Genomic DNA, 144,179 nt, shown 5'->3' with positions numbered 1-144,179 from the left:
TTGTTTCCAAGGGAAAAAGGGAAAAGTACGAACAAAACCCAAGAATAAGAAGTTTTCAAATCAAAACTAATAAAATGCCAGAGATTACAGGTAAGGGGGTTGGTTAAACAGAGGGAAGGTGTTAGCACCCAAAGTGTCCTAGGTACTCCTAGGGAGCCCTTTCTTGTGTGCATATGTGTTTTTGTACAAATGATGTTTGCAATAAATAGAATGGAGAGATGAGAAAAGAATTCATTAATTATATTTTATGTTTGACAAGACCTTCGGACTTGTGCCTACGTACCAACATAAAAATGAGGGATCAAAACCTCGTAGTTCGTGGTAACAATTTCAAAGTGAGTGCATTGCTTTTAACAAAAGTTTAAGTTTAACAAAGGCACAAAAGACCTAAAAAGGTTTGAATGAGTGTTAGTTCTTTTTGCTTTTGAAATTTTAAGTCAAGTATAGTTAGGTTTATTTACAAGTTTGATTAAGAAAATAAGTTTAAAAATGCAATGGCATAAGGCAAAAGTTTCTAATTTGCAATATGGTCCAAGTTTAGAAATCACAAACAAAGAAGATTTTTAAAAGGAGGTAGGGATTTTTGAAATTAAATAAGTGGGGAAGAGATGAAGAGACTAATCCTAAGCAAAAATTTAAAAGTTAAGAGTTGAAAAGATCTGACCAATGGGTTGCAATCCAACAGACAAGAATGTCATATAGAAACCCAAATTTCCCTTGGACTTTAAAATCAAGCAATATCAATACACAAATAGAAAGACATCAAATAAAGATAGCCACATCCAAGCTTAACAACTCCATGATCTTCTTCCAAATTCCCATGTATCAGATGACTTCAAAGATGACATTAGACACAGGTTCAAAGTAACAACTTCAAGTATGATCATGTTGCAGATGAACTCAGATGGATCTCCCATATTGTATAAGATGAATGCTCACTTTACACGCAATTGGTTTCATGAAAGTTTGCATTGGCCATGTCCTTTGCATAGGTGTAGCGTTGCCTAAATTCTAAGTCCAATTGTCTCAGATCAAACCAACAGTCCACACAAGATAGTTTTTAAGGCCTTTGTTCTTATTATGTACATTAATGGTAAAAGACCGCATAAACAAACACAATATACACAAACAAAATATGGTCTAAGTGGACAAAGTGAAAATGACATTAACATAAACAATTTGAATGATATGAATAATGGCAAATGAATAAACCTCGAAAGTTAAATTGCATTAAAAATAAATGACTTGAAATTAAATGTTAGTTGTTAATGAGTTAGAAGTTAGTATTTCTTTTTCTTTGCTTTTATTTTAAGTCATTCTTTGGAGAACACTCAACCCACTTATGACAAGCATGGATCCTTGAACCAAGACATCTTCCAAAAGAAGGAAAAAAGGCCAAGTTTCCATACAATACCATGAAAGAGGGGAGACTTACAATCTCACTAACTAGAATGCTATGCCTTTTGTGTCAAAGTTTAGCGCTATGTTAAGCAATCGTAATTGGACTTATGTAGAAGTCACAACTATTTGAGGCCGGACAATAGAATTTTAGTGTTAATGCATGTTAGAGACATAGTATGATGAACTATGCTCATGAAACATACCACACACAAAAAGAACATGCAAAGTGGGGGGCCTAATCTTATCCATACTTATGTTGATTTTGTAATCAACTAGCCTTAGGATATTAAGATATCATAGGTCCATGACATGAATGCATAAAGAAGGGGAATGAGATGAAGAGGGAGAGGGAATGAATCAAACACAAATTGGACAAAGGAGGACTTTTACCAAGTTAAGATCATTCATTCATTTTGGGAGATGGAATGTACATTCCATCAATCCCCTAAATCCAATGATCTTAACCTAACAAAGTCAAATCAACCTTGACCAAGGCCCAACAACACAAGTCAAACTCAAAAAGTCAATTAAAATGACTCTACACAATTAATTTGGCATTTAATCAATTAAAAATAATAAAATAATGCATTAAATTAAATATGCTTGGTCAATTTCCTAAAACCTCATCAAAACACCAAAGAAATGGCCATGAGATTTATCATAGGTCAAACAACGTCAAAGGACCTTGGAGAAAATTTCTCAGAATTTTTGGAAACTTAAGAGTATTTTTAAACAATTAAAAATATTCACAAAATCAATTAAATCATGAAAAATATTAATAATGATCCAAAAAATAATTTTAATCCAGAAAATGAAAGAGGATTTTATTTAAATTTTTTTGGTGAAACTGTCATATTTTTTAATATTAAAATTAATATGAATTAATGAAAAACAAAGGAATAAAAATAAAAATCAGATAATCAAAAAAATATGGACCACTTGATCTCCCTAATTAATTGAGGTGTCATATCAAGTGGTGGAGAGCGCGCGTTCCATGGTGCGCGCTAGTCAACATTCCACACGTTTGGTAATCATAATGAGCACTTCAGATTAAAACGTTTTAAGTCAAATCAATGGCTCTGAACACTTCCACCTCATCGCCAGAGCCAAAGGCCGGTCATCTTCTCCGATGACCCTAGCCGGACTAGTTCATTCATCACCATATCATGAATGAAAAAATAGGACATGATCTTAAAGAAAAAATGGCGTAGATCACGAATATCACCTCAATTTAACCTAACTCCAAATATATAGAGAGATACGGGGAGTTGAATTTTGAGGTGTGTCAACTGAGTTGCTTCGATTTGACCTCAAAGCAACTCAATCTTCTTGTCTAAATTGGTAGGACTTCAGACAACCAAGGATCCAAGAGAATTGATGAGAATAGAGAGAGAATTGAAGAGAAGGAAAATCTAGAAAAATACCTTCAATGTTGTGCAGAAATGGATCTCTCTTGCTTCAATTCTTGCTTGATCTTACTTATGGAGGTTGTGGAAGTGGATTAAGAAGGATGCAAAGCTTTGCATGCTGGAGTTTTTGAATCTCCAAACAGTGAGATTCAAACTCAAATTTCAATTGAAATTTATCAGGTTTTCCTTTGAATGGTGAGGGTTTGGAGCTAGAGATTCAAAGCTGGCGTGCAAGCTCCTTCAAATTGAAGCATTGGACCTCTATTTATAGCAAAAGATGAGTGTTATTTGCACACTTGAAAATACTTCTAAAATTGGCAATGCAATGTACATGCTTGCATGGGCGTGTGCAGGCCCATGAAGCAACTCTACTAGGTCCACAATCAACTGAAATGAGGTCTGAATGAAGCTTGGATTGCAAGGAAAATAGATTTGAATGTTTGAAGCATGATTCTTGCCAACTGATACAACCCTGTTCAGACCATGCGCAGACCACTCAAACCTTGTCCAAAATGAATGAATTAGGACTCTTTGGAAAGCTTAGATCAAGAGGAACAACTCTTATGTTGAGCACTTTTCCATTTGGAACTTGTATCGTGGTGAATTTTGAGGTGGAAGTTTGGAAATTTCAACATGTCAAAATATTTCCTAAGTGTCAAGCCACATGTTCAATTATTCCACCTTGCCTAAATTTTTATGTGAGCTCCAAATGAGAAACGTGTCTTCATCAAAGTTGTAGATATTTAAAAAACCTTAAAAATGGTCACAAATTTGGCATCATTTGGATTTGGGATGAGTGAGTTATGCATTTTTAAAGTTGAGGAAAATCACTTGTTCAATGGTATTGGTCCAAAATGACCTACAATGTATCCTCATATCACATGCTCATAAAAGTTGAATTAGTTATTACTCCAAACCTAAATGTTGTAGTAGGCACCTTGAATTTGATTGTGCAACTTGGAAATATTTCATCTTATAAAAATTGAGCAAGTTAAGGCCTTGGGAAGTTGACTTTCAAATTAGGGTTTAGACAAAATGACCTATAATATTTTAACATAGAAAATGACTTTCCAAGAAACATTAGATTTAGACTTCAACATGAAAGTTGTTTGGAACGTCATTCAGAGTAACTTTGCTTTTGGAGTAATTTTCATATGATAAATATTGTAGGAGATAGGGTCTAGGGGGACCCAATTTTGATCAGATGAATTCATCTGGCCAACCACCATCAACCAACTTGCTAACTTGCAATTATCTTGACTTTTTAGGCTCATGGTAGATCATATATGCATAAGATGATGAAATTTGAAGTTCCCTTTTAGAAGTTTGATAAGTTGATGAAGAAGCTTGTTGAAGAAGTTACTCAAGATACTCAGATGAACTAGGGTTTCCTAGGTAAACCAACTCCTAACTCTTGAAGAAATCTTGATCAAAATAAAATGTAGAGATCATGGGGACTCATATATAATGCATAGAGCCATTGTGGATCATTCCTTGGTTGTGCTCTTAGCAATGAGGGTCTTAAACCCTAGATGTGAACTTGATAGATCAATAGTGATCATGCCCTACCTACAAAAGAGTTAGGCAAATACAAAGACATATTTTTGGTATTTTGGTTAGTGAAATGATAAAATATAAGTATGATACAATCTCATGGTGCTTGGTGATCTCCCCCAAAACAAACCCAATGAAAGAGGGGTAAGGAGGATGCCAAGGTATGATCCCGATGCTAATGCATATGATGAGGTTGCATGAGGGATCTTAGGGTCAAAATTGGGGTCTTACAGCTGCCCCTATTTAAGGACATTCTAACTGAGGAGATGAAGGTTAAAGTCTTCGTGTCGAATTAGTAGAATGGGCTTAAATAAAAACATATAGAAACAAATTTTGATCCCTAAGAGACCTCATGATGCATATATATAGATGTAAAAGCAAATCTTTATGGGGAAATATTTCCACAGAGGAGAAGAAGTCAGAGAGACCGAAGGTCCACAGGAGCATGATGCATCCCATAAGGAAAAACTAACTGGGGAGATAGAGACTCTGAGGGGATAAAAGAGGTTGTGCGTAGGCCAGGCTACGACTTTAAAAACTGCTGGGAGACTAGAGGGATTCCATGAAAATGGAAAGACTCAGCCGGAGAAACAAAAGACGTCTGCAGGGGAAACAGGTAGATCAGAATAAAACTAAAATACTCGAATCATGAAGGAAAAACGATCTCACCAAGGAAATACACACTCAATTCATCTGGGGAAGAAATAAACTTCGACACGAGAGGAGCAAAAATCTATTATCCACTACCTGTTACTGGGTAAGGAGATAATAAAATCTGATCAGAGAGGAAACCCGTTACCGGTTAGGGTAAACATATCAAGGATGACTCACTGAGCGCCGCCAGGAAGTGCATTCATTACCAGTTACTGGGTAAGAATAGACTTGCTGGGGGAAAAACTGCAGAAATAGGATTTACAACTACCGGTTACTGGGTAGAAGACCAAAGATGAGAATATCCATCACCGATTAAAGTGATCATATCAAGGATAGACTCAAAGGAAAGAGAATCCGTCATTGGTTAAGATGAACATATCAAAGATAATCTTTCTTGGGAATTATTAAGGAGGATAACCGTCATCGGTTAGGATGAACATATCAAGGAAAAACCACCTGAACAAAAAGTAGGAATTACATCTATCGAATGCTGGATAGAATACCACAGAGAGGATATCCGTCACCGGTTAGAGTGAACATATCAAGGATAAACTCTGCAAAGAAAGAAAAACAGGATTTACAACTACCGATTACTGGGCAGAAGACCGCAAAGAGAAGGAAACCCGTCATCGGTTAGGATGAACATATCAAGGATTAACTCTCTAGGGAACAAGTAGGGATTACAACTACCTTTTTACTGGGTAGAATACTAAAGATGAGAATATTCGTCATCAGTTAGGATGAACATATCAAGGATAGACTCAAAGCAAGGGAAGAAAATATCCGTCACCGGTTAGGATGAACATATCAAAGATATACTTCCTAGGGAAACATGAAAATGAATCCGCTGGGGAGAAAAAGGTTACTTTTGTCGGGTATTGGGCAAGAAGTAGCAAACTGAAACCTAAGAAGAACATTACTAGTTACTGGGTGATAAACTCTTAGGGGACCTAAAGCATCGATCTAGGTAAGATCTAGAAAGAAAACAGTCAGTCAAGACTCAACCCAATGAGGATATAACTCAAGGGGAGTAGTTCCATCCAGATAAACAACTGGGGAGGAAGTTGAAACAAATCATCATCCACGAGGAAATAACTCAGTGGGGAAAGGAGAAAGGTTAAAGTCTTTCTACTTAAGGGGCTGACACTCTACAATTGAAGGAGGACAGACACCAAACTTGTATGGGGATAAAGTACCACCATAAAAGAGGATTAAAATCACAAGAATGAATCAACAAGTGTGATGATGCAATAATGAAATTATATGAGTGTATATGTATATGTAGATGTATATATGATGATTATGCTGACAAAATAATCACAAAGGATACAAAATGTCGCAGATTTGAATCATCGATACAATTCTTGGCCAATCCACAAAAGAGGGAAACAACTGCTGAAGAAAAGTGAAATAAATATCCCGAAGGCTCAACCCTAGTTGGGGAAACAAAGGAGATCTGCTGAGGAAAACCAATATCAAGTCTGCAGGGAATTTTAGGTCAAAACCATATCAAATGGGAGACAACCATGTAGGGGATAAACACAAATAACTGCTCAGAAACTAGGAGGAAACTCTGGCTGGGAGCGAATCTGATGGAGACTGGTGGGGAAACCAAAGTCCTATCAGAACCATGCAAACTGCTGCAAAGAACCGTTCTTACTCTGCTGGAGACAAAATATAAACTCGGCTGGGGAATACATACTAAACTCCGCAGGGGATTAATCAACCAACTCAGCTGAGGCGACGGAGAAAAATAATCGTCTGGAGAAAATAACAAACACCGAGTGCCGAACAATGCTGTCGGGGATGAAAGAGAAATTGCGCCTACTGCTTGGGGAGAACTATTAATTCTCCACACTTAGGGCTTACTGCTTTCGAACCACTGTTGATATTCCGCTTAAATGAAATCAATTGCTTAAAATTCATGCTTTTATATGTTTAAGAAAAATGATTTTGATTTAAAAGTTTTAATTTCAAAAGTGATCATAATAAAATTTAAATATATTCGGCTGAATTAAACAAGAGTAGAAACAATTGGATAAAAGTTCAATTTTATTTAAGAGAATAGTAGTCTGTAAATGACAAGACTCCATAGATCTTTACAAAGTTGAAAATGGTAATTTACATGGAAAAGGGTTACATTGAATACAATGATCACTAATCCTTCTACCAACTCTTGATATCCACTATGCTCTTGGCTGCTACTGGGGATCAAAATCCAACCATTGTGCTCAAGAACGTCTTTAAAACTGAAGGTCATCAGGATGCAGTTACTTGCCAAAATCCATAATTTTTGTATAAATTTCCCTAAAGCGGGGTACTCAATTTATCGGAATAATTCTTTCTGTTTTATGTCTCTAATTTTTGCCTGGATCGCCCTTTCGGGTTTTCAATCCACCGAGACGCTCATTTTCGCCTAAGCCGCCCTTTCGAGTTTTTAACTTAGCGAGATGTTCTTTTCTTTTTAGGTGAAGTATTTCTTGACTGCATCTGCATTCACAGGACGAGTGAACTCTTCACCATCCATAGTTGTAAGAATCAAAGCGCCGCCTGAAAAGGCTCTCTTAATAACATATGGGCCTTCATAATTAGGAGTCCATTTTCCCCTAGAATCTGGTTTGAAAGATAAGATCTTCTTGAGCACAAGGTCACCTTCTCTGAACACACGAGGTCTAACCTTCTTGTCGAAAGCTTTCTTCATCCTCTGCTGATATAACTGACCATGACACATGGTAGTCAATCTCTTCTCTTCAATTAAATTCAGCTGGTCATATCTGGTCTGATACCACTCAGCTTCAGCTAACTTGGCTTCCATAAAGACACATAGTGATGGGATCTCAACCTCTACTGGGAGCACAACTTCCATACCATATACAAGAGAGAAAAGGGTTTCCCCTGTTGAAGTGCGGATGGATGTACGATACCCCTGCAAAGCAAATGGGAGCATCTCATAGCAATCCTTATACGTTACAACCATCTTCTGAATAATCTTCTTGATGTTCTTATTTGCAGCTTCAATAACCCCATTCATCTTGGGTCTGTAGGGAGAAGAATTATGATGTGCAATCTTAAAGTCTTTGCAAAGAGCTTCCACCATATTATTATTCAATTATGACCCATTATCAGTAATGATCTTACTTGGCACACCATAATGGCATATAATTTGATTCTTGATAAACCTTACAACAACTTGCTTGGTTACATTCGCATACGATGCCGCTTCAACCATTTTGTGAAGTAGTCAATAACCACAAAAATGAAACGATGTCCATTCAAAGCTTTGGGCTCAATCATGCCAATCATATCGATTCCCCACATGGAGAAGGGCCATGGGGAGGAAATGACGTTCAATAGTGTCAGAGGAACATGAATCTTATCTGCATAAATTTGACACTTGTAGCATTTCTTCACTAACTTGCAAAAGTCAGATTCCATTGTCAGCCAATAGTAACCTGTTCACAACATCTTTTTCGCCATTGCATGTCCATTGGAATGAGTACCAAAGGAACCTTCATGGACTTCAGTCATCAATAAGTCTGCTTCGTGTCTATCCACGCATCTGAGCAGAACCATATCGAAATTTCTCTTATATAACACATCATCATTCAGGTAGAAATTGCCGGCTAATCTTCTCAAAGTCTTCTTATCTTTCAACGATGCCCCAAAAGGGTAAATCTGACTTTGGAGGAAACACTTGATGTCATAATACCACGGCTTTTCGTCTTTGATCTCTTCAATAGTAAACACATGAACTGGCCTATCAAGATGCATCACAGTCAAATTGGGAACCTCATTCCAATATTTCACTACGATCATTGAAGCCAATGCCGCAAGGGAATCTTCCATCCGGTTTTCATCTCGAGGGATATGATGAAACTCAACCTTTGTAAAGAAAGTTGAAATCCTCCTCGCATAATATCTATATGGTATCAAACCGGGTTGATTCATCTCCCATTCACCTTTGATTTGATTTACAACCAAAGTTGAATCTCCATAGACATCCAAGTACTTGATTCTAAGATCAATGGCCTCTTCAAGCCTCATAATGCAAGCTTCATATTCTGCCATATTGTTTGTACGCTTGAAGGTCAATCTAGCTGTAAATAGAAAATGCGTGCCTTGAGGAGTAATAATCACCGCCCCAATGCCATTACTATATTGATTAATAGCTCCATCAAATACTATGCCCCATCGGGAACCAGGTTCTGGCCCTTCTTCAAGCAATGGTTCATCACAATCCTTCAATTTCAAGTACAAGATCTCTTCATCGGGAAAATCATACTGCACTGACTGGTAATCTTCAATAGGTTAGTGAGCCAAATAAGATCATTACTGATAATGGATCATACTGCACACATTTGGATGATGAATAATTTAGCGCCAACGTCAGTATAAAAGCTCTTAGGTTGAAAGTATTTTTGGGACATACCAAAATCTCTTAGCATGAAAATATTTTTGGGACATCTCATGTCCCACGGATGGGCAATTGGAGGATGTGCCCCAAATCTTCCACACTCAATTATTAGCTTTGGTTAAAGAGGTGGAGCTTGAAAGTACCATAGTAGTACCTCGTGTCGTCATTCCACTTCTTTTTCAATTTAAAATCCAATGTGCTTAAAAATTCAATGGTGATGTGCTCATAGGTTGGCGCTTTCCTTTGCATAAAATCAAGCAACCTTATAGAGTGGAACATTCTATCTACTTTGGCTTTAAGACCAAGGATAGTGAGAGTGCTTTCACATATGTACCTTGACAGAGTGATCTTCTACTTGATGAGAGTGGATTACCGCTTAAATTGATATTCTTCCTCAAATACAATGTTGTAAGGGTTGGAGGATCGAGTGTTTCCTCTCTTCCGAGGCCTTGATGATTCCGCTACTTGCTTGCCTTTATCACTCATCTTGGGTGCCATTAATGGTTGAAGTAAACAAATTCAAAGTGAGAGTTTTTGGATTTTCATACCCGAAAGTATGATTGGGGTGGTGAATGATGAAGTTTTTATGAAGATGGTTTAGGGATTCTGGTTTGTAAGTTGTTAAAGATGGAAGCTTTTTCTTTGAAAACAATGGAGGTTTTGGAGAAAATATGGAAGAAAATGAGATAATTAAAGGAGATGATCAGATTTTGGTGTTTTAAAGAAGAGTTATTGGTGATGATTGGATGAGAGGGAGATGGGTGGAACCACCGAAAATTTTAAAGTTTTAAAAAAAATTGATTCCTTGCCCGCTGGCCCTACTACGGCTTCCCGTAGCAGGGCGGTGGTTCCAATGTGGACAATGAAAAATTTAAGGTTTTATGGGTAAGGCTTTTTCGGCCCATAGCAAGCCCCGTGTTTTTGCATGCGAGATTTTGTTTCTTTGTGTTTTTGTGGGATCCTTATGGGCCTGGTTCCTTGAATGATTTTTCTCAAATTTTTCCAACATTCACACTTGTTTTGCTTCATCCTTGTGAACTTTTTATTAGTTGAAAAATAAATAAAGCAACAAGAAAATAAATTAGTGCGAAAAAGTGTGGGTTGCTTCCCACGTAGCGGTTTATTTAAGATCGTTTAGCTCGACCACCTACACCATCAACTCAAGAGGGTGCTTCCTTCAAGCTAGAATCCCTAGTATCTCCCCTTGCTATTATCGGGACCCAACTAACACTAGTGATCCATGCCATGCATCCCTATTCATTTTTCTTCCTCCGATGCAGAGGCTCATATTTTTTGTCCGGTTTTACACAGACTTTCTCTTTCACTCCTTTCTTCTCCTTAGACTTACTCTTTTACAATCCTAGGCAGGGTCTATGGTGATTGGCTTTATCACCTTTCATAACAGGAACTTCAAAGCCTTGGTTAGTGGAGATTTGACTCTCGTCCAAAATTTCTCCATAAGACTTAGCCTTGATATCATCTTTGTCAACTTTAGCACCATCAAATAAGCACTCTTCCAACTTATTGGTCGGAGGAGGCTTCGATGCACGCTCTTGAACACAACCGATTATCAAATCCACCAAACAATAAGAATCCATTAAAGAAAGGTTCTTCAAAGGTTTTTGTATAATAAAATCAATCTTCTTTCCTCCTACCTCAAAAGTCAACTTTCTTCTCTTGACATTGGCTCCTGCCGTAGCTAAGAAGGACCTTTCTAAGATTATTGGGATTTGTCAATCCTCATCGATGTCTATTGTGACAAATTCTATTAGAACACAATACTCTCCAAATCTTGAAAAGACATATTATTTGGTTTTATGTCACCCATATCTAACTTCTTACACAATGACAAAGGCATCAAGCCAACACTAGCTCCTAGGTCGCAAAATGGTCTATAAAGTCCATGGTTCATATATGACTAGGGATAGAAAATATCCCTGAATCTTTAAGCTTAGGGATCACCATAATTTGAATCACACACTACTGTCGCAACCTGAAAAAGGAGATGCGAAAAAAACAACCGGCGAGAAAGAAATGACAGAAGAGTCGCCACCGTGCGTTATTTATCCCAAAGGAGGGAAAGGAAACGCTCGAAGTAAACCTGGAAAAAAAGGAAAGGAAAAGACAAGGTCTCACAACCAAATCTTGGGTTCGGGAGTCGATTATGCGAAGGGAAGGTATTAGCACCCCTACGCATCCGTAGTACTCTACGGGATCCACTTTTGTTGTTCTTGTCTAAAGGGTGTGGGTTTATCTAATGTACTATTTGCTAAAAGAGGGGGTCAAAAGAAAATGACTCGCACGGATGTCGCATCCACTGCATACGTATCTCATCTGAATATGAGAATCAGAGTCTTCGTAGCTCGGCTACCTATGGGCTAAAGGGGAGTGTGCTCGCTAAGACATCGCGTCTTATGCCTGCGTATCTCATCTGGAATGAGAATCAGAGCAAACCGTAGTTCGGCTACCTACGGGTTTGTTTTGGATGAGCGACGTTACTATGCAATATGCCGGATACTCGACCTTTGGAGACTTACTCGCATGTAGTAGAAGGAGTTAACGTGTTCTTAGGAGAAGACAAATCAATGAGTTTGTTTGGGTTTTAGGAATGCTCATGTAAAAAATGAAGTCCTAGACAAAGGAACAGTGCTACCTTAATTGACATGCAAACGAGAGACTATACGAAGCCTAGCAATCCTATGGGGAGACGATCACACCATACCAAACAAACATGCATAAAGTAAAATGCCAACAAGGGGGTTCAAACATATATGGGTAGGGCTTTAGTCAAGAGGGGTCATATCAACCTCGACAAACAAGCCATGGAATAGGTAATCAAATGGGCTCTTAACCACTGACATTGAACGTCAGGGTGATCAGATCAAAAGGGTAATGAGGATAAGACCTCATAGCTCTTAACCCTGGACAGGGTGAGCTCATGACAAAAAGTGGGGATTCATAAAGGTGGAACCCTCTCCACTGGCTGACCAGATAAAAGATCTTGGGCTTTTGTTCTGAAGCATCGACACGTAGTGCGAGCATAAAGAACGACACACTGAATAACGGGGGATTGATTACTAATCCCTTTTATCCGTCAATTGCCTCTTCAGGGAGGTCTTTAGCACTGATGCCTCTTCTTGGAGGTCTTTGGGCACAAAAGTAAACAAACAAAAGAAAACATTGCCTCCTATTGAGGTCTTCCAACTAAGAAAGTGGTAAAATGCGGGAAAGATAAAGGGATCAAGAGGTCTACCACACAGATAAAGATCCGAAGTAATAACAGCTAAAGAAATAAGAAACCCAGAGATCTCTCGAGTTGGCACCATCAAAGAAAGCAATGTAAGAACAAAAATTGTTCTACAACAGATTCCTTGATTTTGATGATAACAAAGGATGAAACCAAAAATGGCACCCTAACGAAAAGTTTCTAAGTGTGCAGGGTTCTATAGAAAGAAGAAATAAATCTGATGATGTCATCAGATGCAAAACAAGATCAGATGCAAAATCTCAAGTTTCAGAAGCATCTAAAGAGGAATCTCATTCAAGAAGCTCTGACTCTGGACAAAACTACAAAGTATCAGAAGCATCTGAACATAAAGTAAAGTCTAGAAGCTCTGACTCTGAACTAATGCCCTCTGTAAACTCTGGAAGTTATCAGCGCCATCTGAACTTTCAAGAGATAACATCAGAAGCCAGATTCTCCAGATACACAAAGACTCTAATCAGAATTGTTAATCATGATGAAGTAACGTTTAAGCCAAGTTAAAGTTCTGCAAATGGATTTCCTCAATTAGAAAGAGACGTTAATCTCCACTTCCAAGAGAGTAGATACTAATTGTGGTAAGTAGTCACTTCTAAGAGAAAAAGTCTACTGCAGAAGCTATAAATGGAATGGCGTAACTACATCTCAATATCCAACAGATTCAACGCTACTTCAACTCTACTTCAACTCCTATAAATAGAGAAGAAATCAACATTCAAAAAAACAAGAAATCACTAGCCAAAACTATACTGAAATCATATCACGCTCAAGAAAAACATCTTTGTTCTTCAAAGATTTTCACTAAGCTTTTGCTTATCAAGTGAAAAATTTGTTCTTAAGTTTGTAATATTTGCTTTCTTAGAAGCACTCTAGATTACACATCTTGTATCTAATTTTTATTTGATTTCCTCAAGTGACTCTTTGTAGTCTGTAGACTTGAGAGGACTAAGAGATTTTCTTCTCTCTTAGGGGTTGTTTGTAATCTTTCAAGATTAGTGGATTAAGTCCTTGTTGAAGGCGAAATCACCTTGGCCGGGTGGACTGGAGTAGCTTTGTGTTATAAGCGAACCAGTATAAAATCATTGTGTGATTTCATTTTGCAAAAGCGCTTATTTTTCAAACAATTCAAACCCCCCCTTTCTTGTTTTTCTCACCTTCAATTGGTATCAGAGCTCCGGCTCTGTTATTGATTTTCAAATCAAACACTTAACCGTGTAGAGAGATCCAGTGCGAGAAAAACAAATGGCCCACTCAAATGAGAAAGATTCTTACAATGCCAAGCCTCCTGTTTTTGATGGAGAAAAGTTTGATTACTGGAAAGATAGAATCGAAAGTTTCTTTCTGGGTTATGATGCTGACCTCTGGGACATTGTCACAGATGGATACAAACCTCCAACCTTAAATGGAGCTGAAGTTCCCAGAAGCAAAATGTCAGAAGATCAGAAACGTGAGTTCAAAAATCATCACAAGGCCAGAACAATACTTCTAAATGCTATATCATACAACGAATACGAAAAGATCACCAACAGAGAGACGGCTAAAGATATACTTGACTCTCTGAAGATGACCCATGAAGGAAACTCTCAAGTCAAGGAGACGAAGGCTCTGGCGTTGATCCAGAAATATGAAGCCTTCAAGATGGAAGATGACGAAGCTATAGAAGCTATGTTTTCCAGATTTCAAACTCTTATTGCAGGTCTTAAAGTGCTAGACAAGGGATATACGACTGCAGATCATGTTAAGAAGATTGTCAGAAGTCTGCCAAAGAAATGGAGACCAATGGTTACTGCTCTGAAGTTATCAAAGGATCTGAACAATATCAGCCTTGAAGAACTTGTTAGTTCTCTCAGAAGCCATGAGATAGAACTGGAGGAGGATGAGCCTCAGAAAAGGAACAAGTCAGTGGCGCTGAAGTCCAGACCTGAAAGACGGAAGTCAGACAGAACCAAAGCTCTCCAGGCAGAAACTGCAGATACTGACGACTCTGAACCTGAAGATTCTGATGATGAAGAAGAACTGTCCTTACTAACCAGAAGAGTTAAGCAACTCTGGAAAAGAAGGAACAACAACAACTTCAGAAGATCAAGACCCAGAGGGGATAGATCAGAGTCAACTTCAAAAGGTAAACCTAATAAAGATATTACCTGTTTTGAATGTAAAGAAACAGGTCATTATAGAAATGAATGCCCCAAGCTGAAGAAAGATAACTCTAAGAAAGAAAGCTTCAAGAAAAATGCCTTCAGAACAAAGAAGGGATTAATGGCCACCTGGGACGATAGTGAATCCGAATCATCAGAATCTGACTCTGATGAACAGGCCAACATAGCTCTTATGGCTACCACATCCAGCAGCTCAGATGAAGAATCTGAAGAGGTATTTTCTGAACTTTCTAGATCTGACTTAGAATCATGTTTATCAGAAACTCTTACCTCTCTTCAGAAATTAAAACAAAAAGTTAAAAACATTAAAGGTCTTCTTAAAGCAAAATCTGAAGAGTGTAGTAAACTTGAGACAACAATTCTAACAAGAGATGATACAATCATATCTTTAACGTTAGAAAGAGATGAAGCTAAAACGAAAAACTTGGAATTAGAAGAAGTGTTGTCTCAAGCACCACAAACTTCAAATGAAATTATTTATAAATATGAAGAAGCCTTTCAACAATTTCTGAAGAATGGGATAAATAGGAGTATTATGGCATCCATGATTTATGGAGTAGGTCAGAATAATAAAAGGGGAATTGGGTATGATTCTGATTCTGATAAAACTTCTACCAGTAACCTAATTAAATCGCCTTTTTCATACCACTACACACACACACAAGAACACAAATTTAAAAATGCTAGAAGACCCAAAGTTGTAAGAAACTCTGGGAAAACTAATCTGAAAGGACCCAAGAGATTCTGGGTACCGAAAGATAAGATCATCTATGTTGCAGATATCCTATGCAGCAAAGTTCAGACACCAGTCATGGTACCTGGACTCTGGATGCTCGCGACATATGACGGGAAGAAAGTCTATGTTCCAAAGCCTGGAACTTAAAGACGCTGGATTTGTAGGCTTCGGAGGAGATCAGAAAGGAAGGATCAGAGGCTCCGGAACTATTGGTAACGGTACTCTTCCCTCTATATCTGATGTTCTCTATGTAGAAGGATTAATGCATAACTTGTTATCCATAAGTCAATTAAGTGATAACGGTTATGATGTAATCTTTAATCAAAAAACGTGTAAAGCAATTAGTCAGAACGATGGCTCTGTCCTTTTCACAGGCAAGAGGAAAAACAACATTTATAAAATAAATCTTTCTGATTTAAAAGATCAAAATGTTAAATGTTTAATGTCAGTTCACAAAGAGCAATGGGTATGGCATAGACGCTTAGGCCACATTAGCATGAGAAAACTTTCTCAGCTAACTAAACTTGAGTTAGTCAGAGGCTTACCTAAACTGAAGTTTTCTTCAGATGCTCTGTGTGAAGCTTGTCAGAAAGGAAAGTTTTCAAAAACATCTTTTAAAAAGAAAAATGTTGTTTCTACCTCCAAGCCTCTGGAGCTTCTTCACATTGACTTATTTGGTCCTGTGAAAACAGCATCAGTCAATGGAAAGAAGTATGGACTTGTAATCGTTGATGATTACAGCCGCTGGACATGGGTAAAATTCCTAAGGCACAAGAGTGAGTCTCACTCTGTATTCACCAGTTTCTGTTCTAAAGTGCAAAAAGAATTTGACTCTAAAATTGTTAGAGTCAGAAGTGATCATGGTGGAGAATTTGAAAATAAAGATTTTGAAGAATTATTTGATTCTAATGGAATATCCCATGATTTCTCCTGCCCTAGAACTCCACAACAAAATGGAGTTGTAGAGAGGAAGAATAGGACACTCCAAGAAATGGCCAGAACCATGATCAATGAAACAAATGTTGCAAAGCACTTTTGGGCAGAAGCTGTAAATACAGCGTGTTACATTCAGAATAGAATCTCTATTAGACCTATTCTGGATAAGACTCCCTATGAACTGTGTAAGGGAAGAAAACCCAACATTTCATATTTTCATCCTTTTGGATGCATTTGCTTTATATTAAATACTAAAGAACATCTGAACAAGTTTGATTCCAAAGCACAAAAAGGTATTATGTTAGGATACTCAGAACGCTCTAAAGGCTACAGAGTATACAACACAGAAACCAAAATTGTGGAGGAATCAATTCATGTTAGATTTGATGATAAGCTTGACCCTGAAAAGTCAAAGCTAGTTGAAAAGTTTGCAGATTTAGAGATCACTCTGGTAGAATCTGAGAAAACTCCAGAAGCAACTGTCACTCCAGACTCTGAAGAAATTAAATCTCCAGAAATTCCAAGGAAAGTCAAGAGTCGTAGCAACGTATCTGAAGATTTGATTTTGGGAAACAAAGATGAACCTGTTAGAACCAGATCTACCTTCAGAACTTCTGAAGATATTCCTCTGGGACTAGTGTCTCTGATTGAGCCTACGTCCTGTGATGAAGCTCTTCAAGATAATGATTGGGTGGCAGCTATGCAAGAAGAGTTAGATCAATTCTCCAAGAATGATGTCTGGGATCTCGTTCCTAAACCCAGAGGCACTCATGTCATTGGAACCAGATGGGTTTTCAGAAACAAACTGAACGAGAAAGGAGAAGTTGTCAGAAACAAAGCACGACTGGTAGCTCAAGGTTATAGTCAACAAGAAGGTATTGATTATAATGAAACTTTTGCTCCAGTCGCGAGGTTAGAATCTATTCGTCTTCTTGTATCTTTTGCTATTAATCATTCTATCAAATTATACCAAATGGATGTCAAGAGTGCATTTCTAAATGGTTATATTTCAGAAGAAGTGTATGTAAATCAACCTCCAGGTTTTGAAAATTCAAAATTTCCAGAACATGTTTTCAAACTTAAAAAATCTCTATATGGACTTAAACAAGCTCCCAGAGCTTGGTATGAACGTCTGAGCAATTTTCTTCTGGAACAAAATTTTATCAGAGGGAAAGTTGATTCTACACTCTTCTGTAAAAATCATAAAAATGATCTCATGATATGCCAAATTTATGTTGATGACATTATTTTTGGTTCTGCTAATATCTCTGTTTGCCAAGAATTTTCTAAGTTAATGCAGGCAGAATTTGAAATGAGTTTAATGCAAGAATTAAAGTTCTTTCTGGGAATTCAAATTAATCAAACTCCAGAAGTCACATACATTCATCAAAGCAAGTACATTAAAGACGTTCTGAAGAAGTTTGATATGTCTGAATGCAACTCTGCAAAAACTCCTATGCACCCAACTTGCATTCTGGAAAAGGAAGAGGTAAGCAACAAGGTTTGTCAGAAGCTCTATCGAGGTATGATAGGCTCTCTTCTCTATCTGACTGCTACTCGTCCTGATATTCTCTTTAGCGTCTGTCTTTGTGCCAGATTCCAATCAGATCCTAGAGAATCTCATTTAACAGCTGTTAAGAGAATTCTTAAGTATCTGAAAGGAACTCCTAACCTGGGCCTGATGTATGAGAAAACATCAGAGTATAGGCTTTCTGGTTATTGTGATGCAGATTATGCAGGAGATAGAATAGAACGAAAAAGCACATCTGGAAATTGCCAGCTTCTGGGAAACAATCTAATCTCCTGGGCTAGCAAAAGACAGTCAACTATCGCTCTATCAACTGCAGAAGCAGAATATATCTCAGCATCACTGTGCACAACTCAGATGCTCTGGATGAAACATCAGCTAGAAGATCTACAAATCTTTGAGAGTAACATTCCTATCTTTTGTGATAATACTGCTGCTATTTGTTTAAGTAAGAATCCCATTCTACATTCCAGAGCCAAACACATAGAAATTAAACATCATTTTATTAGAGACTATGTTCAGAAAGGAATAGTAACGCTGAAGTTCATTGATACAGACCATCAATGGGCAGATATCTTTACTAAGCCTCTGGCTGAAGATAGATTTCGTTTCGTCTTAGAAAATCTGAACATTAAAAATTGTCCTGAGTAAAATTTGGCTCTGAACATGTAAAATGAGACTCTGATAAAAACAAATACACTTCTGCCTCTGACTCTGATACTTCTACCAAGTTAAGAAGATATCTGAGTTAGAAATCTTCAGAAATCCTTTGGTATTCCTGAAGATCAGATACATCAACACGTGGGGAACATGCGTCTAACCCTAGAACTTCTAGACAGCTGTCAAAAGAAATCAAAGGTCAGAACGCTTGAAATCTCCTCGAGCAGTGTGCTTACTGTTGGGATTAGACATTCATTTATTAGCTATAATCATTTTTCCCCCCCTAGCGTGCAAATCTTGTGTTCTGTTCCAACGCAATTAAACGTGTCGTTTTGCATGTGTTTTTACCCTTAGGTATATAAACACTTTTCTCACATTTCACACACTTATCACTCTTCACTCACTCTTAAACCCTAAACCCTCTCTCGAAGTTTTCTCTGCAACCTTCTCAGTTCTTCATCTTCTTCATCAATTTTTCTTCATGAATCCTCAAGAGCAAGAAGTTTTTAACTTCTCCCAACAAATGGAAGCCGCTTCTAATCCCCAAACCTCAAACACTCAAACACCCATGGTTATAGACGTCACCACGACCCCAGTTTACAAAGAACCTCACATTTTGGAACGCGAACAACACATAAACCTTTCAACTCCCTTTGAAGGTTTAGATGTACTGTGTGAATCGCTGGTGGATTTTGAGAACTTAAGAAGAAACGGTGTTGATCTTACTGAAGATCTTCACAAGCAAGGTTGGGAAACCTACTTCAACAGATTGTATGGTCCAATCTATCCTCTTCTGGTGAAAGAGTTCTGGAGATGTGCAGATGCTGATGACCAGTTCATTGTCTCGTTTGTTCTGGGTGTGAAGATTGTCATCACTGAAGCATCAATTGCTTCCTTGCTAAACATGGAGAAAGCTGGAGGTAAGAGGATTTACAACATTCCTCCAAGGTCCAAGCGCATCACAGAAGTCATTAACCCTACAATCTTCAAAGCAAACGCTGAAGGAAACCCCTCTAAGAACAAGGAGCTTCATCAGAACCTCCGAGTTTGGCTGAAGATTATTCTGGGAACAATCCATCATCGTCCAGCCTCCAACTCTTCAGATTACATAAATGCTGACCAGAAATGCATCCTCTACTGTATTCAGAAGGGTATCCCGATCAACCTCCCTGTTCTCCTCTTCAGATATCTGAGGGATTCAGTCAGAGAAACCAGGAATAACATGAAGCCCAGATCCTACATTCCTCTGGGTAGATTGCTCTCTGACATCTTCATTGAGCATGGGCTGGTAGATGCTCTGGAGAAGACCAGATGTATGGATGATCTGGCAATTGATGTGGGAAAGCCTCTGAATGCCAAAAATCTGAGGAGTATGGGAATCATCAAAGACATCAGAGTCAAGCCCACTATGGATGTGACCTGGGAAGCTCTGAAGGATCAGAGGAAGATGCCTCATGGCCTTGAAAGGTTCTTCAAGAATGAACCCAGAGATGCCATTGCTATCTACCTTCAGGATCGTCTGGATGAAGGCATTGATATTTCTGATTTCCGCCTTGAAGACTGTCTGGACTCTGTAGAAGATCTGGTCAGATACAAAAGAGGTCTTTCTGAGAAGAAGATAGCTGAGGAAGCAAGGAAGGCAAAGAAAGCCAGACTTGGAGAAACCTCTGGCACCAAAGCTTCAGCACCTCTGAATGTCTCTTCTGGTAAGTCTATTCCTCCTGTCTCTTCTGAATCTATAATGGCTTCCTCTAACCCTCTCTCCTCTCAACCAATATATACCACCTCTGAAATACCACCCTCAATCACCAGAACCTCTCAACCTCCACCTGTTCTAAAAATTGCTCGTAATTTCACAACAACCTCTGACCCTAATCAACTATATCACCACAGCTCTTCCTCATCCTCTGAATATGAATCACCCCCTTACCTTTCCCCTTCTTCTGACCAAGAGTTCTCTGAACAAGAGTCCTCTGAACAAGAGTCCTCTGACCAAGAACACTCTGACCCAAACTCCCCAACAATAGCTGAAATTTATGCTAAAAATTTCGCTCCACAACCCTCAAGACAATCTGAAGTAACCTCTCCCCTCCAAACTTCACTTCCACCACAACAAACAACAACCTTACCCTCTGAAACTCAACCATCTGATCCCTTCACCTCTAATATCACTCCACCATTTATTCCCGCTGTACCTGAACCAGACTCTGACCCTTTAGACCTAAATCCACTATATGCTTCATCCCCCAGTCTTCAACCAGACGCAGATTCTGAACTTCAAGCAGAATCTGAACCTCAACAAACTGAACCTCAACCTCTAAATCTCAGCCCTCAAAACTCTCCACCTCATTCACCTGAACCTGAACCTGAACTTACCATACCTACCCTTGAGGAGGCCATTATACAGGTTGCAGAAGCTTCAGTCCAGAAGATCAAGTCTCTGGCTAAAAACTCTGAAGTTAGTGATGATCCTAAATCTGTTAGGACACACTGGAACAGAGTCATTAGTTGGATGACCTCTGAGTCTTATAGGCTGAAGAGTATCTCTGAACAAGTCAGAAATGGCTACATCAGAGACTCTGAGGAAAGACTCCAAGAGAGACTGGCTAGAGAAGCTGAGGCCAGAAGGTTAGAGGAAGAAAGATTGGCTAGGGAAGCTGAAGAAGAAGCAAAGAGGTTCGAAGAAGAACGCCTGGCAAAGGAAGCAGAACTTCTAAGGATTCAGGAAGCTGAAGCCAAGGCTCAGGCAGATGCAGAAGCCCAAGCTGAAGCTCAGCAGGCTCTGATTCAGGGGGAGTCTTCCTCTGCGATCCCTCTGATTCTTAACACTCTGAAAGAGATTAAGCAAGATCAGCAAGAGATCAAGAAAGATCAGAATGAGCTTCGTGCCAGGATGGACAAGCAAGATGCTTTGAATGAAAACATCCAGAACATGTTTGCCATGTTGCTTCAGAGACTTCCTCAACCTCCAAACCCTTAGGCACTTAGGATTTATTTTGTGTTTGCTTGCCTTGTGTTTTTGCTTCTGTCTTCTTGTTAGCTCTGATATTCTTCTTTGCTTCTGATGTTTTTGACTGTTGTTTGCCTTTGTGCTGTTTAATGAAATGTTTTTCTCGTTATTATTCTTTTTATTTTTTATGCCTTTTTGATTATGCCAAAAAGGGGGAGAAATTATTAAATAGCTCTGATGAAAATTATGTCTAAAACCTTAAGCACTCTGCAACAATTATAGAAATAGTTCTGATATAAATAGCTCTGATTAAATAATAGCTCTGATTAAATAACTCTAACATTAAAATTAAGAAATTGCAGAAAGTTTTCAGAAATCTCATTGCTTGGAAAGCTCTGGTAAGAACTTCTGAACTCCCTAGTACTAACTCAGGGGGAGCTTTTGTCTATCTGATCTAATATTTTTCATGTTTCATCTGATAATTTTATTTGTTTTGTCATCATCAAAAAGGGGGAGATTGTAAGAACAAAAATTGTTCTACAACAGATTCCTTGATTTTGATGATAACAAAGGATGAAACCAAAAATGGCACCCTAACGAAAAGTTTCTAAGTGTGCAGGGTTCTATAGAAAGAAGAAATAAATCTGATGATGTCATCAGATGCAAAACAAGATCAGATGCAAAATCTCAAGTTTCAGAAGCATCTAAAGAGGAATCTCATTCAAGAAGCTCTGACTCTGGACAAAACTACAAAGTATCAGAAGCATCTGAACATAAAGTAAAGTCTAGAAGCTCTGACTCTGAACTAATGCCCTCTGTAAACTCTGGAAGTTATCAGCGCCATCTGAACTTTCAAGAGATAACATCAGAAGCCAGATTCTCCAGATACACAAAGACTCTAATCAGAATTGTTAATCATGATGAAGTAACGTTTAAGCCAAGTTAAAGTTCTGCAAATGGATTTCCTCAATTAGAAAGAGACGTTAATCTCCACTTCCAAGAGAGTAGATACTAATTGTGGTAAGTAGTCACTTCTAAGAGAAAAAGTCTACTGCAGAAGCTATAAATGGAATGGCGTAACTACATCTCAATATCCAACAGATTCAACGCTACTTCAACTCTACTTCAACTCCTATAAATAGAGAAGAAATCAACATTCAAAAAAACAAGAAATCACTAGCCAAAACTATACTGAAATCATATCACGCTCAAGAAAAACATCTTTGTTCTTCAAAGATTTTCACTAAGCTTTTGCTTATCAAGTGAAAAATTTGTTCTTAAGTTTGTAATATTTGCTTTCTTAGAAGCACTCTAGATTACACATCTTGTATCTAATTTTTATTTGATTTCCTCAAGTGACTCTTTGTAGTCTGTAGACTTGAGAGGACTAAGAGATTTTCTTCTCTCTTAGGGGTTGTTTGTAATCTTTCAAGATTAGTGGATTAAGTCCTTGTTGAAGGCGAAATCACCTTGGCCGGGTGGACTGGAGTAGCTTTGTGTTATAAGCGAACCAGTATAAAATCATTGTGTGATTTCATTTTGCAAAAGCGCTTATTTTTCAAACAATTCAAACCCCCCCTTTCTTGTTTTTCTCACCTTCAAGCAAGTCAATACAGGTAATCAAAATAAATCTCTAAATGGTATCCCACAAATAAAGTGGAATGCCAAGCAAGCTATCCTTTCAGGAGTCATGTGAGCCCTCACAAAAAACTCAACAAACAGGTTAGAATAACAAGACGGGGTGTAATCAAGAGTTACACCAAACAAGAATCAAGATATAACCACATGAATCATGCCATTAGAATTCACAAAAGAGCTCACAAAAAGCAACCAAGGACAGGAGGCCTAAACCCCTTGTCAAACAAATGCATCAAAAGGGTATCAAAACTCAAAGTCAGGGGCAAGGATCCACACATCGAGACATGACATACCTACTGATTGGAGAGATCGATTGAAATTGAATTGCACCGTTGGCTTTGCAGAACAATCTTAGGGTTTATATGAGAGGGAATTGGTTCTTTGCAGATGAGTTCCCTTCATTCTCTGGAGGTTGCTCTGAATTAGTTAGAATCTCTCTAGGGTTTTTCCACTGAATTTTTTTCTAGAATTTATAACCTGATTTTCGTGGCTTTGTGGGCTCAAATGAGAGAGGTCCAAGTCCAAGATTTTTCTGTTATATTTTATTTATTTATTTATTTATTTTCGTTTTTCGTTTTTTTTTCATTTTTTTTTCAAAACGCGTGGGCTTCGCCTAGCGAGCATGACAGTTCAAGAAATTCCTCTGAGCGTAGGTGATTCTGGTGGCTTTTCTTGGGACTCGCTAGGCGACCCATTCTGCTCGCCTAGCGAGCATGACAGCTCATGAACAAACTTTTGCTCCTTCAAGATTAACGTTTTGACTGATGAATAGACCCCATTTGAACATGTTGGAAGTATCTCAAGCCATTCCCTTGTGTTGACTGATCACCCAGATAGAACCCACAAAGTGTCTTGGATGATATTCAAGCTTCTTGGATCTAATTCCGATTGACATGATGAAATGCAATATGAAATGTTAAATGACCTAAAAATGAATGCATGAATAAGGGGGGCAAATTTTGAGGTATTACAACTACTATCAAGTGTCATAGCCATAATTTCATGGTCCTCTAGCTTCCTTTTATTGGAAAGAATCTCTTTTAAGAACTTAGCATAAGAGGGCACTTGAGTTAGTATCCCAGCGAAAGACATATTGAGGTGGATCTTCTTGAGAAGTTCCACAAACATTTTGAATTGGGAATCTTCTTGAGAAGTTCTGCAAACATCTTGCTTACCACTATGAGTTGTCACAACATTCAAATGTCCTTTGGATTTTGCTCGGGTTGCCTCGGAAATGATCCGGGAGGGAGTGAGGAAGCAACTTGTTATTGAGCCACTTGGAAGATTTAAGTCTCCAACATTTTGGTATGGGTGCCAGCACTGTCAATCTTAGTTGTCAACTGCCTAAGTGCCTCATTGGTCAGAAGGTTTTGATTTCTTAGTTCATCACAAAGTTTTCCATCAAAAGTTCTAAGTTGGACTTCTTAGGCTCGGTTGGCATAGCTTTTTGGAAACCCGACGATCCCATAACATGCTGGGGGTTGTTGTTCCTATAAGATAAATTAGGATGATAACGCCACCCTGAGTTATAGGTGTTGGAGTATGGATTATTCCGCTGGTTGTTATTCATAAAATTGGCATCTCTTTAAGGTAACTTGCCGCACGCTTCCCAATGAGTGGTGGTTTTTGGCCATCTCTTTTATCACGTTATGGGCTACATCTTAAGGGCTATTCATTAGGGCTCCGCTAGAAGTCGCGTCTAAGGTCATCCTTGTAGAGTAAAGGAGATCGTTATAAAAGGTATGGAAAATTATCCACTTCTCAAGCCCATGAAAAGGGCACAGTCTTAACAAATCCTTATAACGCTCTCATGCGTCAAACAATGATTCCCCATCTTCTTGTCTAAATTTTTTAATCTCATTCCTAACTTGGGTCGTTTTGCTTGGCGGAAAGTAGCGTGCAATAAAGACCGATTTCAATTGGGTCCAATAAGTAATAGAATTAGCGGGAAAGGATTGGAATCAAGCCCGTACACGATCTCTCAAAGAGAAAGGGAATAAATGAAGGCAAATAGCATTTTGCTCAATGCCATTAGCCTTAATAGTACCACAGTTATCAACAAATATGGAAAGATGAAGGTTTGGTTTTCATATGGTAACCCGGAAAATTGATTTTTTTGCACCATACTAATCAATAAAAGTTTTAATACAAAGTTATTTGTCGCGATCGGCGGCTGCATAATACTACAATGTGGTTCCTCTTCGGTTGCAATTGCATAATCCTTAAGAGGCTTAGTGTTAACTACCAGTTCAACCATAGCTTGTTGTCTAAGATTTCAGCGTCTCTCATGCAAGAAACGGTCAATTTCGTTTATAGGTTCGACTAAATTCCCAAATGAACGAGTTCTTCATATACAAAAGTCACAAAAACTACAAAACAATAAACACAACAAAATAAACATAGCAAAATAAAAATAAAAATAAAGCTCTAATATATACGGTGATCAAACAATAATTCAATATTAAACGCAATTAGTCCCTAACATTTGCGCCAAAAACTCCACACGCCGTTAGTGCACGACTATGCAAACTAGTAAAAGTTATCGAACCACAGAGACCAATGGTTTAAGTTATCGAATTCCATCCTATCGATGTATATCTAGAGGAATCAATAATTTGAGGTTTGGTAAAAATGGTTTAAATAAAAAGCACTTAAGTGAAAATAATTTAAATGTAAAATCACTTAAATCATAATGGAGGCAAACAACAAATAGGGTTATCGTTCTCACTCTAACGCATTAATATAATCCAAGTTACTTCTGTTACGAGAGTTCCGACATAATTTATAGAAAATAGATAAGTATGGGTAACACATGCTTTTTCCAGCGCGTTTCCCTATCGATGATGAATAACTTGTCTACTTTCGCGCAATTGGATTATTCATCAGGGAATCATTACTTTTGCTCAGCAATAAAACTTTCTCAAATTTGTCCAAGAGCCTTCGCTGGATTGGACTTGTTTGTTTAAAAACTCGTGCTCTGGTACCGACACATATCCTTTCAGACTACGGTTAGTACCTGAGAACACTTTACTTTCGTCTAAGAGTTGGAATGCATGAACTCATGTAATAAATTAAATTTAGACAGAATAATCTTGTAATCTAAAAGTGGTAGGTCATACAAACGATTATAAGAAGATCCCCATAACCCTTAGTCCCTAATGGATACTCACTGATGAGGGAAAACACAACCAATTCAATGTTCACAGATGAATTCATAATAGAAAATTGAAATAAACAAACAATTGTAATGAAAACAAATAATAAAACCTAAATTAATAGATTTAATCTAAATTTCACCAGTGGCGACTTGAGTACAGAGACATGGAAAATACATAGAAACTTGCATAATGAGAATTGGGATCGCTAAACTCATAGCCAATTATGAGTTTTGTAGGAAAACCTAAACTTGGCTCAATATCTTTTTGTTCAATGGTCATTACATCCAAAAAAAATCAAATACAATCATGTCAAAGTTCCAAAAACATGAGAATCGATCTAAAAAAGGAATCATATAAAGTGGATTTTGCCCTCATAATATGGCCCGTAGCAGCTTCTACGAATGGTTGTACTAGACCTATAGTTCACGTACTAGAAAATCAAAATGGTGGACTCCTGGGTGCCTTACTGTTATAGCCAGTAGCAGCTGCTACGGATGGCCGTAGCATCCCTCTAGATTTTGTACGAGGAATTTTCGACTTTTGACGTTTTTCCATGTTTCGCTCGTTTTTTATCCTTTTTCATATCGAACACTCATTATGCCCTGAAAAATGGTAAAACCACACAACCAAAACGTAAAATACGATAATAAAAAATAAAGCGGACAAAAAGCGATAAAATTCTAAGTAAAAATGACTAGAAGTAACAATATGAAACCATTTATTAGATGCACACCTTCATTTCAAATCATACCACTTTCCAACATTTTATTATTTCTTTGGAATTTATCTCTCACTTATCCTTCTCTCTCTTCTCTCTCCCTCTCTCTCAATTCTCTCTCTCTCTCTCTCTCTCTCTCTCTCTCTCTCTCTCTCTCTCTCTCTCTCTCTCTCTCTCTCTTTCAAGAAAACATTCTTCTCACTTTATATTGCCTTAGTGCTAGAAAGTGAAGCTTTTCTTGTGAGGAAGGAATATTTTTTAAGTGGTCTTGTTGGTTATTTATATTATTAAGGGTGCAATAATCTTGAGGGATCGAGTTTGGTTATTGGGATAAACCTGTCATAAAATATATGTATTTGGTTTCTTAAACTTTGCCGGAAGAAGCTTATTTTTAATTACTGAGATAAGTCATAAATCTCTAAACAGTTCTTTATCTTAGCTCAGGGTAAAATCTTTCATTGGTTGGGGATAAGCCTGTAAAAATCATAAGATCAGATTGTAATAAGGTTCGTGGGTATATCCTTCAAAAGGTTAAAAATTTATATTCATAATTCTCAAGAAGACCTCTTGGGGACAGGAATAGGCCAACGTTTGGCCACAATTTTATAAATCTCGGGTGCAATATTTCTAATCATATCCTTTTATTTTTTTATAATTTACTTTCAGTACTTTATCTCCTATACAAATTAATCATTTAAATTTGCTAATACGATCTTAATCGATAAATTTAAAATTAATCACGAATTTTAAATATCACAATTCACCCATATCCCCTCTTGTGCTTGAAGTCACTTTCTCAACAATCACCATAAAATAAGAGATACAAATGTTTGAGAAAAGAAGGTATAATCTAAACTTCTAAGGATGTGAAAGTCAATGAGAAATGTTTTCCCTACAAAAAAATGTTTCCTCTCTCATGCAAATCTTTTCCAACTAGCAAGACTAAGTACTTAGTTAAACAAAATGAAATAGAGTTAATGAACTTTACCAATATCAGTGTCCAACAAACTCAAAACACTCATATGGGGAACCCATACATGTCAACTACTACTATGCCATCACCTTAAACACATGACCTCAACTCAAACACACTTTGTCTTCCTGTTTCCTTGTTAATACTTATTTAAACTAATCTCAGGACAACCAACTATTTTTCCCCCTATTCATGTTCCACTATCTAAGCTTGCCACTAAACAAAGTCAAAATAGTCATGTTAATACTGACTCAAACACTACTGGGTAGTCCATACCACCATACATACATAACTATATACAGTTAATACCCATAGTACAAAATAGTCATCCAATAAAAAGTAGAACTAAAATAGGAATACATAAACCTAATTTTTATATAGCATACAATAAGCCCAATATTGTTAAGCATGCCTTAACAGATCCACAATGGGTGGGTTCCATGAACAAATAGTACAAAACTATTATTAAAAATAACATATGGACCCTCTCTCTATTTCCTGCTCATAGCCAAACAGTAGGCTGCAAGTGGGATTTTTTTGGGTCAAAGATATTCCAAATGGAACAGTCAATAAATATAAAGTAAGGCTTATGGAAAAAGGATACCACCAACAACCAGTGTTTGATTTCAATGAAAACTTCTCCCTTATTGTAAAGCTCTCATCTAGTAGAGTCATCATGACTTTGACTTTAAAATTTAAATGGGAACTTTAGGAAATTGACATAAACAATTCCTTTCTTTAATGGATAATGGTAATCACTTAGATAAGTCTTCATCAGATTCGAGGAAAGAATGTTGTAGATATGAATCTTGGAGTATGTGTTTATGGATAACAAGATTATTTGATCAAGATTGTTAAGGATATTTAATGTAGCATTTGAGTATCTACGTCAATAGAAGGAATTATCATTTGATATGTGTGTAGGCTAATGTAATGTGTTTATTAGTGTTCATATTATTGATAGTTTCTTATATCAAAATACTTGTACATTAACTCTTTAAAATAGTTGCAGACATGATTATTTTCCCAATGGTTTTAAAACTTTGAAGACTGAAGTAGGTTCCTACAAGGATGATTTCACCAAACTAGTATATATATTTGTGTATTCTTATTCTCCCTTGTCTCTATTTAATTTTCTACATTTGTCATTTAAATGTTACATTCAAAACATTGTTTGTTTGTCATCTAGGTTGAATCATGCTTTTAACAGTTTTTGTGTAAGCATGTACATGTGTTGCATTAAACATATTTAATAGTCTTTAAGTCAATTATGATAAAAATCATGTCTATGTTGGAATATTAAATTGCTTGGATCAAGAATCTTGAATTATCCTATTTTGTTTATTTCCTTGTAAGGATTATGATTTTAGTGATAACATTGAAATATCTTGGTTAGAAATCATATTGATGAGCTTCTAAGCTTCCATCTTATTTTGTTTTCACTTCTACGCATACAAATCTGATTTTGTGTTAAAAAGTTTTGATTTTTATTTTAAAGGGGATTGTCATACCCCAAAATTTACCCTAGCCTATACGACTTTCATCTAATCCATGTCCCTACTACACAAGCATGCATTATTTGTTTCATCACCATAATTTCATTAAATATTCATAACCAAAGACATATTGCACTGACTCAAGGCATGATGTTCACACCTGAGAAAAACTGGGGTTTTTCCAGTCAAGGCTACAAAGAAAAATGTGTAACAAAGCTAGAAGTTCATTTTTTGGTCTGTGTAACTAGTTATCTAGTTGCTGGTAACCGGTTACACCCTCTTTCAAATAAGCATCCAGGTCAATTTTGGTTTGTGTAACCGGTTACCCAATTGCTGGTAACCGATTACACCCCTTGTAAATCAGTTTCCAGGCCATTTTTGGCATGTGTAATCGGTTACCCTAGGTGACCGGTTACACAGGCGTAACGAAGGTTCCCCAGGCCATTTTTTGGCCCATGTAACCGGTTATCTTGATCCTAGTGTCGCAACCTGAAAAAGGAGATGCGAAAAAACAATCGGCGAGAAAGAAATGACAGAAGAGTCACCACCGTGCGTTATTTATCCCAAAGGAGGGAAAGGAAATGCTCAAAGTAAACCTGGAAAAGGGAAAGGAAAAGACAAGGTCTCGCAACCAAATCTTGGGTTCGGGAGTCGATTATGCGAAGGGAAGGTATTAGCACCCCTACGCATCCGTAGTACTCTACGGGATCCACTCTTGTTGTTCTTGTCTAAAGGGCGTGGGTTTATCTAATGTACTATCAACTAAAAGAAGGGTCAAAAGAAAATGACTCACACGGATGTCGCATCCACTACATACGTATCTCATCTGAATATGAGAATCAGAGTCTTCGTAGCTCGGCTACCTATGGGTTAAATAGGAGTGTGCTCGCTAAGACATCGCGTCTTATGCCTACGTATCTCATCTGGAATGAGAATCAGAGCAAACCGTAGTTCGGCTAACTACGGGTTAAGGGTTGTGTTTTTTAGATGAACGACGTTACTGCGCAATCTACCGGATGCTCGACCTTTGGAGACTTACTCGCCTGTAGTAGAAGGAGTTAACGTGTTCTTAGGAGAAGAAAATTCAATGAGTTTGTTTGTGTTTTAGGAACGCTCATGCAAAAAAGGAAGTCCTAGACGAAGGAACAATGCTACCTTAATTGATATGCAAACGAGAGACTATACGAAGCCTAGCAATCCTATGGGGAGACGATCACACCATACAAAACAAACATGCATAAAGTAAAATGCCATCAAGGGGGCTCAAACCTACATGGGTAGGGCTTTAGTCAAGAGGGGTCATATCAACCTCGACAAACAAGCCATGGAATAGGTAATCAAATGGGCTCTTAACCACTGACATTGAACGTTAGGGTGAGCAGATCAAAAGGGTAATGAGGATAAGACCTCATAGCTCTTAACCCTGGACAGGGTGAGCTCATGACAAAAAGTGGGGATTCATAAAGGTGGAACCCTCTCCACTGACTGACCGGACAAAAGATCTTGGGCTTTTGTTCTGAAGCATCGACACGTAGTGCGAGCATAAAGAACGACACACTGAATAACGGGGGATTGATTACTAATCCCTTTTATCCGTCAATTGCCTCTTCATGGAGGTCTTTAGCACTGATGCCTCTTCTTGGAGGTCTTTGGGCACAAAAGTAAACAAACAAAAGAAAACATTGCCTCCTATTGAGGTCTTCAAGCTAAGAAAGCGGTAAAATGCGGGAAAGATAAAGGATCAAGAAATCTACCACACGGATAAAGATCCGAAGTAATAACAACTAAAGAAATAAGAAACCCAGAGATCTCTCGAGCTGGCACCGTCAAAGAAAGCAAGTCAATACAGGTAATCAGAATAAATCTCCAAATGGTATCCCACAAATAAAGTGGAATGCCAAGCAAGCTATCCTTTCAGGAGTCATGTGAGCCCTCACAAAAAACTCAACAAACAGGTTAGAGTGACAAGATGGGGTGCAATCAAGAGTTACACCAAACCAGAATCAAAATATCACCACATGAATCATGCCATTAAAATTCACAAAAAAAGCTCACAAAAAGCAACCAAGGACAGGAGGCCTAAACCCATTGTCAAACAAATGCATCAAAAGGGTATCAAAACTCAAAGTCAGGGGCAAGGATCCATACATCGAAACATGACATACCTACTGATTGGAGAGATCGATTGAAATTGAATTGCACCGTTGGCTTTGCAGAACAATCTTAGGGTTTATATGAGAGGGAATTGGTTCTTTACAGATGAGTTCCCTTCAGTCTCTGAAGGTTGCTCTGAATTAGTTAGAATCTCTCTAGGGTTTTTTCACTGAATTTTTTTTAGAATTTATAACCTGATTTTCGTGGCTTTGTGGGCTCAAATGAGAGAGGTCCAAGTCCAAGATTTTTCTGTTATATTTTATTTATTTATTTATTTATTTTCGTTTTTCGTTTTTTTTTCATTTTTTTTTCAAAACGCGTGGGCTTCGCCTAGCGAGCATGACAGTTCAAGAAATTCCTCTGAGCGTAGGTGATTCTGGTGGCTTTTCTTGGGACTCGCTAGGCGACCCATTCTGCTCGCCTAGCGAGCATGACAGCTCATGAACAAACTTTTGCTCCTTCAAGATTAACATTTTGACTGATGAATAGACCCCATTTGAACATGTCGGAAGTATCTCAAGCCATTCCCTTGTGTTGACTGATCACCCAGATAGAACCCACAAAGTGTCTTGGATGATATTCAAGCTTCTTGGATCTAATTCCGATTGACATGATGAAATGCAATATGAAATGTTAAATGACCTAAAGATGAATGCATGAATGAGGGGGGGCAAATTTTGAGGTATTATAGCTGCCCCTATTCAATCAACTGGAGACCCGAAAAGAAGATAGCAGCGGCTTTCGCACTTTCGAGGTATCAAGGGATTGAATACAATAAAAGCCTGAAAATTTGCACTGAAGTGAAGTGAAGTAACAATGCCTGTCAGAATCGGCAAAGAGGTGGTCTTGAAAGAAGAATCCGTCTGGTACGGTGAGAGTTAGTCTGAATACCGAAAAAGAATGTTAACCTGGATACCAAAATAAATGGTAACACGGAAATAACCATGGCCTGAATGCCGCTCATCAGTCTGAATACTGGAAATGACTTCGATCTGAACATCGGAAGATTTGAGATTATTAATATCGGTCTGAACACCGAGAGGCTGGCCTGAATGCCACAAGTTGCGTCGACCTGAATGTCGGAAACTTCTTCGATCTGAACATCGGAATACTGGCCTGAATGCCACTTCGATCTGAATATCGGAAACTGGCCTGAATGCCACTTCGGTCTGAATACCGAAAACTGGCCTGAATGCCACAAGTTGCATCGACCTGAACGTTGGAAACTTCTTCGACCTGAACATCGGAAAACTGGCCTGAACGCCACTTCAGTCTGAATACCGAAAACTGGCCTGAATGCCACTTCGGTCTGAATACCGGAAACTGGCCTGAATGCCACAAGTTGCATCGACCTGAATGTCGGAAACTTCTTCGATCTGAACATCAGAAAATTGGCCTGAATGCCACTTCGGTCTGAATACCGGAAAAACTTCATGTCTGTCAGCATCGGCAGAAATAGGGAAAGATAATAGAGGCGGTGCATGGGCCAATGACACTTGCTGGGGATAATAAAGGTAAGTCATGAACAATCTTCAGTCTGAGTACTGGAAACAACTTTTGGCTTATCACTTGGGATACCGAGAATGTTTTATGCTTACATGCGTATGTTTGAATTTTTCAATGGCGTAATGGTCCATGAAAATGGAAATGCTACGCGATTTGGGAGGATGCAATGCAATATGATTCTACATGCAGGGATGCGAAAGGCTAGGTAGAATGCCAAGCCGAGGCAAGGGAATCTGCTGGGGAAATGATCACCATCTTCTAGACCTTGGCAAGGCTGTTGGAGATACACAACGCAAAGAACTCTGTGGGGAAATGACCCGCCACACGGTGTTCTAGCAATGACGAAATACCGAGACTCTGACTGGGGAGAGAACGGCACTGAAAACCTGTTGTTGGGGAAAGCGATAGTGGTTCTGGCAACCATAATCTGCGAGAGAGATGACTTAGCAGGGGAAGCAAACACCGATAAGGTACCGAGATTCTGCTTCAAGGAAAAAGACCATGGATATGGCGTCGAGATCATCGATCTGGCATCGAACCCTAAGGAGCAGCCGCTTCTGCTGGGAAGATACAGTCTGGCACTGTCAACTCTACTGGAGAGTGTATATTCTGAAACAACCGCTTGGGGGAGGTACAACAGTGAGAGTCTGCTGGGGATCGAAGAATCCAATGCTCTGATCAGCTCTGCAGGGATAAGATACCAACTTCGACTATTGGGGGAAAACATTCGCGATCATCGGCTGGGAACCTTAAGGAAATGCCCCGAGGGTACCTGTTCTGAATAGACGATCTAAAGCACTTAACATTTACAACAATTTTAAATGTTTATTAAGCATTACCTGTAAAGATCTTATGTTTCATGATGCAATGTTTATCAAAAATTCGGACGTCATTTTTGCAAACAAAACAGTAAAATGAAAATGAAAACAGAGATGTGCTGAATAACACGATTTTATTGATTGAGTGGCCTCTGAATAGGCATTTACATCCGGAAGCGATCCCTGGAAAGAGGTAATCGCACAAAAGATAAAAACAGAAATTAATCTAATGGCAATGTGAAATGGATTTCTATTGGGTTCCAATTCTGCTATGACTTGCCCGTCTTCAAGATCCTCCAGATGATCAGCTTTCTGAAAAGAGTGATTGGACTGTTTCCTATCCTTCAAAAGTTTCCAGTCATTGACACGAGATGAGATTCAGAACGACTCAGAACGTAGTCATTCATTTAATCCCTAACTTTTGCCTGGATCGCCCCTTTTCGGGTTTTCAATCCACCGGGATACCCATTTTCGCCTAAGTTGCCTTTTCAGGTTTTCAACTTACCGGATGTACGATCTTTTCATTTTTAATCCCTAATTTTTTCCCGAACCTTTTCATTTTCTTGGTTCGTTAGGATGCCCATTTTTTCCTGGACTATTCTTTTTACTGTCCAGCGGGTCTATTTTATGCGATGTATTTTTTAACTGCGTCTGAGTTTACAGGGGAAATGAAGTTTTCACCATCCATAGTTGCAAGCATTAAGGCCCCACCATCAAAAACCTTGGTGACAATATACAGTCCATCATAGTTAGGAGTCCACTTGCCCCTGTGATCTGTCTGAGGAGGAAGGATCCTTTTCAACACCAAATCTCCGACCTGGAAGCATCGATGACGCACTTTCTGATCAAAGGCTCTCTTTATCCGACTTTGATACAACTGCCCATGACAAATGGCTGCCATTCGCTTCTCTTTGATAAGACTCAACTCATTGAACCTTGTCCGAATCCATTCAGCTTTGTCTAACTTGACATCCAACAGGACTCTTAGAGAAGGAATCTCCACTTCAACAGGTAGGACTGCTTCCATACCATACACAAGGGAGTAAGGGGTTGCCCCGGTCGATGTACGTACTGAAGTACGGTACCCATGCAAGGCGAAGGGTAGCATCTCATGCCAATCTCTGTACGTAATGACCATCTTCTGCACAATCTTCTTTATGTTCTTATTTGCCGTCTCAACAACACCGTTCATCTTAGGGCGGTAAGGGGAAGAATTATGATGCTGAATGTTGAAGTTCTGGCACAACTCCTTCATCATTTTGTTGTTGAGATTAGAACCATTATCAGTAATGATTCTTCGGGAATCCCATAGCGACAAATGATTTCTTTCTTGATGAAACGGGCAACCACATGTCTGGTGACATTCGCGAACGATGCTGCTTCGACCCACTTGGTGAAATAGTCGATGGCAACAAGGATGAAGCGATGCCCATTGGAGGCGGTCGGCTCAATCTTTCCAATCATATCGATGCCACACATAGCAAAAGGCCACGGAGAAGACATCACATTCAAAGGATTTGGCGGCACATGTACCTTATCAGCATAAATCTGGCATTTATGACACTTCCGAGCATATTTGAAACAATCAGATTCCATGGTCATCCAGTAATATCCCGCTCTCAACAATTTCTTAGCCATTGCATGTCCGCCGGCATGAGTACCGAAGGAGCCTTCATGAACTTCCTGCATTAACATGTCTGCTTCGTGTCTATCCACGCATCTGAGCAAAACCATGTCGAAGTTCCTCTTATACAGCACATCGTCTTTGTTCAAGAAGAAACTGCCTGCCAATCTTCTCAAAGTCTTTCTATCATTGTTGGATGCCCCTGCAGGGTACTCTTGACTCTTCAGAAAGCACTTGATGTCGTGATACCAGGGCTTGTCGTCAACTACCAGTTCAGCAGCAAACACATACGCGGCCCTGTTAAGGCACATCACATCGATCTTGGGAGCGTGGTTCCACCAAATCACGTTGATCATGGAGGATAGAGTGGCAAGAGCATCTTCCATCTGGTTCTCATCACGAGGTATGTGATACAGCTTTACTATTGTGAAGAAAGTCAATAGTCTTCTCGTGTAATCTCTGTAAGGGACCAGATTGGGCTGGAGGGTGTTCCAATCACCATTCACTTGATTGATTACTAGAGTTGAATCTCCGAAGATGTCCAGAGTCTTGATTCTCAAATCAATGGGTTGCTCAATACCCAAGATACAGGCTTCATACTCAGCTTCATTATTTGTGCACTCAAAAGTCAGACGAGCGGTGAAAGGCATGTGGGCACCTTTCGGAGTAGTAATGACATCGCCAATTCCACTTCCTTCGGTATTGACAACCCCATCAAACAACAAAGTCCACTTTTCGTCTGGATCAGGTCCCTCCTCAACAACTGGCTCTTCACAGTCTTTCATCTTGAGGAACATGATGTCTTCATCTGGAAAATCAAACTTCATCGACTCATAATCATCAATCGGCTACTGAGCAAGATAGTCTGACAGAATACTCCCCTTGATGGCTTTCTGGGATGTATACTGGATATCGTACTCTGTCAGTACCATTTGCCAACGAGCAACCCTTCCGGTGAGAGTTGGCTACTCGAATATGTACTTGACTGGATCCATCTTGGAGATCAATAAGGTTGTGTGAGTCAGCATGTATTGTCTCAATCGCTTAGCAGCCCATGCAAGTGCACAACATGTCTTTTCAAGCATTGAGTATCTCGACTCGCAGTCTGTGAATTTTTTACTCAGGTAGTAGATGGCATGCTCTTTCCTACCTGTCTCGTCGTGTTGACCGAGAACACAACCCATGGAATTGTCTAGTACTGTCAAATACATAATCAGCGGTCTCCCTGGGACTGGAGGCATAAGAATAGGAGGATTCTGCAAATACTCTTTTATCTTCTCGAAAGCCCTTTGGCTATCATCATTCCACCTGATAGCCTGATCTTTTCTCAGCAATTTGAATATTGGCTCACACGTGGCTGTTAGGTGAGAGATGAACCTTGCAATGTAGTTCAACTTCCCTAAGAAACCACGGACTTGTTTCTCTGTTCTTGGCTCAAGCATTTCCTGTATCGCTTTCACTTTGGCCGGATCCACCTCAATCCCTTTTTCACTAACAATAAAACCCATCAGTTTTCCAGATCTCACCCCAAAAGTACACTTGTTCGGATTAAGCCTCAGTTTGAATTTTCTCAAACGCTCAAACAATTTCTGCAAATTCACCAAATGTTCTTCTTCCGTCTGAGATTTGGCAATCATATCATCAACATAAACCTCGATTTCATGATGAATCGTATCATGGAAAAGAGTCACCATCGCTCGTTGATATGTTGCTCCGGCATTTTTCAGACCAAACGGCATCACCTTGTAGCAGAAGGTGCCCCATGGGGTTATGAATGTTGTCTTCTCCATGTCTTCTGGTGCCATCTTAATTTGATTATAGCCAGAAAAGCCATCCATGAAGGAGAATACCGAGAACTCAGTTGTGTTATCCACCAAAACGTCGATGTGAGGTAATGGGAAATCATCTTTAGGACTAGCTCTGTTCAGATCCCGGTAGTCAACACACATCCGTACCTTTCCATCCTTCTTAGGTACTGGAACGATATTTACAACCCATGGCGGATAATTTGTGACTGCTAGAAACCCTGCATCCAACTGTTTTTGCACTTCTTCCTTTATCTTGACAGCCATCTCTGGTCTTGTTCTTCTGAGCTTCTGCTTGACCGGAGGACAACCTTCTTTGAGAGGCAAACGGTGTACCACAATATTTGTGTCAAGCCCTGGCATGTCCTGATAAGACCAAGCGAAGATGTCAACATATTCTTGCAGCAATTCAATCAGCCCTTTCTTCACATTATCTTCCAAAGCAGCCCCTATCTTGATTTCTCTCTTGGCGTCCTCGGTGCCGAGATTAATCACTTCAACAGACTCTTGATGCGGTTGAATGACCCATTCCTCCTGTTTTAATAACCTGGCAAGTTCTTCAGGGAGTTCACAGTCTTCATCACCCTCTTCTTCAGCTTGAAAGATTGGATTTTCAAAGTCGAAGCGAGCCATAACAGAACTGTTATCAATAGGACCTGGTGATGTGCATCTGCATGAGTGATGGTATGTGCTTATGAGTGTGAACAAGGAATGAAAACTAAACAAAACATTGCCAAATATATTTTTTTGATTTTTGAAAACTGCAAAAATTGAAAGACAGTGAACAAAATATTTGAATGCAAAAAGACGTCCTTTATTTATGATAAAAAAATGCCGGTATTCGCATAGATGAGCCCTACAATGAGTCATTACGCCCTGGACGGAACGTAAGACTTGGATATGCATGAATAAACAAAGAAAAATTACTCCTCCAGAAAAGTGACTTGGACAATCTCCTCAGAAGACCAATTGTTGATGACTTCACCTGGGATCTTCGGACGCACCCAGTTATCGATGTCGCAATCGCTATCCCCATCTTCATCGTTGACCGCAGAGACCTGGCCATACTGAATGATACCAACACTGGAGAAAGTAATCGGCCCCTGACGAGTCTGAAGTGTTGAAGTTCTAGAAGTCAGAGCTGGCTGATACCCAATCCCGAACTTGTCTTCTTTCATTGGTAACATCAACAGATGTCCCCAACCGGGGGCAACGCCCGAATCTACCAAGGCTTGTGCCTGCTTGAAGGATGAGATAGAGGCACCCGCTTTAACTTCTTCCACTGGAGATGCATCCTTGATCTGAACTGCCTCAAAGGCCTGACATAGGGTCTCATGAAATTCACCTTCTACCTCTACATACTTGAATGTAGACAGGTTGCTGACCAAAATGTCCTCCTCACCACATACGGTGATAATTCGCCCGTTGACTGGGAATTTAACCTTCTGATGTAAAGTTGAAGAGACTGCCCCAGCGTTGTGGATCCAAGGACGACCCAGCAGGCAACTATATGAAGGACTGATATCCATCACATAGAAGACTGTGTTGAAGGTTTGTGATCCAATCTGAATTGGCAATTCTACCTCTCCAAACACCGACCTCTTAGAACCATCGAAGGCTCTCATAATGAGGTCTGAGGGCTTCAGGACCAAACCCTCTACTTCTAACCTTGACAGGGCTCTCTTGGGTAGCACATTGAGAGAGGAACCTGTGTCCACCAGAACATGAGATAACACGGTATCTTTGCATTCTATCGAGATGTGCAAAGCCTTGTTATGGTTGCGTCTAGCTGGTGTTAAGTCAGAATTAGTAAAACCTAGCCCGTTGCCTGCATGAACATTTGCAACGATTCCTTCCAGTTGGTTTACTGAAATCTCCTGAGGCACATATGCAGCATTAAGAACCTTCAGAAGTGCCTCCCCATGTGCCTCCGAACACAACAGGAGTGAGAGGATAGATATCTTAGACGGCGTCTAAATCAACTGATCGACTACCTTGTAGTCACTTCTCTTTATAATTCTCAAAAGATCGTCCATATCCTTCACAAAAGTGGGCTCAGAACCGGCCTGGGGTGCAGAGGCACCCTCACTCACGACTTGCTTGCCTTTGGCTTTCGCCGCAACATCAGCATTATCAGCTTGGGTAACGGGTGGTGAGAATAGTCTACCTCTCCTGGTGAATCGCCCGATTCCACCGACATTGTCCACTATAGGGCCTTCAACTTCAAGTTCAGTCTTCTGACCCTCTTCTACCTTTAGTGGCCGTTCTGCCCCATGATCGTGCGTGTACACACTCCCCCCATAATGCCAAGGAATGACCCTTTCGCTGGTGAAAGGTAAAGGACCAGGGGTCGTGATGGTCATAGTGGACGGTCGCGCTGGTGGCACCGGTTGCGCTTCTGGTACATTGATCTGATTAGTTGGGTAGAAAATGGTGAGAGTAGCAACATCATAGTCATACTCTGAAATCTCATTCATTAAAATGCAAGCATCCGAAACATCGGAATCAAGTTCAATTACATCAGAATCAACCACATTGGAAAAAGTAAATACACCATCATGGATTACAGAATCAGTAGGAACAACATCTGCGAATTCATCAGTAGCATCTTCAAACACTTTTTCCTCAACCCCTTCCGCAGACTCTTGGACAGACAAATCTTTAACCTGGAGGATACCTTTGTCGAGCAAGACCTGGATACCCTGTTGTAGCTTCAAACAACCTCCACTCTGAGTAGCACAATCCAAACAACCCTTCCCACAACCGGGGAAAGCATCGGCCTTCAACAAGTATCCCTTGATATCCGACAACGGAGTCTTCAGCTTCAACGTATCTTTGACGGATATGGCTTCCCCTTCCATCATATTAACATTGGCGCCACCATGTTGGGGCATGAGATTGTTGACGACATTCGGAGCCGGTGCAAGGTCGATGGCCTTTGAATCTATGAGGTCCTGAACTACGTGCTTAAAAGCTTTGCAGTTCTCAATATTGTGGCCAGGTGCCCCAGAGTGGAAGCTACACCTAGCGTTGGCATCATATCCCACTGGAAGCCTACCAACAGGAGGAGCCAGAGTGCGTAACTGCACAAGTTGTAGTTGTTGAAGACTAGAAAGAAACTGAGCGTACGACATTGGAAGAGTGTCGAAACGCCGGTCCATCGTCCTTGGCCTCTGTTGATAGGCGGGTATGTTACCCTGTTGTTGTTGCTGGTACTGAGTTTGCTGACGTTGTGGTTGTTGTTGTTATAGTGGTGATGCAGCTGGAATGGTCACAGCCGTAACATACAGTTGCTGATGATAGTTCTGAAAGTTATTCCTCCGGTTATCCCTGTTCTGATAAGAAGATATGGCATTTGCATCCCCCTCTCTCCTCTTCTGTCCCTGAATGAACAGCTTATTCACCCCTGATGAAGATCCACCTCCACTCTGGGTCTTGTATGTCTTCAGGTAATTCTCCACCCTCTCTCCGGGAGAGACTACATCAACAAAGTTGGAGGCATTGCAACCCACCAGGCGCTCCAAATAAGGTTCGGGCAGAGTGTTCATGAACATGTTAGCCATTTCCTTCTCCAACATAGGAGGTTGAACACGGGAAGCTGTCTCCCTCCAGCGTTGAGCGTATTCCCTGAAGCACTCATTGTCTTTAAGAGACAGATTCTGAAGTTAAGTTCTGTCCGGAGCCATGTTTGCATTATACTGATACTGCTTCACGAAAGCCTCAGCCAAATCCCTCCAGCAACGGATGTGGGCTCTGTCCAGCCTCATATACCATTCCAGGGATACCCCAGCTAGGCTATCCTGGAAAAAGTACATAAGCAACTTTTCATCGTTAGAGTATGCAACCATTTTACGGAAGTAGGCTTGCACATGGGTCTTCGGGCAAGAGTTGCCGATGTATTTGTCGAATATCGGGACCTTGAATTTCGGTGGCACCCTCACGCCTGGGACCAATCCCAAGTCAGCAACGTCTACTCCCAGAGGATTATGTCCTTCCACTGCCTTCAACCTCTCTTCCAGTCTCCGAAACATAGGGTCCATACCATGACTCATTCCAAAGTCTTCCTGAAGCAAGGGGAACTGATCCTCCTGGTAATCATGGACGGGTTGTTGACCGGAGGTGACATGTAGGATCAGGGTAGGCCCCGGTCCACTGGGTCCGTTAACCTCTCCAGCTGGAGGATCAGTCAACGTCTCTGGTTGAGTAGTGGCGGGATTCCTCTGCATCATCTGCCTGAGCTCTTGTTGTCCCTGAGCCACCCCTTGAACCACATCCATGAATTGGTTCATGCGGATCTTCATCTCGGCGAGCTCTGCTTATAGGCTTTCCATTGCTCTCTGGTGGTTTCTACGGGTACCGTACCGGTGAATGCCTGAGTCAGCTATCCTGCTAGTGGAACACCAAACAACTGAGAACACTGCGGCAGTACCTGTTACGCAAGACATGCTGATGGATATGCAAATGCAATGACTTGCTTATCAGTTCCAATGGGTATTCTAACCCCTTGATTCCAGTCTCAGATTTGATAAAATATCCCTTTTAAAAGTACCAGAAAACCCCGACTAGAATCAAGAAGAAGATATAAACCCCTGGGAATAGATAAACATGTGTTGAATGATATGAATGCAAAATGATGTGATGCAATGATGTGAATGCAAAACGATGTGATGCAATGCAGTGACATGGGAATCAGGATTGCTGGATCCGCTTGAATATTTGTTGGGTTGCACTGTCTGAAGAGAAACCCACTGAAGAATATAATACAAGATCAAAGCTCTGCTCCAGAAAATCGGGTTGGTTGGAGGTTAAGGTTTCCTGAATTTAGCCCGCCCCTCACTGGTAGGTTCTAAGAACAGAAGTTTGTCAACTTCGGCCCTTCGGTTGAGAATAATATGTTTACCACTGAAGGTTTGGCATTATTACGGGATAAAAGACCTCCACTGACTCCCCTCAACAGGACATCCTAATAGCAAGTTCCCAGTCTCGAGGTCCTCGGATTGATCAGCGAGAATGCGCCCACCAGAGCTAACATAATCACGTCTCGGAGGAGAGGCCTTGACTGAGTTCTCGGGAAATGGTCACCAGAGTCGACGATTTCTAGAGGAACATCTTCCATTATGGAACATCCATAGGACAGAATATATCCAAAAGAAACCTCGTCTGGATGTGGGTCTTCATGAACGACTTAACGTAGCAACACACCACGCAAGCCTCATGACTATCCACTCTAAAACCTGTGTGTACACTCAAGCCTAGGTAATGGGCTTATCTCTCATAGAACACCCCATCCCAACAAACAAACAAACCAACAGCAGAGCCAACAGATACAGCAATGATATGTACACAATGCAATGAAGCAGGTAAATGCTGAAAAATAAATAACTGTACAAAAGAATGAACACCCAATAAACAAACAACCTACAAAATCTAGGAGGGACTCGCTCAGGGAAACCAGGGTCCCCAGCAGAGTCTCCAGTTGTCGCAACCTGAAAAAGGAGATGCGAAAAAACAATCGGCGAGAAAGAAATGACAGAAGAGTCGCCACCGTGCGTTATTTATCCTAAAGGAGGGAAAGGAAATGCTCGAAGTAAACCTGGAAAAGGGAAAGGAAAAGACAAGGTCTCGCAACCAAATCTTGGGTTCGGGAGTCGATTATGCGAAGGGAAGGTATTAGCACCCCTACGCATCCGTAGTACTCTACGGGATCCACTCTTGTTGTTCTTGTCTAAAGGGCGTGGGTTTATCTAATGTACTATCTACTAAAAGAAGGGTAAAAAAAGAAATGACTCGCACGGATGTCGCATCCACTGCATACGTATCTCATCTGAATATGAGAATCAGAGTCTTCGTAGCTCGGCTACCTATGGGTTAAAGAGGAGTGTGCTCGCTAAGACATCGCGTCTTATGCCTACGTATCTCATCTGGAATGAGAATCAGAGCAAACCGTAGTTCGGCTAACTACGGGTTAAGGGTTGTGTTTTTTAGATGAACGACGTTACTACACAATCTACCGGATGCTCGACCTTTGGAGACTTACTCGCCTGTAGTAGAAGGAGTTAACGTGTTCTTAGGAGAAGAAAAATCAATGAGTTTGTTTGTGTTTTGGGAATGCTCATGCAAAAAAGGAAGTCCTAGACGAAGGAAAAGTGCTACCTTAATTGACATGCAAACGAGAGGCTATACGAAGCCTAGCAATCCTATGGGGAGACGATCACACCATACAAAACAAACATGCATAAAGTAAAATGCCACCAAGGGGGCTCAAACCTACATGGGTAGGGCTTTAGTCAAGAGGGGTCATATCAACCTCGACAAACAAGCCATGGAATAAGTAATCAAATGGGCTCTTAACCACAGACATTGAACGTCAGGGTGAGCAGATCAAAAGGGTAATGAGGATAAGACCTCATAGCTCTTAACCCTGGACAGGGTGAGCTCATGACAAAAAGTGGGGATTCAGAAAGGTGGAACCCTCTCCACTGACTGACCGGACAAAAGATCTTGGGCTTTTGTTCTGAAGCATCGACACGTAGTGCGAGCATAAAGAACGACACACTGAATAACGGGGGATTGATTACTAATCCCTTTTATCCGTTAATTGCCTCTTCAGGGAGGTCTTTAGCACTGATGCCTCTTCTTGGAGGTCTTTGGGCACAAAAGTAAACAAACAAAAGAAAACATTGCCTCCTATTGAGGTCTTCCAGCTAAGAAAGCGGTAAAATGCGGGAAAGATAAAGGATCAAGAAATCTACCACACGGATAAAGATCCGAAGTAATAACAGCTAAAGAAATAAGAAACCCAAAGATCTCTCGAGCTGGCACCATCAAAGAAAGCAAGTCAATACAGGTAATCGGAATAAATCTCCAAATGGTATCCCACAAATAAAGTGGAATGCCAAGCAAGCTATCCTTTCAGGAGTCATGTGAGCCCTCACAAAAAACTCAACAAACAGATTAGAGTGACAAGATGGGGTGCAATCAAGAGTTACACCAAACCAGAATCAAAATATAACCACATGAATCATGCCATTAGAATTCACAAAAAAAGCTCACAAAAAGCAACCAAGGACAGGAGGTCTAAACCCCTTGTCAAACAAATGCATCAAAAGGGTATCAAAACTCAAAGTCAGGGGCAAGGATCCACACATCGAAACATGACATACCTACTGATTGGAGAGATCGATTGAAATTGAATTGCACCGTTGACTTTGCAGAACAATCTTAGGGTTTATATGAGAGGGAATTGGTTCTTTACAGATGAGTTCCCTTCAGTCTCTGAAGGTTGCTCTGAATTAGTTAGAATCTCTCTAGGGGTTTTTCACTGAATTTTTTATAGAATTTATAACCTGATTTTCGTGGCTTTGTGGGCTCAAATGAGAGAGGTCCAAGTCCAAGATTTTTCTGTTATATTTTATTTATTTATTTATTTTTTTCGTTTTTTGTTTTTTTTTCGTTTTCGTTTTTCGTTTTTTTTTTTCGTTTTTTTTTGTTTTTTGTTTTTTAATTTTTTTTTTTTCAAAACGCGTGGGCTTCGCCTAGCGAGCATGACAGTTCAAGAAATTCCTCTGAGCGTAGGTGATTCTGGTGGCTTTTCTTAGGACTCGCTAGGCGACCCATTCTGCTCGCCTAGCGAGCATGACAGCTCATGAACAAACTTTTGCTCCTTCAAGATTAACATTTTGACTGATGAATAGACCCCATTTGAACATGTTGGAAGTATCTCAAGCCATTCCCTTGTGTTGACTGATCACCCAGATAGGACCCACAAAGTGTCTTGGATGATATTCAAGCTTCTTGGATCTAATTCCGATTGACATGATGAAATGCAATATGAAATGTTAAATGACCTAAAGATGAATGCATGAATGAGGGGGGGGGGGAATTTTGAGGTATTACACCTAGTAACCGATTATCCTGTGCAGAACAACATTAATAACTTTTTTTAACTCCAAATGACCATTTTTTTAACCCCACCTACCCACTGGGTTTTCCCTATAAATAGGAGACTATTTTCCCCTCTTTTGTACCATTCTTGCAGCCCCAAAAGTTTTGAAAAAAATCAATCAAAGCCTCTCCTTAAACCTAAGCCAAAATAAAAACTTTTTCCCTCTTAAAATCACACCCCACCAATTTTTTCCCCATTTCATTTTTTCCTCAAAATCTTTCATTCTCTAATATTCACAACTCAGCCCCTTCATTGAGTTTCAACCATAAACACCTCCATTTCAAACATCTTGCTTCATATTCAAGCTCAACACCACAACAACCTACTTTTTTTCACATTTTTGGGTAATGATTATAGCTCAAACTCTTTAGCATTTTTGGTTCTATTTTTGTGTTGAAAATGGTTGGGTGTTCTTGGGTTGTATTTTGAGAGAGTTTAGAGTTAAGTTTGTGACAAATGATTAACTTTGGTTTACACAATTTTTCTTGTTTTTGCTCTTACTACTTTTTATTCATCATTTTCAAACAAACTTTTTATTGTTATCATTTGCTATTTATTGTTGACTTATTGTTATATTTGGTTGGTTGATGAAATCTATTAGGTCATGACTATGTTTGTTTAGAGTTGATAAAACCTTTAATGTTTCAAACCTATTAATGAATGATCAATGAATCATTCATAAAACTTTGAGGCATTGATAACTTGCCTCTATTTCAATCATACTTGAGTCATTTGATGCATAGATGAAACTATGTTTGTGTATATTAACTTGCTAATCTATGGGCTTATTGTGATTTCACTAGCCACTAACTACTAACTTCTAAGATTTAAATTATTGCACTTTATTTCTTTGCTATTTATTTGCTCACAATTTATTTTATTGTTCATTTTATTCCAAGTACTTTATGTTTATGTCCATTCTTACCTATTCATATATCATTTACATTGTGCCAATTTATTTGTCTTTCTTACCACCATATATAATCAAAAGAAAAAGTAAAAAAAAAAACTTATAAACATTTAAGTGATATAATCTTCTATTTGTCAAAATACTGATAGATGGACTTGGGGTTGTATAACTTTCATTGTTACAAATCTATTATTAGATTATTATTAATCATCTTCAATACTTTACATCAATGATTAGTTATCCCTTGATTTGTCATATTTTGAGTTTTTTGACATATGGATAGATAATTCTCAAATGCTTATTTTGCACATATTAACTAACCATTAATTATACTTCACTAACTTTTTTTACCATTAACCTTTGTTATTGTTATTATCATTTTTATTACTATTAACTTGTGTTTTATTTTTATGTCATTCACACTCATTAACCATTGTTATTGTGATATTATTATTATTATCTTGTGATTTACTTTTAAGTCATTACCTTGTAATTTACGTTCAAGTACTCATCACCATCATCATCCACGTCATTGTATATACTCACCATGTATGTTTATTATTGTTATTTAATTTATTGTCACCATACATTAAAAAATAACAAAAACATGATAAAATGATAAGACCAAAAAAACTGCATTCCACTTGTAATCAACCATTGGACTTAGAGGATTTCACTTAAGACCTTTTCTTGGAGGCCTTTTCCCATTATATTTGTGATACTTGGTTCAACTTTGGGTTTCATCCGTACTTACATTCCGGTTGTAAGAATGGCATCATGGCACCACCTTAGGGGGAAATACTTGTAAGATCATTATCCTTTGTTTAGCTTAGGTCACTTTTCACACACACAAGGCTTTCTCTTGTGCTACCTTACAATGAGACCCTTTACTTTCTTGTTTGGTTATTTTTTATATCCATTACATTACCCAATTTTATAATCAAATAAACAAACCCATGATCTAACGTCAAACGATATTTTCATAATCAAATTGAAAATACAATAAAATTATAATTATTATTATGCGCCACGAGTCTTAAGTGGTGGAGAATGAGTAAGAGTGGAGCATTCCTACCCTTACTCTGATTATTTTGGATGCAATATGTTTGAATTATTTGTCTAGAATAATCACTTTTGTCCATAGACTTTAGTACAATTTAATCACAAACAAATCTTTTCATAAACCCTTATTCAAGGTAAAAATAATACAACTCATAAAACCTCATTTTTACGCCTTAGGGCACCATCCCTAAAACCCTTTTCTCAAAGGTAAAATCAACTAACACACAAATATTTTCTACTCCGAACTACGGAGCTCTGATTCTTCATCATCCAATGAATGATACGTAGGCACAAGGGCCATAAACCTTGGCGAGCACACTAATAAAAAACCAAAATCCAATTCTTTTACACTCTTTAGAAAATAACAATAAACGTGATAAATACCCGCATACATAAAAAAACTCAAATGGTTCCCATGGAGTACGATGGACGTGAGGGTGCTAATACCTTTCCCTTGCGTAACCGACTTCCGAGCCCAAATCTCGGTTGTGAGACTGATTCCCTGCCCCTTTTTTTGCACTTCCCGGGCACATCTCTTTTCGAGGGTTTTTATTGACTATTTCCCCTCGCCTACCTGATAGAGGCACATAAATAAAATTTGGTGGTGACTCTCCTATTTTCTCTTTAAACAAGACGGCAGTCCTAGCTTTGTTATCGTGAAATCCTGGTAGCGGTAGCTAGCGACTCTGTTGGGGAATTATCTTTTCCCTAAGAAAGTCTAGCCTAGTTTGGGTTGTTTTTCTTTTTGCGTATGTATTTCTTTTATTACTAACCTATGTATATTTTCTTTATTGATCTGAAACCCTAACTCTGTGACAAAAAAAGAAATTGGTTACAATGGTAACTGCATTTTAAACCTTGTGTGAAAGACTCTTCACCCGAGTTTGAGAGCTTGCTTAGGATAGGAAAGGTTGAGTAGTATTGGTCCTCGGGGTGCCTTTCCCGTGTAGGGTCGTACGAGAACCTCACTTAGTGGTATAATCTCTTAAGGGGATTGATGACCGTCGTGCTTTTGGCGTAAGCATACTTTCCTTTATTAGAGTCCATTACCCTAAGACCCCCTTTTAGAACATTTAACCTTGGCCGACCTAGATCGATGGTCACGTAGTATAGGTCCCCGGGGAGCTTTCCTCCCGAGGATCGATACGAAGATCTCACTCAGAGTAGATTTCCTTGACGGAGCAGTCTCCTGGAAAGTAAATTAACATAAGTGGGTGAAAGTCAAGGGAGTCTGTGACTCTAGGGGCAGTGTCTTACACCCAAGTTCTCGAAAGCCCTAGATCATACAAAGTGAGAACCCTGGTTTGAAAAGCAGTTATTATTAAACGTCACACTTCGTCATAATGGTCCCAGACTTTGAACTCGTGCCTAAAGTTTCATGGAAATTAATAAAAATCGTTCATTCATACATACATTTATTCATCATCAAATTAATAAGCAAAGCTCTTAAGGGTTTTATTTGTTTAAACAGAGAAATACAAGACTTTTTACCTATACAATCATGGATTCCTCATCAAGGAAAAGCACTTCCACTTTCAAATTCAAGAGTCCATACATCAACTCATTAAAGTTCCTTGGCTCAAGAGTATTAACCCTCAAGGACAACAAATTCAGAGCCAACTTTGCTAACATCGTAGATCTTCTGACCGAGAAAGTTGACTATGGTGCAATCACTACATTGGCTCAATATAGCGACGTCCCTTTGATATGCTTCACCTTCCCATATTTTCATATATCTCCAACCTTGGAAGACATTGAGAGACTTCTCAACCGACCAACGAAGGAATACAACCCTTTCCATAAGTTGGAAGAAGGATTTTGCTTGCCCAAACTCTCAACCGTCTTAGGTATCAACACCAACAAACTAGTGGCCAGTTGGGGATCCAAATGTACCGTCAAAGGTTTGACTCAGAGATTCCTCGAAGCCCACGCTTGGAAGATGATTAAAGAAGAATGACTAGAGTCCTGCAGCGCAACCTTATCACTTTTGATACATGGAATTGTTCTATTCTCTAATATAGACAAATTCGCGGATCATTTAGCGATGGGAGTATTCTTGACCAAGAACCCATTGCCATTTCTGCTCGCCGACTTCTATTATACCTTCCATACAAGACATGAGAAGAAAGGAGGGACCTTCCTCTATTGTGCTCCCCTACTGCACTTATGGTCGAGGGTCGTATGCCTCAACACGGACCCTTTGCTTATAGCAACCTGTCATGGCCCCAAAAGTTTGCATCTCTCTCTAGCAGTTCAATTCATTGGTATAAGAGAGAATGAGAAATGAAGGATGTCATTGTAAGACGCGGAGGATTCCCGAATGTCCCCTTAATAGGAATGCAAAGTTGTATCAACTACAACCCCACTTTACTCAAGAGGCAGTTGGGATACGCCATGTTGATTCCTCCTAAGGAATGAGACTTTATACCTTTCATCGTCAATATTGCGGATCCACTTACTCCAAACATGAAGAAAGTGCGAAGAGCTTGGATAAGCATAATCTGGATTTACCAAGAGTGGGGCAAGAAGAATATCCTAGCCAAGGAACCCTATGTTATATGGGTAAAAGAAAGGGCTAGGATTGTCAAGATGCCTTTCCACTTTGATCCTTCTTCATTTTCATTGATGCCCGAACCTGAGCCCATTTTGCAAGAAGACATGGACAAACTTACCAGCAAAATACAAGAGCTTGAGTTGGAAAACACTCAATTATGAGTCCAACTCAACCATTCCAAGGAACACAGCCACACCTTGGAAGATAAAGGTAAGCTAGTATGTGAGAAGTTTGCAACCAACAAAAAAATATTAAGGGAAATCAAAGGCTAGAGAGTCTGGGTTGGTGGTGCTCTATAAGGAGCCAATTCTAAGTTAGACGCTTGCAATGACTGGTTGGATCAAGCGTTCTGAACCATTAAGAACCTTGAAAAAACTGTTGAGAGGTCTAATGCTATGAAGAAAGAGGCTAGAGAGGATTATGAAGCCCAAATCCTTGAGCTTAGGACCACTCTTAAGGAGTGAAAATAACTCTTGGCTAAAGAACAACTGGAGAAAGAGAAGGTTCACCGAAGCTTCTTGCGTGAGGAGTTAAATCATAAATGAGCTTGCGAACAAATCAAGAACCTCAAGATGGGAATATATGATCAAGCATATATGGAATTGCATAACAACTGCAGATATTGGGAGTAGATATGCCATGGAGCCGAAGCTGCCATTGCTCAAAGGGACGAAATCATCCATAACCTGCAAACCCTCTAGAACGAATGGAGGGACAAATATGCCGACATGGAAGTGCTAACGAACTATTCCCTCCAAGACTTTCCCGATAAGTTGAAGGAGGATGATCTAATCATGTGCCCAGATAATACCCCCGAAGAGGTCTATCATTTCGTCAAATTCTGTAAGAAGATGACAACTAAACTCATCACCAATATTGAGGCCCTCCGCAAGTCTCAAGGGGGCACTTTTAGGTTCAACACTTAGTTTGCTTATTTGTATCACCTACTTGTATTTTTCAATTCCCATGTATTTGTAATGTATATGATTCCTTTCAGAGGATGAATAAAGCTTTTGTGATTCACTATGTTTGCTTTCCTTTATCTTTGATTGCAAACGTAAATCGTTAAGTATTTCTTGCAATAAAAAACATGAACAATTAAATATCTTTGCGTTACCAAAACAAACTATCATTCATGCATCATTTGCATTTTCAAAAAAAAAAAAACAAAAAAAAAACTCATCCATCCACCCTTTTCCTTGATCAGAAAGAACGCCTCTAAACTGACTTCTCGATACAACACGCGTAGACATCAACAAGATTTCATGGATTAACTAGAACAAAACGAAGCAGCGCTCTAAGCAGAAGTGTCACAAGTGAGGTCCCAAATGGGGCAGTTGATGGAGACAATACAAGCAGTCGCTAGAGGTAAGGAAATCATGGCAAAAATGCAAGAGGATCTGAATCAGCGTGCTAACGCTGCCAATCCCATTGGCAATTATCGCTTCAATAATCCTTTTAATACCGGTGGCTGTTGAGAAACTTGTTGAGCCACTGGATGTTATATCAATCAATTGTCTTGTCTTTATTTTCAGCCCGTTAACAAACATCTTCATATGTTCATTATGATCCATATTATGAGTTGGACAAGCTACTAAGACCCTTTTGAATCTTTTGTAGGCATCTCCTAAAGACTCACCATCCTTATGTTTGAAGTTCAAGATTTCATACCTTTTTCTCAGGAATATTGATGCTGGAAAATACTTATTTAAGAACGCAGTTTCCATCTCTTCCCATGATGTGATACTGCCGGCTGGGAAAGAGTAGAACCATTCTTCCGCATCTTCAGCTAAAGTGAACGGGAACATTCTCAACTTTTATGCTTCATTAGTATAACCATCAATTTTCAAAGTAGTACTCATGGTCAGAAATCTTTGTAGGTGCTTGTTGGCATCTTCATTAACCTTTCCGGTGAAAGGTTTTCTCTCGAGTTGATTGATTATGCTCGGATGCAGTTGAAAATTCGTCACATTTATCGGTTGGTTGACAATGGTCAGTCTATAACTCGACGCGTTTGCACCTCCATAGTCACCTAAGAGTCTTTCCAGAGGTGAAGGAGGTGGAATTGGAGGATCTTCAACCATAGATTCTTCTTCGGAATCTGAGTGATCAGAGGAAACTTCTTCTTTGGAATCCACTCTTGCATTTCTGCGTCTCCGGTGAAGGGTTCTCTCGATTTCTGCGTCGAAAGAAATTCAGTTGAGGGCTCTCCTCGCATACACAAATTAGTAAATTAAATTATATAAATGACAGAAAAATAATTTTATTGCAGAGCAACAAAATTTTAATTGAACTTAAAATTAAACTCTATATTTTGGCAGTCCCCGGTAGCGGCGCCAAAAACTTGATCGAAAAAATAGCAAGTGTACTATTTTGTTTGTTATAGTAATAAAGGGGAAATTCCCTGAATGTCGATCTTAAGGACTGCAAGTCAATATTGAGTTCAAATTATCGTTCAATTAAACAAACACTATTGTTAGGGGTTTTTAGATTCAGATATAAAAATAAATGCAAAAGAAAATAATACTGTAAAAATAAAGGTTTGCAAGGTAAGAGGAACAATACCAGGGAAGGTGTCTGATTTGTCCCTGTAACAACTCTGAGTCACTATTGCATCAACAAATATCGATTACTACCAGTTCTCAAGGGTATTTTCTCCCAAGTCCTTGGTGAGAAAACCTTTAATCATTCTACCCTAAATTCTATGTCCATAGGAAATTATTGGTGAAATTAAGCCTTACTATATCAAGAATGCTCTGATTCATACAGGGTATCCCTAGTCCTAGGTGATATCTACTACAGAGTAATCTTATGAAAACCCTACCATTGGCGGTCCAGCCTAATTGATAACCATACGAAAATTTCGATTGGTCTAAAAGAGAAAGCATTAAGCATATCAAAAATTACCGTAAAAATAATATTATAAATGCAATCATAAACTCAAAGTCATTACAAATCTAAATCAGGGACACCCCCTAGCATTGCGGGGTTTAACTACTCATATTGTTCAAAACAGATTCAAGATAAAAAATACACATTACAAGTAATTGGATGACTTGGATCTTCAATCGCTTCCGCTCATGAAAATCTTTCGCTCTCTGAATTCCTTGATCTCTTTAATCCTTGATTATCTGAAAATTCTGTGTTCTTCTTATTCCAAGATAATCTTTTCTCTTGTAGAAACTCTCCTAATATAGTGAAAAATCCCTAGGCAAAATGTGGAAATCTCCAAAACATCACTGCAGCTTAATCCTAGTGAAAAGCACAAAAATGGGAAAAATATGCGTTTGGGCTGACAGTGTCATCTCTCTGCTTTTCCTGCCACGTCCCCCAGGTGACCTGACATGGGTCGTGTCAGCTGACACGGGCGGCCGTGTCAGGCCTCTGTCTTGGTCCTTCCTGGGTTAAGTTGCCTTCTTCCTGACACGGCTCGTGTTAGGTGACACGGGTGGCCGTGTCAGGCCTCCTGCACTGAGTATTTTTCTTTCCTCGATTGCCGAAATTTCTCACTGTCTCGTATCGAATCCTTTGGATCTTTTACCTGAACCTGGAGGACATAAGCACAAACAACCAACGCATAAAATCACGAAAACATAAAATAAAATTGACAATTAATAAAAATGCTCAAATAACTCATGGAAATGAAAATTGACTTTAAAGGTACCATAATGCATGCATGGTATCTCAAAATCCTTGGTTTCTTGTCGGATAAGCAACGAAAACATAGTGAAAATGGTGACCGGTCAGCATCCCAGGTAATTCAGTCTTATGGTTCCTCATTATCTGTATATGGTCTTTTTTTCTTAGGCACCCATTTTGTATGGGCTTTTAGTTTAATGTTTCTATTTAGCGGGTGTGGTTATTGGCAAGAACTTATTAAATCCATCATTTGGGCTCATAATAAATTAAAAGTTTCTCCTGCTACTCAGCCTAGAGCCTTGAGCATAGTACATGGATGTGTTGTAGGAGTAACACATTACCTTCTGGGTGGAATTGCCACAACGTGGGCATTCTTCTTAGCAAGAATTATTATAGTAGGATAATGGCTAGGAGGATTTGAAAAGCATTATGGCATTAATATTTCCAAGGTTTAGCCAAGGCTTAGCTCAGGATCCCACTACTCGTCATATCTGGTTTGGTATTGCTACCGCACATGACTCTGAGAGTCATGATGATATTACTGAGGGACGTATTTATCAGAATATTTTTGCTTCTCATTTCGGACAATTAGCAATAATTTTTCTATGGACTTCCGGGAATCTCGCCATGTAGCTTGGAAAGGAAATTTTGAGGCATAGGTATAGGATTCTTTACATGTACGACCTATTGCTCATGAAATTTGGGATCCCCATTTTGGTCAACCGGTTGTTGTAGAAGCTTTTACTCGATGGGGTGCTCTTGGCCCAGTGAATATTTTCTATTCTGGTGTTTATCAGTGCCCCTTATGCCCTAGGCTACACACGTGCTACAATGGACCGGACAAAGGATCGTGACCCCGCGAGGGTGAGGTAACTTCAAAAACTTGTCCTCAGTTCGGATTGTAGGGTGCAACTCGCCTACATGAAGCCGGAATCGCTAGTAATCATCGGTCAGCCATACGGCGGTGAATTCGTTCCCGAGACTTATACACACCGCCCGTCACACTATGGGAGTTGGCCATGCCCGAAGTCATTACCTTAACTGCAAGGAGGGGGAAGCCTAAGGCAGGGCTAGTGACTGGAGTGAAGTCGTAACAAGGTAGTTGTACTGGAAGGTGCGACTGGATCACCTCCTTTTCAGGGAGAACTAATGATTTTTTCTGTAATTAGGTTTTACACTGTGTCACTCACACCCCATTAAAGTAAAGAAAATCTACATCGCACTAGTAGGTAGATTTTTGTTATGTTTCGTTTCTCGACGGTGAAGTCACACCTAGATCAGGAGCTAGCTTATTAACCTATTCAGGGATAACGGAGAATGCTTTTTGGGTGATTGGGTTTTACACTGTTTCACACCGCTCAAGCGAAGGTTATTTTTCGTTTCTTGACGGTGAAGTCACACCTATCCAGGGAGATATCTTATTATCCAATTGAGAGAGGGAAAGCTAGTGTTGATGTACACTGTTTCACACCGCTGAGGCTAAGGGGTTATCGAGGCAAAGTTAGTAGGTGTAAGTCTCCTTTCGTTTCCTGTGGGTGATGAGAATGTCAGTGACACTAATATCATGAGCTTATTATCCTAGGTCGGAACAACTTGATAGGAGCTCCTCTTTTTGGACCCATGTCGCCCCACAGGGAAACATGAGGCAAACAAAGGGGAAAGAGAGAGATTGGGTTTCTCTCACTTTTGACATAGTGGGCCCCTTCGAGGGGCCCACACAACTGGCTATTAGCTCAGTGGTAGAGTGTGCCCCTGATAATTGTGTCGTTGTGCCTGGACTGTGAGGGCTATCAGCCACATAGATAGTTCAAGGTGTTCATCAGCGCCTGACCCTAAGATGTGGACCATCCAAGGTACATTAGCATGGCATACTTCTCCTGTTTGAACCGGGGTTTGAAACCAAATTCCTCCTCAGGAATATAGATGGGGAGATTCAGGTGAGATCTAATGTAAATCCAACTTTCTATTCATTCGTGGGATCCGGGCGGTCCAGTGGGGACCATCATGGCTCCTCTCCTCTCGAGAATTCATACATCCCTTATCAGTATATGGATAACTATCTCTCGAGCATAGGTTTAAGTTTAGCCTCAATGGAAAAATAAAAATGGAGCATCTAACAACGTATCTTCACAGACCAAGACCTACGAGATCACCCCTTTTATTCTGAGGTGACGGCGAGATCGTACCATTATCTTGACTCAAAATGGAAGCAGGTTTGAAAAAGGATCTTAGAGTGTCCCTTAACATTTTCTTTTTTCTTCTCATCAGAGTTATTTCACAAAGACTTGTCATGATAAGAAAGAAGGGGAAACAAGCACACTTGTAGAGCACAGTACAATGGATAGTTGTATGCTGCATTCGGGAAGGATGGATCTCTCCCAAAAAGGAATCTATTGATTCTCTCCCAATTGGATGGACCGTAGGTGCGATGATTTACTTCACGGGCAAGGTCTCTGGTTCAAGTCCAGGATGGCCCAGCTGCACCAAGGAAAAGACTAAAAGACAGATTTGACTCCTTCATGCATGCTCCAACTTGGCTCGGGGGGATATAGCTCAGTTGGTAGAGCTCCTCTCTTGCAATTGGGTCGTTACGATTACGGTTTGGATGTCTAATTGTCTAGGCGATAATGATAGTATCTTGTACCTAAACTGGTTGATCACTTTTTCTAAGTAATGGGAAAGAGGACCGAAACATGCCACTGAAAGACTCTATTGAGACAAAGATGGGTTATCCATAGAGGAGGTAGGATGGGAAGTTGGTCAGATCTAGTATGGATCATACATGGATGGTAGTTAGAGTCGGTGGCTCTCTTAGGGTTTCCTCATCTGAAATCCTGGGGAAAAGGATCAAGTTGGCCCTTGTAAACAGCTTGATGTAATATCTCCCTTAAACCCCTTGAGTGAAATGCGGGAAAACAAAAGGAAAGAAAATTCATGGACCGACCTCATCGTCTCCACCCCGTAGGAACTATGAGATCACCCCCAAGGACACCTTTGGCATCCAAGGGTTCGGACCGACCATAAAACCCTGTTCAACCTGAAAATGCCTTAGTTCTTTGTTCTTAGGTTGAACAGTTAAGGGTCGGAGAAGTGTAATTACTCATTCTTAACTTAAAACCTACATTCTTAAGAGCAAAGAGTCGGGCAGATAAAGAGGGGGGAGAATCTTTTCGTTCTCGGTTCTCCTGTAGTTGGATCTTCCGGAACCACAAGAATCCTTGTTTGTATAGGATTCCAACTCAGCACCCTTTTATATTTTTAGAAGAGTTGCTCTTTGGAGAGCACAGTATGATGAAAGATGTAGGTTGTGTTTTGAGGATTATTGCCTATAGTTGGCCTCTATGGTAGAATCAGTTGGGGCTTGAGAGGTGGTGATTTACCTTGTGGCGAATGTCAGCGATTCGAGTCTACTTATCTCCAACTGGTTCATTTTTTTTTGTTTTAGCTATGTTATGATTTATTATTTATGGACGTTGATAAGATCCTTCCATCTAGAAGCACCTTAGGATGGCATAGAGTTGAAGGGCGAGGTTCAAACGAGGAAAGGCTTATGGTGGATACCTAGGCACCCAGAGACGAGGAAGGGCGTAGTAAGTGACAAAATGCTTCGGGGAGATAAAAATAAGCATATATCTGAGGATTCCCAATAGGTCAACCTTTCGAACTGCTGTTGAATTCACGAGTAGGCAACAAACAACCTGGCGAACTGAAACATCTTAGTAGACAGAGGAAAAGAAAGAAAAAGCGATTCCCGTAGCAACAGCGAGCGAAATGGGAGCAACCTAAACCGTGAAAACGGGATTGTGGGAGAGAAATACAAGAGTCGTGCTGCTAGGCGAAGCAGTCAAATGTTTCACCCTATATGGTGAAAGTCCAGTAGCCGAAAGCATCACTAGCTTATGCTCTGACCCGAGTAACATGGGGCACGTGAAATCCCGTGTGAATCAGCAAGGACCACCTTGCAAGGTTAAATACTCATGGGTGACCGATAGTAAAGTAGTGTCATGAGGGAAAGGTGAAAAGAATCCCTGGCGGGGAGTGAAACAGAACATGAAATCGTAAGCTCCTAAGCTGTGGGAGGAGCTAGGGATTTGACCGCGTGGTTGTTGAAGAATGAGCCGACGACTCATAGGCAGTGGCTTGGTTAAGGGAAACCACCGAAGACGTAGCGAAAGCAAATCTTCATAGGGCTATTGGCACTACTTATGGACCCGACCCTGGGTGATCTATCCATGACCACGATGAAGTTTAGGTGAAACTAAGTGGATGCCTGAACTGACTGATGTTGAAAAATCAGTGGATGAGTTATGGTTAGCAGGGAAATGTCAATTGAACCCAGAGCTAGCTGATTCTCCCTGAAATGCATTGAGGCACAACAGTTAACTGGACATATATGGGTAAAGCACTGTTTCAGCGCAGGCCACGGGAGCGGTACAAAATCGAGGCAAACTATGAATACTAGATATAACCCCGACGGGTCAAGGTCGGTCAGTGAGACGATGGGGGATAAGCTTCATCGTCGAGAGGGAAACAACCCAAACCACCAGCTAAGGCACCTAAGTGATCGCTCAATGATAAAGTAGGTAGGAGTGCAGATACATCCAGGAGGTTTTCCTAAAAGCAGCCACCCTTCCAAGAGTGCGTAATAGCTCACTGATCGAGCGCTCTTGCACCGAAGATGAACGGGGCTAAGCGATTTTCCGAAGTTGTGGGATGTAAAAATGAATCGGTAGGGGAGTGTTCCACCTTAGAAAGAAGTACTCGCGCGAGCAAGGTTGGACGAAGCGGAAGTGGGAATGTCAGCTTGAGTAACGAAAACATTGGTGAGAATCTAATGCCCCAAAAACCTAAGGATTCCTCCACAAGGTTTGTCCATGGAGGGTAAGTCAGGACCTAAGATCAGGCCGAAAGGAGTAGTCGATGGGTAACATGTTAATATTCTTGTACTACCCCTTGTTGGTCCCGAGGGACGGAGGAGGGTAGGTTAGTCGAAAGATGGTTTTCGATTCAAGAACAAAAGATGACTCCTTGTTTTTTCTAGGGTAAGTAAGGGGTAGAGAAAATTCCTCGATCCAAAATTCGAGTACAAGTATGAGGCACACACTTTAGCGCTAAAGTAATTGATACCATACTCCCGGGAAAAGTTCGAACAACCTACAACAAGAGGGTACATGTACCGGAAACTGACACAGGAGGGTAGGTAGATAATACCTAGGGGCGCGAGTCAACTCTCTCTAAGGAACTCGGCAAAATAGCCTTGTAACATCAGGAAAAGGGATGCCTCCTCACAAAGGGGGTCGTAGTGACTAGGCTCGGGCGACTGTTTACCAAAAACACATGTCTCCACAAATTCGTAAGACCATGTATAGGGGTTAATGCATGTCTAGTGCCGGAAGGTTAAGGAAGTTGGTGACTTGATGAAAGGGAAACAAGAGACCGAAGCCTCAGTGAATGGAAACCATAACTATTACGGTCCTAAGGTAGCGAAATTCCTTGTCGGGTAAGTTCCGACCCACACGAAAGGTGTAACGATCTGGGCATTGTCTCGGAGAGAGACTCGGTGAAATAGACATGTCTGTGAATATGCGGACTACCTGCACCTGGACAGAAAGACCCTATGAAGCTTCACTATTCCTTAGGATTGGCTTTAGGCTATTCCTGTGTAGCTTAGGTGGAAGGCAAAGAAGGCCCCCTTCCAAGGGGATCGAGCCATTAGTGAGATACCACTCTAGAATAGCTAGAATTCTAATCTTGTGCCAAGACAAACCAAGGGACAGTCTCAGGTAGACAATTTCTATGAGGCGTAGGCCTCCCAAAAGGTAATGGAGGCATGCAAAGGTTTCCTCGGGCCATACGAAGATTGGCCCTCGAGTGCAAACGTAAAAGGGAGCTTGACTGCAAGACCCACCTGTCGAGTAGGGATGAAAGTCGGCCTTAGTGATCCGACAGTTCCGAGTGGAAGGGTCGTCACTCAACGGATAAAAGTTACTCTAGGGATAACAGACCAATCTTCCCCAAGAGATCACATCTACGAGAAGGTTTGGTGCCTCGATGTCGGCTCTTCGCCACCTGAAGTTGTAGTAGGTTCCAAGGGTTAGGTTGTTCAGCCATTAATGCGGTATGTGAGTTGGGTTCAGAATATAATGAGGCAGTTCGGTCCATATCTAGTGTGGGCGTTAGACCATTGAGAAGACCTTTCCCTAGTACGAGAGGACTGGGATGGACGCACCTCTGGTGTTCCAATTATCGTGCCAATGGTAAACGCTGGGTAGCCAAGTGCAGAACAGATAACTGCTGAAAGCATCTAAGTAGTAAGCCCACCCTAAGATGAGTGATCTCCTATTCCAACTTCCCTAGAGTCTCCCTGGAGGGCATAGAATCTTCCCCTACGGGGGTGGAGCAAAAGAAGTTTTTAGAATTGAAGGTCACGGCGAGAAAAGTCGTTTTTCATTAACGATAGGTGTCAAGTGGAAGTACAATAATGTATGCAGCTGAGGCATTCTAACAGACCGATAGACTTGAACCTTGTTCCTACATGACCTGGTCAATTCGATCAGGAACTCTTCATCTATTTTTATTGTTCAACTATTTGATAACATGAAAAAACCAAAACCTCTGTCCCCACCCCTTAAATAGATAGGAATGGAAGGGTGGAGGCCTTTGGTGTCCTCTCTAGTCAAGAATTAAGACCTCATGCTCACAATGAAAAGTAAATATATTTTTATCTCATGTATTTCTTTCGTTATGGTTCGATATTCTGGTGTCCTAGGCATAGAGGAACCACACCATTCCATCCCGAACTTGGTGGTTAAACTCTACTACAGTGACGATAGTATAGGGGAGGCCCTACAGAAAAATAGCTCGGTGCCAGGATGATAAAAAGCTTAACATTTTTCATTCTTATTCACTTTTTCAATAGCAAAAGAAAATAAGAATGAAAAGGTCATCTTATTCTAAACCCCCATTATCAAATCTATCCCACTTCACACCTCAGAACGCAAAATCCTTATTCTATTTGTATTCTTATAGGAGAGAGGCGCTTTCACATATTCTTAACCAAAAATAGATAGGAAGAGTAAATGTTTCTTATAGGGTACTTCGGGGAACAAATCTAGTAGAGACAAGGTGGGGCCTGTAGCTCAAAGGATTAGAGCACGTGGCTACGAACCACGGTGTCGGGGGTTCGAATCCCTCCTCGCCCACAACCGGCTAAAAGAGGAAGGACCTCAGGGATAAGAAAATAAACTATGATTGAGGTTGAAAGAAAATAGTCTTACATTTTTTATTTCTTATAAATACTATATTTATATATAGTATAAATAATAGATTAGCCTCAGACTGTAGAACAAAGGAATATCCTTAATCTACACATAGGTATTGTATTAACTAGGAGTCCCCAATATAGTAGAATATAGGATTTGAACCTACGACCAATCGGTTAACAGCCGTCCTCTCTACCACTGAGCTACTAGGGAACAACGAAAAATTCTATCCCATCTATATTATCATATAATAAGATATCTAATAATATCTTACACTATATATTTGTAATATATTTCATAAGATAGATATCATATTCATAGAATATGATTGATGCCTTGATGGTGAAATGCTAGACACGTGAGACTCAAAAACTCGTGCTAAACAGCGTGGAGTTTCGAGTCCTCTTCAAGGCATAATATTGAGATCTATTATTGAATTGGAATAAGTTCGCCAACAGATCATGAAGTTTTGGTGATCTTATCTATCTAATCAAATGAATGGAGAGTCCATTTTGAAATCTATATCTTTCTATTTGAAATAGACAATTTTCTATTAATATTCGTTTCTATTAAGAATTCTTAATATATAGATATATATTATATATATAGAAGATATAGATTATTATTCTATATTCATAAAATAATATGAAATTCAGAAAATAAAAGGAATATTTTAATATTCAAGTTTTTAGTTTTACTATATATCTATATATCATATTAAGTATCAGATATAAGCTTTTTCCAATAGAAGGAATTTAACCCCTCCCATTAATAATTGTTTAGTTTTCTTTATAATTCGGGGGGAGGGGTCATTTCATTTTTTGATCCAGAATGAATAGTTTCAAGAGATTAGAAAATTCAGAATACCCACTAGAAATACTAATCAAATCCATAATGATGTACCAAAAAAGACAGCGTTTTTATTACTTGACCAACCATCAGGAGAAGCAAATACAACAAGTACACTAATTAATAAAATGGATGAAGTAACAATTAATGCAAAAACAACTAATTGAAACGCAGTAGTCATGTTTATAATCCTCTAATTTACCAACAAAAGAACTATACCATTTGATCCCCAAACCCTTTATTGACCCCTTCCAAAAAGAAATAAAAAATAAATTCTCCTTATGGAAGGTTTTATCACGAATTCATTGATTTTAGATGACACTCCTTATTGAGGCATGGATCGAGGGATAGTTTTTTTTATTTCACAAAAGAGCATGTTGGATCATGCATATATAATATATACGGATAAAGAACTAGACCAATAGATTCACACTGGATATCTTTATCATAGAGATATATCTTTATCATAGAGAAAAGGGTATTAATTTGTATGGTCATGTTCTCTTAAGTGGAATAAAGATAAAATAGAAATTATCTTTCAGAGAGATGGCTGAATGGTTGATACCTCTGATCTTGAAAACTGGTATAGTTCGAAACAAAGAACTATCGAGGGTTTGAATCCCCCTCTCTCCTTTTTCTTGGCAAATTGGTTTTTTTTATTGATTTTGGTTGACTCAGTTTTTTCGGGCTCGGCTAAGTGGTGATATAGCCGAGCCCAAAAAAATATTAGATATAAATGAATTGAAAAACAAAACCTTTTTTCAATATGATCTCCACAACTCAAACCAATATGTATACTAAAACCAAAGTGATTCTTACGTCAAGCATGGGATTTCATGTCTCAATTAAGAGGAGTCATGGAAAGAACAGGCTCAAAATCTCTATCAATTCCTTTTTCAAATACTGCTGCAGCTGCGCGAGCTCTTCCCGCATTCCATAAATGACCTACGAATAGGAAGAATCCTAGAACAAAATGAGAAGTATCTAACCAACTTCTAGGAGAGACATAATTGACTTCATTAATCTCTTTAGCTACGCCACCCACGGAATTTAAAGAACCTAAAGGAGCATGAGTCATATATTCCGCGAAATAACGTTCTTGCCAAGGTTGTATATCTTTTTTCAGTCTACTCAAGTCCAAACCATTAGGACCTCTTAGAGGTTCTAACTAGGGAGCACACAGATCCCAAAAATGCATAATTTCTCCTCCAAAAATGATTTCTCCGGTCGAAGAACGCATTAGATATTTACCTAAACCGGTAGGCCCTTGAGCATAGCCTACATTAGCTCTAAGACGTTGGTCTCTAACTAGAAAATTAAATGCTTGAGCTTGAGAAGCAGTATTATTAATCCCGTTGCAGCTGCCACTGCAGTTTTCTTAATCTACCTAATTGGTCAAGGAAGCTTTTCAGATGGTATGCCTCTAGGAATCTCTGGTACTTTCAACTTTATGATTGTATTTCAGGCTGAGGATAATATTCTTATGCACCCATTTCACACGTTAGGTGTAACTGGTGTATTCGGAGGCTCCCTATTCAGTGTTATGCATGGTTCCTTGGTAACTTCTAGTTTGATCAGGGAAACCACAGAAAATGAATCTGCTAATGAAGGTTACAGATTCGGTCAAGAGGAAGAAACCTATAATATTGTAGCTACTCACGGTTATTTTGGCCGATTGATCTTCCAATATGCTAGTTTCAACAATTTTCGCTCTTTACATTTCTTTCTACCTGCTTGGCCTGTAGTAGGTATCTGGTTTACCGCGTTAGGTATCAACATTATGGCTTTCAATTTAAATGTTTTTAATTTTAACCAATCTGTAATTGATAGTCAAGGTCGTGTAATTAATACATGGGCTGATATTATTAATCGTGCTAACAGTATGGAAGTTATGCATGAACGTAATGCTCATAATTTCCCTCGAGACCTAGTTGCGGTTGAGGCTCCATCTATAAATGGATAATATTTTGGTTTAAAGATACGAGTTTTTGTAAAGGAGTAATATCAACATTGTGGATATTACTCCCTTACTTTTTGTTAGTATCCTTTTTCTGTATACATATATATACAGAAAAAGAAAAAGAATTCCCGTCGTTCTCTCCCCCCCCCCCCCCCCCCCCCCCCCCCCTCCATGAATCTCTTCAAACAAAAAAAAGAAAATAATTTATACTCCTATTGCAGCCAACTTATCAAATACCAACTCCATTTGGAATTCCATCAATTACCTGTCTATCAAAAAAAGAATTGAATTTAGCTAACTTTCTTACACTCGCAATTAAAGATACTTCAAAAAAAAACATCTATAGAACCACGATTATATGACCAATCATATACAATATTGATTATTTTATCAGCAATAATTTTTTTAGGAACACTTTTTTGAAAAAATTTAAATAATTTCAAATTTTGTAAAGAAGAAAAAATAGGTTTATAGAAAAAATACGCTATAACTATTCCGAAAAATGCTATACTCGCCGAAAAAGTTGAATTTATAAAAAATTCATACCAATCCACAGAATTCTTTGAATTTTGATGTAAAAGATCTATAGACGGAATTAACAATTTAGATAATATATCCAAATCTATTCCTACTTGGTTGAAAGAAATTCCAATGGACCTAACGAAGAAAGTAAATAGTACTAATACAAACATAGAAAATATCATAGTATTTTCTAATTCACGAGGATAAAAAAAGGAATGTTTTTAGTACCAAAATGGGTACTATAAAAAAAAAGATGTCTTACGCTTTTGACATTTCGATTTCTTCTATGTGAATATGTCCTCTCCCGAAAAAAAGAAGTCATTTCATTATTATTCATTGTTAATAAAGCTAATAAATGAATTTTCTTTTTTAATATTTTTTTTTCTTCTTTGCCCCATTAAGATATTGAATAGAATGAACTATTTTTCTTTCCATTAAAATTTTGAAAATGAACATTTAAATATCCTTCAAAAACAAGTAAATAAATTTGAAACATATAAAATGTTGTTAATCCTACGGTGGAACAAGCTATTATTGCGAAAATTGGTGAATACAACCAACGATCATTAAGAATCTCATCCTTGGACCAAATACAAGCAAAAGGTGGGATACCACAAAGAGAAAGTGTACCTATTAAAAAAGTCGTTTTGTAATTGGCGTGTGTTTTGTTAAACCACACATAAAAACCATATTTTTCCTTTGATAGGGAGAATATCCAACAATAGCTTCCATTGAATGAATAATGGATCCAGATCCTAAAAACAATAATGCTTTTGAATAAACATGAGTAATCAAATGAAATAAAGTGGCGCGATAAGAGCCCATACCTAAAGCTAACATCATATAACCCAATTAAGACATTGTAGAATATGCTAAATTTTTCTTAATATTTTTTTGAGCAATAGCTAAAGTAACTCCTAATACTACTTTATTATACCTATCAAAGCTATTCCAGTCATTATGGAGGGTATAACTATGAAAAGAGGAAGAAGTCGAGCTACAAGAAAAATTCTCGCTGCTACCATAGTCGCGGCATGTATAAGAACAGAAATAGGAGTATGACATTCCATAGCATCTGGTAACCATACATGAAGAGGGAATTGGGCAGATTTTGCAACTGATCCGCAAAATAACAAAAGGGCACACAAAGTAACAAAAATAATATTCACCTGATTCTTATAAATTAAGTTATTGAATATTTGAAATAAATCCCTAAATTCCAAACTACCGGTTATCCAATAAAAACCTAAAATTCCTAATAATAAACCAAAGTCCCATATACGGTTCGTTACAAATGCTTTTTGACAAGCATTTGCCGCAATAGGATGTATGAACCAAAAACCTATTAATATTTAATAGATAAGAACACATTCCAACCGATTCCCAAAAAATATAAACGTGTATCAAATTTGAACTAGTAACTAATCCTAACATTGAAGTATTAAAAAAACTCATATAATTAAAAAGTCTCAAATAGCCTTGATCATTAGCCATATAACTATCACTATAAATGAGAACTAGAATACCCATAGTAGTGATTAATATTGACATAATAGAAGTAAGTGAATTGATAAAGTAGTCAAACTCTAAATAAAAATCATTATTTATAGTCCAAGACCATACATATTGATAGGTAGAACTATTCTCGATTTGATGAATAGATAAATCGATGGAAAAAATTATAACTATAATTAACAATAAAATACTAGGAAAAGCCCACATACGACAAATTTTTTTGTTGCCGTGGGAAAAAATAGAGGTCCTACCCCTATTAAAATAGGAACTGGAAGAGGGATGAAAGGTATGATCCATGAAGATTGATGTGTATATTCCATACCAAAAAAAAAATAAAGAATAAAAAATATTTAGATTCTTGATGAATTTTGTTTCTTATTCATTTGTTTTATCTCTTTTGTAAAGGAGTACAGTTAATAAAAAAGTGGATATAGAAATAGAATTGGATATTCTTAATTGTTCTTAATCTTTGCACAATGGTCCCAATATTGAAAAGTACAAAGTGAAAACCGACCAATAAAAAAACCTTTTAAGTACAATAGTTGCACCAAATGTTATTTTTATCCAAGGCTTTGCGACTTCGGGTCTTTTAACCAATATACATCAATCCGTAATATTAGTACCCGCTCTACAATCCTATTGGCTAATGATGCACGTAAGTATGATGATATTGGGCTATTCAACTCTTGTATGTGGATCATTATTATCTGTGGCTATTTTAGTCATTACGTTTTAAGAAGTCATCCAAATTCTTTCTTTTAGCAAGAATTTGGATTCTTTAAAAAAAAAAGTTGATTTTGTTGAAATCAACATGGCATACTATATTTTATTTTAAATTAAAAGAATCATAAGTCCTATAATGAATTCAATTCCCTATTTCTATTCTGAGTATTCATAACTTTTTTATTTTCATATTTTATATATATATATATATATATATATATATATATATATATATATAGAGAGAGAGAGAGAGAGAGAGAGAGAGAGAGATTTTCAACTTTAGAGCATATATTAACTCATATATCGTTTTCCCTTATATTGATTGTTATTTCAATTCATTTGATAATCTTATTAGTCAATGAAATTGTAGGATTATATGATTTATCCAAAAAAACCATGATAATAACTTTTTTATGTGTAACGGGATTATTAATTACTCGTTGATTTTTTTCGGGACATTTGCCATTTAGTGATTTATATGAATCCCTAATCTTTCTTTTATGGGGTTTTTCCATTTTTCATATAGTTCCTTTTAAAAAAAAGGATAAAAACCTTTTAAGTACAATAATTGCACCAAATGTTATTCTTACCCAAGGCTTTGCGACTTCGGGTCTTTTAACCAAAATACATCAATCCGTAATATTAGTACCCGCTCTATAATCCCATTGACTAATGATGCACATAAGTATCATGATACTGGGCTATTCAGCTCTTTTATGTGGATCATTATTATCCGTGGCTATTTTAGTCATTACGTTTTAAGAAGTCATCCAAATTCTTTCTTTTAGCAAGAATTTGGATTCTTTAAAAAAAGTTGATTTTGTTGAAATCAATACATGAATAGGAATGAAAGAAACAATGTTTTACGAAGAACTTCTTTTTCTTCTAAAAATTATTACAGGTGTCAATTTATTCAACAATTGGATCGTTGGTGTTATCGTATTATTAGTCTGGATTTTCTCTTTTTAACGGTAGGTATTCTTTCAGGAACAGTATGGGCTAACGAGGCATGGAGTTCCTATTAGAATTGGGATCCAAAGAAAACTTGGGCCTTTATTACTTGGACCATATTCGCGGTTTATTTACATACTAGAAAAAATAAAAAATTAGAAGGTATAAATTCTTCAATAGTGGCCTCGATAGGATTTCTTATAATTTGGATATGTTATTTTGGGATCAATCTATTAGGAATAGGACTATATAGTTATGGTTCATTTACATATAATTGACTAAAAGAATCTGAGAAAGCAAAATATGGAAAGCATATAAATATATACTTTCCATAAATCATCGAGAACCCTTTCAATCAAGTAATGTAATAATTCAAGGGGTTCTCACAAACAACAAACATATTCAATTATAATTTCAATTTTTTAAGTGAATCTAAAATCTAACGGAAAAATATATTTTTTATCTTTTTGATTCATTTATTCACAAAAATCATCATTAATAATATAAAAATAGAATAGTTAATGATATAAACTTCAATAATTCATCATTTTTAAATTTAGTAGTATTTGAATTGAGACGAAGTTCTGACCATGTGTCCGAGAAACAAGAGCGGTTGGATCTGTATCAATGGAATCTCATCACTCATACATAACAAATTGGTGTGGTATATTCAACTTATATTATAATATATGAACAGTAAAAAAACTAGTATTCTTATTGAGACTAGAACTCATAGGGAAGAAAGAATAAAATAGATTTATGAATGGATCCAAATATGCAGTATTTACAGAAAAAAGTATTCGGTTATGGGGAAATAATCAATATACTTTTGATGTTGAATAAGGATCAACTAGGACAGAAATCAAACATTGGATGAAACTCTTCTTTGGTGTCAAGGTAATAGCTATGAATAGTCATCGACTCCCAAGAAAGAGTAGAAGAAGAAGAATGTGACCTATTATGATATTACTTTTGGATATTTCTGAATTGAATCAAAAATGGATATCTGAATTCTCGGAAAAAATTGACAGAGACATTATTATTAGGGTGAATAAGGAAGTAGGGGAAACATATCTTGTAGTATTATTCTGGGATGAAGATTAAATTCATCAACAATGTGTGATCATTACGCTTCAACCGTGTTATTCTATTCCACCTCTTAGAAAGAAAAGAAATTTAATAAAAATACATTTAATAACATAACATGGTGATACATTTATCAAAAACTTCTAGCCCGAGCACACGCAATGGAGCCGTAAATAGTCAAGTGAAATCCAATTCACGAAATCGTTTGATTTCTGGACAACATCATTATGGTAAAAGGCGTAATGCCATATGAATCATTACCGCGGGGCATAGAGGGGGAGGTCATAAGCGTCTATACCGTAAAATTGATTTTAGACGCAATGAAAAAGGCATATATGGTAGAATCATAACTATAGAATATGACCCTAATCGAAATGCACACATTTGTCTCATACACTATGGGGATGGTGAGAAAAGATATATTTTACACCCCAAAGGGGCTATAATTGGAGATACCATTGTTTATGGTACATAAATTCCTATAAAAATGGTAAATACCCTACCTTTTAGTGCGGTTTGAACTATTGATTTACATAATTGAAAGTAACCAATTAGGTTTATAGCGAAACCTAGAAATCAATCACTGGTCCAATTGGAGTAGATAGACTTCAATAGAAAACTAAAGAATAACGGAAGCAAGTGATTGAGTTTAGTAGTTCCTAATATACAATTATTGACCCTAGAGATATAGTAATATGGAGAAGACAAAATTGTTTCAAGCACCGACAGAACACGAAGCGCTCCTCGTTTCAAATAACGGGAAGACAAGGATTATTCACATTTCATTTGATGGTCAAAGGCAAATTGAAAGCGAAGCAGTGGTAATTCTAAGGATTCCCCCGCGAAAAAATACAAATGTCTCCTATGTTACTTGTACTAGGTGTAAGTAGCAACGTAATTTCATAGAGTCATTCAGTTTGAATGCTACATGAAGAACATAAGTCAGGTGAAGGAACGGAACAGAAAGACATAGGATGTAGAAGATCATAACATGAGTCATTCAGAAGATTTTGATTCGTAGATTATATATCCACTCATGTGGTATGGTACTTCGTTATGTCATATATAATCTACGAAATAAACGATATATAAGATGCATATGTATAGATATTATAATCTACATTCAGAAAGCTGAATGCTTTGGAAGAAGCTTGTACAGTTTGGGAAAGGGTTTTAATTGATGAAAAAGAATAATCTACTTCAACCGATATGCCGTTAGGCACGACCATACATAACATAGAAATAACACTTTGAAAGGGTGGACAATTAGCTAGAGCAGCGGGTGCTGTAGCGAAACTGATTGCAAAAGAGGGTAGATCAGGAACATTAAAATTACCTTCTAGAGAGGTCCGTTTGTGTTGGTGTAAGCCCTAGAGGTCAATACTTTTGGTACTTGTATCGAATTATTTATTAATAATAAAAGGCTTTTTATTTATTATGTTTGTTTAATAAAGTTCCTAAAATAGATAGTTCGTTTAATGTATCAAGTGTGACATAATCATGAGATCCCACTAAACATAAGGACACTATTCTTAAAGTATTCATAGTCGAGCTTTGTTGTAAAGTGGGATAACATTAAAGCATTAAGACTATTATGTATATAGACTGATGATCACATCTCATGGATCATGGATAAGGAGTTATCTAGTCTTAAACATAGGTATGAATATTAGGAGTAATATTTGTACTGGATTGACCCGCTATGAGAATACCATATAGAATATTATGCAAAGTGTCATAAGTTATTCTCATGGTGATAGTGGTGTATACCACTCTTCGACCTGAAACCACTATGGACCCTAGATGTAGAGTCGAATGTTGTATTACTGATCAAACATTATCCGTAACTGGATGACCATAAAGATAGTTGATGGGTACTCTACGAAGCATGCTGAGGGACATGAGTGACCTAGATGGAATTTTCCCATCCTGCATAACAGGATAAATGTCTACGGCCCAATATTGAACTGGACAAGGATGACACGGTCTATGCCTTGTGTTCAGTATAGATATAGGGGTAAAAGGGTAATTAAACACATAAGTATTATCACAAAAGGATTTGTCATATCACATGACATTTTCGTGTCTTGGGTAGCAGTGATGTGTTGCTAGATACCGCTTATTATTTATTATATTAAATACGTGATTTAATATAATTGCTAATGTCGCGAAAACCTACAGGGTCACACATACAAAAGGACGGATTGATGAGAGATAGAGTAAATAAGGAACACCGTAAGGTACGGTGCACTTAAGTGAATTATAGAACATCGTAAGGTGTGGTGTATTTAAGTAGAATACGAAATATAGTAAGGTACCACACGCTTAAGTGATTTTGGCATATCGTAAGATATGGGCCACATACACTTAAGTGGGATTTTTAGCTTGCAGCCCACACAAGTGGTTCTATAAATAGAACCCTTATGCAGAAGCATTTGTACAGTTGAAATTTTATTTCTCCCTCTCTCTCACTCAAAGCCTTCATTCGTAGTAGCTAGCACTGAGATTAAAGGGATAAGTTTGTGTGGACTGAATAGAGGTGTTGTCACCATTCAACGTTCGTGATCACTCATTCGATCTGCATCAAGGGTTTCAATCGCCATAAGAGGTAACGATTCTATCACTGATCATGCCCATTCGTAAGGATCACTAAAGGAGAATTTTTTTTAATTTCCACTGCATTTTGGATCTCAATTCTCGTTCAATTTGATATCAAAAAACTGTTAAGCAACAATCGGACAAGTAGGGAATGTTGGGGTAAACCAGAAAACTTTGGGCAGAGTCAGAGCTAAACGTTGGCGAGGCAAGCGTCCTGTAGTAAGAGGGATAGTTATGAACCCTGTAGACCATCCACATGGGGGTGGTGAAGGGAGGGCGCCAATTGGTATAAAAAAACCTCAACTCCTTGGGGTTATCCTGCATTTGGAAGAAGAACTAGAAAAAGAAAAAAATATAGTGATAATTTGATTCTTCGTCGCTGTAGTAAATAGTCAGTGGAGCGTAGAGAAAATAGAATTTGTTTCTTCGTCTTTACAAAAGAAAAGAGCAATTTACTATGACATTATATGATTTTATTTTTTTAGAGATTCTATATTTGATTTTAAAAAATTTGAAATATAAAATATAAGAGAAAAAATGCACTTTTTACAAATTATAAAAGGAATAATTAACAATTATGACACGTTCACAAAAAAAAAATTAGTGAATCATTTATTAAGAAAAACAAAGAAGCTTAACACAAAAGGAAAAGGCAATAATAAAAACTTGGTCCAGAAAATCTACCATTATACTTGTAATGATTGGGCATACCATTGCTATCCATAATGGAAAAGAGCATTTACCTATTTATTTAATAGATCAAATGGTAGGCCACAAATTGGGAGAATTTTCACCTACTCTAAACTTCGGAGGATTTGCGAAAAATGATAATAAATATCGTCGTTAAGATTTCTATTAACCTATCACATTCATTTGAAGTTACAAAATTAATATTCAAAAAAAATCAATCGGAGGATACAAAATAAATATATTGTGCTTAAGATTTATATTTACCTACCGTTACCATTCATTGAGTCGTTGATTTGGTGGTTCTCAATCAACAACATGAGTGTTGACCTATATTTCCTTAATATTTATTTGACGCTACAATTAGTATTCATCACTAATAATGATTAATTAAGAAATTTATCAATTTGTGTCGAGTCACAACACAAACAAAGCGTGAATGGTAATTAATATTAATAATATTCAAAGATTGAAAGATCGAATTATATTTTGTGGAGATGGGCATGTTATTCTATTTTTTTAATTGCTTTATTCTGCAGCAGAAAAAGAAAAAAGATATATAAAGATATAGATTAATAAATATATATATTATATATATATATATATATATATATATATATATATATATATATATATATATATATATATATATATATATATATATATATATATATATATATATATATATATATATATATATATATATATATATATATATATATATATAAAGTAGACAAATAAGACGTATCATTTGATATAGAGTGGTGAGGGGTTATGGAACAAAAAATACATCCGCTTGACTTCAGACTTGCTGCAACTCAAAGTTATGATTCTATTTGGTTTGAACAACCAATAATTTATTCCAAGAACATAAAAGAAGATAAAATGATCTGATATTGTATCGTGCATTATATACTAAATACAATAAATGGATCCTTGGAATTCGATGTTGATATCTCTGGCTATGGAATTTGAATAATAAAGATTAAAAAAAGAATCAATCGGATTAAAGTGATAATCTATATGTGACTTCCAAAATTATTAAAAGAAGAGGTTAAGGCTCAAAGAATCGAAGAATTAAAGACTTGTGTGCAAAAAAAAGTAAATTGTGTGAACCGAAAAATCAAGCTTGGAATTACAAAAATTTCAAATATTTATAGAGATCCTCATATTCTTGAACAATTTATAGCCCAACTATTACTGAATAGAATTTCGTTTCGTAAAGCAATGCAAAAAGGTATTGAATTAGTTGAACAGGCAGATACAAAAGGAGTTCAAATACAAATTGTGAAACCCCTGTCCGCTGACCGGGCAGCGGAACCCCTGGCTAGCTCTGCATAGTGTGATCGGTCGCCGAAATTTAATTTGGTTTATTTAATTAACAGAATTTAAATTAATAATAATAATGTGTTTATTATTATTGTCTTATGGTGATCGGTTATGGCCTTAGTTTTCCTTTATTTTGTTTTGGGATTTTAAAATACGACCTGCGTGTCGTGCCTCTCTTTTAATCTCTTAATGTAACTTCTTTTCTCATCTCACCCTCTCGTATGTAAAACGAGTTTATTTTATGTAATGTAATGTTATGAAGAAAGAGAAGAATACAATATCAAAGGAGGACAACCTTGAAGATCTTGCTTGGAAAAGCTTAGATCGTTATTATGTTAGCTTAGGTTCTCTCATTGGCTTGGGAGAATAATTGCGCTAGGGGCCATAACTGTTTCATTTTATATGTATGTTGATGCATGTGAAAGACGATTTATATGATAAATAAGCCAGTGAGATCATAATAATTGCAAATTCCTTCAAATTAAATATTAAGTTTATGTTTTCCAAGTTTTAGCACTCACCAAGACTAGTATCGAATAATGTAGGTTTCGCCTACGCGAGGTGCATATTCTATATTAATAAGGTGCGATGGGATAATTGTAATAACCAATTGCTAAAACAATGGGTAAAACTTAACTAAACAAATTATAATAAGATTATATATGTTTAGAAGCAATAGTTGGAAATGATCCATGTGATGGATTGGAATAAAGAGTTATTCACCCAACTTAAATATTCGAGAGTTGTATTAGATACAATTGGATGGAGTTCCTACCAAAATAACCTAGTTTTATGTAATCCGCCTACACGAACTTAAAACAAAGTGAAATGTGGGTCTCGACCCACTAGAAAATCTTCCAACGGGATTTTCCGAGTAAAATGGTGAGGGTCATTTGTTTTGAGTAAAATAGTGGGAGCATATTTAATTAAAGGCCTAATTAAATATGTTATTGATACTTACATTTTCATTATTTTCATGTAGATTACCATGACAACAAACACCTCTAACAACATTTTACGATCAATCCTTGATAAGGAAAAACTATCTGGGACAAATTTTATGGATTGACACCGAAATCTGAGGATTGTCCTCAAACATGATAGAAAGTTGTATGTCTTGGAGAAACCTGTTCCTGAAGAGGAACCTCCTAGGACTGCACCTAAGGCAGAAAGAGATGCTTATAAGAAGCATGTCGATGATTCCAACGGAACTGTTTGCCTCATGCTAGCTACCATGAACTCAGAGTTGCAAAAGCAACATGAGAACATGGCAACGTTCGATATAATCGAACACCTGAAGATGCTCTATCAAGAGTAGGAAATGCATGAAAGGTTTGAAGTTTCAAAAGCCTTTTTTCAAGGCAAGTTAGCTGAGGGAGCCCCTGTAGGTCCCCATGTGCTCAAGATGTTGGGTATGTGGAGAACCTTGAGAGGTTGGGTTTTCCCCTCGGAAAGGAACTTGCGACTAATTTGATCTTGCAATCGTTGCCAGATAGATTCAGTCAATTTGTCCTTAATTTCAATATGAATGATATGGACAAATCTCTTCCTGAACTGCTAGCCATGTTAAGAACTGCTGAGCAGAATTTGAAGTCAAAAGGGAAGTCCATTCTGATGATCAGAAATGGAAAGAGACAGAACAAAAGACTCACCAAGCAGGGTGATAAAGGGAAAGGCAAGGAAATTGTCAAACCCAAACCCACTGCTCCTACTTTGAATCCTAGTGGAGGCATAACAAAGGAAGGCACCTGCTTCCATTGCGGTAAGACCAGACACTGGAAGAGGAACTGCCCAAAGTACCTGGAAGATAAGAAGAATGGAGTAGAGACTTCAACTTCAGGTATTTTTGTTATTGAAATTAATTTATCTACTTCTGCATAATGGGTATTAGATACTTGATGCGGTTCTCAAATTTGTACTAATGTGCAGGGGCTAAAAAGGAGTAGAGATTTGGCAAAAGGTGAAGTTGACCTAAGAGTTGGCAATGGAGCAAAGGTTGCTGCTTTAGCCATAGGAAATTATGTATTGACTTTACCTAGTGGTTTAATGATTCAGTTAGAGAACTGTTATTATGTACCTGCAATTAGCAGGAATATTATTTCCGTTTCTTGTTTGGATAAGTTTGGTTTTTCATTTATAATAAAGAACAATTGTTGCTCCATTTATTTGAATGATATATTCTATGCTACTGCACAAATGAACAATGGATTATATGTCCTTGATCTTGAAATTCCTATTTATAACATTAATACTAAAAGGATAAAATCTAATGAGTTAAATCCAACTTACTTTTGGCATTGTCGATTAGGCCACATAAATGAGAAACGCATTTCCAAACTCCATAAAGATGGACTCTTGGACTCTTTTGATTATGAATCATATGAGACATGCAAATCTTGTTTAATTGGAAAGATGACAAAGTCTCCATTCATAAGAAAAGGTGAAAGAGCTAATGATCTTTTGGCTATCATACATACTGATGTATGTGGACCATTGAACATACCAGCCAGAGGAGGTTTTCAGTACTTCATCACATTTACTAATGATTTTAGTAGATATGGTTATGTGTATTTAATGAAACACAAATCAGAGTCCTTTGAAAAGTTCAAGGAATTCAAGAATGAAGTACAAAACCAAATAGGTAAGAATATTAAAACTCTTCGATCAGATCGAGGTGGTGAGTATTTAAGCCTAGAGTTTGATGACCATCTAAAAGAGTGTGGGATTCTATCCTAACTTACTCCTCCTGGAACACCTCAATGGAAGGTGTATCTGAGAGAAGAAATCGAACCTTGTTAGACATGGTCCGATCCATGATGAGTCACGCCGATCTTCCAAAGTCCTTTTGGGGACATGCACTATTGACAACAACTTACACACTTAACTGTGTTCCATCCAAAGAGGTTGAGAAGACACCATATGAGATATGGAGTGGTAAGAAACCACATATGTCTTACATGAAGATCTGGGGTTGCGAAGTTTATGTGAAACGACAAATTTCAACTAATCTTGAGCCTAAATCTGACAAATGCTTATTTGTGGGGTATCCTAAAGAAACAAGAGAGTATTACTTCTACAATCCTTCTGAGGCCAAAGTGTTTGTTGCTCGAATTGAAGTTTTCCTAGAAAGGGATTTTATTTCCAAAGGAATCAGTGGGAGGAAAGTAGAGCTTGAAGAAATTCAAGAATCACAAGGCATTGATACACCTATGGAGGAATTAGAGCAGGAAACACAAGTAGTTGTGGAAGAGAAACTTGCTCAAGTAGAACAAGACCAACGTAGGTCAAGCAGGATATGTCACCTTCCTGAGAGATATGGACATCTCATAAATAATCAAGGTGATGTATTACTCATGGATCAAGATGAGCTTGTGACCTACCAAGAGGCCATAACTGGTCCTGAGTCTGAGAAGTGGCTAGAAGCCATGAAATATGAAATGGATTCCATGTACACAAACCAGGTTTGGACCTTGGTGGAGCCTCCTGTATGAGTTAACCCTGTAGGATGCAAGTGGGTCTTTAAAAAGAAGACTGACATGGATGGTAAGGTACATACCTATAAGGCAAGACTGGTTGCAAAAGGATATAAACAAATTCATGGGGTTGACTATGATGAAACCTTTTCACCAGTTGCAATGCTTAAATCTGTTCGGATTTTACTTGCTATTGCTGCATATCATGATTTTGAAATATAGATGGATGTCAAAACTGCTTTCCTTAATGGGAATCTTCTTGAGGATGTGTACATGACACAATCTGAAGGATTTGACATACCAGAAGAAGCCCAAAAGATATGTAAGTTACAAAGATCACTCTATGGATTGAAGCAACCTTCCAGAAGCTGGAATCTTTGTTTTGATGAAACAGTAAAACAATATGGATTCATCAAGAATGAAGATGAGCCTTGTTTATACAAGAAGGTTAGTGGGAGCATGATCGTCTTCCTGGTATTATATGTAGATGACATATTACTCATTGGAAACGATGTCCCTACCCTACAACAAGTAAAGTCTTGGTTGGGGAAATGCTTTTCTATGAAGGACCTGGGTGAAGCAGCCTATATGTGAGGAATAAGGATCTATAGAGATAGATCATAAAAACTGTTTGGCCTAAGTCAGAGTATATACATAGACAAAGTGTTGAGATGCTTTAATATGCATGATTCCAAGAAAGGATTCATACCTATGCAACATGGCTTGTGTCTATCAAAAACACAATCCCCTTCAACTAAGGAAGAAAAGGATCGCATGAATAAGATTCCATATGCATCTGCAATAGGATCTATCATGTATGCCATGTTATGTACTCGATCAGATGTCTCGTATGCTTTAAGTGCAACGAGTAGGTACCAATATGATTCCTGTGATGCTCATTGGGTAGCTGTCAAGAATATCCTTAAGTATTTGAGAAGGACTAAGGACTCATTCTTGATATATGGAGGTCAGGAAGAGCTTGTTGTAATTGGATACATTGATGCTAGCTTCCATACAGATAAGGATGACTTTAGATCGCAATTTGGTTATGTGTTTTGCTTAAACGGTGGCGTTGTGAGCTGGAAAAGTTCAAAGCAAGATACAATTGCTGATTCTACTGCTGAAGCCGAGTATATTGTTGCCTCAAGTGCAACAAAGGAAGTTGTTTGGATCAAAAAGTTCATTAGTGAACTTGGCATAGTTCCTAGCATTGTGGATCCCATTGATCTCTATTATGATAAAAATGGTGCTATTGCACAAGCTAAGGAGCCTAGATCTCACAACGATCCAAACACATACTTAGGCGTTATCACCTCATTCGAGATATAATAGATAGAGGAGATGTGAAAATATGCAGAGTACCTACACTTGACAATATTACTGACCCGCTGAGAAAGCCTCTTGCGCAGCAGAAGCATGATGGCCATACTAGATCTATGGGCATTAGGGGTATGCCAGATTGGCTCTAGTGCTAGTGGGAGATTTTCGGTGTAAGCCCTATAGGCCAATACTTTTGGTACTTGTATCGAATTATTTATTAATAATAAAAGACTTTTTCTTTATTATGTTTGTTTAATAAAGTCCCCAGAATAGATAGTCCGTTTAATGTATCAAGTGTGACTTAATCATGAGTGTAACACCTCAAAATTTGCCCTCCTCTCTTGGGACTAGCATTAACATATTGCATACATTTTTAGATCATTAGGCATTGCATATTGCATATCATGTGGTTACATTGTGCAAGCCATTCTCCCAAGTCTTGATCAGAAGATGAGGAAGTCGAGTGCAAGCCTAGGGTTTATTGACTGATCATTGGCCATCTGAGGATTGGGCTGTGAATTAGGGTTTCATGATTCTCAATGGATATTGGTCTTCATCTTGATTGCAATGATACATCATCATCATCATGGTTGGATGTCATCAGGAGATTGAAGAAGATTCCTTGAGATTAGGGTTTTGACCACTGGTCAACCCTAATCAGTTGCATTGGGCCAATCAGGGCTTAATCAGGAGATGGGGTTTGTGATGGTTGTGGGGTTCATTATGTGATTATATTGTGCTTATTGAGGCTAGGGTTTCACCCTTGAGCCATTTCAGTTGGAGATTGGGACTCAGATTGATCTATGCATTGCCAGATTCATCTGTCAGTTGAAAAGTCAACTGTGGTCAACTGTACATGATCTGATGAATTTGGAGGTGGAAATGAGTTGGATACACTTCATTCATGTTGGAACAAGTGATATTTGACATGTCAAAGCTTAAGAATGGAGAAAATCAAGTCAGGACAAAAACTGCCAAAAATAGAAAGTGACTTGTAATGGAAGTTTCCAAAAATGGAAAGTTTTTGACCTCAAGACCACGTGTCCAAGGAAGCTTCAAATGAAAATTTGTTCAACATGAAAGTTGTAGATCTTGTTCTCACCTTTCCAAAAAGTCCAAGAACTTGAAAATCCCATGTATGGTTGGAAAATTATGGCTCAGTGAAATTCAAAAATGACCCGTAATCAGGAGGCCATAATTTCCGCATGGTTTGTCCAAATTGCAAGTTCTTTACATGCACAAACTCCATTTGACATGTACTTTCATGGTGCATAATTGGATTTTCTCAAAAATGGCCAATGCAAAAAGTCAATTTTCAATTGGACAGTTAAAATGGACCAAGGGCAAAATTGTCCAACTTGTGAAATAATTGGAATTTTTGAGTGGGAATTTTTGCTACACCTCATGAATGGCATTTAAAATATGTTGGAATCATCACTTCATGCATAGGCCTTGTAATTTGAGAATTGGTTTGAAAAATGAAATGGAAAAATTGGACATAAACCATCCACATGGTGATTTTGCAAATTACACAACCAATGAGAGTGGGACAAGTTTCAACAGCTCACACATGGCATTTGGAAGTTGTGTGAGCTGTCAAATAGGTGGCAATGAGCTGTCATTGGAAATTCCCATTTTGCCCTCGCTTGAAAAATTAGCACTTTCATTAACAATTCCAATTTGCATAATTACATGATTAAGCTTGGATTAGTGCATCATATATAATCTTAATCACATGCTAAGCATAACAGAAAATCACTTTTACCAAGATTGGATCTCAAACTTTCCAAATTCTCAAGTTTTCTCTCAAGAACATTGAACTTCAAATCCACAATTCTTCATCAAATCTCAACCAATTTTCGAGATTCTTTTTGCATTCATCTCCTCTCATCATCATCTCCAGCTGTTTGTGAAGATTGGACTGCAAGGAGTGTGGATTCTCGACTGTTCCAAGAAGCATCATCCATGGTGAATCGGAGCTTTGAGCATTAGGAGCAACATTGACCGGATCCAAGCATTCTACTCACCTTCCACAAGCCTCTAGTGCAACTGTTCGAGATCAAAGCACGCGAATATCATCCATAACAGTTCTGCATATCAGGTACACCAAAAATTCGACCATCACGACTTGATTTATTGTTATGTGCGTTTGGTAGTTCATGTCACGTAGAGTATGGTGATGGCTTTGGATTTGCAAATGGTAGACCGTAGGCTGCGCAATCTGGATTCGAATTTTTGTGACAAAACCCTAACCTCTTCGATTCGCATGATATAGGAATTGTTAGGTTACAATAGGTTGATATTCGTATTCCACGTGTTAGGACGGTTCTAACGGTTATCTATTCGCTCGTTTTGGTGATGATTTGAGAAATCCGTGTTCTTGCGTGTTCATGAGTTTGCTGGGTTGAAGATGATGAAGAACGATGTTTGATCTGAATTTCGTTTTGAATTTTTAAAAATAGTGTTTACCGCCCGCGCCATCTGTAATTACAAGAATGCCACTGAATATTCTATTTAATTTAAATAATTCATAAAAATTCATTAACACCTTAAAAAAATTCACCAAAAATCATAGAAAAATCAGAAAAATATGGAAATTGTTGTGTTGACTTTGTTGTTGAGTGTAGAATTTGTTTGACCTATTGGTCAAAGTTGTGCATGGCAAAAATATCATTTGACCTAGGCTTATTTCACATGTGTTCACATTTGATACATTTTACCATTTGGTTCATGAAATGCTCATAATGTAAAATAAATTCTTGAAAATTTTTGTGATGATTGTTGACTGGATGATGTTTATTTACATGTCAATTTCATGAGTTTTTGATGCCTGATCATTGAGTTATGAATTTTAGAACTTAGGTGTGACAATGTGTGTCACACCTCATGATGTCAATTTGCTGGATTTTTTTGAGTGACCTATACTTGTTGGATTAATGTGAAATTTTGCATGATGGTTGATTAACATGTTAGGATGCTATGTGAATTTTTGTGGAATTTTACATTGCATTTTCAAATTGATTGTGATTTTTCATCTCTGTTGGTCAAATATGCAAGTCCATGTGGTACATGTTTGTAATTTTGATGTGAAATGCTCATAGGGTATTGGATAATCATGAAATTTGGCATGCTTGTAATAGACACATTGTGTGACATCCCTGTTTTGGTCTCATCCATTTCTTTTTTGTTTTCATTGAGTTATGAATTTTTGAAGTGGATGTATGTGTTGATGTTGTGATTTGGAGCATATAATTGTGTCTGTTTTTGTTGATTTTCATTGACATGGTTCCATTTGCCCAATTAAGCTGAAATTTGGTGTGCCATACCTGGATTAGGTCCTGTTTAGATGTAATTTATTTGAGAATTTTTGAAGTTGTTTTGATGTGGATTTGAATGCAATAGTTCTGTTTGCATGTTTGGTGCTTCATTTGAACTAATTTGCCTTGTTTTGTGCATAACATGAGCATGATGAATGATATGGACATGAGACTAATGGTGTTTGCTCTCGTTTGACATTAATTTGACTTTGGTTGGTGAATACCTTGCTGTTTAGGAATTTTTCTTGCCTTTGGACCCTAGGCTTAGCCTAGTGGTCTTGTTGCTAATATTTGCTTGATTTTTCAGGATCAAAAGCATAATGCACATGGAGAATGAATCAAGTTAAAAGCAATTGATGTTGTTTGATGTTTGTACACTAACATAACATTGTTTTGTAGGTTGTGAAGTTTGGGATTAAGCTTTGAGCTTGCTTTGTTGTGCATTGATCTGTATAGATTAATTGGTTGATACTTGCTGTTTAGTTTTGTCTGTCTGAATACTAACTGTGTTTGACTGTTTCCAGGTACTTTTAGTTGCTCAGTTCCTTGTGAACTTTTGCTTTGCTTTGCTTAAGCAACTTGCATTGAGGTATAACTTCCTAACTTCATGTAGTCTGGAGACCCGGCTGTTACCGGGCCGGGCAAATAAATGTCTGAAGTCCTCCTTAAGAGGCGATGATTGTGATTGTTTAATTTTGTGCCTAAGCAGGTGAAAGTCCTTTAAATAAGGCAATTGGTGGAAGGTAGGGGTATGCAGTCTACCCCCCACTATTCAGTTGAGTCTTCTCCTTGCTCCCATTACATGGTTGTAGCATTGAGATCCAAGCCCAAGATCCTGTGCAGTGCACATTGTGTCAGAGTCTCTGAGTAGAGAAGGGTTCCCCCATTCTGGACCCATGCTCATTTGTCAGAAGCTCTCCCTGGTTAGGGATAAGAGCTGTGAGGTCTGATCCTCACTTCACCTCTCATCTGCTTCACCTTAGCCTCGTAATGGCAAGGTTAAGAGCAAACCCAGCCCGTACAGACGACTCGCTTCGGCAGTCAAACCTATTGTGTGAGCCGCTTGTTTGGTTATAGTGCGTGCTGTGTGGATATCTGTTTGAGATGCTTGTTCTCATTTGATGTATGCTTGAATTATGTTGTTTGCTTGTGTGCTTGCTTCTTTCCTGGTTAGGATAGGCTTGCTTATGCAAGTAGGATAGAAACCGAACTTAGGGACGACTTTGCATGACAACATCTAGGCTCGAGTCGTAGTCTCCCTAGTGTTGTGTCTCCTTCTGTTCTGGCTAGTAATTCAGTCCCTTTCAGGGGAACTACATCGCCCTGATCCTTGTTCCAGACAAGGTATGTAGGCAGGTGGTCGTGCGAGACCACTCCGGGCAACCTTTTTCTTTTTTGTGTGTGTTTACTTGTTATCTGATCGCGTGTTTTGGTTCGGATGCCGACGTAAGCCCAGTGATTGGCAGTCGGGCTCCACGTTTGCCGTTTTGAGCGTGTTTTGGTTCGGATGCCGACGTAAGCCCAGTGATTGGCAGTCGGGCTCCACGTTTGCCGTTTTGAGCGTGTTTTGGTTCGGATGCCGACGTAAGCCCAGTGATTGGCAGTCGGGCTCCACGTTTGCCGTTTTGAGCATGTTTTGGTTCGGATGCCGACGTAAGCCCAGTGATTGGCAGTCGGGCTCCACGTTTGCCGTTTTGTGCGTGTTTTGGTTCGGATGCCGACGTAAGTCCATCCAGTGGTTGTCGGGCTCCATGTTTGCCACCCTTGCTTGTTTGTATGTTTTGTGTTGTTTGGCGTGCGTAAGCCGAACTACAGTGGCTCTGATTCTTGTTCCAGACAAGATATGTAGGCATAAGGTGCGATACCTTATCGAGCTCGTTCCTCTTAACCCCACCTGCGTTCCCCGTGTGTGTGTGTGATGTTTAGCAACCTTTTCTTTATTCTAGGACGTGGATCCCGTCGAGTACGACGGACGTGAGGGGTGCTAATACCTTCCCCTTGCGTAACCGACTCCCTTACCCTTTCTCTTTGGTCGCGAGACCATGTTCTTTCCAGGTTTCTCTGAGCGTTTCCTTTCCCTATCTTGGGATAAATAACGCGCAGTGGCGGCTCTGTGTTGTGTTTTTTATTTGAGCTTCGCCGGTTGATTTTTCGCAGGATGCGACAGCTGGCGACTCTGCTGGGGATTCCTGATATAGACCTATGCTGGTCCATCGTCCCTAAGCGAGTCCTTCCTAGCGTTTTAGGATTAGTTTGGGTTGCTTGTTGTGTGTTATTTATTGCATTTATTATTCTAACCATTGTATATATTTGCATTAATGTCTGCATGCATCATACTATCATGTTGTTGCCGTCCTCTTTGCAGGTGGTTCCTCTGTGTGGGGTGGGTGTTCTGAGTGGGGCTAAAACCCAGGCCCGAGTATACACCTAGGATTAGTGTGGGTCTCACGTTCCTCATTTGCTAAATCAGCATGATGTTGTAACGTGACATACCACAAGCCGGACGAGGTTCATTTGATAGTGCTTTCCATTGTGGAATATTTCACTTTGGTTGAGTTACTTCATCTGAACTATTGACTCTGGTGACCGATCTTTTCCCGGATCTTTGGTTTAGACGGTCTTAAGGGAGCTACAATGGCACACCCGAAAGGGCAAACCCATTGAGTATCTCCGCCCGATTGTCGAGACTATTATCCGCCTTAGGATAACCTGTTTAGAATTTACCTGTGAGGGGAGGGTGATTCTTTCAGATGCATGTTCAGATGGTGACTCAGATGGTGACTTTTGTTCCGTGGGTCCTATTTATAAGTCGGATTTATGGCCGTTTATTTCTGAGACGCCGGAGTGCTGTCCGTGATATTTATCAGTGGGGATCCGTTTATTTCAGGATTCCCCGGGTCGAGTTATTTATCAGTGGGGATCCGTTTATTTCGGGATTCCCCGGGCCGATTCAGATGATTACGAATGATCTGCTCAGAGACTGATGATGATGATGGTGTATTTGTCTTCCGTTTATTTCGGAACCCTTGAGTTGGATTTGTGGTTGCATATTCCCTCAGATGGTTATGGTCAGTTCAGAAATCAAGGCTGTGACTCAGAGCAACAAATGATCAGATGACTTGGAGGATGGCCCAGTGCATTGCATACATCTGCATCATTCTCATTTTGCATTCATCTGCATCAAACTCACGTCTAGCCATATGGGGAGTATTATTGATTGAGAATCGGGTTGAGAGACATCTTGAATTTCAGAATGTGGATGTCAAAATATTAGCTGTCTCGATGAAACCAGAATCAAAGGACAGAATCTTCCTCATATGGACAGACGTTGCATTCATGCATACTAACCCATTTGCTATTTTGTAGGTGTCGACCGGTGCGCATAGCTCGTTTGCTCAGATATCCTGCTAGGGGCAACAAATCCAAACTGATGGATCCTCCCAACGCCGACATCCTCGAACTGAAAGAGATGGTGAGGGATTTGTTCAGGGTTGTGCAAGGGCTGGCCTTGGGGCAGAAAGCCATGGCCGAGAGATTAGAAAGGATTGAGGGCTGGATGATCAAAGAGAAAGTTCAGGGAAAGGCTCTGTCATCTGAAGTAACAAATCCCTCTGACTCTGTGGTGAAGAAATCCCTTGATAGTGGTCAGCCCAAGAAGAAGGTTGAATCAGGTGGTGCGCAGACTAAAAAAGAATGTGGTAAGGATCGTTATCACCCTTATGCTGCCACTGCAACCATTCCTGTTGGTGGTTCATCTGTACCACCGAGACATCCGTCACCTCGCCCGGGAGCACAGAGAGCTGGGAACCAGGTAAGAGGAAACGGGGTTGATCGTCAATTTGATAGGCCACACATACCGTATGCTCTTCTGTTGAGGAAGTTGAAAGATCTCGGAATGGTACAATTGAGGACATTAGCTCCATTAGAACCTGATCAGAGGCCAACCAACTACGATGAGAATGCTAAGTGCGAATTCCATTCGGGGGCGTCTGGGCATAACATTGAGGGTTGTAGAGCTTTAAGCATACTGTCCAAGACCTGGTGGAGTCCAAGGCCCTCCATTTTTCATTATTGTCAGATGTCAATGCTAATCCCATGCCGGCGCGTGGTCAGGCGATGGTGAATGCAATTGCTGAAGATTCAGATCACGCCTATACGGTGGGGGAAGAGACTGACAGTGACTGTGAACTTGAGTCCTGGATAAAATCGTGCGTGGCAGGGAACTGGAAGGCTTAACAAGATCAGCACTGACACTCGTCCGGAAGAGTAATGTTTCTTGTTTTCAGTTTTATCTGCATGAAAGCCATACGTGTTGCCCGACACGTAATGGTCCATTGTAAGGGCCACCTCATGTTTAAATTTGCATTTCTGCATCATTAATAAATGGATGTTTTTCAGTCAAAAAGCGGTGTTCCCTGTTTTTCATTTATTTTTGCAGTTTAAAAACAAATAAAAATGGCGATGTTTATTTTCATTTTTTCTCCTTTTTTGATTTGTCTCGTTCTGAATGCAAAAAAATAATTCTCCGGATCTCGTTGATAACGATTCGGTTACACCTCATATGACTTCGACAAACCGAGCAATCATGCCGAAGAAGAAGACGAAGAAGATTGTGATCTGCTGGGATTAGCCAGGTTGTCGAAACAAGAGGAGAAGGTGATTCAGCCGCTCGAGGGGCGATGCGAGATTGTTATTCCAAGCACCGCCGAGGTCAGGAAGGAAAGGAAAATTGGAGTCGCTGCAGAGGCGAGTTGAGAGCAGAATGGCAGCCTTGTTGAAAGAGCATGTGGATACCTTCGCCTGGTCATGTCAGGATATGCCAGGGCCGGATACCGATGTCGTTGTGTACAAGCTACCATGGAGAGAAGACTGTCCTCTAGAGAAGCAGAACGCCAGTGCCATGTATCAGGGAGCCATGGTGAATTTGTTTCAGGATATGATTCATCGTGGAATTGAATGCTATGACATGATAGCAAAGTCCCAAACAGAAGAGGGGCATCTGGCTGACCGGGGCAAGTCGTTTGACCGGTTGAGATTATTTAAACCGAGGTTGAATTCAGATAAGTGCACTATCAGAGTGCGGTCCGGTAAGATGTTGGGGTTTATTGTAAGGGAGGAATCGAGGTTCATCTTGTTTTTTTTTAAAAAAAAAAAGAAAAAAAAAGGGAAACAGTGCCTGAACCGAGAACAAAAAAGAGGTTCGTGGTCTCCTGGGTAGATTGAACTACATGTCATGGTTCACATCTCATTTAACAGCCACGTGGGAACCCATTCAAGAAAAAAAATCAAACGGTCAGGCGAAATAATGATTGCCAAGGGGCATTGAAAAATAAAAGAATAAGTTGCAGGAACCTCTGATTCTGATACCCCCTATGGAAAGAGATTATTAATCTATACTTGACGGCCTTCGAGGGGTCTACGAGGTGTATTGGGTCAGCATGACGAGTCTTGTCGAAAAGAGCATGCAATTTACCTTAGCAAAAAGTTTACCGACTGTGAAACAATACATTCACTGTTCGAGAAAACTTGCTGTACTTTGGCATAGGCTGCTCGCCGACTGAGACAGTTTATGCTGGTTCATACCACTTTGTGGATTTCGAGATGGATCCGATCAAGTATGGGTTTGAGACGCCAACATTGACCGGACGGGTTGCGAAAGAGCAAAAGAATGTTGACTGATTTGTGATGCTCTCAGAAAGCAATCAAGGGGTATTGTCTGATTACATCGCTCTGCAACCCATTGAGGATTATCAACCGATGAAGTTTGAGTTCCCTGATGAGGACATCTCGAGGTGCTCTGATCGAAAGATTGAGAGTGACCGATCCCGGAGGAGGGGCCTGATCCCAAATCCGAACGGATTCTGATGTCTGATGGGGAGGTTAAGGAGAATAAGATTTTGTTGCCCGGATAACGTTTGAATACACCAACGACGGTGTGATTGAGTAGGAAACTAGTATCCTGGGTATTGATCCTCGGTGCGTCTACTGGGGCAACTCCTTTCTCATTGGTGTATGGGATGGAGGCTGTATTACCTGTTGAAGTTCAGATTCCCTCTCTGAGAGTCCTGATGGACGTGAAATTGCAAGAGGCGGAATGGGTAAGGACCCGATACGAAGAGCTGAGCCTGATTGAAGAGAAAAGGTTGGCAGCCATCTGTCGTGGGCAGTTATACCAGCAAAGGATGAAGCGTGCTTTTGACAAGAAGGTGCGACCTCGGGTATATCACGTAGGTGATATGGTGCTGAAAAGGATCCTTCCTCCTCAAAACGATCGAAGGGGCAAATGGACACCGAATTATGAAGGTCCATCCGTGGTCAAGAAGGTTTTCTCTGGCGGAGCCTTGTTGTTAACAACTATGGATGGCGAGGATTTTCCATCCCCTGTAAACGCAGACACAGTTAAAAAATACTTCGTATAATTGACCCGCTGGACGAAAAGAACAAAATAGTCCAGGCAAAAAGGGGCATCCCGGCGAACCAAAAACAGAGAGAAAGGTTCGGGCAAAAATTAGGGATAAAAATGAAATTGTACACCCGGCAAGTCGAAAACCTGGAAAGGCGACTTGGGCAAAAAAAGGGTATCCCGGTGGACTGAAAACCCGAGAGGGCGGTCCAGGCAAAAGAGGGATTGAAACGAATGACTGCGTCTGGCATGATCGTTTGCGCTTTGGTTAAAGCATCATGGATAATACCCGGTGGGGATCAATTTGAATCGTCTTTTTCAGAAGGCAGAAAGCACGGAGAGTCTGAGGACATATGGGGTGTAACCGAGTTGGAACTCGATGAGATCACGGGTTTCACATTGCCATTAGGATAGATTTTTCCTTTTGTGCGCAATTACCTCTTTTCAGGAATTGCTTCCTTTGTATTGCTCAATTTGAGCCACACTTTTCTAATCAATAAAATGCATATTCAGTCAAATAATTTTGTTTTTCATAACCGCTTTGATTGCAAAAACATCCAGATATTTTTGATAAAGAATCTTGCATTTTTAAGACATACAGGTTCCTTCCAATGCATGTTTATAAGATTGAAAGCTTGAAATATTATTTGGAAGGTTGAGTGACCCAAGTGTTGAAATCTTGACACGCCTGGGGCACGGTTTTATCTAACGATCTCTTTTGCAGGTGCTGTTAGATATTTTCACTCACTTGTAGGTTGTGGTGTGGAAGCCTTGACAAGGGAAATCCCCAGAGAGTTCGCTCAGGAACGAATGAATGAAGAGAATGATGGAGACGTTGAGGCGTACGACGATCCTTAATGGTAACCAAGAAGACTCTTCAAAGTCGGAAGATTGAAATTTATGTACAATCCTAGGAGTACGTTTCTCGTCGAGCGCGGAGCGGCTTGGAATATAAGATGATGGAGCAGAAAAGGTCCAGACGAGTCTGGGAATTCTCAAAAGTGGAAAGCTGATACGAGATTGGGAGGTGGATAACGTGGTTCGATGAGTCGACGGGTGTTCTGTGCCAATTATTCTCGTTTCCCAGCTAGGTCCCCGAGCAGAATCATAGGACTAGCTCCCCAGCAGATCCCAGGTCTGTGGATTTCTCCAGCCGAGTCAAGATGGTTATCCCCGGCGGGTTTACGATGGTGTTTCCTCAGCGGCCAGGTCAGAAGGTTGCTATTCCCCGAGTGGAGCGGGTTTCAATGAAATATATCTCCAACAGTGTTCATCCTACCAGTGGATTGAACAAGTTCCCGTAGCGGATGGACTTTTGCATTCCCAGCTGAGTTGATTCTACCTATGGATTGCGTGGGTTGTCCCCAGCGGAGGGGTATGCGGTTCCCTAGCAGGATCAGGATGGTTATCCCCAGCAGGTGATAGATGGATGTTTCCCCAGTTGAGTCTGGAGATTGCTATTTTTCCCAGCAGAGTATCTGTGAGTGTTTCCCCAGTGAAGTCAACAGGTATCTGTGAGGGTTTCCCGAAGCAGAGTCAGGATTGATATCCCCAGCAGGTCAAAGATTGTTGTATCCCCACAGAGCGTTGGTGGTGCTTGTCCCCAGCAGTTTTTCGAGTGGATCGGGTGCAAAAGTGGTATTCCCCAGCAAGGGTTACCTTTTCCCAGCAGCAGTGCTATTCCCCAGCAGGGTGGAGTTGGAGCAATGTCGAGTTCCTCAGCAGAGTGTCTCGTGCTTCCCAGAAGAATCCCTTGAGGGGGATACTTTTTATGCATTCATCATGTAGAATAAGCATAGCATACTGCATAAAAAAATAATAATAATAAATCGCGTAGCATTTCCATAATTACGGAGCATTACGCAGAAAAAGATCATGCATCATTGTTGCAAGCATAGAGCTAGTCTCAAGCCGTGGTTACCGTTTGAGAGGTGGTTGTGCCAGAAAGCGAAGATGTTACTCTGTGGAGTTTAGCATCGTGACGTCAGATCAGCAATGTTCCCCAGTAGTGCGATATTGGAGGGAATATTTCCGTCGGACAGAGATGGAAATAAAATCAGAGGACGTTACGCGATCAGCGCGACTCAAGCCATGGTTACCGCTTGAGGATTGGTTTTATCAGACAGTGAAGGTGTTACTCCGAGGAGTCTGGCATCATGGTTTTAATCAAGAATATTCCCCAGTAGTACGATACTGGCGGGTGAGTTTCTGTCGAGCAGAGATGGGAATGTTAATCAAGAAAGTTTCGGGGTCCAAAAAGAAAAAACAAGAAAGAAGATAATCCCCAGCTAAACGCGAGGTGTTCGTTTGCCAGGGTTGAATAGAGAGCAGTCGGCTCAGGGCTTGTCATCCTCAGCATGGGTCGTTGTGGCACTCCGGCCAGTTTCCGATTTCCAGATCGAAGAAGTTTCCGATTTCCAGATCGAAGAAGTTTCCGATTTCCAGATCGAAGCAGTTTCCGATTTCCAGATCGAAGAAGTTTCCGATTTCCAGATCGAAGAGGTTCTCAACAGTCAGGACGAAGAACTTGTGGCACTCCGGCCAGTTTCCGATTTCCAGATCGAAGAAGTTCTCAACCATCAGGACGAAGAACTTGCGGCAATCCGGCCAGTTTCCGATTTCCAGATCGAAGAAGTTCTCAACAGTCAGGACGAAGAACTTGTGGCACTCCGGCCAGTTTCCGATTTCCAGATCGAAGAAGTTCTCAACCATCAGGACGAAGAACTTGCGGCAATCCGGCCAGTTTCCGATTTCCAGATCGAAGAAGTTTCCGATTTCCAGATCGAAGAGGTTCTCAATAGTCAGGACGAAGAACTTGCGGCAATCCGGCCAGTTTCCGATTTCCAGATCGAAGAAGTTTCCGATTTCCAGATCGAAGAGGTTCTCAACAATCAGGACGAAGAACTTGTGGCATTCCGGCCAGTTTCCGATTTCCAGATCGAAGAGGTTCTCAACAGTCAGGACGAAGAACTTGTGGCACTCCGGCCAGTTTCCGTTTTCCAGATCGAAGAGGTTCTCAACAGTCAGGACGAAGAACTTGTGGCACTCCGGCCAGTTTCCGATTTCCAGATCGAAGAGGTTCTCAACAGTCAGGACGAAGAACTTGTGGCACTCCGGCCAGTTCCGATTTCCAGATCGAAGAAGCTCACGATGATTAGATCGATGCAGCTTGCGGCAATCCGGCCAGTTTCCCGGTATCCAGACCGAAGTGGTATCCAGACCGAAGTGGTGTTCAGACCAAAGTGGTGTTCAGGCCAAGAAAATGAAAAAGAAGAGAAAATTTCGGGGTTCAAGAAAAGCATGAAAAAAGAAGAGAATAATAATCCCGCGTGGATGAGTGGTGATCAGACCATGGTTATCCTTGCGTTACCATTTATTTTGGTATCCAGGTCGACGTTTATGTTTTGGGGTTCAAGCTGAGTTTTTCCGTTCCGGACGGGTTCTTTCAGAAGATTGTTTCTTCGCCGATGCTGACAGGCGTTGTTAATTTTCCCATCAGAGTGCAAATTGTTCGTCTGTTCTTGGTATTCAATCACTCTTCATCCTGATCATCCGAACGCCGAGGCTATTCGTATCGACAGGTTCACAGTGGATTGAATAGGGGCAGCTGTAACACCTCAAAATTTGCCCTCCTCTCTTGGGACTAGCATTAACATATTGCATACATTTTTAGATCATTAGGCATTGCATATTGCATATCATGTGGTTACATTGTGCAAGCCATTCTCCCAAGTCTTGATCAGAAGATGAGGAAGTCGAGTGCAAGCCTAGGGTTTATTGACTGATCATTGGCCATCTGAGGATTGGGCTGTGAATTAGGGTTTCATGATTCTCAATGGATATTGGTCTTCATCTTGATTGCAATGATACATCATCATCATCATGGTTGGATGTCATCAGGAGATTGAAGAAGATTCCTTGAGATTAGGGTTTTGACCACTGGTCAACCCTAATCAGTTGCATTGGGCCAATCAGGGCTTAATCAGGAGATGGGGTTTGTGATGGTTGTGGGGTTCATTATGTGATTATATTGTGCTTATTGAGGCTAGGGTTTCACCCTTGAGCCATTTCAGTTGGAGATTGGGGCTCAGATTGATCTATGCATTGCCAGATTCATCTGTCAGTTGAAAAGTCAACTGTGGTCAACTGTACATGATCTGATGAATTTGGAGGTGGAAATGAGTTGGATACACTTCATTCATGTTGGAACAAGTGATATTTGACATGTCAAAGCTTAAGAATGGAGAAAATCAAGTCAGGACAAAAACTGCCAAAAATAGAAAGTGACTTGTAATGGAAGTTTCCAAAAATGGAAAGTTTTTGACCTCAAGACCACGTGTCCAAGGAAGCTTCAAATGAAAATTTGTTCAACATGAAAGTTGTAGATCTTGTTCTCACCTTTCCAAAAAGTCCAAGAACTTGAAAATCCCATGTATGGTTGGAAAATTATGGCTCAGTGAAATTCAAAAATGACCCGTAATCAGGAGGCCATAATTTCCGCATGGTTTGTCCAAATTGCAAGTTCTTTACATGCACAAACTCCATTTGACATGTACTTTCATGGTGCATAATTGGATTTTCTCAAAAATGGCCAATGCAAAAAGTCAATTTTCAATTGGACAGTTAAAATGGACCAAGGGCAAAATTGTCCAACTTGTGAAATAATTGGAATTTTTGAGTGGGAATTTTTGCTACACCTCATGAATGGCATTTAAAATATGTTGGAATCATCACTTCATGCATAGGCCTTGTAATTTGAGAATTGGTTTGAAAAATGAAATGGAAAAATTGGACATAAACCATCCACATGGTGATTTTGCAAATTACACAACCAATGAGAGTGGGACAAGTTTCAACAGCTCACACATGGCATTTGGAAGTTGTGTGAGCTGTCAAATAGGTGGCAATGAGCTGTCATTGGAAATTCCCATTTTGCCCTCGCTTGAAAAATTAGCACTTTCATTAACAATTCCAATTTGCATAATTACATGATTAAGCTTGGATTAGTGCATCATATATAATCTTAATCACATGCTAAGCATAACAGAAAATCACTTTTACCAAGATTGGATCTCAAACTTTCCAAATTCTCAAGTTTTCTCTCAAGAACATTGAACTTCAAATCCACAATTCTTCATCAAATCTCAACCAATTTTCGAGATTCTTTTTGCATTCATCTCCTCTCATCATCATCTCCAGCTGTTTGTGAAGATTGGACTGCAAGGAGTGTGGATTCTCGACTGTTCCAAGAAGCATCATCCATGGTGAATCGGAGCTTTGAGCATTAGGAGCAACATTGACCGGATCCAAGCATTCTACTCACCTTCCACAAGCCTCTAGTGCAACTGTTCGAGATCAAAGCACGCGAATATCATCCATAACAGTTCTGCATATCAGGTACACCAAAAATTCGACCATCACGACTTGATTTATTGTTATGTGCGTTTGGTAGTTCATGTCACGTAGAGTATGGTGATGGCTTTGGATTTGCAAATGGTAGACCGTAGGCTGCGCAATCTGGATTCGAATTTTTGTGACAAAACCCTAACCTCTTCGATTCGCATGATATAGGAATTGTTAGGTTACAATAGGTTGATATTCGTATTCCACGTGTTAGGACGGTTCTAACGGTTATCTATTCGCTCGTTTTGGTGATGATTTGAGAAATCCGTGTTCTTGCGTGTTCATGAGTTTGCTGGGTTGAAGATGATGAAGAACGATGTTTGATCTGAATTTCGTTTTGAATTTTTAAAAATAGTGTTTACCGCCCGCGCCATCTGTAATTACAAGAATGCCACTGAATATTCTATTTAATTTAAATAATTCATAAAAATTCATTAACACCTTAAAAAAATTCACCAAAAATCATAGAAAAATCAGAAAAATATGGAAATTGTTGTGTTGACTTTGTTGTTGAGTGTAGAATTTGTTTGACCTATTGGTCAAAGTTGTGCATGGCAAAAATATCATTTGACCTAGGCTTATTTCACATGTGTTCACATTTGATACATTTTACCATTTGGTTCATGAAATGCTCATAATGTAAAATAAATTCTTGAAAATTTTTGTGATGATTGTTGACTGGATGATGTTTATTTACATGTCAATTTCATGAGTTTTTGATGCCTGATCATTGAGTTATGAATTTTAGAACTTAGGTGTGACAATGTGTGTCACACCTCATGATGTCAATTTGCTGGATTTTTTGAGTGACCTATACTTGTTGGATTAATGTGAAATTTTGCATGATGGTTGATTAACATGTTAGGATGCTATGTGAATTTTTGTGGAATTTTACATTGCATTTTCAAATTGATTGTGATTTTTCATCTCTGTTGGTCAAATATGCAAGTCCATGTGGTACATGTTTGTAATTTTGATGTGAAATGCTCATAGGGTATTGGATAATCATGAAATTTGGCATGCTTGTAATAGACACATTGTGTGACATCCCTGTTTTGGTCTCATCCATTTCTTTTTTGTTTTCATTGAGTTATGAATTTTTGAAGTGGATGTATGTGTTGATGTTGTGATTTGGAGCATATAATTGTGTCTGTTTTTGTTGATTTTCATTGACATGGTTCCATTTGCCCAATTAAGCTGAAATTTGGTGTGCCATACCTGGATTAGGTCCTGTTTAGATGTAATTTATTTGAGAATTTTTGAAGTTGTTTTGATGTGGATTTGAATGCAATAGTTCTGTTTGCATGTTTGGTGCTTCATTTGAACTAATTTGCCTTGTTTTGTGCATAACATGAGCATGATGAATGATATGGACATGAGACTAATGGTGTTTGCTCTCGTTTGACATTAATTTGACTTTGGTTGGTGAATACCTTGCTGTTTAGGAATTTTTCTTGCCTTTGGACCCTAGGCTTAGCCTAGTGGTCTTGTTGCTAATATTTGCTTGATTTTTCAGGATCAAAAGCATAATGCACATGGAGAATGAATCAAGTTAAAAGCAATTGATGTTGTTTGATGTTTGTACACTAACATAACATTGTTTTGTAGGTTGTGAAGTTTGGGATTAAGCTTTGAGCTTGCTTTGTTGTGCATTGATCTGTATAGATTAATTGGTTGATACTTGCTGTTTAGTTTTGTCTGTCTGAATACTAACTGTGTTTGACTGTTTCCAGGTACTTTTAGTTGCTCAGTTCCTTGTGAACTTTTGCTTTGCTTTGCTTAAGCAACTTGCATTGAGGTATAACTTCCTAACTTCATGTAGTCTGGAGACCCGGCTGTTACCGGGCCGGGCAAATAAATGTCTGAAGTCCTCCTTAAGAGGCGATGATTGTGATTGTTTAATTTTGTGCCTAAGCAGGTGAAAGTCCTTTAAATAAGGCAATTGGTGGAAGGTAGGGGTATGCAGTCTACCCCCCACTATTCAGTTGAGTCTTCTCCTTGCTCCCATTACATGGTTGTAGCATTGAGATCCAAGCCCAAGATCCTGTGCAGTGCACATTGTGTCAGAGTCTCTGAGTAGAGAAGGGTTCCCCCATTCTGGACCCATGCTCATTTGTCAGAAGCTCTCCCTGGTTAGGGATAAGAGCTGTGAGGTCTGATCCTCACTTCACCTCTCATCTGCTTCACCTTAGCCTCGTAATGGCAAGGTTAAGAGCAAACCCAGCCCGTACAGACGACTCGCTTCGGCAGTCAAACCTATTGTGTGAGCCGCTTGTTTGGTTATAGTGCGTGCTGTGTGGATATCTGTTTGAGATGCTTGTTCTCATTTGATGTATGCTTGAATTATGTTGTTTGCTTGTGTGCTTGCTTCTTTCCTGGTTAGGATAGGCTTGCTTATGCAAGTAGGATAGAAACCGAACTTAGGGACGACTTTGCATGACAACATCTAGGCTCGAGTCGTAGTCTCCCTAGTGTTGTGTCTCCTTCTGTTCTGGCTAGTAATTCAGTCCCTTTCAGGGGAACTACATCGCCCTGATCCTTGTTCCAGACAAGGTATGTAGGCAGGTGGTCGTGCGAGACCACTCCGGGCAACCTTTTTCTTTTTTGTGTGTGTTTACTTGTTATCTGATCGCGTGTTTTGGTTCGGATGCCGACGTAAGCCCAGTGATTGGCAGTCGGGCTCCACGTTTGCCGTTTTGAGCGTGTTTTAGTTCGGATGCCGACGTAAGCCCAGTGATTGGCAGTCGGGCTCCACGTTTGCCGTTTTGAGCGTGTTTTGGTTCGGATGCCGACGTAAGCCCAGTGATTGGCAGTCGGGCTCCACGTTTGCCGTTTTGAGCATGTTTTGGTTCGGATGCCGAAGTAAGCCCAGTAATTGGCAGTCGGGCTCCACGTTTGCCGTTTTGTGCGTGTTTTGGTTCGGATGCCGACGTAAGTCCATCCAGTGGTTGTCGGGCTCCATGTTTGCCACCCTTGCTTGTTTGTATGTTTTGTGTTGTTTGGCGTGCGTAAGCCGAACTACAGTGGCTCTGATTCTTGTTCCAGACAAGATATGTAGGCATAAGGTGCGATACCTTATCGAGCTCGTTCCTCTTAACCCCACCTGCGTTCCCCGTGTGTGTGTGTGATGTTTAGCAACCTTTTCTTTATTCTAGGACGTGGATCCCGTCGAGTACGACGGACGTGAGGGGTGCTAATACCTTCCCCTTGCGTAACCGACTCCCTTACCCTTTCTCTTTGGTCGCGAGACCATGTTCTTTCCAGGTTTCTCTGAGCGTTTCCTTTCCCTATCTTGGGATAAATAACGCGCAGTGGCGGCTCTGTGTTGTGTTTTTTATTTGAGCTTCGCCGGTTGATTTTTCGCAGGATGCGACAATGAGATCCCATTAAACATAAGGACACTATTCTTAAAGTATCTGTAGTTGAGCTTTGTTGTGAAGTGGGATAACATTAAGGCATTAAGACTATTATGTATATAGATTGATGATGATATCTCATGGATCATGGATAAGGAGCTATCAAGTCTTAAACATAGGTATGAATATTAGGAGTAATATTTGTACTGGATTTGACCTGCTATGAGAATACCATATATAGTGTTATGCAAAGTGTCATAAGTTATTTTCATGGTGATAGTGGTGTATACCACCCTTCGACCTGAAACCACTATGGACCCTAGATGTAGAGTCGAATGCTTTATTGCTGATCAAACATTGTCCGTAACTGGATGACCATAAAGACAGTTGATGGATACTCCACGAAGCATGCTGAGGGACATGAGTGACCTAGATGGAATTTGCCCATCCTGCATAACAGGATAAATGTCTACGGGCCCAATATTGAACTGGACAAGGATAACATGGTCTATGCCTTGTGTTCAATATAGACATAGGGGAAAAAGGGTAATTATACACATAAGTATTATAACAAAAGGATTTGTCAGATCACATGACACTTTTGTGTCTTGGGTAGCACTGATGTGTTTCTAGATACCGCTCACTATTTATTATGCTAAATATGTGATTTAATATAATTGCTAATGTCGCGAAAACCTATAGGGTCACACACAAAAGGACTGATTGATGAGAGATAGAGTAAATAAGGAACACCATAAGGTACAGTGCACTTAAGTGAATTGTATAACATCGTAAGGTACGATGTACTTAAGTAGAATACAAAATATGGTAAGGTACCATGCGCTTAAGTGATTTTGGCATATCATAAGATATGAGCCATATACACTTAAGTGGGTTTTTTAGCTTGCAACCCACACAAGTGGTTCTATAAATAGAACCCTTGTGCAGAAGCATTTGTACAGTTAAAATTTCATTTCCCTCTCTCTCTCTCTCACACACACACACTTAAAGCCTTCATTCGTAGCAGCTAGCACTGAGATTGAAGGGATCTGTTTGTATGGACTGAGTAGAGGCGTTGTCACCATTCAACGTTCATGATCACTCCTTCGATCTGCATCAAGGGTTTCAATCGCCACAAGAGGTAACGATTCTATCACTAATCATGCTCATTCGTAAGGATCACTAAAGGAGAATTTTTTTTTTAATTTCCGCTGCGTTTTGGATCGTAATCTCCTTCAGTTTGATATCAAAAAACTGCTCAGCAACAGTCGGACAAGTAGGGAATGTTGGGGTAAACCAGAAAACTTTAGGCAGAGTTAGAGCTAAACGTTGGCGAGGCAAGCGTCCTGTAGTAAGAGGGGGTAGTTATGAACCCTGTAGACCATCCACATGGGGGTGGTGAAGGGAGGGCGCCAATTGGTATAAAAAAAACCTCAACTCATTGGGGTTATCCTGCACTTGGAAGAAGAACTAGAAAAAGCAATAAATATAGTGATAATTTGATTTTTCGTCGCTGTAGTAAATAGTCAGTGGATCGTAGAGAAAATAGAATTTGTTTCTTCGTCTTTACAAAAGAAAAGAGCAATTTACTATGACATTATATTATTTTATTTTTTTAGAGATTCTATATTTGATTTTAAAAAATTTGAAATATAAAATATAAGAGAAAAAATTCACTTTTTTACAAATTATATGAGGAATAATTAACATCTATGACACGCTCACAAAAAAAAACTTTTTTAGCGAATCATTTATTAAGAAAAATAAAGAAGCTTAACACAAAAGGAGAAAAGGCAATAATAAAAAGTTGGTCCAGAAAATCTACCATTATACCTGTAATGATTGGGCATACCATTTCTATCCATAATAGAAAAGAGAATTTACCTGTTTATTTAATAGATCGTATGGTAGACCATAAATTGGGAGAATTTTTACCTACTCAAAACTTCAGAGGATTTGCGAAAAATGATAATAAATCTCGTCGTTAAGATTTCTATTAACCTACCAAATTCATTTGAAGTTACAAAATTAATATTCAAAAAAATTCAATCGGAGGATCAAAAATAAATATATTGTGCTTAAGATTTATATTTACCTACCGTTACCATTCATTGAGTCGCTGATTTGGTGGTTCTCAATCAACAACATGAGTGTTGACCTATATTTCCTTAACATTCATTTGACGCTACAATTAGTATTCATCACTAATGATGATTAATTAAGAAATTTATCAATTTGTGTCGAGTCACAACACAAACAAAACGTGAATGGTAATTAATATTAATAATATTCAAAGATTGAAAGATCGAACTTATATTTTATGGAGTTGGGCATGTTATTCTATTTTTCTTAATTGCTTTATTCTGCAGCAGAAAAAGAAAAAAGATATATAAAGATATAGATTAATAAATAAAAAAAGGATATAGATAAAAAAAAGTAGACAAATAAGACATATCATTTGATATAGAGTGGTGAGGGGTTATAGGACAAAAAATACATCCGCTTGGCTTCAGACTTGGTGCAACTCAAAGTCATGATTCTATTTGGTTTGTACAACCAATAATTTATTTCAAGAATATAAAAGAAGATAAAATGATCTGATATTGTATCGTGCATTATATACTAAACAAGATAAATAGATCCTTGGAATTCGATGTTGATATCTCTGGCTATGGAATTTGACGAATAAATATTAAAAAAAGAATCAATCGAATTAAAGTGATAATCTATATGGGACTTCCAAACTTATTAAAAGAAGAGGTTAAGGCTCAAAGAACCGAAGAATTAAAGACTCATGTGCAAAAAAAAAGTAAATTGTGTGAACCGAAAAATCAAGCTTGGAATTACAAAAATTTCAAATATTTATAGAGATCTTCATATTCTTGCACAATTTATAGCCCAACTATTACTGAATAGAATTTTGTTTCGTAAAGCAATGCAAAAAGGTATTGAATTAGTTGATCATGTAGATACAAAAGGAGTTCAAATACAAATTGTGGGACGTATCGACGAAAAAGAAATTGCACGTGTCAAATGGACCAGAGAAGGTATGGTTCCTCTACAAACCATTCGAGCTAAAATTGATTATTGTTCCTATCCAGTTGTAACTATTTGAGGGGTATTTGGAATCAAAATCTGGATATTTCTAAACAACGACTAATCAACTTTTCCTTATAAAGTTTCATCTTTTAATAAAACAAAAAATGACGAATTCTTACTACATTCTTATTCTCAAAGAAGAAAATTTTGAAGATTGAATAAAAAAAATCAATTAATCATTTTAGAATGAAGGAGTTGCTACGCTTAGTGTGTGACTCATTGGTTTTTTTTAGAGTGGTTATATTTCTACAAAAATTCGTAGAATTAATTACTATAAAAAACCTACTCATCGCTTCCCATTATCGAGAGATAAAGAACTCCTAAAATCAAAAATCAAAATAAAGATGTGGTCATATAATTATAGCAACTAAAATAAATAAAAAATCAGATTATTAGTTGTAAAGCAATAAGAATATACAGATAAATGAAAGGGTGAAAGAAAGATAGAAAAAGGATATCAATGATATAGAATTCTACTATGTAAAGGTCTATGGGTCATCTCATAAAAATTCTTTGGACCGGTTACCAATGTCAATAATTGATGATTATACAATTCGAACAATTCAAATCAAAAAAGACAATTTTTTTATAATTAAATACAATTCTTAAAAAAATGAATATTATATATATAAATCGATAATATATATAATATATAAATAGAACGAAATAAAATATTTTCAAAAATTGTATAAAAAATGAATAATATAGTCGATATCAGATTAGAAATATTCTATAATTATTAGAGAACTATATTCTTAAATAGAATATATCAATATATATTATCGAAATTGAAAATCTTATTGAATTTCAATAAGATTTTCAATGTTATATATGTTCTATCTACCTTTATACTTTAGTTTTAATATCGTTTCAAACTACTCTTTTGTATAAAGAGTTGAATGACATTGATTATATAACCTTAACTATATCAATTTAAACTACTTAGGTTTTTCAATGCAACGAAAAATTGAAGTATATAAAAAACAATTCCTGGTCATATCAATAAGGTCATGAAATTTCTATTTCTTTGTCTTTTTTTTTACATATAATGGATCTGCCTTAAACGATGCACGATTTTCTTTTAGTCTTTCTGGGATCGGGTCTTCTATTAGGAAGTTTAGGAGTAGTATTACTTACCAACCCCATTTTTTCTACTTTTTCGTTGGGACTATTTCTGGTTTGTATATCTTTATTATATATTTTAGCAAACTCTCATTTTGTATTTGCATCACAGCTACTTATTTACGTGGGAGCTATTAACATTTTAATCATATTTGTTGTGATATTCATGAATAGTTCTGAATATTACCAAGATTTGAATCTTTGGACCGTAGGGGATGGAATGACTTTGATAGTTTGTACAAGTATTTTTGTTTCACTAATAACTAGTATTTCAGATATATCATGGTACGAAATTATTTGGACTACAAAACCAAATCAGATTATTGAGCAAGATTTGATAAGTACTAGTCAACAAATTGGAATTCATTTATCAACAGATTTTTTTCTTCCATTTGAACTAATTTCAATAATTCTTTTAGTTTCTTTGATAAGTGCAGTTGTGGTAGCTTGCCACTAAGAAATCTTTATAGAACTAGTAATAGAAATCAAGATTCTATCTAAAGCTAATAATCAATGGAAAGAACCCTCATCTTATTATAGTCTTAAACTTGGAGGAATTTTTGATTCAGTACATCGAAACAAACAACCAGGAAAAAAAGAAATTTTATTTTGTAGTACTTGATCTAGTCACTAATTGTGAAATTTCGTGTTGTGTTCCAAGAAGGATAGCTATACTAGTTGCGTCTACTTCAAAGAGACCCTTGGTACTCCATTGACGATCATAACACAAAAATTCAATTTCAGTAAATTTCTACTTACTGATCTGATCTTTTATGAAATTGATCCCCCTTTGACTGTATAAGAATATGTGGAGCTCAGCATGTCTGGAAGCACAAGAGAACGTTCTTTTGTTGATGTTATTACTAGTATTCGATACTGGATTATTCATAGCATTACTATACCCTCCCCATTCATTGCGGGTTGGTTATTTGTCAGCACGAGTTTAGCTTACGATGTATTTGGAAGCCCCCGTCCAAACAAGTATTTTACAGAAACAAGGTCGGCCAGTGAGACGCTTTAGTCCACTCAACCATCTCTCCCCAATTCAAAAAATGGAATGATTATGCTTATGATACCTCGCATAAACAAAAAGTAGGGCTCGAAAAAAGTCTTCTATATATCTTATTTGATATTAATCTTCATTTGATATATCTTATCTATCTTTTTTTTCTAATTTGATTATAATTTTATTTCATTACTATTCATAATTCTATATTAACTCATAAATATAGATTAAAATATATATTTATTCTATATATACTAAATACATAATCTAAATCTATAATTTTTTATTTTCTTTTTTAGCTTGTTTTTTTATCCAACTAGGTATTGGCACAACTCTTTTTCCCCATGAATCCTGGATAACAATGATTTATTTTTTTATATCAGATTTGAAACTTGTAATTAATTCAAACATTTAAATATGATCAAACAAAAATAAAAATCACTTTGTGATCGTATATCCTACGAATGAATCAGGTAACGTATCTAAAAAAAGAAATAGAACTATGGATTCTTGATTGTATAATGTATTTTTGTGTTATGAATTTAGTTTAGTAATTTTGTCGAGATCTATCTGTCAAAATACCTTCAACAAAATCCAAAAATGAGATTTGCCCCCTTTTCTAAATTCCATTAGAGGGCCCTTTACGAAACATGGAAACACTCTATTTCTCATAAAATTATGCACCTATTTCGTAATTATGACGGATTCCCTTGTTCGACAAAAGATCCTTTTATATACAATAATGGTATTGTAGTGGGTATAGTTTAGTGGTAAAAGTTCGATTCATTCTATTAATCCCTTAATAGTTAAGGGGTCTCTTGCGTGATTCATATCACGATCAAAAATTGTATTTCTCACTTAAAGGGATTTAATCCTTTATACCTCTCAACAAGCAATTCGAAGAATAATATACATTATCGTAATTTGTGTACAATTTAGAATTGATTCTAAAATTATGAAACATAAGTTTTTACAATTGGATCAAGAATCCCAATTTTTAAATATAAGCAAAGGATCTAGGGAGAAAGATATCTGAAATTTGTTTCCAATCGTAACTAAATCTTCCCATTTTTTTATTTGTTTTGTATAGGAGAGAGTGAAGTAAAATAGCTATTAAACGATTTTTTTTAGTTTACTAGAAACATCAACATATTTTTTTAGCTCGACAGAAATTTTACTCTTTTCCTAAAGATTCTATCAAATAGAAATAGAGAACGAAGTAACTAGAAAAAAAGAGATTGTTCAAATCCTCGTTTTCTACAGGGATCATCTAAAAAGAAACATTAATTGTATTCATACTGAAAGACTAACATATATGTTATGGGTCATTTTTTTAATGTATTCCATCTATATCTTAAATTATTCTGTAAAGGAGCTGAATGAAACAAAAGTTTCACGTTCGATTTTGAATTAGAGATGTTCATTCATAAACGTCGACTATAACCCTTAGCCTTCCAAGCTAATGATGCTGGTTCGATTCCTGCTGCCCGCTTATATTCAATCTCTCTCTCTCTCTCTCTCTCTCTCTCTCTCTCTCTCTCTCTCTATATATATATATATATATATATATATATATATATATATATATATATATATATATATATATATATATTCTATTTTTTAGTAAATTTCTTAATTTAGTTATTAATATTCAATTTGAATTATTTAGTCTTATTATATTTAAAATAATTCTTATTTCAATATTTGGATAGATAGAGTATTTTACAGAATTCCTTTTTTTTCTTTCCCTTGAAATTTTCGTGAAAAGGGAAAGAAAAAAAGAAAAACGTTCATTGTCTAATGGATAGGACAGAGGTCTTCTAAAACTTTGGTATAGGTTCAAATCCTATTGGACGCAAATTTATTACATATTGAATTGATTGCATATGTATTACTTGAATTCGTATATTTCTAAAACTATATTGTAAATTTCTTATCTTTATTATTCTTTTTTAAATTTTAAATATTGAAACAGACTAATTATCTAAATTATAAAGGTATGAAATTTGGAATTAATTTTTTTTTACTTGTTCCTGAAGTCAAAAGAGTTGCATCTATTCATGAATAACTTCCTTCAAAATGGCTTCTGCTTCTCCAATGAAGGTCTTGGTAGAAGATATGATTTCTTGAATTTAGGTTTCTTCGTTTTTAAATAAACATGTAACTCAACGAGAAATTTACTTACCTGTGCAATTTCTAATGAATCAAGATAACTATTCGTTCCAGTATAAATAGTTATTATCTGTTCTTCCACAATAGTAGGAGTTGATTCAGATTGTTTAAGCAACTCGCGCAATCATTGACCTCTTTCCAATTGATTTTGCGTAGCTTTATCGATATTGGAAGAGAATTGTGAAAAAGCTTCTAATTATGAGAATTCTGTTAATTCCTATTTTAATTTACCAGCTACTTGTTTCACGGCTTTTATTTAAGTCGTTGATCCAACTCTGGAAATGAAAATACCCATATTAATTGCAGGTTTGATCCTAGCATTGAATAAATCGGCAGATAAGAATATTTGACTATCTGTAATGGAAATGAAATTAGTAGGAATATAAGCTGAAACATCTCTGGATTGGGTCTCAACTATTGGTAAAGCAGTCATACTTCCTTCACCTAACTGAGAACTTAATTTAGCGGCTCTTTCCAAAAGACGCGAATGTAAATAAAAAACATTTCTAGAATAAGCTTCGCGACCTGGTGGTCTTCGTAATAGAAGATAAATTTGGCGATAAGCCTGTGCGTGTTTGAACGGATCATCATAAATAATTAAAGTGTGATGTTCACAGTACATAAAATATTCAGTCAGAATTGCTCCTGTATAAGGCATGAGGTATTGTAATGTAGCTAGGGAATTTGCTGTTTCTGCCACTATAATAGTGTATTCCATTGCCCCTCTTTCTTGTAAAGTAGTTACTACTTGAGCCACATAAGATGTTTTTTGACCAATAGCTACATAAACACATACTATATTTTGTCTCTGTTGATTGAGAATCGTATTTGTAGCTACTGTTGTTTTACCTATTTGTCTATCTCCAATAATCGATTCTCGCTGGCCACGCCCTATAGGGATCATATAATCAATAGCAATAAGTCCCATTTGAAGAGGCACATACACGGAACGTCTGGAAATAATACCGGGAGCGGGAGATTCAATTAACCGAGATTCCGAAGTTGAAATTTCTCCTCGATCGTCAATAGGTTTAGCTAGGGCATTTACAACACGACCCAAATAACCCTCACTTACTGGTAACTGAGCAATTCTTCCTGTTGCTTTTATGAAACTTCCCTCTTGTATCATCAAACCATCACCCATTAATACAACACCAACATTTTTTGATTCCAAATTCAAAGCAATGCCTATGGCGCCCTCTTTAAATTCTACTAATTCACCTGTCATTACCTCATCAAGACCATAAATATGAGCAATGCCATCGCCTACTTGAAGTACGATACATGTATTTACAATTTTTACTTTAGTATTATATTGCTCAATACGTTTACGGATAATTTGACTAATTTCATCTACACGACTGGTTACCATGAATATTTCTAAATTTGATTCTTTTTCTAAGAAAAACAAAAATAAGTCCTCCATATACTCTCTATTATAGTAGAGCAACTAATCAGTTCTATAGTAGAGCAACTAATCAATTTTGTTTTCTTTCATCGACCTAAACATACCAATAGTAGCATCGATCGTACGTGAATGTGACTCGTTGTTTAACCGTGTTCTTCCATCAAATATTCTTCTCTCTCCCAGATACTCGGGTTCAAATATCCATGGATTCGATGTTTGTTTACTAGCCTCATATAATTCAGAAAACACAAGTTTTCTGGAAGCCTCTTGTTCATATCTCTCATCAAAAGGTGTTATTCGATAATGTCTATTTAGCATACTCCCGGCTAATCCGAGTGAACATTCCAATATTTGTCCTACATTCATTCAAGAAGGGACCCCTAATGGATTGAAGACTATATCAACGGATATTCCATCATGCAAATAAGGCATATCATGTCTAGACAAAATCTTTGAAACGATACCTTTATTTCCATGTCTCCCGACCACTTTATCAACTACTTTGATTTCACATTTCTGTAAAATATATATATATGAATCATTTCTGGATTATAGCTAGAACCTGCTTTTTTGTGGATCCATCTCACATCAATAACTCGGCCCCTACCACCTATAGGTAGTTTTAGACAAGTTTCCTTTGAGGTGGATACCTGAATCCCAAGTATAGCTCGTAATAATCTATCTTCTGGGGCATATGAGGATTTTTTTTTGCCATTTGAGGCGTTAATTTACCCACTAAAATATCACTCGTTTCTACCCAAGATCCCAAAATTTAAATTCTATTTTTGTCTAAATTTCGAAGTAAATGGGCTTCTCGATGTGGAATTTGATTAGTGATTCTTTCAGGACCATGGCTATCACATGAGTCTGAGTTTCATATTTCCGTATGTGAAAATAAGTATAAATATCTTCCTACACCATACGCTCACTAATGGGTACATCATCTTCAGAATTGTAACCTTCCCATGGCATATAAGCTACTAATACGTTTTTCCCAAAGCGAGTTCACCACCAACTGTAGCAACACCATCTCCTAAAATTTGTCCCTTTTTGTATGCATTTACCTTTCTGAACCTAGGATTTTTTATTCCTGCAAGTATTTTTGTTGGAACGTTGATATATAATTAATGGAATACTTAGAGCATTCCCACTTCCAAATAAAAGAATCTTATCACTATCATTATAAACGATCTTTCCCTCTTGTTCGGCTATAGTGGGAACTCCCTAATCTAAGGCCACTTGGCGTTCCAATCTAGTTCCAACAAATCACTTTTCGAACCGAGAAAGAGGAACGGCTTGACGTTGCATATTAGAACTCATTAAATCTCTATTCGCATTATTATGCTCGATAAAAGGAATGAGGGAAGCTCCAATAGAAAAATATTGGAAGGGAAAAATACTTCGAAGATGAACCTATTCCCATGCAATAGTCAGAAATTCTTGATGGTATCGAGCTGGAACAATCTGCTCCTCCTGAATACCTCGATTCAGTGCTAAAAAATTTCTTGTCGCTACCATATAGTATTCATCTCTACTTGGTGATAAATAAAGCATTCGTATTCTTTTTTATCTCTCACAAATTTCATAAAACGGACTTTCTATAGACCCCCAACGACCAATCCTTCCATGAATTGCCAAGGATCCAATAAGTCCGACATTGATTCCTTCGGAGGTGTCAATAGGACAAATGCGTCCATAGTGACTAGGATGGATATCCTGCATCCGAAAACTAGCAGTTTTCCCCGTCAATCCTCTAGGACCCAAAGAACTCAATTTCCTTCCATGAACTATTTGGGTCAATGGATTGGTTAGATCTAAAACTTGAGATAATGGATGTAATCCAAAAAAAGATTCATAAGTGGTTGTTAATGGCGTTGAAGTCACTAAATTATGAGGAGTCGGTCTCAATTTAGATCTAATTGCTTCACATATAGTTCCTCTAATTATATGTTCTAAACGAACGAGAGCCAATCCAAATTGATCTTGTAAGAGATCTCCTACGAAACGAATACACTTATTTTTCGAATGATTCATATCGTCAAGTGTACCAATTCCAAATTTTATTCCAATCAAATGATCCGTAGCTGCCAATATATCTCGCGGTAACAAAAATGTATTATTCTCAGGTATATCAATATTTAGCCATTGATTCATATTTCGGCGACCAATTCCTCCTAATTCACATCTTTGTTGAAAAAAAATTGTTTGTAATTCTGTACATAAAGATTCAGGAAATATGGGATCTCCGCCTACACAAACAAATTGTCGATAAAACTCCAAAATGGAATTTTCTTTTGACCCTATTTTTCCCCCTCCTTTTCATTGAGGAAAGACAAGAAAATTTCAGGGTAACAAACGTTATAAAAAATTTCGCTTAAATTTGAACCCATAGCTGATGATAGAACTAGAATAGAATTTTTTGTTTCCTACTTACACGAGCCCATATTCTTGCTTTTCTATCAATTTCTAACTCTAATCTTCCTCCCCAATCTGATATTATTGTGCCACTATAGACTCAAATTCCGTTATGGTCCATTTCTGACCGATAATAGATACCGGGGCTTTGCAATATTTGATTGGTTATTATTATGTATATTCTATTTACTATAAAAGATTCCAAAGAATTCATTAGAGGAATGTTTTCAACAAAAATAATTTGTTCTTGGATATCCCGACTGTTTTTCCAAATTAATCCCACGGATATATATAAATCAAAGGAATATCTAAGTGATTCATATACAACATTTTTTTCTTTATATATATATATATATATATATATATATATATATATATATATATATATATATATATATATATATATATATATATATATATATATATATATATATATATATATATATATATATATATATATATATATATATATATATATATATATATATATATATATATATATATATATATATATATATTTTCTTCTCTATTTCTTTTAGTATCTTCTTTATTTTCTTTATTTGTTGATTCTAATCTTTCAACATATTTTGACTTTTCAGGATATTATATTCGAGTTTAATTTTCAAGGTACAGAAAACAAATTCACCATCCTTCATGTTTCTTACTTTTTGAAACTTGGTTTTATGTTTGTAATCCTAAATTACACTTTAGCTTGGTCGTAGTTTACACTTTTATCTACTTACGTTTACCAATCCATTGCATCCAAATATGGAGCTCTTCTTCCTCTTCTTACGTACAGTTAGTTGTCTCATATATTAACTATTTTTATAGCAATCATCCATGAGATTTTTTGTTTTTATTCTTGATATTTTCCCTCTCAGTTTTGTGGATAAATATCACGTGTTGATTATTTGTGTTTATTATTTTTCTTTGCAATATCAAACATAAGTTCGGGAGAAGAATTACACCAAAAGCTACATTTACTCAATAAGATAATATCAGATAAAAAAATTTAAAAAAATCAACAGTTAAATTCAAAGATATTAATATTTATAAAATTTGAGAATAATCTATAATTACTTTCTTTGCAAAATTGATGACATATGAAATAATTATATATTAGTCTCAAATTTTATAAAAGTAATTTATATAATAATATTTTTTAATTGAACAATTGCTTTTCAAAAATATTTATTTAACATGTAACTCTTCCATATATATATATATATATATATATATATATATATATATATATATATATATATATATATATATATATATATATATATATATATATATATATTATATATATATATATATATATATATATATATATATATATAATTAAAAAAAATTAGATTAATTTATGACTATTTTTTAGGTTATCAAGCTACATCAAAATTAACGACAGATAAAACTAATTCTTTTAACATTTACACGTCAAAAAATTTATAGGTATAGTCAATTATAAATTATAATTTATGATTTAGTTTTATTAACTATCAGTTATATAGCATTAATAGTTAAATAAAAAAATTATTTGTTAAACTATTTAATGTATGTTTGATTTTTTTTTTATTTTAAAGAATTTACAAAAAAAATTTAAATATACAAAATAGAATTTGACCTATTTGATATATTGAATTGATTATTTTTTGCAAAAACAGATTTCTACATTGAAGTTAAGATTCAGTTAAATTAATTTTCATATCACCACGTATCAAAGCCACCATTATAATGGTTTATATTTTACGCACAAAACTCTGATTTCAACTTTTAATTCTGCGCCCACAGAAATCATAACAGAGTCATCTCTGTCAAAAACCACGTGGGATGTACGTATTGTACATCTGCATGAAAACTCAAATTTTCTATTTTACAGCTTTGTTGGATTCTGTTGATGTTGCTAATAAAAAGGAAGGCGTTTTTTATTTATTTAATTGTTTTTATTAATAAAGTGATACATTAACAAGCATTTTAAAATATTTTGGCAAAATAAATAAATTCGGTACTTTAAAGTTATAAAATAAAATTCTTATCTTTGATATTTTATATATTAAAATTTGTTTTAAAATTACAATTTTTTATTTAAGCCATCTACATAAGTTTGGAAAATTCAATAATGAAATTATAAATTTTCTAGATCATGGTGATAAATTAGTTCATTTTTACTATGAGAAATCCTAATTATATGATATTGATGTATGAGAATTCCTTCGTGCTTCTCTTTAAATTCATTCGTGCATCTCTTTAAATGAAATGAAAATATCTCTTATATATAAAAAAAGTTTAAACAAAAAAATCATCTATAATTCAAATTAAATTATATAATCAATTAACGTATATTTTAATCGATCAAAATATTTTAGAAGGTGAAGTGATAATAAAAAAAACACTATCAATTATTTGATTAGTAGTTTTTTTAATTAATTACAAGGTCACTGATAGATTTTATGTATTGAAAAGATTTTGTATGTGTGTAGGTGTGAGTGTGATTGCATTTAAGGATGGCAAGAATATTTTATTGAAGTTTCAACATAAATACTATCTATGAAGGCGATAAGAATACTTCATGGAAATTTCAATATAAATATTGTTAATATCATCCTTCATCAGATTTTAAGATGGGCGTCCCCTTTAAGGATCCTCATTTTTATGGAAAGATATCATAATGTTTCTTATATTTAAAGTAAGATATTTTAAAGAAAGGTTAAACATTCACGGGTCAAAGGTCTCGCATCTTATTAAAAAAGAAATTGTAAATAACTAATTATAAGAATATCTTAGGTTAGCTGAGATCCACGTCTTAAGGATGGGTCTTCCATCTATATCTTCGAGTTTGTAAGCGAAGTGAGATAATTTTTGACAAACGCCATATGGGCCATCCTAGTTAGAATGTAGTTTCTTCAAGCGACCTTGTACGATCAACTACTTTAGCACGAGGTCGCCCTCATACACTCCTATTTGGGACCACTTTGGAATTTTACCTTCTAGAGGCCCTCTGTTTGGCGGAAATCTCTCTAGTGTCGGCGATGTCATGGGTTTTGTCGATCAGGTTAGCTGCAGATCTAAGTCCCCTATCATTTTTCTCTTCATTGAACTGAGCGCGAAACCACGTAGGCGTGCCAATTTTGATCGACAGTATGGCATTTGCGTCATATACTATTGTGAACGAAATTTCTTTTTTAAAGAGGAGTAGTGTGATATGACCACAATATTTCATCCCATTGTTCGGACCACATCCGTTTGACATCGTCCAAATTTTTCTTTATTCAACCTAATATCTCCGTCTTCACCAACTTAGCCTACCTATTTTCCCGGGGGTGAAAAAATGAGATGAACTTCATTTATATCATCAGGTCTGGGTAGAAATTTCCCATAACTAAGCTAGTGAATTGTGTGCCACTGTCTAAGATGATGACTCTTAGTAAGCCACACTAGCATTTGATCCACTGCTAATAGAAGCGACAAATGCTATATATGCATATATCCATTTCGGGAAGTAGTTTACTCTGACGATTAGGAACTTTAGTTGGTCAGGCTCCAATTGTAAAGGACCTAGTATGTCCTTGCCCCATTGGTAAAATGCTCACGATAACGGGACAAAGTGAAGAATTTCGACTAGCACATGATGTAGGTTATAATGTTTTAGCACTTGTCACATATTTTGACAAATTCTTCATTATCCTTTGTTAGAGTCGACCAATAATAATCCTCCATGAGCAGTTTATGAGCAAGAGTGCACACACCAATATGAGTGTCGCACGTTCCTTGGTGGACCTCTACGAGGGTCAAGGTGATTTTTCTCTCCCTAGAAATCTTAGCATGAGAGAGGCCTTTCCCATATTATAGAGTTTCCCATACATCATGATGTATTTCGCTACGTGTTTTCAGACCTTCTTTTCCTCCATCTTGTCTAATGGGAGTTTGTATAACATTGTGTAGTGTATTATGGGTGTCATTTAACTTGTGGGGTGGAATATTATTTGTTTCTTCTATTTTAAAACTAGGGGAGGCTATAGTTTCTTGTATAACGATCCAATTATGTCCAGATTTCTTGGTGATGGTGAGTTTAGGGAGGAGATCAACTTTGGAGTTTTGTTTCTTGGGCACATATGTTATCTTAAAAGTGTTTAAACATTCAAATAATTCAACTATCTTTATTAGATAGTTGATCAACTAGACCTCTTTCACCAGATACTCCTTTGCGACCTAATTCACCATCAATTGTGATTCGCTCATGGCCTTAAGGATTGACATGGCAATTTCTATGGAAATACCCATGCGATGAGGGCTACAAGGACTGCTCTAACAAAAGGTTGCCTGGTCCATCTATCACTATTCTAACGCATCTTCCTTCCAAGTTTGAAATGTCATCCATCGATAAACCCCATATGTGGGGAGCCTTCTCACTAGCTGATGAACGAAGCTCCTCTAGGAAGTCGGCTAACACTTGCAACTTGATGTTCCCTCTGGGTATATATTGAATATCGTACACAAACAACTCCAGTTACCAAGACATAATCCTTTCTGTGAGGTTCAACTTCTTCAAAGCTTGGAGAATAAGATAATTGCTTTTTACCATTACACAATTCTCTTAGAAGTATGATATGAGTTTATTTGCAGCTATCGCGACCACTAAGACTAACATCTTAATCTTTTGGTACCTGGCTTTGGTGCCTTTGGACACCTTTCTCACAAAATAGACAGATTGATTAATTTTGTTCTTCTTTTGGACGAGCACAGAGCTCATCTCCTGACTAATGACTGAAAAATACATATAAAGGGTGAGCTAAACATTGGACATGTTAATATAGTCGGCATCGACAAAAGACCTTCAAATTAGTGAACTCTTCATCGTATTCCCTCTTCTATTCAAATTTATCATTCTTTTTCAAAGTGGAAAAGAAATGGAATGCCTTGTAATTTGCACAAGAAAATAATGGACTAGGGAGGCAAAGCACCATATTAGTTGTTCAACCTTATTAATGCTTGAAAGGCTTCTCGTATTTAAGATAGATTGACACTTATTTAGGTTCACCTTTATCCCTCTCCTGGTTAGCACAAATCCCAAGAATTTACCCATATGAATGTTGAAAGAGAACTTGAAGGGGTTTAAGCGCGTGTTATATCTCCTGACTTGTAAGTATGAGATGCAACCTAAGAAGGGGGTGAATTAAGGTTTCCCGATTTTTCTCGTTTTTGTGCAACAATTCTTAACTTGATATTTTTTCCAAAAGTTATGAATATGTTATGTTTTTAAGATAATAAAATGAATAAAATTAAAGTGCTGAAAAAATAAACGACACTAAGAAATTATAATTGTTCCCCTTATAACGTAGGGTATTTCTGGTCCCTTCACACCTTGAAGGATTTTCCACTATAATTATATCCTTGTACAAGACTCACATCAAGACTTCTTTACAACCTTTTAATACATAAACAAAAATAAAGAACAACACTTTCTTTTAAAAACAACAAACCCCAACCTTATGGTGGAATTTGAAACTCCCAGAATCTAAGAACTATTTTCAACAATCGCCAAACACTATGGTTAAAAAACAATACACATTCTATAGATGAATAAGATTTGTTCTCGATTTGAATTCCAAGTTGATATTTGTTCTTCCCTTTCTCTTGTATTACAATTCAAAGTGATAGGTTCTCATAAAATGTTTAATGAAACCTTTTTAGAGATGTGAAAATTATGCATATGGTTCCATAACTTGAAATGATATGAACACTTTTAAAAAATTGTTTCAATTGTAAGAAAAATAGTATGTGAAAGAAGTTATTTGATTTTATGATGTATATACCTTTATATATAACATTAGGAACCTTTATTAATGTATGCACATGTTTGAAATTGTTCCATAAGTCCTTGTCATGGTTTGGAAAGAAGTTGGTTGATGAAAAGAAAATTTTCTAGTGGGAACCAATTGCTTAAATCATGTAACCGGTTTTTTGATTTAAAATTTGTCCCAACGTTCAAGAAATATGAAACAGAATGAACTAGTAACTGGTTACTTAAATCAAGTAACTAATTACCTGATTTAAAAAGTGCGGCCGACATTCAATTTTTTCAAACAAAAAGCTCATGTAACCGATTACATAAATTAGGTAGCCGATTACCTTATTTAAAAATTACAGGACTCAAATTTTGATGGCTTAATTTTAAAGGTTTCCATGCATGATATTCATGGCTTCTATAGATAAATATTGATATGATTTTCGTGAGCTTCTTAAGAGATATATTATGAATTGTAATCATTCCTTAGTCATGACCAAAATTCTTATTCTTCTATTTATTTTCTTCGTCATTAATCAATACTTGATCATCTATTTCTTAATGTTTTTCTTTATTGATAATCTTTGTCTTCATTGAAACCACATTAGATAGGAGACATCTTCTTCACAATCTCCCCATTTTTTATCATGAAAAAATATATTAATGGAAAGTTTTTGTTTGATATTCTATACTCCCTCTATCTTGTATATCCCCCCTTTCTTTTTCAATTCAATATTTGGTATCAAAAAATAAAATGAACACAAAATACCATGCCTCTTCTCCCCCTTTTGAAATTATCAAAAAGAAGAAAATTGAAAGCATGGTTATATAGGGAAAGATACATCATGATAGATGAATAGATTTGGAGAAAAAAATATAATATCATATATTAAGGCACTTATCTTCTTCACAATGCTAATTCAAAGTGTCAATATTTTCAACTCATCTTCAACCAAATGAAATTGATCTTACCGTATCATATGGGTTCCTTCTACCTCTAACAACCAATATTTATTTTACAATTTTAGCATATGTGTTGGGTGAGAATATGGAGTAATGAAACGGCCTAGATGGGGGCTGATACACCCTTTAAAAATAATTCTAAAATTTGACCGATTTTCCAAAATGGATTATCAGAGTTTTTTCAAAAATATGCGCATAAAGTTTAAAGCGAAAATATGAAGATTATAATTTTGTTGAAACTTGTTCATGTTAACACTTAACCAATTCACAAATACCAAATATAGTTTTATGATGATACACAAAATATAATCAATTGATTCAGTTGTATAATTCATGAGGTATGTTTATATAGTAATTCAATATCAATGAATTCTAACCTCAACAGTTTCCTCAGGATTTAATCACCACTAAAGCTCGATTAGAAACCAATTCTAACAAAACCTAACCTTAAGTAATAAATCACTACTAATTGAATAACAGAGAGAGAGAGAGAGAGGGAGGGAGAGAGAGAGAGAGAGGGAGAGTACATCAGGATATATCATGGTTCGACGTTCGTCCTCACTTTGCCTACTCCACTCTTTAACTCTTTCCCATTGGAACTTGTCATGTTCCTTTTTATTTTGACAAATATTGCAAGAGTTCATATAATCACTAATTCACAATAATGTTGAGAAAAGTAAATCTCCTATATGGATATTGACTTGTATACAGTGCAATGCCAAGCTCTTATGCATAATCTTTACTCGATACACGCTTCTTAATCTTCCAGCTTCACCAATCTGCTCAGCATCTTTATGTATGGAAATCAACCCTTGATCCCGGCGATTTATTGAGCGATGAACTATCTGAATATTTGAGAAGAACTCCATCGTGTTCGTATTTTTCATACCCTAATTTTTAGAAGGGGCTAAAGGGAAAAAGGTGGGTAAAGGAAGCTACAAACTTGAACTTCTTTCATAAAAAAAACCTTGACTTTAGGTCATTGAATTTTCAAACTTTCTTTCTTCATAAATGCTTCAAAAAAACTTTAAGCATATCAAACTCTTTCTATAAGACTAAAAAAGACAAATCTCATTCAAAACTTTTTCCACTTGAGTTTTTCATTTTTAAACCCTTTATCAAAAGAGAAAAGAGAATAGACATGAATAATCGTTTTAGTTGAGATATAAATCTTCTACCCCATAGTAATGATTGAAATTGATGTTGATTCTTTTCCATATGAAGGAGTTAGTGGCATACTTGTAGATTTTATATCCAAGTTGGAGCCCTTCCTTCATAATGATGCAAAGATCCATCTTACCATCTTATCTTATACTTGGTAATGTTGAAGTCCATTCCTTTATCATCTTTCTCAATTAACACATTTGATGTCATGGGTGTTGAAATACTATTAGAATCTTTCATATCGAACTTAATGAGAAGCTATAGCAGTATTTCGTTGGACTTATGAAAGTTCCTTCTTCAGCTTGCTTGATTTGCAATCCTAAGAAATATGTAAACTCTCCCATAAGAGAAATCTCAAATTCTCCCTACATCAAACTTGCAAACTCTCGACAAAGAGATTTGTTAGTAGAACCAAAAATAATATCATCTACATATATTTGAACTAAAAGAATATGATTTGCTTTGCGTCTTATAAACAAAGTGGTGTTCACTTAACCATGATTGAATCCTTGTTTGATTAAAAATCCACTCAAACACTCATACCAAGCTCTTTGAGCTTGTTTGAGACTATATAATGCTATTTTCAATTTAAAAACATGGTTACGATTATCATGATTCTCAAAACTCGGGGTTTATGAGACATACATCTCTTCATTTATATGATTGTTAAGAAAAACTTATTTAACATCCATTTGGTAAAGCTTATAATCCAAACAGCAAGCAACGCCAAAAGGAGTCTAATAGCTTCTAGATGGGCTACAAGAGCATAAGTCTCCTCATAGTTTATTCCTTCAGCTTGACTATATTATTTTGCAACTAATATTTCTTTATTTCTAATAATTATGTCATTTTCATCCATATTGTTCTTAAATACCTATCTAGTGTCAATGACATTTTTATCAAATGGACGCAAAACAAGGTCCCAAACACCGTTACATTTAAATTGGATAAGTTCTTCTAGCATAGTAAGTAACCATCCCCCGTAAAGTAAAACATCAAATATAGATTTAGGTACTTATAGAAATTATTGACCTGTGATATAGTGCTTACACCTCTTTTTAACGTCTCTAAAAGTTTGATTTAACAATGACCTTTTGCAATTGTCCAATCTTGAGGCAGATGGTTAGAGGTCTCTTGTTTGTCATCCTCATGTAAACTTTCCTCTTTATCTTAATTAATGTCCTCATCCTTTGATGAAGGAGGTGGATCCTCTTTGGAAATTTTGTTGTTGATTAACTTCTCCATTATCACACCTGAAACATCAGAACAAATACATGTCCTCGTCTTTTGGGGTGAGGACTCATCAAATGCAACATATATAGATTCTTTTGTTGAAGCAGTTCTATGATTGTAAACCTTATAAGCTCTACTCGTGGATGAGTACCCTAAGAATATCACTTCATCAGACTTAGAATCGAATTTACCAATATTGTTCTTTCTGTTATTTAAAATGAAACATTTGCAACCAAAAATGTGAAAAATAAGTAATATTTGGTTTTATACCTTTAAGTAACTCATAAGGTGTCTTCTCTAGGATAGGTCGAATGACCATTCTGTTTAAGACATGGCAGACAATATTAATTACATCCGCCCAAAAGTACTTAGGTAGGCTCGTTTCACTTATCTTGGTTCTACTAATTCTTCTAAAACACAATTTTTATGCCCAACACACCATTTTGTTGCGGAGTTCTTGGAAATTAAATGTTATGAGCAATCCCATTTTCAGTACAAAAGTTTTGAAATTGATGGTTTACAAATTCACCACCATGATCACTACAGAGTGTGATGATTTTCAAACTAAAAATATTTTGGACAAGCGTAGCAAAATCAACTAAAGCCTTAAAAGTGTCATCCTTATGAGTTGAAAATAACTTTCAAGTGAATTTAGAGTAGTCATAAAAAATCACAAACGCGTAATAATTTCCTCATAAACTTCTTGTCCACGAAGGGCCAAACAAGTCTAGGTAGAGAAGTTCGAGAGATTTTGATGTCAAAACAACCTTTTTCAATTTAAATGACACTCCAACCTTTTAAGGCTACTTTATAACATTAGTGAGAGGTCTCTTGGTCCCATTGGAGCACTCCAACCAATTTTTATGTATCAGGTCATTCGTGCTTACATGTAGTGCGAATAAGATGGCCCTCCAAGTTGATTAAGGGTAGCCCAACCCACGATGATGTTGAAAGGTGATAAAGCGTCTAATACTAGGTATACGATCTTGATTATCTCCGCGTTCTCGTTTAACCTGGATGTTGTGTCGAGGTTTATGTGGCCCTCTACATGTATGTTCTCTCCAGAGAGCCCGACTATGGAGTCTTGGAATGTCCAGATGTCTTCTAGATCAAGTCAGAGTCTTTCAAAAGCGTCCTAAAATAGGGTGTCTAATGAACTTCTACGGTCAATCAATATCCTTTTTAAGTCCCAATTGTTGTATTGAACTATGATGACCATGGGTTCATTTTTATGAGGGAGGATATCGTCAACATCTTTATTGGAAAATGTGATTTCTGGCTCTTGCTGCTTTTTTGAATCTGCCTATGGACTGACGAGTACGACACGCTTCGTCCAAATCTATCAGATATACTTTTGACTGGAAAAGCTGGACTCCCAGCGTCCAGCGAACCCTTCTACTATACTGTTGACAACCGCATCTGCGTTGGTGGGCGTTACAGTGCATCATTCCTCTATCATGTCGAAGAAGGCTAATTATGTGGTTGGTGAATGAGAATGAGTATGGCTCAAGTCATCTTTACCGGAGCTCTACAATGGGCGCCAATTGTACAGGGTTGTCTAATGGTTTAGAGCATTTGGTTATGTTTAAGGCTAGCTCAATTAGGGTTGCGATAAGCTTTGTATTTGGTTTTCTTATAAGAGATTGGAGATCCCCTATCCCTTCCAATGATGAATTATTTTTAGGAAACACTCTTGGACATGTATTAAAGAGTCATATGGTGGTTTCCCAAGCTCCCTCCTAAAAAAATGTGGCAAAGAGAGGACTTGTTCTTCCTTGAATCACTAGGAGGCCATTTTCCTCCATTGATTGCTTTCTTTAGACAATTATTGCTAGGACCCATCATCATCCATTTCATTACGTGAGCGGGCAATTGAACCTGACTTGGACGACCCAAGCCAACTTCAAGCGATCAACCCTACTTCGAATGATTTCCCAGCTCAAGCCCAAACGAGCGACCTATCATATCATTCGGGTACTCGCCTGACATCAACGTAGTTAGCTTGAATTGCTTCTAATTCATGGACTATCCCTTCTAAAACTTAGTAAAATTATCCCGGTAAAATGTTTATCCCAGTAAAATGTCTAAATAACATATTTGTTTCTTAAATTACTTAGTTAATGTTCGATTACTATTTTGAAAATGTTAAAAATAATTTGGAGGTGTAGATTTGATTTTGATGTATTTGTTTCATCCAAAATATTGTTGATTATTTTTCAAGAATTGATTCTACCTTGAAGCAAAGTTTTGTAAATTTATATCGAAGTTTATTATTTAATTCATTTTTATTTGGATGCGTCCAAACTAAATTAATAAAACTTTAAATTTACTTTTAATGAAAATTAATCTTACAAAATTAATTAACTTAAAGTCAATTTTCATATCATTGCATATCAAACACATATTTTAAGACTTTTTTATTCCCTTGTCCTACTTTTGAAAAAAAATTCCTTAACTACTCCATTTTGAAAATAAAATTCTAAACTATCTCATTTGATGAAGGGACTCGACCATTGAATGGTGGATAATATACTAAGTTTTTTTAAACGTGGGACATCGGCCAATGAATGAATGAGACATTAATATTTTTTATTTTGTTTTATTTATTTAATACCTTTGACTCCTCGGTCATTGAAAGACTGAACTTTCTCTTTTAGAATTTAGCTTCATATTCTCGACCAATGAATGATCGAGCTTGTTAAAAAAAATAATTAAATAATTTTTTTTAATTTGAAATATTTTAGGATTTTAATTTAAAAAAAGGGCCACCGAAGAATCCATTATAATGCTTTACATTTTATGCACAAAATTCTCATTTCAACTCTTAATTCTGCGCCCACAAAAACCAGATACTGAATCATCTCTGTCATAACACGTGGGATGTACGTATTGTAAGAACTACTGTACATCTAAAAAGTACATAGAAAACTCAAATTGTCGTATTTTACAACACTGTTGGACTGCTCACAGTACATCTAGTAATTAGCCTCATAGAGCCCATAGTACTGAAGTCCATGTTGCTGATAAAAAGGAAATGAAAATGTGTTATTTTTTATTTAATTTTCTTATTAATTAAAGTGATACATTAACAAGAATTTACAAAATTTTGAGAAAATAATTGATGGACATGAGTTCGGAAAATTCAATGGTGTTAAAAAGGAAATGAAAATGTGTTGTTTTTATTTAATTTTTTATTAATTAAAGTGATACCTTAACAAGCATCTTTGATTTTTTATTGTTAAAAATTGTTATTGTTAAAATTGTTTTAGAATCACAATTTGTTATTTAAGCCATGTACATGAGTTTGGAAAATTCAATGGTGAAATTATAAATTTTCTAGACCATGGTGATCAATTAGTTGTTCTTTACTTATGAAAACTCATGATTATGTTTATAATATTGATGTATGAGAGGACCTATTGGTGTCTCATTTGAGTATTTAAGAGAATGTTAGATGACACTAAGGTTATAATTTAGATACAAGTTGCATATCATGAAATTAACATAAGAAATAATTTTTTAGATTTTTCATTACTTCCAAATCACAATAGAGCATCCAATATATAGTTGTGATTTAGATAATGATTGGGCCATGGCCCACTAAACTAACAATAACATAAAAATAATAAATTAGAGAAATATTAAAGATATTCCCATTTTAATAATAAAAATCTTTAAATAAAACTAATTGTTTTTTCTATTTAATGTGCCTCTTCTTAATAATACTCATTGGGTCAATGAGAACCTTGTCCTCAAGATTCATAGATGAGAGACCATGAGGTAGAAAAAGGTTTGAGGCAAAATTGCGTGTTATTGGGTCGAGTTAAAAAGGACAAAAGGCTTGAAGGGAGTTAGGTGGGGAAACACACGTCGCAGGTAGGGACGCAGCCGCAAAAGGGTTAGGGTTGGGAAACGTTGAAAACCGGTTGGCTTGTTTGGGAAAAAGGGGAAATTTGAATGGGTGGTGAGGATTGGAGGGGAGAAGATAAGGATGAGGATGGTGGGCCCGAATGGGGACAGGTGACGCCTCGAGCCAAGTGAGAAGTGGGGGAACTGTTGACTTGACAACCTTGAGCCATGTGAGGAACATAAACGTGTTTGAGAGGGAAAAAGTATAGTCAGTCTCCACGTGGGCCCCAATATCACGTGAAGCCACGTGCTTTTTGTTGAATCCAGTTGGTGTACGTGTACTTGTAGGGATGTAAAGTCCATTTTTTCTTGAGAACTAACATTGATGTTAGTGTTTTTCTCTCCCTTAAATTATTTGTTACCCACTTTAACACCATCAATAATTTTATTTATTTTGGAAGTTAAATCAAGAACTGTCTCTTTCTCTTGCTTTGGAGCAGAACCACCACAAACTGGCCCATTTGTTTTGAATGATGTAAACCTTATAACGTTTTCTTCCTCTTTCTTATACTCCTTAGTTTGATTGACCTTTGATAAGTCTGCTTCAAAGTATAATTTTTTGTGACTTGGAAGAGGACGAAAATCCTCATGCAGTTGTGTACCAAAATATGGTTTCAAGAGTGAAACGTGGACCACCGAATGAACACGTGAAGAGGAGGGAAGATCCAACATATAAGTGATAACGTGAAAATTCATATATATTTCGACTCGATTCGCATGCAATTTAGTGTCATTTCCATTTGTCTTTGTAGTATTATGCCGATATTATTTAATTATTTCATGTATTTATCGAAGAAGAGAATATGTACGATAAAAATCGGAAAAAGAGCAAGAAATGAAGAAAAAACGTATAAATCATCATTTTCTGGTGCATGGCGTTCGCCACCGCCTCATGGTGTTCGCCACGCACCTCACCAGCCATGTAATCGACTTTTTAAGGCCATGGCGATCGCCATGGACCTCGTGGTGTTCACCATGAACGCGTAGTTCAGAAGAAAAAAAAAAAAGGAAACCAACATGCCCAGTCTCCACCAACTTCCCTACTTTTTCTCCACGATTTCCACACGACTTATGGGAGTTTCCCAGTAGCATATGACTATATATTGGTAGTTTTCATGAGATTTTGAATCCAAGTTTGTACGCATAAGTTTTATTCTTAGTTTTAAGCTGAAAATACATTCAAAAGTGATAGAGCTCTCACATTGGGGGACAATCACACCATAACTCTTAGGATTTTTTGTTGTAAGCTTGGATCAAAGTAATCGTGCCGACAATAGAAGTTATTTCCTGTTCCGTTCTATGTACTCGAAGTTATTTCCGCGTTAATTCCAATTTTTCAGGTTCTTTATATAATTGCTTTGATTTAACTTTATTTGTTTGAAATTTGTTTACGTGTAATATTGTTGTTAATTTCCATTACCATGAAATACATGTTTATGTTTAATATTATGTATGGCTAAATTGCTTTGATTCCGGTATGTGAGGACCATCGTTCCGAAGGAACTCGGTAATAAGTTGGCGTAAACCTTTTTATAATTTTTTTTTAGGTTTTGATTTTTAATTTTAATTCTGAAAAGTTATGAACGAGAGTGAAAACATTCAGCTTTCGAGTCAATACCACGAGAGTGTGAGGCTTAAACCGGGTAGTAAAAATTGGACATTAATCCTAAACACAGCAAGAATGCTTTAGGATTAATTAGAACTTATTGGTTTTCAAAAAGTATTTACTGATTCAAATGAGTTAGCGAGAGAAAACATATGGTCTAGAAGTATAGCTAGAGTCAACAACACGAGAGTGTAAGCTAAAGGTTTTTAAATTAATATTTGTTTACTGAAAAGTGATTTAATACATTAACACACGCCGACAAATTATTGAGTCCCTGAGGTACACCGGGATCCATATTAAGGTCTCTCCTTTCTGATATATTTTCTAAACTTTATTCTAATTTTAGTTTTAATTTCCCCTAAATCAAATTTTCATAAGCCTTAGATTTACATAACACCAATAGATAGCGATAAGTTTGATTATTGGTCCATGTGGATTCGATATCTTTTAAAACTACGCGATACGATTGTGCACTTGCAGTTAGATATTTCTATAGACTCACTAAGTCGCCATCAAGTTTTTGGCGCCATTGTTGGGGACCAATTTAGACAATATCGTAACTCCGTTGTTGCGCACTATAGACTAAGGCAACTATTTTTCCCTTTTATTCGTCGGTTGTATGCCAAACACTCGTTCCTCGGGGGACTAGCTAATACAACCAATAAATGAAATCCAGCATTTTATTCTAAGACATTGAGGTAGAGAATTTCATTTAGAATACAATATCCCAACTCTTGATATGACTGCAAATCAAAATTGTCCTCTCAAGGACTACGTTGCTCCATTTGAAGAAGAGCCACACTCGAGCATTGCACCTCTTGGCATCGAGGCAAATAATTTCGAGTTAAAACCTTCACTGTTGCAAGCTATGCAACAAAACTAGTTCTCTGGTAATCCTACAGAAGACCTGAACCTTCATTTATCAGTGTTTGTGCAGTACGCAGACATGTTGAAAGCTAATGGTGTTGATCCCGGAGCTATAGGATTACGTCTCTTTCCCTTTTCTTTGAGAGATAGATCCAGAGCTTGGCTCCAATCTCTACCATCTAATTATATAACTACATAGAATGAATTGAAGAAAGTTTTTTTAGCACAATACTTCCCACCTAACAAAACGGCTATGCTAAGAAGCCAAATCAACGAGTTTAGGCAAAAAGATAATAAATCTATTTTTGAAACATGAGAGAGATACAAGGATATGTTAAGGCTCTGCCCACATCATGGACTTGATCCATGACTGATTATCCATAATTTCTACAATGGTCTCTTGTACAATACCAAACTAACCTTAGATGCTGTAGCTAGTGGTGCTCTAATTGATAAACCCTACGAAGACGTCTATCAACTCATAGAAAATATGGCGCAAAACCAATATCAATGGGGATGTGAGCGAATTTTTGCAGAGAAACCACTGATAAAGTGCAAAATATACGAAGTAAATGACATAGAACATTTCAATGCTAAAGTGGACACCTTCATTAAGAAGATCGAGAGTTTGATCGTAACTCCAGCAGCTACCATAGCTACTACAACATCTAATTGCGAGTTATGTGGAACCCCTAGACACAGCACTCCCAAATGCCACCTATTGGATGGAATTCCATCCAACCAAGTAAGCTATGCCCAAGGGAACCCATACTCCAATACTTATAACCCTGGCTGGAGAAACCATCTAAATTTCTCCTATAAGAACAACAACGCGTTGTTTGCTCCAAACCCAACACCTATTGTTCCTTCAGGTTATCAAAAAGGAGCCTCCGCTACTCCTTAAGCACCTAAAACATCAAACATTGAACTAATGATAGAGAGATTTATTGCAACCCAAAGCCAATAGAACAAAGAGTTTACAAACCAGAGCGTTCACACGAATGAGCTGATTAAGCAATTGGCAAGTAAGGTTGACTCTATGGTTACTCATAATAAAATGCTAGAAACCCAAATTTCTCAAGTTACCTAACAACAAGCAAGAAAAGTATCCCCAACTGGGATATTTCCTGGCCAACTATAATCTAACCCGAAAGGCCATGCTAATGCCATCACACTATGAAGTGGGACATAATTAGATGGGCCAATGGATCCAAAAATTCAAAATACGCCAATGTCTCAAAAAAATGAAAAGGAAACCGAAAAGGTAACAAACAATGAACCAAATGACAATGGACGAGATAATAAAATGAAAGAGACAGTCGTGAATGAGAAACTATACGTGCCTCCACCACCATATAAGCCACTCATTCCTTATCCTCAAAGACTAGCTAAATCCAAAACCGAATGTCAATTTAAGAAATTTGTAGAGCTTCTGAAATAGGTTAATATTACAATACCCTTTTACAGAAGCTATTACACAAATGCCTTCCTATGTCAAATTTCTTAAAGAGATCCTATCCAATAAGAAGAAACTTGAGGATAATGAGACAATAATGCTTACTACAAAGTGTATCGCCCTCATTCAAAACAACATGCCCCCTAAGTTAAAAGACCCAGGTAGTTTTTTCATACCTTGTGTAATCAGAAAATTTGTCATAGACAAAACCCTTTGTCACTTAGGAGCTAGTGTTAGTTTAATGCCCCTTTCGATTTGTGAAAAACTCAAATCAGGCGAACTAAGACCCACGAGAATAGCTAGTCTGTTTAATGTATCGAGTATGACTTAATCATGAGATCACATTAAACATAAGGACACTATTCTTAAAGTATCCGCAGTCGAGCTTTATTGTGAAGTGGGATAACATTAAAGCATGAAGACTATTATGTTTATAGACTGATGATCACATCTCATGGATCATGGATAAGGAGTTATCAAGTCTTAAACATAGGTATGAATATTAAGAGTAATATTTATACTGGATTGACCCGCTACGAGAATACTATATAGAATGTTATGCAAAGTGTCATAAGTTATTCTCATGGTGATAATGGTGTATACCACCCTTCGACCTGAAACCACTATGGACCCTAGATGTAAAGTCGAGTGCCTTATTGCTGATCAAACGTTGTCCGTAACTGGATGACCATAAAGACAGTTGATGGGTACTCCACGAAGCATGCTAAGGGACATGAGTGACCTAGATGGAATTTGCCCATCCTGTGTAACAGGATAAATGTCTATGGGCCCAATATTGAACTGGACAAGGATGACACGGTCTATGCCTTGTGTTTAATATAGACATAAGGGCAAAAGGGTAATTATACACATAAGTATTATCACAGAAGGATTTGTCAAATCACATGACATTTTCGTGTCTTGGGTAGCAGTGATGTGTTGCTAGATACCGCTCACTGTTTATTATGTTAAATGTGTGATTTAATATACTTGCCAATGCCGCGAAAACCTACAGGGTCACACACAAAGGACAAATTGATGAGAGATAGAGTAACTAAGGAACATCATAAGGTACGGTGCACTTAAGTGAATTGTAGAACATCGTAAGGTACAATGTACTTAAGTAGAATACGAAATATGGTAAGGTACCACGCGCTTAAGTGATTTTGGCATATTATAAAATATGGGCCACATACACTTAAGTGGGCTTTTTAGCTTATAGCCCACACAAATGGTTCTATAAATAAAACCCTTGTGCAGAAGCATTAGTGCAGTTGCAATTTCATTTCTCTCTCTTTCTCTCACTCAAAGCCTTCATTCGTAATAGCTAGCACTAAGATTAAAGGAATCCGTTCGTGTGGACTGAGTAGAGGCGTTGTCATCGTTCAACGTTCGTGATCGCTCCGTAGAACTGAATCAAAGGTTACAATCGCCACAAGAGGTAATGATTCTATCACTGATCATGCCTATTCGTAAGGATCAGTAAAGGAGAAATTTTAAATTCCGCTGCGTTTTGGATCGCCCTTCTCCTTCAGTGGTATCAGAGCCACTTACGAAACCATGCATCTGATAGCTGTTTATTTTCTGTATTTTCTGTATTAATACGATTAAAAGACAAAATGAATCGAAGAATAAACGAGTAATTAAATTGAGATCTATCAAGTTATATATATATATGATATAAGTAACCCTGATGCAAAATACGGTATATATGATATACTGTTTCTGTTTCATTCATTCAAACACTTAATGGTTGTTTTCCTTTGAGCGATCAATGGTCATTTGCTTCTTAATCCGACAACAATTGAGATGTGTTTGAAAGTCTGAAATTGGTGCATTAGGGTTAATGACGACACAAGGGTTGTGTTGTCAAAGAGTTATGCGATTAGGGTTGTGACTGCGCAAGAATTGTGCTTTAAAGTATCAAGTGTGATCGGTCGCCGAAATTTAATTTGGTTTTAATTAATTAAAAGAATTAAAATTAATAATAATAATAATAATTTGTTTATTATTATTGTCTTGTGGTGATCGGTTATGGCCTTAGTTTTCCTTTATTTTGTTTTGGGTTTTTAAAATACGACCTGCGTGTCGTGCCTCTCTTTTAATCTCATAATGTAACTTCTTTTCTCATCTCACTCCCTCGTATGTAAAACTAGTTTCTTTTATGTAATGTAATGTTATGAAGAAAGAGAAGAATTCAATATCAAAGGAGGACAACCTTGAAGATCTTGCTTGGAGAAGCTTAGATCGTTATTAGGTTAGGTTATGTTCTCTCATTGGCGTGGGAGAAACAATTGCGCTAGGGGCCATAACTGTTTCATTATGTATGTATGTTGATGCATGTGAGAGGCGATTTATATGATAAATAAGCCGGTGAGATCAGAATAATTGCAAATTCCCTCAAATTAAATATTAAGTTTATGCTTTCCAAGTTTTAGCACTCATCAAGACTAGTATCGGATAATGTAGGTTTCGCCTACGCGAGGTGCATGTTCTATATTATTAAGGTGCGATGGGATAATTGTAATATCCAATTGCTAAAACAATGGGTCAAACTTAACTAAACAAATTATAATAAGATTATATATGTTTAGAAGCAAGAGTTGGAAATGATCCATGTGATGGATTGGAATAAGGAGTTATTCACCCAACTAAAATATTCGAGAGTTGTATTAGATACAATTCGAAGGAGTTCCTACCTAAATAACCTAGTTTTGTGTAATCCACCTACGCAGACTTAAAACAAAGTGAAATATGGATCTCGATCCACTAGAAAATCTTCCAACGGGATTTTCCGAATCAAATGGTGAGGGTCATTTGTTTTGAGTAAAATAGTGGGAGCATATTTAATTAAAGGCCTAATTAAATATGTTATTGATACTTATATTTTCACTATTTTCATGTAGATTACCATGACAACAAACACCTCTAACAACATTTTGCGATCAATTCTTGACAAGGAAAAATTGTCTGGGACAAATTTTCTGGATTGGCACCGAAATCTGAGGATTACCCTCAAACATGACAGAAAGCTGTATGTCATGGAGAAACCTCTCCTGAAGAGGAACCTCCTAGTTCTGCACCTAAGGCAGAAAGAGATGCTTATAAGAAGCATGTCGAGGATTCCAACGAAACTGTTTGCCTCATGCTAGCTACCATGAACTTAGAGTTGCAAAAGCAACATGAGAACATGGCAACGTTCGATATGATCGAACACCTGAAGATGCTCTATCAAGAGAAGGAAAGGCATGAAAGATTTGAAGTTTCAAAAGCCCTTTTTCAAGGAAAGTTAGCCAAGGGAGCCCCTATAGGTTCCCATGTGCTCAAGATGTTGGGTATATGGAGAACCTTGAGAGGTTGGGTTTTCCCCTCAGAAAGGAACTTGCGACTAATTTGATCTTACAATCGTTGCCAGATAGATTCAGTCAATTTGTCCTAAATTTCAATATGAATGATATGGACAAATCTCTTCCTGAACTGCTAGCCATGTTAAGAATTGCTGAGCAGAATCTGAAGTCAAAAGGGAAGTCCAATCTGATGATCGGAAATGGAAAGAGACAAAACAAAAGACCCACTAAGCATGGTGATAAAGGGAAAGGCAAGGAAGTTGCCAAACCCAAACCCACTGCTGCTGCTTTGAAGCCTAGTGGAGGCATAGCAAAAGAAGGTACCTGCTTCCATTGCGGTAAGACCGGACACTGGAAGAGAAACCGCCCAAAGTACTTGGAAGATAAGAAGAATGGAGTAGAGACTTCAACTTCAGGTATTTTTTTATTGAAATTAATTTATCTACTTCTGCATCATGGGTATCAGATACTGGATGCGGTTCTCACATTTGTACCAATGTGCAGGGGCTAAAAAGGAGTAGAGATTTGGCAAAAGGTGAAGTTGACCTACGAGTTGGCAATGGAGCAAAGGTTGATGCTTTAGTCGTAGGAACTTATGTATTGACTTTACCTAGTGGTTTAATAATTCAGTTAGAGAATTGTTATTATGTATCTGCAATTAGTAGGAATATTATTTCCGTTTCTTGTTTGGACAAGTTTGGTTTTTCATTTATAATAAAGAACAATTGTTGCTCAATTTATTTGAATGATATATTCTATGCTACTTCACAAATGACCAATGGACTATATGTCCTTGATATTGAAATGCCTATTTATAACACTAATACTAAAAGGATGAAACCTAATGAGTTAAATCCAACTTATCTTTGGCATTGTCGATTAGGCCACATAAATGAGAAACGCATTTCCAAACTCCATAAAGATAAACTCTTGGACTCTTTTGATTCTGAATCATATGAGACATGCAGATCTTGTTTAATTGGAAAGATGACAAAGTCTCCATTCACAGGAAAAGGTGAAAGAGCTAATGATCTTTTGGCCCTCATACATACTGATGTATGTGGACCACTGAACATACCAGCCAGAGGAGGTTTTCAGTACTTCATCATATTTACTGATGATTTCAGTAGATATGGGTATGTGTATTTAATGAAACACAAATCAGAGTCCTTTGAAAAGTTCAAGGAATTCAAGAATGAAGTACAAAACCAACTAGGTAAGAATATTAAAACTCTTCAATCAGATCGAGGTGGTGAGTATTTAAGCCTAGAGTTTGATGACCATCTGAAAGAGTGTGGGATCCTATCCCAACTTACTCCTCCTGGAACACCCCAATGGAATGGTGTATCTGAGAGAAGAAATCGAACCCTGTTAGACATGGTCCGATCCATGATGAGTCACGCCGATCTTCCAAACTCCTTTTGGGGACATGCACTATTGACAACAACTTACACACTTAACTGTGTTCCATCCAAAAAGGTTGAGAAGACACCATATGAGATATGGAGTGGTAAGAAACCACATATGTCTTACATGAAGATTTGGGGTTGCGAAGTTTATGTGAAACGACAAATTTCAACTAAGCTTGAGCCCAAATCTGACAAATGCTTATTTGTGGGGTCTCCTAAAGAAACAAGAGGGTATTATTTCCAAAGGAAAGGATTTTATTTCCAAGAGGGTATTATTTCTGAGGGCAAAGTGTTTGTCGCTCGAACTGGAGTTTTCCAAGAAAAGGATTTTATTTCCAAAGGAAACAGTGGGAGGAAAGTAGAGCTTGAAGAAATTCAAGAATCACAAAGCATCGATACACCTATGGAGGAATTAAAGCAGGAAACACAAGTAGTTGTGGAAGAGCAACCTGCTCAAGTAGAACAAGACCAGCGTAGGTCAAGCAGGATACATCACCAACCTGAGAGATATGGATATCTCATAACTGATCAAGGTGATGTATTACTCCTGGATCAAGATGAGCCTGTGACCTACCAAGAGGCCATAACAGGTCCCTAGTCTGAGAAGTGGCTAGAAGCCATGAACACTGAAATGGATTCCATGTACACAAACCAAGTTTGGACCTTGGTAGAGCCTCCCGTAGGAGTTAACCCTATAGGATGCAAGTGGGTCTTCAAAAAGAAGACTGACATGAATGGTAAGGTACATACCTATAAGGCAAGACTGGTTGCAAAAGGATATAAACAAATTCATGGGGTTGACTATGATGAAACCTTTTCACCAGTTGCAATGCTTAAATCTGTTCGAATTTTACTTGCTATCGCTGCATATCATGATTATGAAATATGGCAGATGGATGTCAAAACTGCTTTCCTTAATGGGAATCTTCTTGAGGATGTCTACATGACACAGCCTGAAGGATTTGACATACTAGAAGAAGCCCAAAAGATATGTAAGTTACAAAGACAATCTATGGATTGAAGCAAGCTTCCAGAAGCTGGAATCTTCATTTTGATGAAATAGTAAAACAATATGGATTCATCAAGAACGAAGATGAGCCTTGTGTCTACAAGAAGGTTAGTGGGAGCATGATCGTTTTCCTGGTATTATATGTAGATGACATATTACTCATTGGAAACGATGTCCCTACCCTGCAACAAGTAAAGTCTTGGTTGGGGAAATGCTTTTCTATGAAGGACCTAGGTGAAGCAACCTATATATTAGGAATCAAAATCTATAGAGATAGATCACAAAAATTGCTTGGCCTAAGTCTGAGTACGTACATAGACAAAGTGCTGAGACGCTTTAATATGCATGATTCCAAGAAAGGATTCATACCTATGCAACATGGCCTGTGTCTAGCAAAAACACAATCCCCTTCAACTAAGGAAGAAAGGGATCACATGAATAAGATTCCATATGCATCTTCAATAGGATCTATCATGTATTCCATGTTATGTACTCGACCAGATGTCTCGTATGCTTTAAGTGCAACGAGTAGGTACCAATCTGATCCTGGTGATGCTCATTGGGTAGTTGTCAAGAATATCCTTAAGTATTTGAGAAGGACTAAGGACTCATTCTTGATATATGGAGGTCAGGAAAAGTTGGCTGTAATTGGATACACCGATGCTAGCTTCCAGACAGATAAGGATGACTTTAGATCGCAATCTGGTTATATGTTTTGCTTAAACGGTGGCGCTGTGAGCTGGAAAAGTTCAAAGCAAGATACAATTGTTGATTCTACAACTGAGGCCGAGTATATTGCTGCCTCAAGTGCAGCAAAGGAAGCTGTTTGGATCAAAAAGTTCATTAGTGAACTTGGCATAGTTCCCAGCATTGTGGATCCCATTGGTCTCTATTGTGATAACAATGGTGCTATCGCACAAGCTAAGGATCCTAGATCTCAACAACGATCCAAACACATACTTAGGCGTTATCACCTCATTCGAGAGATAATAGATAGAGGAGATGTGAAAATATGCAAAGTACCTACACTTGACAATATTGCTGACCCACTGGCAAAGCCTCTTGGGCAACAAAAGTATGATGGCCATACTATATCTATGGGCATTAAAGGTATACCTGATTAGCTCTAGTGCTAGTAGGAGATTGTTGGTGTAAGCCCTAGCGGCCAATACTTTTGGTACTTGTATCGAATTATTTATTAATAATAAAAGGCTTTTTCTTTATTATGTTTGTTTAATAAAGTCCCTAGAATAGCTAGTCCGTTTAATGTATCGAGTATGACTTAATCATGAGATCACATTAACATATAAGGACACTATTCTTAAAGTATCCGTAGTCGAGCTTTATTGTGAAGTGGGATAACATTAAAGCATGAAGACTATTATGTTTATAGACTGATGATCACATCTCATGGATAATGGATAAGGAGTTATCAAGTCTTAAACATAGGTATGAATATTAAGAGTAATATTTATACTGGATTGACCCGCTATGAGAATACTATACAGAATGTTATGCAAAGTGTCATAAGTTATTCTCATGGTGATAATGGTGTATATCACCCTTCGACCTGAAACCACTATGGACCCTAGGTGTAGAGTCGAGTGCCTTATGGCTGATCAAACATTGTCCGTAACTAGATGACCATAAAGACAGTTGATGGGTACTCCACGAAGCATGCTAAGGGACATAAGTGACCTAGATGAAATTTTTCCATCCTGCGTAACAGGATAAATATCTATGGGCCCAATATTGAACTGGACAAGGATGACACGGTCTATGCCTTGTGTTCAATATAGACATAAGGGAAAAAGGGTAATTATACACATAAGTATTATCACATAAGGATTTGTCAGATCACATGACATTTTCGTGTCTTGGGTAGCAGTGATGTGTTTCTAGATACCGCTCACTGTTTATTATGTTAAATGCGTGATTTAATATAATTGCCAATGCCGTGAAAACCTACAGGGTCACACACAAAGGACGGATTGATGAGAGATAGAGTAACTAAGGAACATCATAAGGTACGGTGCACTTAAGTGAATTGTAGAACATCGTAAGATATAATGTACTTAAGTAGAATACGAAATATGGTAAGGTACCATGCGCTTAAGTAATTTTGGCATATTATAAGATATGGGCCACATACACTTAAGTGGGCTTTTTAGCTTATAGCCCACACAAGTGGTTTTGTAAATAGAACCCTTGTGCAGAAGCATTAGTGCAGTTGCAATTTCGTTTCTCTCTCTCTCTCTCTCTCTCTCTCTCTCTCACTCAAAGCCTTCATTCGTAGCAGCTAGCACTAAGATTGAAGGAATCCGTTCGTGTGGACTGAGTAGAGGCGTTGTCATCGTTCAACATTCGTGATCGCTCCGTAGGTCTGCATCAAAGGTTATAATCGCCACAAGAGGTAATGATTCTATCACTGATCATGCCCATTCGTAAGGATCATTAACGGAGAAATTTTAAATTCCGCTACGTTTTGGATCGCCCTTCTTCTTCACATACTTCATAATAATGGACATAAAGGAAGATTCCAACATTCCAATCATATATGAAAGACCCTTTTTGGACACTATTGGTGCCACTATTAATGTGAAACGAGGAAAACTAACCTTCAAGGTCGGTGAGGAGAAAATTGAATTCATTCTTTCACAAATTCTAAAGGCACTTGCTATTGATGATACTTGCTGTTTCATAGACATCATCGACGAATGTATAAAGAAAATGGAGATGGAACCACCTAAGGACACTGAGTTCCTAAAAATTTCAGCACCTCCTATATTAGAAGATAATGAATGACGCAGGCCATATGTGGATGATAGTTTGAGAGAATGCCTCACACTAACTCTCAATCCCATGCCTTGCCCAAAGAAACCTTATGTAGAATTTAAGACTCTTCCCAAAAACTTAAGGTATTAATTCCTAGATAAATATCTTGAGCGCACAATAATAGTCAATGCAGACTTAGGTCAAAGAGAAACTGAGCAGTTGTTGGATGTTTTAAGGAAGTACCCTACAACCCTAGGATACAACATCCCTGATCTTAAAGGGATCAATCTCTCTGTATGCATGCATCAAATTATGCTAGAGGAAGACTCAAAAACCTCAAGATAACACTAGAGGAGAATAAAACCTATTATGAGTGATGTAGTTAAGATGAAGGTACTAAAGCTATTAGAGGCAGGGATTATATACCCAATATCCGACAGTAAATGGGTCAGCCCAGTGCATGTCATACCTAAAAAGGGAGGTGTTACAATAGTCAAGAATGACAAAGGAGAAGTTGTAGCAAAGCATGTTGAAACATGGTGGAGAATGACAAAGAAGATAATTTCCCTTTACCCTTTATCGATCAAATGCTTGAACGACTAGCTAGGCATTCTAACTTTTGTTATTTGGATGGCTACTTAGGATTTTTCCAAATCTTAATTCACCCTGATGACCAAGAGAATACCACTTTCACATGTCCCTATCGCACATTCTCCTATTGACGAATGTTGTTCGGATTATGTGACGCCCCTGCAACATTTCAACGGTGCATGATGGCGATCTTTGCATATTTTATGGATAACACCATGGAAGTGTTTATGGATGACTTCTCAGTTTATTGGCAATGTTTTGAAGGATGTCTTGCGAACTTGGAAATGGTACTAGAAAGGTGTGTAAAAGTCAACCTTGTACTCAACTGGGAAAAATGCCACTTCATGGTTCAAGAGGGAATCGTACTTGATCACATAGTGTCAGACAAGGGGATTGAAGTTGATAAGGAAAAGATAGAAGTAATAGAAAACCTTCAAGCTCCCAAAACTGTTAGATAAATACGAAGTTTCTTAGGTCATGCCGGTTTTTACCGATATTTCAGCAAGGATTTCTCTAAAACAACTAAACCCATAACTGGTCTGTTGATGAAAGACGCTGAATTCATCTTTGATGATAAATGCTTAAAAGCATTTCGACTACTCAAACAAGCTTTGATCTCTGCACCCGTTATACAACCTCCAAATTAGAATGAACCCTTTGAAATAATATGTGATGCAAGTGATTTCATCGTCGGTGTTGTCTTGAGACTGTGAAAAGGAACTCTTAGTTGTAGTGTTTACATTAGATAAATTCCGCTCTTACCTAGTGAGAGCTAAACTAATTATCTATAATGACCATGCCGCAATTAGGTACTTATTAAGTAAAAAGGATACTAAGCCAAGGCTATTAAGATGGACCCTGCTACTACAAGAGTTTGATTTAGAAATCAAAGATAAGAAAGGAACGAAGAATATTGTAGAAGATCGCCTCTCTAGACTCGATAATGTAAAAACTGACCAAGTTCCCATCAATGATGACTTCCCATATGACCGATTTATCACCCAGTTATAAAATAACACATCTGAATGCTTTAAAAAAGATGATCCTTGCAAAAAAGGAAACTCCGGAATTGAAAATGAAGAAATCACGGAAGTCGTATATGCTCAATCTAAAATCCCTTGGTATGCTGACTTTGTCAACTACCTAGTGCACAAAGTACTTCCACCTGAATTAACTTACCAACAAAAGAAAAAGTTTTTCCATGACCTAAAACAATATTATTGGGATGAGCCCCTCCTATTCAAGAGAGGTGCCAATGGTATTTTATGTCAATGTGTCCCTAAAGAAGAGATAGATAATATTATAACTCATTGCAATGTCGCACCATAAGGAGGGCGCACAAGCACGTCCAAGACCTATGCAAAGATCATACAATCTGGCCTCTATTGTCCTAGCCTATGGAAGGATGTACACACCATAGTTATCAAATGTGACTTGTGCCAACGCACTGGAAACATTTCTAAACGCGGCGAGATGCCATTGAAAAACATCTTAGAAGTGGAATTCTTCGACGTATGGGGTATTGATTTTATGGTCCCTTTCCCATCCTCATTCAGAAACAAATTTATACTTGTTGCGGTTAACTATGTGTCAAAATGGATCGAGGTTGTAGCTTCTCCTACAAACGACGCACGAGTCGTGATTAAAACTTTCAAGAACATTATCTTCCCTAGATTTGGTGTGCCTAGACTCGTTATTAGTAACAATAGATCTCATTTAATTAAAAAATTATTTGAAAAACTGTTTCTTAAATATGGAGCCCGACACTGAATATCAACGCCTTACCTCCCACAAACAAGTGGTCAAGTTGAAATTTCTAATATGGAAATCAAGAAAATATTAGAGAAGACTGTTGCAACATCTAGGAAATATTGGTCTTCTAAACTTCACGAGGCTCTATGGGCCTATAGAACGGCTAATAAAACTCCTATAGGAACCACACCCTTTAAGTTAGTATATGGTAAATCCTGCCATCCTCCGATTGAGCTAGAACATAAAGCTTATTGGGCCATTAAGGCCATAAGCATGGACTATGTTGCCGCAGGTGAAAAGCGAATATTAGACATCCAGGAATTAAAAGAATTAAGATTAGACGCCTATGAGAATGCCCAAATCTATAAGGACCGAACTAAAAAGTGGCATGACAAGTGTATAGTGAGGAGAGAGTTCAAAGAGGGTGAATTAGTTCTTCTTTTCAAATCTCGACTAAAAATTTTTCTTGGAAAAATACGTTCCAAATGGTCTGGACCTTTTTAGGTTATCAAAGTTTTCCAAAATAGAGTCGTTGAGATAATAGTTAAATCTAATGAGGCATTCATTGTAAATGGGCAGAGACTTAAACACTATCATCGTGTCGAAAACATAGATTACTATACTTGTTTACAACCAAAAGAGTTGTCCTCTCTTTCACAAAATTAGTCATTTCATAATTATGTCAAGCTACCAACATTAAATGAAGCACTACTAGGAGGCAACCCATGGTTTTTGAATCTTATTTTTCCCCGATATAGTAAGAGGTATATTTTTATTGATCATTACTAACTTGACTCATGTCTCCTTTTAGGCTACATTCTTGCCAAGTTAATTTTCCTACTAACTTTAGAGATGCAGAGCACCGATAATATGGAGATAAGTTTCAGAAACGAGGATCAAAGGCAACATTATGAGGTTCTGTTTTAGAAAGAAATGGCGCTTACTAACTACCTTGATGGCCCGACTATGTCAACCCTAGGTATTAGAGAGAGTGTCTATTTTATGCTTAACCAAATTGGTTGGGACAATTTTGTTGTAACGAGGAGATTTTGTACCTACCATAAAATAACCCTTGAGTTTTTGAGGTCCTTCTTCTGTAAAGGTAAATTCATGACCATCGAGTTATGGATAAACTTGACGTCAATAAAACCAGAGTCGCCACCGCGCTTTTATTGTTTCCAATGGAAGAAGGAAAAGTACGAACAAAACCCAAAGGTAAGAAGTTTTCAAATCAAAACTAATAAAATGCCAGAGATTAGAGGTAAGGGGGTTGGTTACATATAGGGAAGGTGTTAGCACCCAAAGTGTCCTAGGTACTCCTAGGGAGCCCTTTTTTATGTGTGCATGTGTTTTTTGGTATAAAAAGATGTTTGATAAAAATAGAGTGTCGGGATGAGAAAAGAATTCATTGATTATATTTTTGTATTTGATAAAACCTTCGGACTTGTGCCTACGTACCAACATAAAAATGAGAGATCAAAATCTCATAGTTCGTGGTAAAAATTTCAAATAAGTTGGTGAATTACTTTTAACAAAAATTAATAAGAGAAGGCACAAAGAGCCAAAAATTTAAATGGAGTAATTAGTTCTTTTTGTCTTTTGAAATTTTCAGTCAATATGATTAAGTTTATTTACAAATTTGATTTAAGAAAAAGAAGTTCAAAAATTCAATGGCATATGGCCAAAGTTTCTAATCATCAAAACAATGTCTCAGTTTGAAATCACAAGCAAAGAAAGTTTTTGAAAAGGGAGGAGAGGTTTTGAAATTTAAGAAGTGGGAGGAGATTAAAAGGCTATCCTAAGCACAAATTTTAATGTTAAGAGTTGAAAAGATCTGACCAATGGAATGCAATCCAATAGACAAGAATGTCATATAGAAACCCATTTTCCTTTGGACTTTAATCAAGCAATAATCAATAAGCAATGAGCAATATCCAAACATCATGAAGATCAAGGCCTCAAATAAAGATAGCCACATCCAAGCAAGCAACTCCAATAGCTAGCAATCTTTATTTTTCTTTCAATGTATCAGATGAAACATTCCTTGATCAACTCAGAACAAAGCATCTGACACAAGATCAAAATAAGAATTAAGCACAGAGACAGAGACACAAATGAACATAAGAAATTCCAAAGGCTTGTATAAAATGAATGCACAGTTCAAAATAACTCAATCTCAAGATGTTGGCATTGTCCAAGTCCTTTTAGCACAGGGAACGTTGCCTAATCCTAAGTCCAAAAGTTCAGATCAAATTCAACAATCCTCCAAATGTTTTTTTAGGGTTTTTGTTGTTATTAGGTGTTTTAAGGTCCTAAGACCACAAACAAAAATCAAAATACATAAACAATATATATACAATCACAAAATATGGCTCAAGTGAGCAAAGTGAAAAAGGACTTAAACATAAACAAGTTGCATGAAATGTAAAAATGGCAATGAATGATAAATGACTGAAATTTAAATTGCATAAAATAATGACTTGAAAGTAAAAGCATAATGAGTAAGAGTTAGTCAATGGTTACTCAAGTGTTAATGTTGAGTTTTAATTGATTAAGTCATTCTTTGGAGAACACTTAACCATTCACTCACAAGTATGTATCCTTAAACCAAGACATCTTCCATGAGAAGGGCTCCAACTTGGATAATTCAATAAGTATGCCACTAGCTCCCATGAAAGGAAAAAATGTCAAGTTTCCACACAATGCCATGAAGAATGGGAGACTTACAATCTCACTTACTAGAATGCTATGCCTTAAGGGTCAAATTTAGCTCTATGTGAAGCAATCGTAATTGGACTTACGTAGAAGTTACAACTATCTGAGATCGGGAAATTAAAATATAGGTGTTAATGCATGTTAGAGATTTAGTATGAAGAACCAAACTCCTAAAACATACCACACACTAAAAGAAAATATCAAGGGGAAGGGACCTATCTCAATCACACTTGTATTGATTCATCTGACACAAGGTCATTGATGAATTAATTAGCCTTTAGACATTAGAGATTTCATTGGTCAAATAAGGGAATGGGAAATAATAGGGATGAAGATGAAGAGGGAGGGGAAGATAGAAACACAAATTGATCATGGGAGGAATTTCATCAAATCAAAATCATTCATTCATTTTGGAAGATGAAATGTGCATTTCATCAATCCCCTAAATACGATGATTTTGATCCAACAAAAGTCAAATCAACCTTGACCAAGGCCCAAACAGAAGTCAAACATCACAAGACCATAAAAATGGCTCCAAAATATTTTTAAACATTTAATCAATTAAAAATCAATTTAAAAATGAATTAAAACACATTTTAAATTGGTCAAAACTTAAAATCCCTTCAAAACACCAAATAAATGGCCAAAGGATTTATCATAGGTCAAACAAGGTCAAAGGGCCTTAGACAAAAGATTTCACCATTTTTGAAAAGTCAGAAGTATTTTTACAAAATTAAAAAGATCTACGAAAACATTTATTCATGAAAAATATCAAAATTAATCCAAAAAAGAATTTTAATTCAGAATATGGAAGAGAAAAATATTTAAAGATTTTTTGTGAAAGTCCCATATTTTTTGGATTAAAAATGAAATTTCTATGAATTAAATAAATTAGGAGCAATTAAAAGAAATTCAGAAATTAAAATAAAAAGCGAAAAAACAAGGGCCATCAGATCTCTCTCATTAATTGAGGTGACAGATCTGATGGTCGCGCGTGTGCTATCTATGGTGGATTTCAGTCAATGCATCACACACATGGTAATCAGAACCAAGGGACGAGATTAAAACATTTGAACATGATTAAAGGGATGGGAGGGTTCCAACACACCACCGAAGCTAGGGCTTCGGTCATCTTCTCCGGTGGACCTTACCGGACTGGTCCACCATCAACCTTCACTAAAATGAAAAACAAGGACATGGTTTTAAAGAAAAAATGGTCAGGAGCTCGAATCTGACCTTAATTTTCTCCAATTTAAAGTATATTGAAAGATATAGGGATTTGAATTTTGAGGATCATGAACTGAGTTGCTTCGATTTAACCTCAATGCAACTCAATCTTGTTGCCTACATTGGTAGGACTTCAGCCAACCAAAAATCAAATAGAATGGTGAAGAATTAAGAGAGAATCGAAAAGAGAAAGTTTATGAAAAATCACCTTCGAGGAGCTTGAATCTAGCTTGATCTTGCTTCCAATTGGCCTTGGCTTGATTTCAGAAGCTTGCAGGAAGTGAATTAGATCAAAGAATGGCTTGGATTCTTGGAGTTTCAACTTCAAAACAGAAGTGAAATTGAAACTCTATTTTTAATTGAAAACCTTCAAGTTTATCCTCTAATGGTGAAGGGATGGTTACAGGCGCAAAGCTTGGGAAAGGTGTCTATAATTCTGAGCACGAGGCAATGTATTTATAGCCTAGGAAATTGATTTCCACACATTTCCATTCAAATGCAAAAAATAGCAATTCTCATTTGCATCGATGCATGGGCGTGTGATAGGCCCATGAAGTGATGTCAACAGGTCCAAAGTTGACCATGAATGATGCTGAAAGTGTGACATGAAGCCATGCATTTGGAATTGAGAAGTGGTCATGAAATTCTTCCAAATGGAACCTTAAAGAAAAGCCATGCGCAAGTCATTCAAACCTTGGCCAAATGAAGTGATTTTAGACTTTTTGGAAAGGTGATATTCAAGGGGAACAACTTTAATGTTGAACATATTTCCATTTGAATCTTGGATCATGATGCATTTTGAGGTGTAAGTTTGGAAAATCAAACATAATTGAAAATTTTCTAAGTACCAAGTCAAATGTTCACTTCTTCCACCTTGAATAACATTTTCTATGGGCTTCAAATGGAAAAAGTTCCTTCATAAAAGTTGTAGTGCTTTCAAATCTCTTAAATTTGGTAACAAATTTGACCTCATTTGGATTTGTCATGAAGGAGTTATGCATTTTAGAAGTTGAAGAAAATCTCTTGTTCAATGGTAATGGCCCAAAATGACCTATAATGTTTCCTCTTAGCACATTCCCTTGTAAGTAGAATTTGACATTTCTCAAAGAATAAAAGTTGGAGGATACATCTTGAAATTGATCATGGAACTTGGATGGACTTCATATCATAAAAATTGAGCAAGTTATGGTCCTTGGAAGTTGACCTCCTAACTAGGGCACAAACAAAATGACCTATAATCTTTCACCATAAAAAATGACTTTCCAAGCAAAAATAGCTTTTGACCTCAACATGAAAGTTGTTTGGAATATCATAAGGAGTAAATTTTATTTTAAAATCATTTTCATATGACAAAAATTGTAGGAGATAGGGTCTAGGGAACCCCAGTTTTGACCAGTTGACTTTCTCTAGTCAACCACCTTGAACCAACTTGCAAACTTGAAGTTCTCTTGATCTTTTGGACTCATGTAGGATCATATATGCATGAGATGATATATAATGAAGTATACCTTGAAATAATTGGATCAAATGTTGAAGAAACTTGCTGAGGAAGTCATATAAGATACCTAGATGAATTAGGGCTTCCAAGGCAAACAAGCTTCAAACTCTTGATGAATTCTTGATAAAAATGATAAATGAAGATCATGGGGACCCATATATGATGTCTATAACTAATTTTAACCATCTCTTGATTTATCTCCTTGCATTTAGGGTCTTAAACTCTAGTTGTGAGTTTGATGAGGCATGTTGGATGCACACATTACCTACAAAAGAAACCAAGCTATACATAGACATATTTTTGGTATTTTGGTTAGTAAATAATGAAAAACAAAGTATGATACAACCAAATGTGCTTGGTGATCCCTCCCAATACAAACCCAATGAATGAGGGGTAAGGAGGATGCCAAGGTGTGATCCCAAACTCAATGCAAATGATGAGATATCATGAGGGATCTTAGGTTCAAAATTATGGTCTTACAGCTGCCCCTATTTAAGGAAATTCTAACTGAGGATACGAAGGTTAAAATCTTTGTATCAACTCAGTAAAATGGACTTAAATAACAACATCTAGAAACAAATTTTGGTCCCTAAGAGACCTCATGATGCATATGATGTGTATGTAAACATAATCTTTATGGGGAATATATTGCCACAAAGGAAAAGAATCCAGAAGAGGCTGAAAGTCCATAGGAGCACAATGCATTCCATAATGAAAGCTCACTGAGGAGACAGAGACTCTAGGGGATAAAAGGTTATGCGTAGGCCAAACTACGAGTTGAAAACTGCTAGAGACACAAGGGGAATTTCCATGAAAATAAATCAATGGAAGGACTCGGTCGGGGAACCATGAAAATATGCAGGGGAAACGGGTAGATCAAAACAAAGTTAAAATAGTCGAATCAAATAGGAAAAGGCGATTCCACTGAGGAAGTACGCACTTAAACTCAACTAGGGAAGAATGAACTTCAACACAGGAGTACCATAGATATATTATCTATTACCAGTAACTGGGTAGGAAGATAATATTCTCTGACAGAGGGACATCCATTACTGGTTAAGGTAAACATATCAAGGATGACTCGCTGAGGAAAAAGAAGTGTATTTATTACCTATTATTGGGTAAGAATAACCTACTGGGGAGAGAACTCAAATAGGATTTACAACCACCGGTTACTGGGAAGAAGACCAAAGAGAGAGTATCTGTCACTGGTTAAAGTGAACATATCAAGGATAAACTCAAAGGAAGAATATCCGTCATCGGTTAAGATGAACATATCAAGGATAAACTGTCGGGGAGAAATAGGAATTATATTTATCAGTTACTGGATAGAACACCAAAGAGAGAGTATCCATCATCGATTAGGATGAACATATCAAGGATAAACTCTGAGGGAAAGTAGGAATTACAACTACCTGTTACTGGGTAAAATACCGCAAAATAGAGAAAATCCGTCACTAGTTAAAGTGAACATATCAAGGATAAACTCCGAGGGGAAAAATAGGAATTATACCTATCAGCTACTGGATAAAATACACGAGAGGGATAGAAAATTCGTCACCGATTAAAGTGAACATATCAAGGATGGACTCTCTGGGGAAATGTGAAAACGAATCTGCTGGGGAAAACAAAGGAAGTAGATTACGTTTTACCGGGTATTGGGAAAAAGTAATGTACTAAAAAATCGAGAAGAATATTACCAGTTATTGGGTAATAAACTCTCAGGGGACCAAAATATCTATCTAGGTAAAAACTAGAAAGAAACGATCGAACAAAGACTTAACCCAAAGAGGATATAACTCAAGGGTAGTGATTCTATCCAGATAATTAACTAGGGAGACTCCATAGATTTTTACAATGTTTGAAAATGGTAATTTACATGGAAAAGGGATACATTGAATACAATAATCACTACTCTCCCTACCAACTCCAATATCCATTGTGCTTGTCTTTAGTTGAGAATGATGAATCAAAACCAAATGACTAGCTCCAAACTGCTTCCCAGGGTTAGGATCAACCGAATGCAGTTACTTGCTATAATCCCTAACTTTTGCCTAGATTTCTCCAAGGTGGGGTATTCAATCTACCAGGATAAATTTTCTGTTTTATGTCTCTAACTTTTTCCTGGACTTCCCTTTCGGGTTTTCAATCCACAGAGACGCTCTTTTTTTCCTAAGCTGCCCTTTTGGATTTTCAACTTAGTGAGTTGTTCTTTTCTTTTTAGGCGGAGTATTTCTTGACTGCATCGACGTTCACAGGACGAGTGAAGTCTTCATCATCCATAATCGTAAGAATCAAAGCAGCACATGAAAAGGCTCTCTTAACAACATATGTGCCTTCATAATTAGGAGTCCATTTTCCCCTAGCATCAGGTTTGAAAGATAGAATATTCTTGAGCATGAGGTCACCTTCTTTAAACACACGAGGCTTGACCTTCTTATCAAAAGCTTTCTCCATCCTTTGCTGATATAAATGACCATGACACATGGCAGTCAATCTTTTCTCTTCAATTAAATTCAACTAATCATATCTGGTCTGGCACCATTCAACTTCAGTCAACTTGGCTTCCATCAAAACATGTAATGATGGGATATCAACCTCCACGGGGAACACAACTTCCATGCCATAAATGAGAGAGAAAGGGGTTTCCCCTGTTGAAGTGCAGATGGATGTACGGTACCCATGCAAAGCAAATAGGAGCATCTCATGCTAATCTTTGTATATATCACAACCATCTTTTGAATGTTCTTATTTGTATCTTCAACAACCCCGTTCATCTTGGGTCTGTAGGGAGAAGAATTATGATGTGCAATCTTGAAGTCTTTGCAAAGGGCTTCCACCATATTATTATTCAAGTTAGATCTATTATCAGTAATGATCTTACTTGGAACACCATAACGACATATAATCTGATTCTTGATAAACCTTACAATAACTTGCTTGGTTACATTTGCATACGATGTTGCTTCAACCCACTTTGTGAAGTAATCAATAGCCACCAGAATGAAACAATATCCATTCAAAGCTTTGGGATCAATCATACCAATCATATCAATTCCCCACATGGAGAAGGGCCATGGAGAGGAAATGACGTTCAATAGTGTCGGTGGAACATGAATCTTATCTGCATAAATTTGACACTTGTGGCATTTCTTCATAAACTTGCAACAATCAGATTCCATTGTCAGCCAATAGTAACTTGCTCTCAACATCTTCTTTTCCATAGCATGT

At 37.5% G+C, this 144,179-nt stretch overlaps 1 protein-coding gene, 2 non-coding genes and 6 pseudogenes across 3 annotated transcripts; 4 read left to right on the top strand and 5 right to left on the bottom strand.

Annotated features, from left to right (window-relative positions):
• The first annotated feature begins 25,064 nt into the window (after nucleotides 1-25,064).
• Nucleotides 25,065-25,171, top strand: LOC127132974 (small nucleolar RNA R71). The gene has a single exon (XR_007806976.1). It is a non-coding gene; the product is annotated as a small nucleolar RNA R71 (small nucleolar RNA).
• A 37,390-nt stretch (nucleotides 25,172-62,561) lies between these two features.
• LOC127131786 (photosystem II CP43 reaction center protein-like) lies at nucleotides 62,562-63,122 on the bottom strand (annotated as a pseudogene).
• Nucleotides 63,123-63,125: 3 nt separating this feature from the next.
• LOC127131785 (photosystem II protein D1) lies at nucleotides 63,126-63,737 on the top strand (the record flags this gene model as incomplete). The annotated part of the gene is made up of 1 exon (XM_051060691.1): nucleotides 63,126-63,737. A coding segment is annotated over one exon (612 nt), but the record flags the coding sequence as incomplete, so codon positions are not given.
• A 986-nt stretch (nucleotides 63,738-64,723) lies between these two features.
• On the bottom strand, nucleotides 64,724-65,326 carry LOC127129456 (NAD(P)H-quinone oxidoreductase subunit 5, chloroplastic-like; annotated as a pseudogene).
• Nucleotides 65,327-68,649: 3,323 nt separating this feature from the next.
• On the top strand, nucleotides 68,650-98,110 carry LOC127128313 (50S ribosomal protein L2, chloroplastic-like; annotated as a pseudogene).
• A 627-nt stretch (nucleotides 98,111-98,737) lies between these two features.
• Nucleotides 98,738-99,577, top strand: LOC127131784 (30S ribosomal protein S3, chloroplastic-like; annotated as a pseudogene).
• Nucleotides 99,578-103,656: 4,079 nt separating this feature from the next.
• On the bottom strand, nucleotides 103,657-105,206 carry LOC127128312 (ATP synthase subunit alpha, chloroplastic-like; annotated as a pseudogene).
• Nucleotides 105,207-106,484: 1,278 nt separating this feature from the next.
• Nucleotides 106,485-107,970, bottom strand: LOC127131783 (DNA-directed RNA polymerase subunit beta-like; annotated as a pseudogene).
• Nucleotides 107,971-123,422: 15,452 nt separating this feature from the next.
• On the bottom strand, nucleotides 123,423-123,529 carry LOC127133021 (small nucleolar RNA R71). The gene has a single exon (XR_007807021.1). It is a non-coding gene; the product is annotated as a small nucleolar RNA R71 (small nucleolar RNA).
• Nucleotides 123,530-144,179: the final 20,650 nt, after the last annotated feature.

This window comes from Lathyrus oleraceus, chromosome 3 (assembly GCF_024323335.1).
Source record: "Lathyrus oleraceus cultivar Zhongwan6 chromosome 3, CAAS_Psat_ZW6_1.0, whole genome shotgun sequence".
In the NCBI taxonomy this organism is placed as follows: domain Eukaryota; kingdom Viridiplantae; phylum Streptophyta; class Magnoliopsida; order Fabales; family Fabaceae; genus Lathyrus; species Lathyrus oleraceus.
The sequence above is the reverse complement of the archived record's forward strand: the minus strand, read 5'-3'. Positions and strand labels throughout refer to the sequence as shown.